General features: G+C 41.2%; 1 protein-coding gene across 1 annotated transcript; it reads right to left on the bottom strand.

Annotated features, from left to right (window-relative positions):
- Positions 1-3,098: 3,098 nt before the first annotated feature.
- On the bottom strand, positions 3,099-101,966 carry insrb (insulin receptor b). The gene is given in 24 exon segments (XM_030432379.1): positions 3,099-11,987; positions 13,592-13,726; positions 13,817-13,946; positions 14,042-14,204; positions 14,320-14,430; positions 15,667-15,896; positions 15,996-16,063; positions 16,275-16,371; positions 16,670-16,826; positions 18,497-18,645; positions 20,882-21,035; positions 21,266-21,404; positions 22,895-23,093; positions 23,168-23,264; positions 23,266-23,336; positions 23,617-23,867; positions 24,177-24,303; positions 25,930-26,144; positions 26,238-26,382; positions 26,846-26,985; positions 35,062-35,195; positions 35,307-35,515; positions 74,297-74,845; positions 100,457-101,966. Coding segments are annotated over 24 exon segments (4,119 nt in total). The 5' UTR covers positions 100,551-101,966; the 3' UTR covers positions 3,099-11,632.
- Positions 101,967-109,694: the final 7,728 nt, after the last annotated feature.

The following is a 109,694-nucleotide window of genomic DNA, read 5'->3' as shown; positions in this document are numbered from 1 at the left end:
TTCTCTGGTGATATGCTAATTCTGACAAGAACAATTTAAAGATAATACACTTTTTAATGCTAATTTCTTCTTCTACTCCAACACACTGCAGATGGAAACGATGTATATTTTACGGCTATACGTTTATCTGACAGCTGCAGTTACCAGTTTGTCTTCAAATTAAGTTTCTGCATCACAAAACGTGCGCTCAGGTTGTAAAATACAGTGCAGAACTCCTTACAAAGAGACCAAAGAGACATTTCCCCTTTAAACTAATCAGATTGTTTGAGTTGAATGAAAGTTTCAAGGTGCAATATTTCTCAATGTTTCACGAAAACAGAAGTGTATTTGAATTGTCTGATATCTCAACAGTGTTAAGCGCCTTTTAAGAGCATTTCTATCTTTTACAGATGGGCTCACATGGTTCATCATTGCATTGTTTTAAATAAAATGGGGAAGAAACAGACAAAAGAGAAGGAAGAATACGCAATCAGAGTATACGCCGATGATACATGCAATTTTTTTCTTTCTGATTCTGACTCACAGGGGCACGAAACACCACATCCTCTGCGAAGAAGAAACGAGAGCGAAGTCTTTTAAAAAGCTAACAGAGAAGAGAAGAGACTGCGAGACACAGAGCCTGACAATTTGTTGCAACCACTGTTCCTTCTTAATTTGCACTTGCGATGTAAGTACGGATGACTGTCAAGTTCAGCTCAGTGCACATCAAGTGGAAAAGTCTCCTTACTTTCCCACAGACAGAGCAGGTCAGAGAGAGCAGGCGCAGAGCAGGCGAGCAGAAATGTGTTAAAGGAGAATTCCGCTGCAGAAAAAGTGCCAGAGAGAGCAAATGTAAGCAACCCGATGGGGCACAAGTGAGAGGATCCCTGTCACAAAACTGAAAACTTAGAGAGGCGAACGTGGACTCAACTTACATCGGCAGCACGTGAATCCTGTCTGCTCACTACAAAACGAGCCAGAGAGAGCAGAGAAGACGGTTTAAAGTCCTCCAGGTCTGACTGTGTTCTGTGTGAACGTCGGGCACGTCCTCAGACTGACAGCAGAGAGCCAGCCACAGGATCTCAACCCTGCTTCCTCTTTTTACTTATTCTGTGCAGCTGAATGGCCTACACATGCAGTTTCTCACAACGCTGCTGCTGAAAAACATGTTGCGGTGGTGAGCGCACTTTCAGCACTACAGCACAAGCGCAGCTACGGTCGTGAAGTCAAGTTGAGGCTGATTTGATCCTCCTAAGGGCGATGCATCGGTGTGCACTTGCAGGGGCACCCATCACTGAGTCGCACAGTTATCTCATGACTTTCATTAGTGTGATCTCCGCGCTCGTGTTCTGCATCTTCATGTTTTGCAGCTTTTTACGCCCCGTTGCACATCCTATCAGAAAAAAAAAGTGGGTTAGGAGGAACTAGCTGCGTGTATAGTGGTTTCTGTCAGAGCGTCACCTCATCGGAGTCGCACTGTGCCAGTGCACTCTTACTTTGAGATGTGAGTGGGTGAATGAATGCCGAGGCTCATGTGAATTAGCTGCAAGGCCGGGTGTTTTCCCACGACATATCATTCACAAGAGGGTAGGGACGATTAGTGAGAGGAAGGTTTTACAAGTGACTCTGCAATAAATATAATATGTGATCGGTATTGGCAGATAAAGTCTTTAAAAATGCAAGAAAGACCTGCAAACATGCATGTGTGGGTCCCCTTCAGTTGGCTGAAATGGTTCAAATATATCGGCATATGTGCAAAAATCCAGCACAGTTTATCTTGTAGCTTACTTCTGTCAGTCATCACATATTAGAGTGCTCTTGGCACAGAGCGTGAAGAAGAAAAACTAACCCTCCTCTCGGTTACTGTCAAGATGCACCTTGGAGCAAGGCACTGAGGTCTTTTCAGCAGCTGGCCACAAGAGGTTCAGGGCTGAACTCGTAAGTAAGATAGGAGAGATGGGAAAGAGCATAGATAAATCTGAAAGTGTATCATATCAAACAAAAAGCTGAAAGTGTGTGACAAGCAGCGCTGGAGGAAGCATTCAGAGCTATTACTAAAAGTAACAGCAGACTCTAGTGTTGCCCAGTGGTATTATTGTTGGCGGCACTGTTTGCAAAGACATCTGGATTGTTCATCTTGTGAAGGAGTCGCATATAACAACACCACCAACAACACAGGACGGAATGTGAGTTTCTTCAGTCATTTAGTCTGTAATAGAAATGGATCGCCAGTTAACTTTCTTTTTTTTCCCAGGGATCCTGTGTAAACGCTGATGGCTTCATGAGTCAACAGACGGTTACATTGTGCAATCGACATTTACATCACAATGATACGCTGAAGCAGAAAACTTATCCACTGCCAGTTTGAGTAGCAGTAACACAGTTAAAAAAACACAAGTTTCATTTCATTTTGTTTCAAGGACGTCTGTGGTAGCTGGGCTTCAATATCACCTCCTCCCAGGTGTCCAGAGCTCCCGTGTTAGTGGTGTAAACAACGCCAACAACTCCAGAGTGCAGACAGAGAACAGTATCTATGATAAGGCCACTCGCTGCACGGCTAACTGAGCTAACTAGCTAATGGCAGCTACAGTTTCTTTGTCGACAGGCTCCACCCCTTTTGTTTTGAAGAGAGAAATCAACAGGCATCTAATTCTTACGTATTGCACCTTTAAATTTCAGAAGGAAGAGTAGCACAATATGACAGGAAAATGGTCGCCATTCTTGTTGTTGTGTATTAATGTACACGGAGGTCTTAGGAGAAATATGAACTCGTCTGGGTGTGTAAAGAAAAACACATTTAAAATGTGATCCAACACTTTATCAATGTATAAGATCTTGTGCTCGGCCTGCAGAGTTTAGTATAACTTCTCACTACAGTTGACTCAACATTTTGAATGAGTAAAAGTATAAAGTAGCATAAAATAGAAATGCTAAAGTAAATCAGAGTTGACATCTTATAAAAGGTTCCACTTATTAGCTTCGACTCCGGAGCTTTGGTCTACCCGTCAGTCTTCATCAGTGAGGTGATAACAATCAATCCTGTGGTTGCAAGTGAGCTGAAAGATGAACTTCAGACTACCAGCCTCAGTATACAGTGAAAAGAAGCATGAGAGGACACATATTCTCCAATAATTTTATTCATAATTTTAATATAAACAGTTAATTGTTGAATAATTTACACACAGCAAGATTTTTATTTTCATATCATTGCAACATTTTCTGTACATGTCACTACTTGGCTCTCCTTTGAAAACATAGAAAAAATAAATTGTCAAGCGTTCATTTAGTCATGGCACATATTTGATCCTGTACAATATGCATGTATTTCTGTGTGTGTGTCTGTGTGTATTTCTGTGTATTTCTGTGTGTGTGTGTGTGTGTTCAATATGTCGATATATGTGATACATAAAGATAATGGCACATTTGGATCCAGTGTGAGGGATGAAGCGATCTCTGTGGGTTGCGGGTTTTTGAACTGTACATACACACATATACACCTGCTGTCTGCATACGCACCGATGTCTCAACATAATGTATACAAAACATATCCCGAAATTAATACATCAGCATATTCATCGACAATAACTGACATTAATAAAAAGAGGTATCCTGCAAGACTACACACAGCATTCTGGGGACCACCTATGTGCACTGAGGAGAGAAAGAAGGACACAGAGGAAGAGGAGGAGGAGGACGAGCAGCGATCAGAGACAAAGAAAGCTGTGGTAAAGACTTCAACCAAGGACGACACAGACACAACTCCATCGATTTTAAACAATGTACAGCACAGGGAACAGGACAAAGATAAATATAAGATATCGGTGTGTAAACTGGAGTAGACCACTGGACCGACAGATGACTCTTCAGAAGAGGTTTTTGTCATCAAACAAGCAGGGTCACGACACCTGCAACGCCCCCGTTGTCCATCTTTCCGTGATCAATAACACGAATATGAACAGGTCATCGTCACACTACTGACAGACAGTACTTATTTTACAGCTGAAGGTGCTTCACGTTTACGCTGAGCCTCATCAAAAAGGAGTACTTTGGCATTTTGGGAAAATACGCTTGTTCACTCTCTGACAAGAATGACGCCACTTGTATCTGACCGCTACATGCAGGGCTACAGCCAGTTAGCTTAGTTTAGCACAAGGAAAACAGCTAGCCTTTTAACAAAGTTTTGTGCAAAAAATGTTTGGGTCGTGGGAGTTGCTATCTTCAGAGTTGATCAGCTACTATTACGAAAGACTTTCTGTTTTATTCACATGATCAAAGACATTAGGGTTTTAGACGCTTTAAATGTGGAAATGTTACATATTATATCTTTAAAGAAGGGTTACGACCAGGACTATTTCTTGGCCAAAGAGTCCAGGAAGTAACTGCGCCCTATCAAGAAAATGTTCCCGTACACAACCCCTGGTAAAATGACAAATTGTTGTTTTTTGCACTGCAGTTTCTCTCTGATTCAATAAATGAGATATAATGCGTTGAGTCAAACAAACAAGCGTAGTTTTCCAAAATCTCAAATATTCCTATCAAGACTTCCGGCTTTACAGTCTAAACGAGAAGATGTGTGGTTATTGAACCATCAGTAGAGTTATAGCTTATTCAGGATTTTATCACTCGTGCTTCCTCTTCTTCAAAAAGGATGTGCAGTGGTCTTTTCCAGTTTTACACATAAAAGAAAAAAAATAAAATACATTTTCAAACTAAACACATGTCTCTTGTCAGAAACAATTTCATACAACAACATCTGTGATAGGACGACATATTCGTGACACAAGAAAAGGCTTTCTGGGTGACATGCTGCTGTGACTGGGTGTGGGGGGTGGGGGGGTGGGCAGTCAAAATGCATGACATCTTGTCGGCCAACATTCGGAACACGCATCGGATTAAGAGCGGGGGTTTGTTTGCGGGAAAAAAACTAAACGTTTCAGGCCACATACTGTTTAATGTCTTGTTACAAAGGGTTACTAAGCCCTCAGACTGGAGCTGTGCTGCTCCGGTTAAAAAACATCGATAGACTCGACTCTGCTCTTTTCTGGGTAGTGGGTTGTGTCATGAAAAACAATGAAAGAAAAAAAAAAAACCCAAAACATTTATCTCGTTAAATTTAGAAAAAAAGTTACATACGCATTGATAACAATGTTAAATTCATAATGTACAAGAGTAGTAAAAGTTTACAGTCAGAAAAAGTAATTGTATTTGCCCTCCATACTTGCTAAAAAAAATAGAAATCAACATCTCTAAAATGTAATACTTTTTTCTTTTTCTTTAAAACAAAACAATAATACATACAATGCTTTGTTCTCACCCTGCGCTGTGTTTACGAGCATGCTCTGTCCAACTGCGTGTTTTTTTTTTTTTTTAGGTCATCAGAGTTCAACAAAACAAACCTAAACTTCCCTAAAGTCAAGCGCTTTCAATTTTCAGGGGCTGAGGCGCGGGGGGGGGGGAGAGGAGAAATCTGCTGCTATTTACAGTTAGGAGCTTATAAATCAGTTTGTTTTCTTGGGAATCTGAAAGCATTTCAACTGGAAAATCCTCCAATTGTGATGCCTGTCGCTAATCGTGGGTTTATTTTTTTATGTGCTTTGGGGCGTCGCTTTCCAAACAGACTGATGATGAGAAGCAAAAAAAAAAAAATCACTAAGCATCGAGCTATCTGCTGGTATAGATTATTCATTTTTCCATGCACAAAGCAAGCCAGAGCTTTAGCAGAGTAGAGACACAAGTTCATATCTTTTCTTTTTTTTGGTAAAAATCATCTGTCATAATATAATCCCAATTACAGTATTTTCCACAGAATACATACAAACAGAATTCCTGTGTTTTCATTTCATGTTTAGAGGTGGAAAAGATCCTCTTTAGTGATTGGTGGAGACGAGCCAGTCGGTGGCGGATCTGCTCTGAGGGGGGTAGCGGAGTGGGTGGAGGGGGGGGGGGGGGGGGTCAGGCGGGCCGTTAGTCTGAGCAAGGCACTATGGGTCAGGGGGGCCGTTTGCTTCGACCACTCCTGACCTGCAACACTCCCATCCAGCCGCTAGAGGGCAGTCCAGACCACGTCACGTCAGAGAGAGAGGATTCCTGATTATCTTCAAAAAAGGGGCAGAAAGATTTCAGAGGTTTTGAAAAAGGGGTGTTTGGGTTTTTGTTGTTGAAAACTCCATTTTGCATTTTTTTTTGCAAGGATGCTGAGAACTTGCGCTTCAGTCAGAGGAGAAAAACAGGTATGTAGGTAGCTCTTCTTCCTCCTCATCCTCTTTATCCTCCGACCACAAAGCATCAGGCTGCCTCCCTGAGACGAAAAGTTACAATCTAGATTTCATGTCTGTTTAGTGTTATTATGGCACACAGGATTGTCCCAGTCCAGCTTTTTTTGTTTTCCTTTACAGAGAAGCAAGGGGAGGTGCTCCTCTTTAAAACTTTTTGAACCAGCCCAGATGTCAGCATCCTGATCCGCCAAAACAGACCCAATCCATGGCATTGACAGAAAATAAAGGTTATCTCTCTTGATATTATTCACAGTAGAAAAAATATACATACAAAACAAAAATCAGAATAGAGAAACGGAGAAACAGACTAGAGGAGACGTGGGATTTTGACCGCTAACTGTTTGGAGCACAAAGAGACAGACTGACTGAAGAAGAAGAAGAAGAAGAAGAGGTGGAAGAGGAGGAGGAGGAGGAGGCGTAGGGCTTTCTGCCAGCCTGGATGTGATTTAAAAAGCATGAGGGTCCAGGGCTGAGCTTGACGATATCAGATATGCACTTTTTTGGACTCTTGCTAATGTCACATCCTCAGAGACCAGCAGAGTACTACATACAGATCGGTGTTTATGGAAAAGGGGAACACACACAATAAAGCTACGCTGCTTCTTCTAGCACCCGGGGGAAGCCTCGTGAGTCATTTTTATAAACAATGAAAAGAAAACACCGTCCATAAAGCCAGTTTACTGCCTCATGTTCCACATTTAACAAGTGCTGGGGCTGAAAATAATCTTGAAAGCCTCACGACAATGACTGGGAATTAGCTTTAAAATTGAAAATTGAAAAAGGGCCAAAATACAACCCAACAAAATCAACTGATGACAGCTTCCCCCAGGACAGAAGAAGAAGAAACAAGGGAGGCAGAGGGGTTTAACACACCAGAGGTGGAAGGAATTCATCAGCAGTGTTGGTAATGCACAAGAAAGTGATATTATTTGAAATGATGGGATGCTGAGTGACTGACGGGGATGATTTAGGCTCTTTAGACTGATTCCTCCATATGCACTGAGGTAGACTCTGGCCAAACACAAAGACGACGACAATTACTTACTAACTAACTAGCTAACTGACTAAATAACTAGCACGCCCGCTACTGCTCGCCATCGGCTACTCCACCTGTTCAATAACAAACTAGGCTTTAACACCGCTCCGCTGAAACGCCTTAAAAATGCTCGACTAAAAAGCTAACTGTGTTCTTCTTTTACAATGACAATGATCATAATAAAATAAATATCTGGTATTTCAAAGATATGGGCACCATCTTAATTAAAAATTGCATATGCGTGTGGACATCACCACAAGATAAGCAACCTAGGTCGAGGTGGAGACCAGAGCCGTGTCCCACCTCCATATGACACACTGATCCTGACTGGATTCTGAGTATGTAGTGTGTTTAAACTGGAAAATTAAGTACAGTTAAACTGCCAAAAACAGTACACGTTAAATATAAGAAAGAAGTATTAGTTTGTAGTGTGGAATTGGGACACAGCAGAGCTCCACCATTTTTTTCTGTCATGTATGCGAAACTGACGGGCATTTTTTATAGTCTTTTTTTTTCTGCTTTTATTTTCCAAACTCTGTCACAGATTATTTACAAAGTACAAAAGCCCGAGATTGTAACTCTTCAGAATAATTAGCTAAAATCTAAATCATAAGCCTCGGCTCGCCTCCGAGTGCAAACAGCACAGACCCTGGCCAATCCACAGTGTCACTGCTAAAGCACAAGGTGAACATTTAGTGTTCAAACCCGGCAAACAAGAAAAAAAAAAAAACTGCCCCAAAGACGAAAACAAAAATGTAGATGCAGCTTCGATTTCTGCGCCTCACTGGCCTCGTGAAAAAAATACAGAGAGAGCACAGAGGCCTCTGTGTGTGTGCGTGTGTGTGTGTTACTAGCCAGTAGAACCAGCCTGGATGTGGCTCTGGGTTTGAGAAGGCACTGGTAGAAATATGGAGGCAGCTTCTCTGTTTTCTCTGACTCTGATTCTGTGGGTTTTCACTGTTGACAGAAAGCTGCCAACACTTTGGCTGTACTATAAGTGCTGAATGCTGTTACGGCTAGATTGGCAACCACACTGGTCTGCGTAGTGTCTCGTGACTGTCACCTCCCATATGAGAGGCAGAGGAGCGTGTTTGGAGGATGATGGCGTCACTGAATTAACAATCTCAAAAAGGTCCGCTGTGTAGGATTCAGGGACGATATGGAATAAAATAATGTTTTCATTAGAGCCACAATGATTAATTGATTAGTTGTCATCTATTACATTAATGCCAAATATTTTGGTTTTAGTTTGAGTCAAAATGTCTGATTCCAGATTCTTAAACGTGAATATTTTCAGGTTTATTTACTTCTTTATGCGGGTAACTGAATATCTCTGAGCCATGGAAAAAGATATTTGAGGACATAAACTTGGTCTGAAGGAAACACAGATTTTTAGTTTTGTTTTTTTTTTTCATTTTGATTTCCATTTCAGTCATTTTGTCTTAAGAATAAAAGGTCAACATTTTCTGATTATAACTTCTAATATGTGTATGTGAAAAGTGTGATCTGGCTCCTTTACTCTTCTGTGGGAGTAAACCCGAATATCTTTGGGTTTTGGACAAAACAAGATATGTGAGGACGTCATCTTGAGTTCTGATCGACAGTTGTCACCATTTTCTGACATTTAATAAAGCTACAAGTAATCAATTATTACATTACAGAAAATATTCTACAGATTAATCTGCAATGATAATACTTGTTAGTCGCAGCACTAGTTTTCATGCTGGAACTAAGAAGTTTGTTTTTTTTGCTGCCTTAGAACGAGCCCTTTATGTCTACAGAGGGGGTAGGTCCTCTTCCACAGAGTCCACCATGTTTCACTACAAACCAAACACGGGCACTCGAGAGGCCTTTTGCATTTTCTTGCATTTTTAGCGGTCACCCTTAGGGAGGGCGAAGTACGGGATGTTCAGGTGCCACTAAATCCTACACACTGGACTTTTAGCTAGCTTTGTGTAAAGGTAAAGATGACAGGAATGTTTTTGATTCCCAGCACAATTCAGCTATTTGATTAACAAGGAGGAAAAACAAGAAAGTCTGTGTGTTTGTGTGTGGTGCTCTAAATCTGATGGGGTGTGGTGATGGTATCGGCTTTGCCAGCAGGCAGGCAAGAACAGGGGGGAGAACGACGGGGGAACGAGCAGTTCCAACTAAATCCTGGAATGTCAGACCTGAGTGAAATAGCTGCTGCACACTGTGTCCTGACTGCCTAACTACATGTGATAGCGGAGAGAGTAATAGGATTAACGATCGCTCACACACTGCCCCCCCCTCTCAGAAAAAAACTGAAAGATAGAGAGAGACTGCCCCTCGCTCCAATACCTGCTGCGGACTCTGAATACAGTTGGAACTTTCCGTATTTCTCTCCAGCCCTCCGCCACAAAATGTGGAAATTTCCAACAGCCGGATTTTGAGCAGTGGGTCGAGCGTCCAATGGGAAACCAGAGGAAGAGTGAGGAGGCGTGCAGGAGGTGTGTGTGTGTGTGGTGCAGAGCAGTATGGCGAGAGGAGGCTTCAGTGTGTGAATTTAACAAAAACCTTCCAACAACCGCTGAGGGGCCTGCACTGTGGCAGATCTCAGGTCAGACGGGAAGGGAATTCTATTCCAATTTAAATTATGAGGGCCTTAACTACCAAAGACAATGATCGTTACCTGCATTTGGCTGAGAGCTGGTGCTCACTCCTCACCCTGCCCTCATCCACGCAGCAACGACACAACTGACAAACCAGTACTGTTACACCGACATAAGGAAGTATAATCACCAGGCAAAGGGCGAGCTCTGGACACTCCCTAACCTCACTGAGAGTTCAGTGACCAGTTCACTCACGATGACTCGGACCGGCACAACCACATGAAAGGCAAAATAAACCTGCGATAACACACATGTAAAGCGTTCAGCTCCAGCATGATCTGACCAGAGAGAGAGACGGCAGACACAGAGACAAACACACGTCAGGTGCACTTCCACCTAGAAAGACCTCATTTCCCATTTATAAAGCTTTTTTTTGGTTATTCCTTTTTTTTGTTTTTTTTTCCTGTTGTTTGTACTAAAGTTGCCTCCAAATATTGACAGCTCTCAGTGGGAACGAGGTTTATAAAAAACATGATGCAGTGAGGTGACAATATTTCCGGGCTTCGAGTAATCAAAGGAGGGCGGGACTGGAGGCCTAAGACACAGAGAGCACTGATGGTAGATTAGTGTGATTTCTGGGGGTATAAAAATAAGAAAATAAAAAAAAAAAAAAACCCAGAAAGAAAAAACCTGGCAAAACAAAATACTAGCAAAGCTTCTGATGAAAAATATTACAAATATGAACTATTTACAAAAAACATCATTATCTCATATATAATATATAAAATATTGGTACATCAATACCAATATTCCATATATACTATATATATTATATATATTTATATATTTCTATACCCACTAAAATATATCAAAGCAGCAGCTATTGGTCAGTCTGAGGAACTCTTTTGTCCAATTCTTAACTGTTTAAATATCCTTCAGCCATATAGTGAGGACACAGAAATAAAACTGAGAGAGAAAAGAAGATAAGAGTAACAATAAAAAGCAAATAAATTAAAACTATTCACCAAACACCCGATGAATCTGTGTGTAGTTTGGAATTCTGCAGAACCAAAAAAAAACAAACAAAATAAAAACACAACAAAAACAAAAACATTCCTCTAGGAATAGATGTTTGTTCTAGGATCAAGTCTTTGCAAGTCATCCCACCGTTCCAAACTGATTTAAGTCATTGTTCAAAAGGAAATTAGGATAAGCGCTGATAGACACTTCTCTTTGTTTATAGGCCACATATAAAAAGGCCACTATCTGAGTAACAAGATTTCACTTGGAGAGAAAAAAAACACAAAGCACAGAAATGTGGAAATGCAGATCTGTGGGGAGAAGAAGAAGAGGAGGGACAAAGTCTTTGAGGAAGTTGAGCATAAGCAGCCTTCTTGGTTGTCTAAGGTTTGTTGTGTTCACAGTTTTTTTTTCTTTGTTTCCATCAAAAGGAGTCCTGGAAACCTGGCAATAGTGAAAAACAATAGATAGGTAAAATGGTAAATAGAAAGTCCGATGTGTTGTGGAGGAAGATAAAAAAGTGTTTACACCATGTTTGCATCCCTTGCTTGCCTGTGTTTGGCAGCCATGGGGAAGAAAATAAAAAGTCCTGAGATCTGTGGGGTTTTTTAAGGGCTTCTCCAAGAGTAAGAGAATCGTAAGAAAATGATGAGAGGAACATGAAGGATACAGAAAAAAAATGGACTGGAAGAGAAAGAAGGATGGGAAGGGAAACAGGTTAAACAAGTTCTTTAAGGAAACAGGAAATGTTAGGAAGGGCTGGATCTGGGCAACGATAAGATTCGTCCGTTTTTCTTGCCACCGTTCATGTGTGTGTAGGGGACGTGCTCCTCATAGTTCCCCCTGAGGGCCACCGAGGGCCCGCTGTCCCTGCCTAAGCTCTCCTCTCTCTGTGAGTATGACGATGGGTCCAGGGGGATGCTCTCCATGTTGTCCAGGTCCAGGTCAAACTCCTCTGTCTCTGGGACTTTGTTCTCCTCGCTGTAGAAGAAGGAGACCTCCTGGAAAGATGGGTGCAGGTCCTCCCGTAGCATCTCGATGATCTCATGGAACATCGGTCGCATCTTGGGGTTGTACTGCCAGCACATCTGCATGAGGCTGTGCCTAGAGAAGAGCAAAAACAGACAAAGCTATAGCTGCGTTTCCACCACAGGAACTTTCCCCAGGGACTAGGAACCTTTAGAGGGACAAGGGCCGACAATATGTTTCAGGGACAGTATTTCACCTCCAAAATGTTTTCCACTCTGGAGGTGGTACTTTCCAAAAGCACAGGGACTTTTGGGATAGTGCTCACTGAACATTTCTGATTGGTTAAGCTTGCAGCATTTTATTTCAACCACCATTTGTAATAATCTGCTGCTGCTGACAAATTTGTCTTTTGTAAATTTTTCTTTGACAAATCAACATGGAGTCACATAAGAGAGTATACAAAAGGGTGTGGATCTTAACAATACAGGAAAAACGCAAACAACAGCAGGCTGAAGAAACCTTTAAGTTAGGTGCAGATCGCTTATCAGTCTGGCTAAATATTGTTATACTTGTTTTTTGAGTCGGATTGCTGTTAAAATAATTAATTAAATTAATTTAAAATGCACTCCTATGGCTGTGATGCAGCATCCTCTCTCTGTCTTTTAGTGCGGTAGTGTTTATCTGTGGTCTCACTCAATGTCTAGCTCACAACAATATCTGAGTGGTTACCCATCACAAGTAATAGCCTATAAACACTGAATAATCTGAATCTGCAAACTAACTAATAATTCAATTTATTAAATAAATGTTGTGAAGTGGAAGTTTAAAGTAGCAGCAAATGGGATTACTGAAGTAAATTACCTAAAGTTTTCCTGACATTTATAAATGGTTGTGAAAATTTAATGAAAGAGCAAAAAACATGCTTTTGTGTGCTTGTTACTCTCAATAATATGTTCTGAAAAGTGTACATGCTGTACGATTTAAAATATGGCTTAATCTGCTTTATATAAGTGCCAGGTCCCTGACAACTCGAAGTATGTGCCATAGGAATGTTTGATAATCACCCATGCAAGAAACAAGAAATAAAGACTTAAACAGGAATGACAAAAAAGGCCACGTAGAAGCTGGTGGGCCATGTTAAAAACAGACAAAAGACAGCAAAAAAACCCACATATAATAGGACAACATGTGTACCTTTTGGTGATGGTGGTACAAGTATGCACCAATCCAGCCTCAGATTAAAGGCACTTTGTGGAGATTTAAGATCTGACAGCACTTTAGAGAAATATTAATATTAGTGAGCTCACGGTTTTTTCTTCCGCTCTTCTAGATCTACAGGTGGCGATAATTTGGAAAAGCCAGCATGCCAACAGGGTTTGGGAAGAGGAGCAATGCTAGCAAAGGCTATATAGATTTTAACACTGCAGGATTTAAAATATTCAATATCAGCTTTGCAAATGTTTTATGGGGAAGAAATGACTGAACACATTTGCATCTTCAGATGCACATCTAGGCATAAAGCCAAAAAAAAAACAAAAAAAAAAACTCCATAAAGCTTCTTCAAGGCACAGTTGCATTCCAAATGTACTGTGTGATTGTGTCATTCAGATTAGTTCTCATTAGTTCAGTCGAAACCATTTCAGCTCTTTCGTCCATCAGCTGAAAAAGCTACCGTAAAAATATTACCGTGTAATATCTGAGATATTTTGTAATATTATAGTTTTGAGTATTTGACTCACATCCTCTCGGGGCAGTTGTCTGGCCGTTCCAGGTACCCTCCATCCATGACGAACTTTAGCACCTGTTCGTTGGATAAGCCCTGGTACGGCTGCTCTGCTAATGTGCTGATCTCCCACAGCACAACACCAAACGACCTGCAGACAAAACAGACAAACACAAGTGATCAAATGCACCAGTGATGTCATCATGATTGCACAGACTGCGCCACTGCTAGTGTGACGTACCAGCAGTCAGAGTTGGCAGTGAAGACTCCATCCTTCAGAGACTCTGGAGCCATCCACCTGACAGGAAGCAGGCCTTTCCCTCCTTTACGATAGTAGTCAGTCTCGTAGATGTCTCGGGTCATACCAAAGTCTAAGAGGGACAAACGCAAACACGTAAGTAAACCACGACGGACTGAGATGAACATGAATTGTGATATGAAGGAAAACAAAACAAGCTTCAGTTACCTCCGATCTTGACGGTATAGTCCTCGGCCACCATGCAGTTCCTGGCTGCCAGATCTCTGTGGACAAACTTCTTGGCGTTGAGGTAGGCCATGCCGTCTGCGATTTCTGCTGCCATCTGGATCATCTCTTTCAGCGTAGGTGGCGACCGGCCTGTTGGGTTGTTCTACAAAAACACACACACAAAAAGACGGTTAACAAGGTCAGCCAGCGATGTAGAGCGAATATCACCTCCACTGGGTTAGCCCCTACCCCCCAAAAAATGCGGTGATGACACAAACCTCAGAGTCAGGCCTGAGACTACGCAGATAGCTCTTAAGGTCACCGTGGGTCATCAGCTCCATCACTACCAGCGTGGGCTGACCTTTGGACACGACACCTAACAGGCGTACCTACACAGAGGAAATAAAGTAAAGCAAACATGGTCATACAAACAACGCTGACCATTACATTTACTGACCGGAAAAACTAGTAGACTGTTTTTGGGCAAAACATGTTGCATGTTACATTAAAACAACCTAAAATTACTTCAAGCAGGCTGAAATAAATATTGAGTAGCACCACCTGCCTCCTCGGCTAGTCCACCAAGTGCTGGCACACTTTACAGAACACAACACTCCCCCGTCTGCCTAAAAGTCATCGGCAAAATTCATTCACCAGATCCCCTCGTGGTAATCCATGTTTGATCTCGACACTTACTGAAAACAACACACGACTGTCACAAACATGCACCAGGGGTTACAGATGTGTGAAGATAACAATAATTAGGAAGCCACTGAGGGAAAACTCTTAGTTATTGACCTTTTAGCTGAAGAATATGGTCATAGAGATTAAGACATTAGTAAGTGCTTCATAATGACTAATAAAAAGCTAATATGCTGCAAATATGCATCCTTATAAGCAACCAGGCAATGGTTTATATGTCTTTCCTGATATAAAGTATAAATATATTTTTACATATGTAAGCTCTATTAAGATTGATGTTGCATTGTATATCAACATATAGGATCATAGACAAAAATAACTACAAATCAGTTCACTACCAAACAGGTTGTGATTTATCCTCCTGACTATTGTAACATTTCTAATCTTACACTGCTTTGTATACATTGTACATAATGCTGTACGTCTTATATATATATTAATAAATAAATGTTTATGTATGCTGGTGTAGGTGTCGAAGTCAGCGTGGGTGTCATATCCTCAATTCTTTCTCCTTTAAGAGAAACATCCCTGCTGTTAACCTGGCAGACAAGACGACACACTCATAAAATGCTGCTGCTGTGTCACAATTTCATCTGTGACTAATAAAAGAAATTCCTCCTGACACGTCAACATGAATTTTACAGCTGACAGCACAACATACGATAATTTAATTGAGGCTTAGTAGGCTGTTTAATAAGATAGTGAATCTAGACACAATTGCTTACAAATTGCGACTCGTTTTTGTCGTCAAACTATGTGTCTCTATGGCATTATTGACAAAATAAGTGAGTCATGAATCTCTGAGTCATACATGTTCATGTTGTTTTCAACTGTAATTCACAAGTTTATAGATGGCTGCTCAAGTCTCCTTGTTAGTCGGTAACGAAGCTGTGAGAGGAAACAGTTTGAAAAGTGTCTCGTACCACGTGGTGACAGCTGAAAGCCTTCATGACGGAGGCTTCGTTGAGGAACTCGATCCTCTCTCGCAGGGTGGCAGACTCATTGACCGTCTTGACGGCAACGCATGTGTCCGGGTCTCCTTTGATGATGTCCTTGGCGATTCCCTCATACACCATACCGAAGGAGCCCTGACCCAGCTCTCTGAGCACATTGATCTTCTCCCTGGGCACCTCCCACTCGTCAGGAACATACACTACACCAAATAGACAGCGTGTGGATTAAGTGAGCCATTCACAAATCATCACACTTTCGTGTGTGCATCATCGCAGTTTCGTGATGATGCTACTCTTACCATCGTTGGCGCTGAGGTACTCTGGGTTTGAGGAGGCGATTAGAGGTCCTGTCGGGCCTTCTGTTTGCCTGTAACACAACCACAAAAAGCATCTGAGACACTGAAAACTGTAATAAGAGGTGAAATTTCCAGACCATTCTGCAGAATCAGTCATCTTTATTTCTCCTGCAACATACTCCCGATGGCTACAGGCTCAAATTATTCAAACAGAACGCCCCCAACTTCAAATCCCACCATAGTTTCAAAACAAAATGGCAGTATGTTGGTCAAAGATCTTACCTCTTCTTGAACATCACAAAAACCCCACCTCCCACGATCAGCAGCAGGATGAAGCAGATAACTGGACCACTCACAATCCAGATTAAACCTGGATCCGCTGTAATAAACAGTGAGGTCATTGGTCAGTTAATTCGAGTATGAAATACAGATCTGCATTCAGTAATAATAAGTTGTGAAACAATATTAAAATGGGCCTTGGTTATTCATTATCTTATAGTTTTTCTGGACATATAAGGAATAAGGACAATTGAGCATATCTTCAACTTTTCTTTCCAATAAGATCAAAACTAAAACAAATGTCCACAGACACGTTCCAACCAAACATACAGAGTTATGTAATGCATGAGTCTTATACAAGCAAGTTTTAAAGTAAAGTCTATAGCCTCCAGCCTTACGGTTTGGCATGAAGAAGTAAGTGGTTTCTGTGAAGGAGCCGTTTCCTGCCAAAGAAGTGGCGCGGACATTCACGCTGTAGTTTCCAGGCTGCACAAGTGAAAGCTTCGTGCCACCTGATTTAAGGTAGGCCGGCCGTGACACACAAGCTGTGTAAACCTGGATGGGAAAAAAAGACAACACAAAACGGCATTAGAGATCACAAGAAATAATGACAGCTGTTACTTTAAGGAAGCAGAGATTATTCTTAAAGGTGCAATATATGACAATTTGAGTTTAAAACATTAAACATAAAACACTGCTGAATAACTTCAGTTAACAAAAAATAACTGAAGTTATTCAACAGTTTTGAGGTTATGTCAGAGACGTCTTGGCATTGTGTTGCAAATACGTCTAATGAAGTTAGTATGCTAAACAGCGAGCTCCTAGCCACTTTACACCTGAAGAGGCGATAATCTGATTATAAAACACCAACCTGGTGCTCCGAGCTACCAGTCTGAGCGGAGTCAGCTAATGCAACCACTAACTGCGCTGTTAACTGAGCTAACTAGCTAATAGCAGCTGCAGAATGAGCATGAACTCAACAGGTTGCCAATTCTAACATAGTGCACCTTTAAGTGTTAACCTTAGCTTAACTCCACTCTTTAACCAGAATCCCTCCACTACGTGAACTCACATTAGGAAGTGAATGTCACCAATTGCGCACTGTCTCACTGGGTTTACTCAAAATATAAATTGCATAAACGAGAATAGATGTTCGTTAAAAGAGGCAACATTTTGAAACACAATCAAACACCAGAAGCAATGCAGAAACATACACAAAACATGACTTATGTGTCCTGATGGATGTAATGATATTGCTTCTCCACCACAAAAATATTTGAATGATAAATATATAATTTAATACTAATTGTCATATTCATATCATATAAATATTTACAACTTTTAGCATGCATGCCAGTTAATGTTCAGTCAGAACTGTGCATGAAAAAAATTAGCTCTGCAATAAAACAATTAATTTGACCTGACACACGCTCTGAGCATCATTCAAATAAATCTTGATCAGTGTGCTTCAGCTGCATTAGTGTGCGTTTTTAGTGCAGTGCACAGTGGATGTCGTCTGAGATGCCAGTCCATCCCTGCCACTGCATGCTAGTCTTCCTTCCTGCCTCTGTCACTATGGTAACAGAGCTGCTACTGGCTCCTTGGGTCAGGCAGTGCAGCAGTGAATAGCAATTAGAGATGAATTCACACATTTTACAGCAAGTAAACAACCACGACAACAGCGCACACATGCATGCACGCATGCACAGACACAGACAGACACACAGACACACAGACAAAGACACACACACACAGCTGCAGACAGACAAGCATTCACTGCGCACAAACATACAGAAATAATAATAATCAAAACACACACGGCAGAAAACGTCAACACACACACACACACACACACACACACACACACACACACACACACTGGTAGCACTGGGAGTTTGTAAACAAATATTTTCTTTGTTTGTCTCTCCATATAAGGAAGAAACAGAGTTTGAGTGTATACAGCAAACCTTTTTCTTTCCTGCCTGCCTCAACTCCCCGAAGTCTACCCACATCTCTCTGCTTCCCATCTTTCCTTCATTCATGTCAACCTGTCTGCCCTCTAAGCCCTGTGTTTCTCCTTCATACAGTGTTTTGAGGCAATTCCTGCTGGCTCTTTCTCTCACCTCTGTGCCCTTCAGTTACGAAGAAAAATTGTGATCTCTCCTTCCTGCTGCCTTTTTCCTGTATCCCAACTGTCTAAAAGTGTGGCGACATCTGATACTGACCTCTGTGTCTCCAACCCTCCTGTAGAACACCTCGTACAGGATGATGAGCCCATTGGGGGACCGGGGTGCGTTCCATTTGATCAACACATAGGGAGGCTCGGCTGTCACTATCTCATGGGTGACGGGCCCCGGGATGTCGTCTGCCTTCTCTGTGGGTACCAGACACAGAAAAACATTTAACACTCGTGCAATTTTTTCTCCGACTGCCTCTAGTAACTGTTAGGGGTCTGGCATTTGGCGCCTTTTTTGGTGCAACTGCATGGACTACTTGAGTTCATCATGATCACTTATGGCCAAAGCTATGGTTACAGTTAAAGCTAAATGTGAATGGAAATCTCTGACAGTGTGTTTGTGTAAGATTATCAAAGTATGTGTTTGGCTGCCAGATGACCACATACTGAATCCACACCCCTCTCAAACAGTTGAAACAAAAAACTATAAACTACTTTATAACCTACCTTACATTAAGGAATGTGTACTTTTCGTGTTGCTATTTTAAAGCTGTACTTTTACCCTTTGCTTGTATATATTTTTGAGCCAGTAATCTACTTTTTACTTTACCACATTTGCCATTTATACCTAGCAACAAATGTGCTCTGAATGTAGAGGTTGAGTATGCGGGGGCAGAACGTTGTAGCAGACCCATTATGTAAGACTTAGTATCTTTCTTTGTTTTGGGCTGAATTTCACAATCCTTCAAGACCGACTGCAGTGGATTCAGATCATCTGTGTGCAGGGTGGGGGAACTGACTCCCAATTAAGGAGTGGAAGTAGCTTGGGGCATTCCCCTCCCAGCCAATCAGGGTGTGACGACGCCTTTATGTGAAGGCTTAAGAGATGTGGGGAATGGCATCCAGGGTGAATCTGTCCCCGGCACGCTGCAGACCTCATCCCATTGGATTGCCAGCCAGAAACTCGGGTCTGTCTCTGTATTGAGATTTGTTTGCCGCCCCATTTTATTCTGGTAAGGGAAATTTAGGTTTATTCATAAACCGAGTTAAGTGACCACAAAAGTTACCAGTCACTTAGCCGGCCTTCTTCAGGTCCATCCTTATTGGTGCAAGTGTTGCTTGCCTTGCAAATAGCCTGATAACTGCATTTTTTCTTTTGTTTTTCTATATGATTCTTGACTGAATCCCTTGGAACCCAAGCCCTTATATACCGTGAGGTTTAATATTTTATTTCACTGGGGACTTGAGCACTTGTAAAAGCACATTTCAGTTTGATTATCCCCTGAGCGGGCATTTTTTGATTAACCCTCTAGAGGCATTTGATTATTATCTAAGTAGCTGACCTTGGGCATTTCCAGTAGTTGTACATATTTTTTGCTTATGTTTTTATATAGGTTGGGGCTGATCTGTAAGCACTTCATTGCCAGCACCACCACATAAATGGAAACCACAAAGGGACATGTCACCAATGCATAAATCTTGCCAATAAAGAGATGAAGTGTTGTGTCATAATCTTCTGATGTATGTTTAAACATTTGTATGCGAGTGTATCGATTTGTGTACTTTGAGTGTTTCGTCTAACCATCATGTCAAGCACACACACTTCTACTGTTTTAAGCTGCCTGGAAGAAAAATAAGCACCACCTTTTTTTTTTTTTTACCATGATGTGACCAAGAAGTGGCTACATTTTGCCATACTTTTTAGACCAAAAGTGGTGTCTTCTAACTGTCTTTCATAATGTATTGTTTATATTCTTAACAGAGATGTCTCTGTCTCCTGCCCAAGAACTACAGATGAAAATGCGCTTATAGCTAACTCTGGTTCAGCTAACAGGCTGTACACTGTTACTATGAAAAAGCCCAAACAAACAAATGGTTAATAAATAAATAAATATATACATACATACATACATAAGTTATATGATGTGGTTAGCTGTGCCTCGAAAAATACCAAGTTCTCCACTTTTAAAACTCTTTCAGCCTTCACAGACACACTGAAGTTGCCCATACTCTCAGTGTAAATGTAGTTAGCTTGTCAACATTAGCTTTCTAAATAATAATGGTAATCTTTGATGTTATGATAACGACGTTATCTTGTCTCGTAGCTAGTGGTTTGTTGGTCTTTCAAATCTGTGTGCTTTAGAAACCGCTCAGCTGTAAAAAACGACTTCTACATTAGCGTTACTTTTATAGCTGCCATTAATTACAAAGTAAGAATAATCAAAACAGAAAAAGTAACTGGAGTAATGTATCAATGAGCTGTTTTTTTTTTTTTTTTTTTACTTGAGTCACATTTTAATGGAATAATTGTTGTCCTTTTTGTGCATAGATTTTCTACCTACTACAGTTGAGAGTAGGATTTATCTAGCTACTGTACTGGAGGTGTATCTCATAAACTGTTAACTTAGTGTGTCAGATTTGTATTTGCTCTTACCCTCCGGCATAGTTCGGGCACTGACATATGTAGCCATGCTGCAGCGTTTGATGTCTGTCGGATGGTTGCAGGCCATGATCTCGATCTTATAACTGGTAAAGTGATGCAGGTTGGAGATCACTGTTGACTCCTTTGAGAACACCTTCAGCTCCACCTGAGCAGAAGAGATGAGAGATTTGATTACTCCAACAATCGTTAGGGATTCAGGGTTACACTCAAATCATAACATATAAAACCACTTTTTCGGGTGGTAATGTCATTTCAGATTGATGACTTAAAGACAGGAATTTGGATCAGTATTCATTCTCTTATTTTAAAACGTTCCTCTGAGAAAGACATTCACACAATTCTATGTGTGACACATAATATAGAAGTGTTTGAGACCTTCGAATCCTCGTTGTCCTTATCCGTGTCTTTTGGGTTGGCTGTGGTTGAGCCGAATGGCAAACCAGGGGCTGTGGTGAGGAAGAAAGAGCTTTGGGTGGCGTTGGCAACTCCCACTGAGCGACGCCGACGAGAAGGTCTGCAAAAACAGATGGGCGAAAGAGTTAAGTTGAATGCCACTGAAAACCTGGAGAAAGAAAACTGCACACAGTCCTCCGACACTCTCAGGCAAGCTAACAATCAATTATCAAAATAAAAGTCATGTGAATTAGACCCTGGCAGATGGAGCAGTAGTGTTCCCTTCTGGAAGAGCAACCAGCCCTCACCACTGGATGGTGCCAAAGGGATGGTCCACTTTATTCTCAGAGGATATGAGTATAAACCAACCATAAAGACCATTAACTTAAACCAAGAAAGGAAACCCTGTTGTGCAGCTTTGTGTGAGGACAGTTAGAATCCCTGTCTCTGTTGTCTAGTTATAAAACTATCAACTATCTCCTTCCAAAATTGCCCCCATTTAGTGTCTCTGAGCAGTGCACTTTACCCCAAGTTGCTGCAGTAAGCCTTTCCTTTACTGTACAGGGAAGTTAATGATGAACCAACTCAGGGAAGAAGGAGAAAAACAAAAAACTTCCTGGCTGCATCCGTTTGCGTGACGGAAAAAGAGGGCACTAGAAGTTCGTTGTGTACTTCGGTGTATGGAGTTGACCTTGGCCGGTTCAACGGCACGGGTTCAAAATGCAGCGGAGGTGTGTGAGGGTTTGAGTGTTTGTGTGTGTCCAAATGGCAGTCTGCATGACTGCACCCCTGACTGGCATGAATGATAATGGGCACAGTAATCACTCCCCTAGGGAAGCGGAGGGAGAGTTTTGTGTAGGTGTTTGTGTGTGTGCGTGTCAGGGGAGAGGGTAGGGGGGCACCGGGGCCCAGACAATCAGCACCTCCCACCCTAAGCCCCCCCACAGTGGTGCCCTGTACAAAAACAAGGCTCTACACTCTACAACACACACAAACACACACACACACACACACACACACACACACACACACATACACACACACACACACACACACACACACAGACGAGACAAAGTTGGCATGGAGCCGTTTTGAGACAGACATCATGGTGGCTGGGACAAAAGAGGAGTGATAGAGCGGCTCCAGTGTTGCTGCTACACTGACACAAACAAAGCAAGAAGATCCTCTTCGTGCTACACTGGCTGAAACACTAAATGCACTAAATAGTGAATGTATACAAGCTTTCAAAATGACCATAATACGAATTTAAAGTTGTGACAAATCTGGTGGACAATATGTGACTTTAGTGAGGTCAATGTGACAAGAGTGGGGCTTAAAGTTGGTGTAAATGTGGCCTTATTACTGATAAGTTACTTCAACCAGTTTCTATGAAATATCAATCACATGAAGATTCAGTTTTGGTCTTAAAAAGTGGGCAAAAGCTGACTAAAACACAAAATTGTCAACCACCAAAGGGTTTTTGTTATGTCACAGCTACAATTATAAAATGACTAAGAGCAAAAGATGAATCAAAATGTTTAACTGTTGATCTAAAACACCAGTGTGGCTCCACTCAGTTTGGATATGGTCGTGAGCATCCAGGATGTGTACCTGCTCTCGAAGACTTCATTGTGGAGGTAGTTCTCGAAGGTCTTGCGGTACTCTATCTCCTCCTGCTCCTTCTTCAGCTGGCTGTCCGTCTTGGGACAGGCACAGCACCTTCCCCCTGAGGTGGGCTCATCAGTGTGGTTCCACTTCTGCTCGTCCTCGCTGTCCAGGTGGGTTGGTGTACGAGATGGCAGCTTCATTCCTGCGCAGGAGAAAGAGGTGTTACGGGGGGGTGTTATTTGTTTAATTTGAATTGGGCAACCTTCGGATACAAACCTTGTAGGCAGTAGTCGAACTTGTAGAGGTCACTGTCCTCGGCCTGCTTTGAACAGGTGACCCGGTAGTGGGTGATGTTGCCATTGGGACTGGCAGGGAGGCTTCCACTTCAGGATGATCTGAGAGGAGGAGTTTGAGGAGGAGATGGGGTCCAGAGGCACAGAGGGCTCTGAGGTGGACGGAGGAGAACAGTGAGACAACTATCAGGACTGCAATGGTGTTGTTAGAGGTTAGGCTGCCAAAAAGACCGAATATAAACATAACTGTTTGTTTACATGAAAACTACAAGGGGTGCTGTTATCCTAAGAGAGTGAAAAGTCCAAGAATTGGGATTCTGTGTATAATTTCTTCATCATCTAATTCTAATGTCATATATTCTGTATGGTCAGCTAAACAGTCTTCTTACAACATCCAACAATGTCATGTGTATGTGGTGTTCTCGAACTCACTGGAGGCATTGGTGCGGACATAGATGATCTCGCTTTTGGCTCCGTGAACCTGGTGCTCGTCAGATGCAGACAGTTGAGTTTTGACCATAATGGCGTACTGGGTCCAGGGCTTCAACGGTCGGATCAGGTGCCCCGGATTCTCTGCCTTCTTGCTGTCCGTGGAACGGGAAGGAGGGTCGACATCAGCGATCGCCCAGCTGTTGGAGCCACATGCGTCCTGTCCATCGAACTCCGTCACATTCTTGTATGGCCTGGAGAAACAAATGGATCAACAGGTGCAAATGAACTGGGAGAAGCAAGACAACTTTTATTTATTTAACATATTTTAGTACAAGTAAACTCAACGTGCTGCTTTACGTTAAAGTGCATACAGCAACAAGTGGCATTAGATTATAATAAATAACATAAATGCTGGGGTGCCAAACCATAACCCTATTGAAGTAGGATGAAACCCAGTGAAGAGCAGGACCTGCTGGACCGACTGAATCAAAGGCAGCAGCAACATCAAGCAACTTTTGACACGGTTCAGAATATTGTGATGATTTTTGTTAGATACTTACGCCTCTTTGTAAAGAACCATAAAGCCCAGAAGGTCTCTGAAGTCCAACGGCCAGAATGGCTCCCACCTCAGCATAATCATATTAAATGACGTTTTGATCACAGTGAATTTCAGCAGCTTGGTCTCACCTGCAGGATAGCAAACAAAGATGATGCTCAGCATTTCGGTAAAAAGAGCAAATGAACAGTAGGACAACAAACTGAAGTGTAGTGATAACAAAGACATACACGAAAATGTACCCTCTGTGTTTGTTTCTTTTTTTATTAAATGTATTAATATAAAGGTTGAACTTCACAGTTTTTTCCTTCTTGTTCTGATTTGAGTAATTTAATGCCAATTCTCTGCCTATTTTAAGAGTAAAACTAGATTGATGTAGATATCCTCAACAGCTGAAATGTTCCGCATTAATAATATAGTCAATTTACTGACAACCCTGTGCTTTGTCAGTATGTAGTAAATTTCAGTCCACTTAACAAATGTATACTGTAAGTTAGGGCTGGGCGATTAATTGAATTTCAATTTCGATTTTGGCTTCCCTCGATCATGAAAACAAGATAATCGTAATAAAACTATCATTATGCCGCACGCCGTGTCTTGTGTGGTAAATGCAGCGAACCCTTCCATCTCCACCTGTGCACTCCGCTCTGCCCTCCTCCCCCTCGCTTTCAGCCACGCCGGTGTGTATTGCCAGTGCGTGTTTTGAAAAAACGTGTAGAAGAAGACGGTAGAAGATGGCAGAAATGCCTTTTGTCGGGAAGAAAGGTAAAGCGAATTCTGTGGTGTTGAAACACTTTGGTTTCAAGGAGTCTGACTCGGAACAAACAAAGATATTGTGCAAGATATGTCACACGACTGTGTCTGCATCTCAAGGGAACACAACCAATTTGTTTAACCATTTAAAGTCCACACACAGAGTAATACATGACCAAGTAGTGAAGGAACAAAAAACTCAAAAATGAAAAGCTCCTCGACTCCTGCCACTGCCACACAGTCCTCAATTAAGGACACACTTTACAATGCCACTGCATCTCCACCCAGCTCCCACAAGCATAAAGAAATAACAAAATAACCGTCACATACGTGATTGCCAAAGACATGTGCCCTATCAACACCGTAAGCGACCCGGGGATCAATAAACTGATTGACACATTGGACAAGCGGTATGTGTTACCATCACGTCACCATATCAGCAGAATTGCGCTGCCTGCCCTTTATGACGAATGTCGCGGAAAAGTTGCAAGAGAAGTGTCAACAGCATTATATTTTGCCACCACAACAGACCTATGGTCGAGCCGCACCGGGATAGTGTTTTTTATTTTTACAAATTATTTTTGATATGATTATTGATATATTTTTCTCTTATTTATTTGCATTTTTCTGTTTTTCAGGTCGAACTTATCGTGTTAAAAGAAATACCAGAGTTCAAAGTTCAATAATTTCTTATTCTCAAATCAATGAATAATCGTCTAATAGTCGTGATTACAATATCAATCAAAATAATCGTGATTATGATTTTTGCCATAATCGAGCAGCCCTACTGTAAGTGATGCATGTACTCTCAAGCCTAAAGAGCTAAGAGACAAAATGTCTAGTGAGTAAAAGCAACACTGAAAGTAGGCACTAATCTGTTTCTTCAGTTAAAAAAAAACTTAATTACTGCAATCTTTGTATTTGCAAGCACAAAAAAAAAAAGAAATATAGCATAGATTCAGAATAATCGAGTGTATTTTCGAATGTAATTCTGCTTCTCTTACAGGAGGCTTGGTCCCCATTGGTGCGTCCGGCGATGTCATTCTTTAGGTTGCGCTCCTTGGTTCCCGTTTTCTCCTCCATCTTTCTGATTTCAGACATGCAAAGTTTAGAGTTGTAGTGAAAGAACATACGACCACGCTGGATGGTCAGGTTGTGCTTGGACCAATCCCATAGCTCACGCAGGTTCTGGTTGTCCAGCGCATAGAAGGCAAAGGTACTGGGAGAGACAAAAGGGAAGAAAGAAATCAAGCACAATGTAAGATTTGACTGTGACTTGAATTTATATACCTGGAGAGGAGAAATAGCTTACTCTGCCTCAAGATGCTCCCCTCTAATGATGCGTAGTTTGCGGAGGAAGGAGAGAGAGACCAGGGCGTAGGCTCGGCGAACAGTCAGGAAGCCGGTGATCTCCTCAAGCTGGCCCAAACTGGCCTCCAACTCAGCTGCAATGTTATCTGAGGGAAACAGACATTTAGTCATATAGACAGCCAAGCAATGAAGCACAACAAAGACATTTGGTCTATTGATGCACTGATTAAATTTTTTTTCTTTTTGGGAAATTTAGTTGCATGTCTTTAACCCTTAATTGCCTGTTTTTTTGCCAAATTATTTACTGTACACTGGTTTAGCCAGGACTCTTCTAGTAAAAGGTAAATATGTGTAAATGTGACCGGCACAGAATCCGATATTTCATGCTGAAAAACCTACTGTCTCGAGTTGCTGGTTGGTCAATCTCTAACATGGTCATAAAAAACCTGTATTTGAATGTAAGGGTGAATTGAGACACTGTGCAGCTACACATCCTGATAAACACAGACTGAGAAACCTGAGCAGTGAAGGGAGGAGGAGACAGACAAAGTGTGAGAACCAGAGCCTCTACAGGAGGCCCAGCAGGAGGTTAGGTGTAGTAGTACTCACTCCCTCCACGAATCTTGATGATCAAGTTGCCGTGGAGAACAGTGCAGCCTCTAAGAGCCTGGGCTGAGGTTACAGAGTCGATTGTCTTATTTCCCACACACAGTTTAGGACACAGGCCTGCGCACGGTGAACAGGTCAATCTACACAGAGAGAGACATAGACATGAATTAGGACCATGAACGTAAACATTGTGTCAGTTAACGCAGTGGCTGATAAGGAGGGCAGACAACCTTTTTGAGGCAAAGGAGAAAGGACAGTATGTGCTTTTAATCAAAATGTGATTATTGTGACTGATACATTCCAAAGATATCAAAGAAGGGAGGCTGTAAACATTTACGGTTGAACTATCATTTCTAACATGCCAAGATAATTGACAGAAAGCCTAAAGACGTCACGGTAATATTGCCAAGCGCTGCCTTAGGTGGAGGTAAACAACAAACTTGTTTTGGAGAGAGGAGAAATAAAAATACCACAGATGTTTCTGTGTGCAGATATGAGAAATGGGATGAGGCAGGATGGAATGGTATGACGCAGGAATGCTTAGTGACATACTGGTGTGGCGTGGGTTGGGACGGGGGGTGACATGGCACTTTGAAACAACAAGACGGAATCTGTGCGGTAGAATTTAACTCAAATACATTTCTTCATATAATTTTTTATATGATCTGATTAAGGGATGCACATTATAAATCATTTCTTTAATCAATAGTCGGCTGACTTCACAATCGATTATGGATTAATCATTCATGATATATCAAATATATACATTTTTGATTTAGAAAATTGTTTTAACCACTGACATGATCCATGTTTGATGTAAAATCAGAGTCGGCTACATTAACCGTTAAAAGAACAGATATAGTAAACATAAAGTTACTTTAGTGATGAACCAAATAACAGAAAATTATGACTTCATCTTCATTACGGAGCTTCTGTTTGTCACTGTTCAACAACTGACATCAAAATCCAACCTATAGTGAGGCGACTAAAATGTCATGATATCAATTTGTGTCAAATGTCTTTTTGTATTCTTCAAATGACAAATGACTTGTATTTTATTTAAATACATTTTCTCATATCAGTACTTTGCGTTGTCTTTAGATACATTTGAAAAATCTGTAATTAGTTTTTTGTGAGATCCTCTTTGATGCATTTGTGCCCATCTCTGATTATTGACTAAGACAATTTTAATCAGTTTAATTCTTTACAGCGATTAATCATTAACATCCCGAATCTGATTATATTTCATCTGGCTTCCTATTTGAGATTTTGGTGTGCTCATTCATGTTTTATAACTCTGGTTTCTTGTTTTGTTTTCTGCCTTATATATAAAGCAAATGTAATAAATATGTAAGTTCATTATTTTCATAATTATTTCACTAAATATTGAATAGGCTGTATTAATATCAACCAAAGCGAGTTAACCTCGTTTCAAACCGATCAGCTCAAATGAGAGACAATCATGCAGACTCTTGTAATGAATGAGTTGATGTATTCAGAGGTGAATTTGTCTAATTCTCTCAATTAATTTGATATGTCCCATAATGAATCCATAGGCTTTCAGGAGTGGAATTAGATTAGACAATCTCTCATCTACATCTGAGCCTCCTTCATTTTTATTAGCACTGGGGGATAGAGGACAAGGGCTTTCTCATCCTTTGCTTCAATTACTTCTGTAGCACATACAGCATGCACATACGTGCACTAAAGCCTATACAGAGCACAATCACAGACAATAACAACATGACTGAACCACCAGCTGCACACATTCCTCTGTGTCTCCTCCTCCCTCAGCTCTATGAGTGGCGTCCTCTCCTTGTAGACATGTGCTTGAGCACGTAATCACACACGCACACACACACACACACACACACACTGGGCAATGAGGCCGTGGTAGTGCTGCCTTTCAGGAAATGAATTCACAAAAGGCGGGTCTATTGAGCAGCCGGGTACACATCGCTCAGAGAAAGGGTACCCAATGCTTCATTCACAAATTATTATTACTATCATTTCTTTTTTGTAAAGCTTTCTCGAAAGAACACAATCCCTCTCTTTAATTCCACTTCCAGCCATGACATCCCTAACCACAAAGGTCTGCCTTAGACATAAATAATATTCTGTTTGTCTGTGACTGGTCAGCCACCTCAACCCTAAACATACCACTCCTAATGCTACCAAGTGAAATCTTGCTCAAAACAAGAAGTTATGGCAAAGTTCTATGTTTTCTTAAAATATACATGACACTGGCTCACTATAATAGATTTCGAAGGCGCCCAATCAGGTTTTCAAAAACTCAAAGTAAAGGGGACAATGATATCAAACAGCAGCCTTAACAGGCACCTTTTAAATAAGCCCCTGTACCCGGGAACAGCTAACAAAGGATGCTGTTGTTCACTGCGGGACCCATGCAAGCTCTGCATGAACTGCCATTTGTAAGCTCACCCTGATTTAATTCTATGTTTATGCAACTCTCATTATAATCCCCCTCTCCAGGAAACACACACACACACACACACACACACACACACACACACACACACACACACACACACACACACACACACACACACACACACACACACACACACACTTAATCATGCCACTTCTTTCCCCCCTAGCAGCCAGGCCGTGCTATAGACGCCATTCACCATAGTGACATGAAACACTGAGTCCCAGGGGGTGCTGTTTTGGTCCTTGTCAGGCTTTTCCTTCCAACTCTGAAAGAGCCAAATGACCCATTACACACCTGGCTTCTCCCAGTTTCCATCTTATCAAGTTCTTAATAATTCACATCAATCAGAAGCCAAATCATTGTTTCCCCTCTGTGACTTCTGACTGAGTGGAAACACACTGTAACGATCTCTCCTAACCAATAGTGAGAAAAAACTTGAGGATATTTTGTGTCCCTTTCTCTTTCTCCCACATGGAAAATCGTACATTCAGCTCCTCAAAAGTAATGCTCTAGTTGCAGAGTAGAAAAAGCTAATGTTTTGGTGCCGTTGTACTGAAAAACACAGACACACAGGCAGACAGGCTGGGTCCAACGGCAGCCCTTAAAGGGACAGTGTTTATCTGTCCAGCTGAACTCTATGACTCGGGGCTCCAGGGTCTGCTAGAGCCATCTACAGTAGAACAGAGGCCGCAGCTGACGCTCTGGTTTGGTTTCGGGCCCGGGCGGAACCAGACTGCACTAACACACAAACATACACTCAGTGGTGGACAGTAACGGAGTAAATTTACTTGAGTACTGTACTTAAGTACATATCCAGAGGTTTTGTACTTTACTTGAGTATTAGATTTCTTTGGTACTTATTACTCTTACTTGAATACATTTCCAAGACGAATAGTTTTACTTTTAATCAAGTTAATTTCTAGGAAGGCTGAAAAGTACTTTCAGGTCTGCTCTTTTTTATTTTTTTCTAAAATACTATAGGACACAAGCTGTGTTTGTCAAAGAAGGAAACGTATCACAGTGCACGCTCTCCACTGAGATCTACGTAAAAGCTGAAATACGTCATCCCTCCCCATAAGGATAACACCAAAGTAGCCACGCTCTCGACTGTGTTTGTCAACACAAAACTGCGACAATGGCTGCATCAGATGTAGTTTTTTGTAAAGCAGTGATTCTCAACCAGTGGTCTGGGGACAACATTGGTCTTTGAGGGGGGTTCCAGTTCCCAACTTAGCTAAATGATAGAGAGTTAATTGGACGGTGCAGGTTCATTTGGTTACAGTTTTAATGATTGTTAATAAACATCTGCATCTGCAACATCTGCTGTCCTCCTGTGATCCCATTCATTTGATTTGTTTTTATAGGTGTTTCTACAGGCTTTATATAACATTGTGGTTCTAAAAGCAAGCACCATCAGTGCAGGTGGTTTCAAAGAGTTAATTCTCAGAAACAAGTTAAAAGGTCCTTAAATTCATTTAGAAAAAATTATAGTAACTCATTAATGTGAAACATAAGAAATTTACTCTTACTCTTACTTAAAGTAAATTTCAAAGCATGTACTTTTGGATACTTAAGTACCTTTAAAAGCAAGTACTTTTTTACTCTTACTCGAGTAACATGTCGACTGAGCTACTTTTACTTGTAACGGAGTAAATTTTGACCAGTAGTATTTGTACTCTTACTCAAGTACTGGGGTCGAGTACTCTGTCCATCTCTGCATACACTGCTGTACTACTGTGCTGTTACAGCGTCCAAGAAAGATGAGCAAACTCTTTTCAGTGGATGTTTGCAAAATGTCAAGAGAGTATAGAGTTGCTGTATGTAGAGACAGAAGACGCAGAGAAAATATATGCAAGTGAACGGTACAGTGTACATGATTAAAAAACATGTTTCATTATGAAACGGTTACCAAACATCTGAAACTGTTGATCGCACTGTGTCATCTGGTTTCTTAAAATTATTTAGTCTTTGTACTCACACTAATAATTTTACATACAAATTATCCAGACTAAAATTACAGGCACAAAGGATAAGAACACCCAAAAATCCAAATTCAGTCTTAATCAACTCAGCCTCATGCCAAAAGAAAGTCAGTTGAAGTTTCATGTCCATTTCTGGGGCTTCACACCAAAACAGCTTTTTCATGAACAACTGGCGAAGATGTGACTTGTTTTAAAATGTTAAACTAAGGTTTGTTTGTGTTTTTCTGTTGTTTCCCCATCTACTTCGGTTGATTAGGAGAATACTCCAAAACTGTTTCGTTGTGGAGCTCCAAAAATGTGTTGTACTCTACAAAACCTGACTTCCAATTGGCATGGGGCTGAGAGATAAATGGTGAATTTATCCTTTAAATATGCTTGATACTACAAAAAGAGAAATTTACTAACCTACATTAATGTTTATTGGTGTCACAATAAAACCATGTACACCTTTGGGTCTCCTTTTCGCCTACTCTAGAACTTCCCTACTCCTTTAAGTCCTCATTCGTGGTGTGTGTGTGTGTGTGTGCGTGCATACGTGCAATGTGTGTCGTCTGCCCGACTGTCTGGATGTGTGTGTGTGTTTCAGTGTGTGTGTGTGTGTGTGTGTATGTGTCTCTCTGGGTGTAGCTTCTGCCAGGCTAAGCCACTGTGATGACGCTTGTTCATGAACCATATCGTAGCAGCAAAACAGACACAGAGTCCCTGATGTTGCAACAGAATCCCAAATGAGAAAAAAAAACAAGTCTCGTTTATGTACAATATGTGCACACATACATCTATACACAAACACGCACATAAACACACACACACACACACACACACACAAAGGATGCCATTCTGTTGTATGTCTCAGGGTGTATGACTGAGACTTAAAGCAATGTTCTTTTCTGTCTAAGCACCTGATAATCCCGGCAGGCTGGCAGCGTGCAGGGAAAAGTCAATCTATCTCTCTCTCACTTAGAGAAAGTCATGTTGGGTTGATATGTCCTTTTCATTTCCACTGGGTGTGCTCGAACTCTGTGCACGCGAGTGTGTGTTGATTACCTAATAAACATATTAGGTAACACACACACACACACACACACACACACACACACACACACACACACACACACACAGGTTGAACAGAAACACAATCCATCAACCAGCCACCTGTGGCTTCGAGCGATGCAGACATCTTCAGCATAGAGACTGCTCTTATTAAAATGAAATCAGAAATACACCTCTGTGCTTCTTTTTCACTCACTGTCAGTCTAACTGACAATATCTAACAATATGTGGGGTGCCTGACTCTCCTGTATTCATTTTGTTCTTCCTACCCTAGTCTAGCACGAAGCATCAGTAAGTGCCATACATCATTAGATGTAGTTACGTTACATTACGTTTCAGTCTGGCTCATTTAAATCCCAAATTTTACATTTGCTCTGTCAAGGCATTTTTCAATTAAAAACGTGTAAACCTCTATTTCATTCACTAACGATTTAGATGTGTCCAAAAAAGGAGAGGAAAAATATATTAGCCACTGAACAGCAAAAGTAGCTTGGCTACAATCCTTGCTCATTGGCCAAGAGGAAGAAACTACTTCCTTGATGAATATATGCTGCAGAACAAGATGGCGTAATTACATTCACTACACAAGTCCCAAATGCTGAAAAACTCTCCTTTACATCAGTTTTTAAAGCATCTGGATCGGATTAGTGGTTCAAAAGTTATTAAACATTTTAGCACAATTGTTATTTTTAGCAAGCTATTCACTTCTTTGTATGCTTTTTTCAGTTTTGCCTCGCCTCAAACAGACAACAGGAGCATTACACTCTTGACTGAAGCATGTTTTATCCTCATTGCCCCAAACCTTCGTGTGTGTTTTCAAAGCATGCAAACAAGAGCGGTTTCAAAACAAATACATGTCCTCCTCATTTAGCAACAGCCACTGACGCTAAATGAGGAAGTTGCTGATGTTCCTCTGCCCCTGTTTACTACAAGTAAGAATGCTAAATAAGGTCATGCCCTTGCTTGTTGCACATGCAGACAAAGCTGTGTGCTAAACAGGACCAGGTGAGTTTCCAGACAGTTTTGTTTAAGGTTGTTTTTACATTCACAGCTCCTGGCTGACACTTTTATCAGGGGCAATTTGTAATAAGATAAGAGGCGCAGTGTGCTTAAGGACAAATGTCTTCTACAGACCTCTGATCTTTCAGAGTGTGTGACATACTGAGCTTAACGGCAACTACAAATACTCCCAAAACATTCATGACAAATGTCTCAGACAGTACACGTGCTTGTTACCCTCACTGGGTTTAAATACATCCACCAAATCTCCAGTATCACTTAACAATTCTTATTACTAATTTGCTGTTCTTTCACATGAAATAATCTCATGTGAACCACTCAACCAGACTAAGTAAACAGGTCCCAGACAGACTGTAAAGTTGAGCCTACTAAATAATCCTTTCAATAGGAAAATAATTGGCTATCATGGGTGAATTGTGACCCAGACCCATTATTTCACTCCAGTGCACCTTTATACGTCAAAATAATCAACACTTTGGCATGATTAGAAACATTACCCGATGCTGGAACGAGCATATTTTTGAATGCAATATCAAAACCGCCTCAAACGAATGACTTCTATGCATTTAATCTGACATAATGTTAAAACTGCTGTGGATTTGTTCTTGTGTGTCAGTATGGTGAGGCTTTGACTGATGCAGCTGTGTAATCACACAGAACAGAATGTGATGGAGGCTATGAAAACACCAGGGACTCGTTTATGGCACATGAGATTAGAGGATTTATTTGCATATGAAATGATATAGTCTCATGCCTTTACGGCAACTTTGTATTTGGTGCTACTACGCTTAATTTAACATAACATTAGCATTCCGATATGAAGTGACAGAGTTGTCCACTTTTATTTATTCATATGGCATGCTGCCATGAGATGAGAAAAAGATATACTGTTTATATTTTCATCATCATGTGAGCAGAGGTTGTTGCACTGTTTTTTGACAGCCAGGTTGGCTGTAATAGAATTCCAGTTAAATGAAACAACTATCAGTCATATGTTTTAAATACCTAAATATAGTCTATATCAAAACAACAATATATGATCGACTATGATTTGTGCTACCTGCTCTCATGCAAGTGGTGCACAACATTTTCTCTATTCTGTCCAACTTTTCATGTCCCGATAGTGTGTGGGCGCCTATGGAGTTGAGCTGTGTGTGCAGGTTACCTGGGCCATGTGGGACGCTGACTCAATGACTTGTGCATTAAAGTTGAGAATATTTTAACTAATATGCAAGATCAAAAGATGAGAGAGTGCACAATGGGTGGTTTTTCTGGTTTTGAATTTTTTATTTCTATGTGCAATTTTTGGCCTTTTCTGAATGCTTAACTGTAGGGATTCACAAAAAAATGACGCTTGAACAACGAACGTTTGACAGTGAGGAAAACAGAGAGGCAGGTAACATCTCTACTGTACATCATGTGTTCCCAGCAGCCCGGCTGCTTTTCCACAGAGGACAGAAGACTTTCCACAGTGGAAAAAAAAAACCTTCTTCCCCTTTGTTTGATCAACTTCCAACACCATCATCTCCTGTGTGCAAATGTTATCGAGTGTGTTAAGTGACCACAATAAACTTCACAGTGGGACAATTTGTTGTGGGTTATGGTCACATCTACGATCATGTAATGATGACCTCCATCAATAACACAGCAGTGTTTGTGGTGGCATTAAAGGTGAGTGAGTGTATGTGTGTGTGAGAGAAAGTCAGACGTACGTAGTGGAGTTGATAGTGGTGTATCCAGAGGGACACTCTGGAATACAGGCGCCATTGTGGATGACGTATTCATAGCAGGCTGACTCCCGGTCCTGGTCCAACTTCTTAGTCTGCCTACACTGGTTGTGGAGCTCCTGGATTCACAAGAAAAGCATGTATGATACACATACATTTACACCAGTGTATGTCTGCATGTGTGCTTAATATTATAAGCATCACATTTAAGAATTCCAGTTATCACTAACCTGACAGAAGCCAAAGCTGACGCAGCGCCAGCCCCTGAAAACATAGTTTCCAGTAGGACACTTCTCCACACAGGTGCTGCCATGCTGGAGGTTCCTGCAGGCCACACAGCTACTTGCGTTACCTGGCTCAGAACAGCCACCCAGGCACTGGTCATGGCAGCACTGGCCCTGGAGGCTACATGCACCATGCTTACACTTGTCCAAGCACACTGAGGAAAGGCAGAAGGAGAAAAAGGAAAGAGATGGTTAGTATTACATTAGATACATGTGGACTTAGTCATGTTTTATTCTGGTCCCCACTAGTATCACCATTAAGACTGTGTTTATAACCACTCCTTGTTTTAAGATAGCATTAGGAGATGAGTGGGAGAGCAGTGGGGCTTATCCAAAGTTCACAAAAACACACAAATAGCCTGCAGAAGCAAAGTAAAACAAAAACAAAAACACCAAAAAAATATAAACAGCACGGGGCTGCATGCAGGCAAGGATATTTCTCTCTGTCTCAGTTGCTCCGTCAAGCATTTAACGGCTCACAAAACATTAAAACAAGAAGGGGTGGAGAGAGCGAAACCCTGTGGTCAAAATGGCCACCAAGTGGTGGTTTGCTCTGATCTGAGTGCAGCGACGGAACCACATGCATGTTTGGTGTGCAAGTACACACACATGAACATGGCTAGATGAACTATAAACAGGTGTTCTCAGCTGGGCCGTGTGGTTCTTGTTGCCGTTTTTAATGTGTGGTTGCTGCGGTCGCTCAAAGAGAATATGGGTATGATGCGCCGCCATCAGAGGGAATACAAACCTACAGAAAACTGACAAACTTTTGACCCTCACAGAAGAAGATCAAAAAAATGACAAAGCACAGAAACAGAATCGATTGCCAAATTGGAGGAAAGATTGCCGACTCTGTTATTAACATCAGTAATTTTTCCTCCCATGTCAATACATAAGCACTCAACACATCATGACACTGTCTAGCCAAACGTGCTGCACTCGTAAAGCACTGTTGTATCAACAAGTGGAATATAGGCTACAATTACATGACCTTCTCTCTGTATTCTGTGGTAATGTTATACAAAAATATCACTGCTGACCCAAGATGTTGGCTGACCATTTCAACTTAATTTGCACAAAAGCACAAGATCACACAAACAGTAATTTGCATTCAAGAACACAATCAGCTGTAATTTGCTTGCAAACATGCAATCGCACAACCACTGATAGCCCGTCTAGCATCCATGAGGGACTCAGTGTCCACAATTTACGACTGATGGCCAGCAGCAGCAGTCCACAGTGCTGTGGAAAAAACCTTAATTGCTAATGGGCTGAACATTTTATGTCATTGGATCTATTGGTGAACAGCATCTGGGAGAAAGAGCGAGAGTCGAGAGCGAAAGAAGAGAGTGTCAATTGTGATTGGATTAGTAGTCAGGTTTGACCTGTGCCCTGTAATGATCTAATAAACTAGCGGATATTGCCTCGTCTGACGGCCAGGAGAGACTCATTAGATCTCACCTGATACCAGACGCTGACCTTTTTACCAACAGCACACAGTGACCTGGTGCAAAAAAGCACAAGGAAAGCGCAATAAGCGATGGTTAGTCTTACTAGAGTTTAGCAAAGTTGTATGAAGCTGTATAAATGAGATTTAGTGATTTGTTGGCAGGTGAAATAAACTTCATCAGCCACTTGCACCTTTAGCCAACGTAAGTTTCTTGTGCCAACAGTGACTGTCAGTGGACATGCTATAAACACCAAAACAATCAGAATTTGCAACATCTAACCCTTCTGTTTGCTTTGAAATCCACTAGAGAACACAGTAAAATATGTAGGCCTCAAATGACCTCCGACTTGGTCTACTGTCACCAACCCTGTGTCTTAATCACCGTCTCTCACCATGTTTCTCACTATACTGTCAGCTTTGATATCATGTGCTAACTGAAGCAAAGAGTGTCGGGGCAAGAAGCAGATCTAGGTCAAATAACAAGCGTACAAACATTTGACCATTATTTGTGTCCATTAAAGGTGAAAATAATGCATCATGAAGAGTAGAGTATTTAAAAATATACCCACAATATTAGATTTTTTCACACTACAATCAACCCCAAAGGAAGATGACTGTTATGGTTCCCTATAAACAAAAAAAAAACCCAAAACAAAACAGGAAGAAGGAATCTTTAGAGCAGAGCATCACATTTTTAGCTTTAAAGTGCATCAGGATGCCACCTCTGTGAGGACATAACATGAGCTCTCACTGCCAAGGATACAACGAGGACCCCCCCCCTTCCTAGCTGCCCATTGTGCTGCCTGAGTAAAAGCAGAGAGGACAGACAGGGTTGTGGCAGGGGTAGAGGAGGGGTGAGATAATAAGGTTAAAGAAAGAACAATGACAAAAGGGACTGGGGGTCAAAACCGTAGAGAGGGCGACTGAGTAATGACGGAAAAAACATAATCTCCGACCTTCTGGGGTGGTTCATGCAGGGGTCACTCCATTACGTTTTTTTTTTTTACTGTGAGCTAGTAAACCCACCACAGCACACAGTCGTCTCTGACGCAGAGAGAAAAACGCATAGCTCTTCTCCAGCCCTCCCCCCTTTCGACTGTCTGCTGTGTGTGTACATGCTGTGACCGCGGCATCACATAACAGAGGAGGGGAGGGCTGAGACAGCTAGCTGAGACAGCTAGCTGAGACAGCTAGCAGATCCCGCTCCGAGCCTAGGATCCATGCCAGAGTGCCGCTCCAGCCTCAGATCCACCCTCAGCTTCAGCCAATGTGTTTGCTGACTGGGGGAGGCAGCCATTCAATGGGCTCTTCCATATCGGGGAGGAGAGACGCCCAGGGTTAACCCTGGCCTTGCTGGGGCAGACAGGGGGCAGACGCAACCAAGTAACCGGCATGCCAGGGAAGACGAATCTCCTGCTGCTGCTGCTGCTGTTGCTTTTGGTGAATTAGGACGGTCTTAAGACAGAAGATGTGTGGAAAACACATAGGTGGAGTTAGCAGATCAGCTTAAAAATAAATAATGCACTACAAAGGCATTTTATTTGACCTTCCGGTAATTTTCTTTATTGATCCTCAGTGTATTTACACTTTTTCTCTCTGATCCCAGCACAGCAGTGAGCACTACAGCAGCACAACACCACTACTGCAGCAGCATTATTCCCCATTCTGCTCATGCTAGCGCCAAGCTACACAAGCTAGCTGCTATGCCAAACATGCTCCAGTCAGCTCACTCATTCATTCATCCCCCTCCTCCTCCTCCTACTCCGCTGTCCTCTTCTCTATCCGCCACAGCCTCACCCTGCCCTGTACCACTATCTATCTTTCTATCTGCCTGCCTGCCTTTCTAGGCCACTCCGCCCCTCCCACTTTCATTCATACAACGCCTTGTTTTGTTTTCATGCTGGCTGGATGGGGGGATGGAGGAACAGAGGCATGGATGGAGGGATGATTTCACTCATGCTTCAACAACAAGAAGAGGAGGAGGAGCAGGCCATAGCATCCTGGAGAGCTTATCTCTCATTAAGCTGAACACACACACACACACACACACACACACACACACACACACACACACACACACACACTAACCTCACTATGTCATTCAGTAATTTGCTCACCGCTTCCCTTCACACACACGCACACACAGAGCCTTCCAGTAAGGTTTAAAATGCAGAGCCTGATCAAAGGTGTGTTGTGTTTACCTTTCATTTGGTTGTGGCAGTAAAGAGCCCTGCCTGCTTAGTCCCCAGGGAAGGAACATGGGAGAAGCCAGGGCAGCCAATAGTTTGCAGCCACACACGGCAACACTTCCTGCTCTTAACACATAAAACCTCCCCTTTAATTGGCAGTGTTGTCTACAGGCGAAGTGCTGGGAACAATAACAAACACGTTTTTACCCCAGAGCCATTTACTCAGGAGAACACATGCACGCACACACTCCTCTACCCTCTTACACACACAGACGCGCAGCTGCTGGATTCACGTTTACTATATTTGGCCACGGTGGGAGACCTAAGCTTCAAAAGCGTTGCTATAAATGCTTCAAGTGATCTGATGTAAGACATTCGCCCATGAGAGAGTAAAAGAGAAAGACGGGGGGAGTGTAAACAAAAACACACTGATTACTGGGAGGGAAACGTGGAGTGATACATTCATCAGAAGCATCAATATAATATGTACATGCAAGCAAGCACACACATAGACAAATACAAATACACACTAAAGTAAGGCAAAGATTTGTTTGTAGTCACTGTGATGGCCAGAAGGAGACTAACGGAGGAGGAAGAGGATATGGTAAACTGAAGAGATAGAGTGGGAGAAGGATGAGGGGAAAACAGAGTGAGGTGAAAGGTGACAGAAAGGAGGAAAGGCATGGGGGCTACAGTTTTACTTTATTCGAGCAAATAGTCCTCATAGAGCGCTAAAGATGAAACGTGAGAAATTTAGTTGAAAACATTTAAAACATAACTGAAAATATCAACACAAGTTGAAGTCATAACAGTTCTGATCTTATGATGATTGATTGTCTTGGGTTGGGGTTGGTCCCAGACCCAAAAGTCCTGTGCTAGCGGTGAAAACACGAACACTTCTCTCGCACCCTGAGCTCTCAGTCTGGACCACTAGATGCATGGCTAAACAAGCTAAATAGCAAACTGCTAAAGTTAGCATTAATTTCTTATATACTGCACCTGCAAGATACTTTAGCTTAAATTAAAATTATATCATTGCCTATCTACATTAAATATAGAGCAGAATAGCCCTTTCCCATTATCATAAGACCAACCAATTTCATGATTTATCTAGTGGCCAACACCAGAACTGATACTGATGCTTGATAAATGGCTGGCAGCGAACTGACTGTGTAAAGGAGCAGCTGAAGGAGTGTGAAGAGTTGGAATAGTAGTAAAGGGATAAAGGGGGCAATATATGGTGTGATTTAGTTGAATAATAGCCGGTAAAATTAATAGTATGTAGTTAGATGGGTCCTTTTTATTGTGCCACAGTAGAAATGACTAGTGTTAAATCTGCAAAGTCCACAGTCTACTACAGTCTTAACATTTCATCTCCTGCTGTTTAAAATAAATATTTGATATCATACCTTTTACTTTATTTAATGGATGTGAGCTTTTTTGTCAGTACAATACGGAGCAAGCTGGCAGCACTTGGAGAAAAAAAACTATGATTTTGTGAGTTATTACACTACACTTTCACTGCAGTACAAGTGGTATTTCTCATAGATTTCTCATGAAATCTTTTTAACGCTCCGCGTTGTATTTAAACTGAATATCTTTGGGTTGTGGACTTTTGAGGACATAATTTTTGTGCTTTGGGAAACAGTGTTGGACATTTTTTGAGATTTTATAGAACAAACAGTTAAATGATTAATCCAGAAAATAAACAATAAAAAAATGGTTATTTGCAGCACTCATTTTTTCCAGACAGTATTAAAAGGATGAAAAGAGGAGTAAACAGTCGTGCCCTCCCTCTCCCTTCTCCAACAGCCACTCCCTCTTAGGGTTAAGAAACAAAAGGTTTCTGAGAATTGTTGCCAATCAGTGCCTCCTCAGAAGCCTGTGTATCACCACTAATAAATGAAGTAAATACAGATAACAGTCAGAAACAATCATATCCCCACATCTCCTCCCATTCTATCAGATCTATCTATATACTACATAATCCTGCAGAGCTGTCTGTTAAGGATGTGATTAAAGTATCAATGTCTGAACAATCTCAGTTAGTATGAATTCCTCTCTTCTCTAAAAGTTATTTAATATCCAGGGAGGTAGAAGGCAGCGCACCCTGACACCACCCTTTCCAATTTTTAACAGTTCCAGTGTGTGTGTCCTGTTGGCGAAATGACCCAGACTGAATTGGGTTACTCATGGTTGGAATCGGCTGAAAGAGAACAGGGACTTGTTGCTCTCACAATTACAAACACAGTTCAACATAGTTCATGCAGCAGTCTCCTTAGTATTCGGTGGGTCTGTGCAATATACCAATACATCATTCTCGTGATAAAAGACTATGCATTGTTTTAGATTTTGGATATCGGTACTTTGTATATGTGCTGTCTTTTCCTGCCCTGATTGTTCTAATACTTGCCTTTATCCACTTACTTTTCATTATATCCACATTATTGTATCAAAAATCTTATTGTGTTAATATTTTTAAAAGGCACCAGTAGTTATCCTTACAATATTTTCTCAATGTTGATTGAGTTACGTAGTAAAAAAGATCATATTTGACTCATTTGCCACTTCCTCGCAATTCTGAAGTTTATTTCAAGTGGATTCCAAAATATCAACATATATATTGTGTATTGCGATGTAGCCTAATAACAGCAGGACATCATTTTAAGGTCATATCATGTATGTTAGCGTTTTCAAGTCAGTCATGAGATGATTATCCTGATAATTCTACTGGGTGTTTTTATCCTAATCTACGCTAAAATCTTATATTGGCCAATACCTAGACAGAATCCAGCAGTTTTCCCTCTCTCTGTCACACATGCACACGAACACACCCCTTTCACATATCTACATACCTGTCTCAACGTGTCGAGCTGCTCACCTACATAAACAGTAGCTTTCTGTCAGTCTCTAACCATTTAAGAAAGTTGCCCTGTTCATGCTAGTAACACAACTGGAAAATGAAATCATCCTCCTCATTGCTGCCAACACACTTCATCACTTTGTCATGTTACATTTTAAAATGGGTCGACGTCATAACAAGCCAACCGTCCTCCCATTAACACCTGAAGGAAAAACCTGTTAATAAACCGTCAGTGTCTTGACCCATATATGGTTGAATGAATAAACACTTCACCGGCCTATTGCTTCACTTTATGTAGTCGCAATCAACAGCCTCTACTATACTCACTTTCTACTAGGGGTGGGAAAAATTTTCGATTCTTCAATGTATTCCGATTCTCTCTAGAATGATTATGTCTCGATGCAGATAAGTTAATAATTGGAATTTTAAAACTAAAATTTGTTTGCCTGCTGCTGAGTGCTACAGAAAGCGCCTGATGATTCTCTGCTGTACACACATGCACACCGGACACACATGTGTGAGTTGTTTATGTTTGAGCGGTGACAAAATGCAATGGCTAGCACCAAGCCCATAAAACCGGCACAGACTTCTTTGAAAGCTACTGTATGGCAGCATTTTGAGTTCTATGAAGTCGAGGGGAGAATTGACAAGACCTACACAGTTTGTAAGGTGTGTGGAACTCAACTTAAATACTTCGGCAACACAACTAATTTGAGAAACCACCTTGTGCGATACCACCCAGAATTGGAAGAGAAGAGCAGCGACCTGTTGCTGATGCCAGCCAGAGAACGATTGAGCAGGCGGTGGCACAGCTTCAACCAAACTCTGAGGGAGCGAAGCGGATTACCAAATCCACTGCAAGTGCATGCATTTAAGTCAGTAATCAGTTGTGGAGAACGTGGGTTTTCGGAAGATGGCATTCACTCTAGAGCCAAGATACAAAATACCATATCGGTGTTACTTTATTGACACAGCCATACCGACGCTCTACAGTGAAACTAAAACAAAAAGGTCCATAATGTGTTGAAATGCAAGCTGCATTGATTATTGCATTGAATGTTTTTTTTTTATTTAATATATAGGCTACAGTATACTGTTTTTCTCTCAGGGATATGCTCATTGCCTATAACAGGAGGATTCTGTGTTCATAGAAAGTCATATCTATTTGTGACAAAGAAAAGCCTTTTCTTTAATAAAATATTAGAGAAGGTAATTAATCTGTTGATTTTTTAATGATCATCACAAAAGTAAGAAGTAATTAGCAAATTCTGAGTAGCAAAGTCAGATTTAATTATTATTATTATTTTTTTAAATCATGCATGGAAATGTACACAAAAAAATTGTTGCATCGAGATGCATCGATAATCGATTTAGAATTTAATTGTTGGCCTCGGAATCGAATCGTGAGGTACCAAGAGATTCCCACCCCTACTTTCTACTACTGCTGTCGCTGCTACTTCTGTTGTTGTCCACCAAAGAGCTTGATCAGATTAGAGGTTTCATAGTTTGTTTAAGGACACTTCAACAGTAGCTGCTGATGGACATTTTGTCCACTGAGGGCAGTCAGACTTAATGTCTTTACTTTCTTATGAGCCAAACCAGCAACATTTGGTTCAACAAACAACGTTCTCTGATCTCTATCCAGCAAGTCTGTCGTTCAAGAGCAATTATTTTATATGTGAGGTTAGCCCTCTGTCGACAGCAGCTCTTCCAATGATTAGTCTCAATGAGGGGTCAACAGGAAACACACAGACATGTAGACAAACAAAATGAAAGAGTGAATCAGGCTTAATGAGCACGGTTTTGCACCCTCTTTTGTCTGTCTGTTCATTGATTTCCTCGTCTGTGTCTTCCTGTGTGCTGGCCAGCCATGCCGGCCCATCTTGTTACCATGGAGACGAGTCCAGACATAGACCGTCTGCAGTAATTAGCCGCATGCTCCCAACAGGCGTTTTCTTACATTCCCCTCTTGTCATCATTTGTGTCTTGTCTTTTCATCGTGAAAGCCACACTCCCTCCATCTCTCTGTCCCTTCAAGCATTGCACTCTGCTCCCCTCAGCTGTTGTCTCCTCCTCTTACCCTCCCCTGACTGTTACCCCTTCTTCTCCCCTCCCATCCCACCCAGCACAGCCCAGCTGTAGTGTCGTCTCGCCCCAGGTGACAAATCTGCTCCTCCACAGAGCCACGGCCACTAATTCTCATTACAGACGCTCAAGATGGAGCTACGATCAATATGTCCCAGTGCTGGCCGCTCCCTTATCCTTATTCATTTTGTCATACAGCCACCAGCAGCAGCATTTTGCTGCTGGCTGCACTTTTCCGACATCTAGACGCAAACATGAAATACACACGCACAAATATTGACAAGCTGGAACACACACACACACACACACACACACACACACACACACACACACACACACACACTTAGACATACACTGCTTCAGACACAAATTCTCTCTCTCCCACACACACACACACACACAGGAAGCCAAAAGTAGATAAAAAAGATCAACATATAGTCTTCCTCTCTCACTCACACACACACACACACAAAACATGTTCATACACACACAGAGGTCTGGCAGGTTTTGCTGACTGGGCAGTTTGGTGACAGCGGAAAGGTGACGGAGAGAGGCAGCAGGTGAACATTTATCTAGAGCGCAGGACAACTGCATCACCAGCCACATGATTTTCCCACACACACACACACACACACACACACACACACACACACACACACACACACACACACACACACACACACACACACACACACACACACACACACACACACACACACACACACAGCACCCTGGCTGCCGTCAGATCAAGCGGCACCTCTTTCTGGTCTTCTCAAAAGACTTTGTCCATTGAGTCTGTGACTCTGTGATGAGCCTGTGCCCTCCCTCAAGAGACACATGCATCAAACAATGTGGGCTAGAATTGGATAAAGAATCAGTGACTACCATTTCTGTGCACCTCTAGGCTGACTCAAGTTGTCTTTGATGAGGAATTTTCTGCAGCAGCTCAATACTTCTGTCCAAAGCATTTTGTTCTGGGCAATCTGGACAATGCATGTCTACCTTACTGTCAAACTGGTCCAAGAGAATCATCTCTGAATATTTTACTCAACCATGCATTCATCCAGACTGTTCCCACAGAGCAGTCGGCCAAAACAAAATAAGTGACACAAAAAGGTCTGGCCACTCATAACTATTCCGCAGTTCCAGCCTCTACCATGGGACAGAGGAAATCAAATGTCAGAATAAATTAAATAACACTAAATACCGTTTTCAATGTCTGCAGCATTCACACATAAAAACACGTGCAGCTTCTAAGAGCTGCTGACAGTGATTTGACATCTTTAACTGGGTAATGCTAAGTGCAGTTTTATGGATTGTAGTTGTGCTAGATAAATACCCCTTCATCTGGATAATTTAATCAGTGGCGCTGAGTGGTGGTCCAGTCATGACTAAGGTGTTTTTAAGCCTTCCCTTTCTGCCTCAATGGCCCATTATCTCCTTATATTAGCCACAGAGAGAGCAGGAGAGAAAAGCAGAGAAAGAACTCAGACGGCTCTCGCTCTTTGTGTCCTCAGATGGCACTGAGAATATTTATCAAAGAGCTGATTGTAATAGATTCGTTCTCTTTCGCATCTCCTCTTTCCTTATTGCATCTTTCTCTCTTTCCTCTCCTCCTACCTCTACCTCTGGTTCTCTCCCTTTTCCCTGGCTTTCTCGTGTTTCAGGGGCTTTGAGTTCAGCTAGCCCCAACAACCGGGACGAGGACTTGGCATCACCAGGCATCACGCATTTCTAATGCTAGAGTGGTGTCCGTCTTGAATTGGCCTGTGAACAGACTGGGAGCAGACAGGCTTCATTTGAATCTAAATTTAATTTTATAGATTTTATTAGTCCAATAATGGAAAATACAAACAACTTTGACATTTGTTTTATCATTTATATTTAAAGAATTCTTTAAATATAATATTTAAGTCAATATTCAATCGAAAATCTCAAACAATTGCTGGTTTCAACTTCTTAAATGTGAGGATTTGCTGCTTCTCTTCATCTCATTCATGATAGTAAATGAAGAGTATTTGGGATTTGGACTGTTGGTTTGATAAAAGAAGCAATTTGAAGACGTCAATTTAGGCTCGAGGAAATGTGATGATGACCATTTACTTTTCAATTAATTGTAAAAAAAACAAAAAAACAATTTAAAACATATAGTTGTAACCCTACTTAAAGCGATGCTTTATTTTATAAAGCATTATACACAATGTTTTGGGGTTTTAATCATCAATGAATCAAGAAGAAAATAATCATCATATTAATTGAGTTCAAGCCCTACTTGGACAAAAACACTTTTGGAATTTGTACAGAGTTACATGGATATAAACAAAACTGTGGCACAGACAAAAGACAGGCTGACAAAAAAGAAAGATGCACAGGGACAGATAAAGATGTGGCATCAGGTATACGGGCAAATGTTAAGACAAACATGCATGCACAGATAGAAGAAGCCAGTCTTGTACAGGTAAACACAGAGTCTTTCAGAAACCAAAAGCAGGAGAAACTAAACTGAAATGAACCCACACAAACAAAGGCACCAACACAAGTAAACTTAACCCTCTTTGACACACACACACACACACACACACAAGCTCCATGCTCCTGTGTTTCTGCAGGCTGGCCAGCTGCACTGAGCAGTAGGCACAGTGTGGGGGCCAGGGAGGGATGGCTGCAGTGCAGATGCTAGCTGCCCTATTTCATATTCACAGCATAGCACTAAGCAGAGCTACGGTACACAGGCAGGGACACACAAACACGCATTTGTACACACACACACACACACACACACACACACACACACACACACACACACACACACACACGCATTCATGCATGCAGAGTAGAGCATCTGATGGGAAGAGGAAAAGAAACAACACATAATAGTACAACGCTATTACAGACAAACTAATGTTCTACAGGGAAGAAAAACAGGTACCAAAAAAATGTAATATCTAAATTTGAGGCCCTCCACCTTATTTTTGTTCCATGTGACTGAGTTAAGAACACAAGGCTGTTCAAAATGCGGCCAGATGTCATTTTAAGTTCTCTCTTCTCCTTGTATTAGACGATCCGGAGTACTCCCATACCGTCTGTCTCCTCCCTCCATTCATATCTGTCAAGGCCTCAGGAAGGTCTATTTATTCTGTGAGGAAGGAGGTAAACTCTCCATCATTACTGGGAGAAACAGACTTGTCAGAAGGGGTCACATACACACATTCCCCCCTCTTATGTGCAAAACACACCAAAAATACAGTATGCAGGTCACATGTTGCAGACACGTGAGGTTCTAGCATCTTTCCTTTGTTTCAAAGACAAGCGACCCTCCCATCCTGCCCCTTGGCCTCTGACCCCAAGGCTGGAAAACAACATTACAGTTGCCAGCCCCGAAAAAAAGAAAACTGTATTCCTGATATATTGTTATGAATTACAGTTGTGTGGATATTTCAAGCTCTGGACATTGCAAAATGGTGTCGATGAGACATTAGTATCTTTGTACTAAGTTCCTCTGCTATCTGGCTTTCATTTCCTTTCCAATATGGCAAAACAAACTCATATGCTGCTCCAAGATAACTTAAATAAGACACCTCAAACTATCCTCAAACACTGATGAAAATGACTGCATTGTCTGAAACATGGCTTTTGTTATTAAAGGTCAGTGGTCATTATAACTTCACCCAGGAAAATAATGTTAAGAAACTGCTTATCTATACACAATGATCCCTCAGTCAAAACCTCGCTTCAAGTTGTCGAAGCCTCTGTTTGACCTGACTGAGAGCCCGTCTTTCCATCAGCGAAGCGAGCGGCCAAGGAAAACAGCCGAGAAGACCGGCCAGGGGTCTCCTGGGCTGACGTGCAGGGACTGATTATGGAGAGTGTTAGTCATAAGCAAAACAGTGTAAACTCAGATGCAGGCTCAAGTGCGTCAAAGGGAATTTGGGGGAAACTGGGAGAATCTCTTGCTTCTGTTTCTGTTAGCTCTACAGTTTGGTCATCCATCTGTCCGCTCACATCCCCTGTTCCTTTCATCCTCGACTGTAAATGTGAGTGTGCAAAGTTGGTGGGAAAACCTCAAGGGCTGGATGCAACACTGGGTTCTGCATGTTCTAAGGAGAACAGGTCTACACTTTCATGAATCAAAAGAGTGTGAGAAATCCTTCATTGAAAAACAGCCTTGGAAAACATACTCTGTTTGCGATTATTCCCGAGATGTCTGGTTTTTTGGAGGGATTGTTTTCAGTTTTGCTCATACGAAGGGCCATTTATGAGTGGGAGAATATACAGCTACAACATGGGCAACGTTATTAGTAATAATATCCATTAATAGATTCCCAGGTCACTGTTCCTATGTTGGCGTTAAACAGACCTTAAAACCAGGTTATATTCTAAAAATCTTGGTGAGAATATTATTTCAACTTATAAAATGAGGTAAACAACATATGGTATGGATAGCTCAGCAGCTGTAGAAGAAAGCAGCAGACGGACCGGAAGTAAGGCTCCATTTTTGATCAAATTCTAATCCAGACCCATTTGACAGCTGCTGACATGATTCAATCAATCATCTCAACACCTCACAGCAACAACAGGAATTTGTTTGCCATTTCTGGCAACAAGGCGCATGTGATCAGCTACTCAAAAAGACTGGCTACTATAATGTTCCATATAACGTCAATAGGAAGTGAGACTCCCCAGCTCCTAAATAAAAACGCTAAAACATCACCTCCCTGTCTGCTGAAGTAGTATGCATGTTATACATGTTATTCTGTCATCTCTGCTCCTTATTTGAAGGGATTGATTCACCTGCTAGTAAAAAAGATGGCTCAATGTCTGCCTGCCAGACCACCCCTCAAACATGCCCCCTGTTGTAATGCTAATGCAGCGTGTGCAGCACTAAAACCTCTCCTAATTAAAATCTTAGTTCCAATAACTGCCAGACTAAAGAGATTTGCCATAAGCACACACTGTTAAATACCGAGCAGGGAACGAAGGGAGATTATGTGCGCGTGTCCCTGTGTGTACATTAATATTTTAAAGTCACAAGAATAAACAGCATACGATTCTACGCTCTCCATACATCAGCATCTATAGTAAGCTGGATGTGGAGTAAACAAATGCCTGTACCACCCCTCAAACACTGCGCCCTGACATGCCTACAGTGAAGATGGGAGGGAGGGAGGGAGGAGGCTTGAACCAATGCAGCATGTGAAAACAGAGCGTGATACGCAACCAAATGCATCGATACAGATTCACAAGTGAAGTGAGCGTTAGATGTAGGAAGGGGGCCAGGCAGAAGGGTGAAGCTCAAAGGCAAGAGAAGTAGGGAAGGAGCTGAAAGGGAGAGCCAGAGCAAAGCCCTGTCGCGAGGGACGACACATCAAGGACAGAGGAGGGTGCAGCCACATGGCCGCGACAAGGGAAACAATTATCACAATAACACAACCAATCAGCATGGATTCACAGTCGAGGGTAAAGAGCTCTCTGCTTCTGTCCTCCTATCCCTCACTCGCTCAGTCTGATCAGTCGCACACCCCTCCCCCAAGCTTGTTTTTCTCTCCTGGTACAGGAATTCATGGGGCGTCTCCTCAAAAACAAGATTAAACACTGGACACATCAGTTACCCAAGGAGGGCTATTAGGGGCAGTTACGACTAACGAGACAGTTACACTTCACATCTTTTAAATATTTTGTAGTAAATTTAAAGTATCCATTTTAACAGCTATGTTCAAAGTATTAAGTGTGGCAACAATTTTTACTTATATTTCCAGGGCGATGAATGGCTAAAAAACTGTGAGACACGTGTGGCGGTTCAATCTTAATATCAGCACATGAATTGCCACAAGTAAATCATGTGCTCTCACCTGTATTACATTCAATACTTTCAAACATATTAGAGCTTGGACACAAACAAAACCAGACATAATCACTTCACTGTGTATCAACATTGTGATTACGACACCCAACACTGCATGAGCTGCAAAGATTGACTATAAGCGCTTAAATAGGATATGACAATAACTTAGAAGGTTTAAATCGGCATTAGTGCCAACCTCAGTTTCTCACTTCTCTGTCTTTCACTGCAAGTTTCTGTATGCAAAGCTGCCAAGTGTGAGACTGTGAGTAAGGTGGAGGAGCTGCTTTTTCACTGCAAGGCCCACAGGAGAAAAGAAAGCGAGCTTTCTCACAAGATTTTGTTTTATTGTATCTTGGGTTTCACACAAGAAGCAAAAGCCAAAAAGACTGTTCTGACAAAGTTAAGTGTTGCAGTGATGGAACAGACACGCAGGTGCATCAAGCTCAACCCCATTTAGATGCGACTGTGGCAGAAAAGGAAAAGACACACTTGAAGACTCTGTACCGATCATTCATAAACATATAGTCCTCCTTCTATTAAATACTTTACCTGACATATAAGGATAACAAATAAAGAATAACATGCACTTCTCAGATCTCAAGATAACAAAATCTACAGTCTTCCTCAAAACATGTTTGCTTCTTACAAACCAAACAACAGTGCACGTGGTGTACGCACCATTTCCAAGAATTCAGATGTATCGAAAATACATACCACAGAATCTCTTCCTTTGGGACATAATGACACAGTGCTGCCTGCTTTACTAAACACTTGAACTATAACAAAGAGTTCTGGCTCAGTGCTTGTGCTTGTTGGTGTTTTGTGTCTAGAATTGACTCGATACCCTCATGTGCACAGTCCAAAATAAAAAAATAAAATAAAACTTTAAGAAAATAAACTGTCAAAATTAAAATCAAGATATTGCAAAAAACTTTGAGAGTGCACATGGCTGCGTTCGATTCCTACATACACCCATTCTGCGTCTGGCAACTGGCATTGTGTTTTTACGGTTGCAGCTTGGGTATAATATGGACAACTGAGGCAGAAAGTAGAAGGAGCTGGGTCCTCAGCCAGCCTCAGCTACATGCCAGGCACAGGCACATATCGTCCCTTTGGGGGTCTGACTGAAAAACAAATCCTGGCCGAGGGATTTACACAGCGGGGTGACTGCTGGAGGTGAAGGGCCAACCACAAAAGAGGACCCGATTTTAGCATGTGGCCATATGTGTGCATGTGTGAGTATGCATGTCTGCACATAAATAATACATGTACACTAGGGTATGGGACAAAAGAATTAGGACCACAACACATACATTAGAGAGGGTGTCAGGGGGATTGAAGAGGCCCTGCTTATCCTTGGGGGTGCAGGTGTTGTCAGCAGAGGCCCCTCTAGCAGGCAGGCAGCCTGGGTGAGTGGGCGGGTGGGTGGCACACAAAGAGAAAAGCCTTTCACTGAAATGCAGCAGCCAGATGTAAACAGAGAGAGAGACCAACCGACAGACACTACCTGTGCCTCATGGAAAGCTGTACCTCTGTACCTCTGCTGCTGCTAATAAAACTGGAATAAATAACAAAATCTAATTCTCATAAAATTTACTGCTGCACTTTCAATGTGTGGATTTCCTGTCTCTGTAGGAAACGCTGCATGCCCTGAGGTAACAATCTGTTTAACACTGTGATGCTAGCTACATTCAATATCACATCATCAAAACAACCCAAGAGAAACTGGTGTTTACTGCTGTTGTGAAGGGGTCGATAAAGAATATCTGACTCAGGGTCAGCACCCCACTAACAATTACAGTTTTATGTAGCACCTAAAGCTTTGAACTCAGATCAGATCACATTTTTGCATTTGAAGTAGGGTTAGGGTTAGGGTTAGGGTAGAGGATGAGTAAAATATATGAGTAAATGTATTAGATAAAGATGGTAAAAAGCACATTCACACCTACAATAACAGGTTTGACTCTCAAATCTACAATGCGTGGCTCTACCCAGTTGAGGCAGTTTGATGTCTTGAGCACAACGGGCTGCACATTGGAGTTTGTAAATATTGCGCTGCAATTTAACAGATAAAACCCAATAACATAATTTCCCGATATCAGGCCAGTATATATCGCAGTGTTACCCCTATATGCACCTAGCAGCGGTGGACCTCCACTGCTGAAATATGACCGCCGCTGCTGATTTATTATTTTTTTTAACGAGGAGAGAGGAGAGGTGGAGAGTGGGCTCAGTCTTGTCGCTTTAGAAACTAAGGTTATATCATTTTGCGTTATGGACGCTTCATATCCAGGTCAATCACACACCTGTCTGAAACGATTTATAAAAATAAATCACGAACCACAGTGGGCCCCCTTTAAAGCCTGTTACGCTATTTCTTACAGCTGTTTGAATAATGAACTTTAATATAACAATTTTGGCTGCCAGTATCCATGGTTCTACTGTCATAATATGCTTGGCAACTATCATTGTCTCTGTCAAAGAAGCTTTGCAAGCAGTCTCCTTCGATACATTTATCCAGATATACCGTTACCGTTGATGCAGGTGATGCGCCGTGCTAAACTCCACTATTCCGTGGCGTGGCGTGCCGTGCTGCGCTGTCTCTCAGCATACACCACAACGGAGGTTTGGAGAAGGTGCAATGAGAAACTTTGAGTTTACTTGATAATGTCAGCACAACGATTTTAACAAGCAACGGGTAGATGTCAACCATGAAGCAAGCAACACTGATCACGGATTCAGGATTATCATTCAGGGTACATGGATTTGTGCCAAGTTCACAAGTAAGGACACTGACTTTGAGTGGCATTCCAGTGTACTTTTTCTAGTAGGAGGTCGGAAAATTCCTACTGTCTCGACACAGCATTACTATGCGCAACGGCCCCTTTGACGCGCGAAAGCTGTCAATCTCAAATTACTGACAGATTGCTTCACAGAGGCACAGACCTTTTGGATTGTCCTAGTATTTGTGTTATCATGTAATTTTGCTGTATATGGTTGGTTGTTAATATATTTTTTGTCAAATGATTGTCAATAATTGTTTTAAAGATTATACTTTGATTGTGTTCAATAAAAGTGAATTTTCCTAAAGCTTGAGATACCTCATATGTAAGCTAGACAGACAGTTTCCCTGCTCATTACTGTGCACAAATGTACTGTTATGTCCTTAAGCCTAAAGAGCCCCTCTGGTGGCGACAGACACAGAGAAACCTCCTGGCAGGGTGCACTTTGCGCTTTGCGTTTGCACGTGGGCGAACACTCACCTCCACTGCTACAACTCCATCCTAGGGGAAACACTGTATCGTCATAACTTGCTACGAGATTCCATTCTGAAGGGCCAATTAAGCTCTGAGAAGAGACGGTGCTACCGTGATGCAAGTTTTGGTGCCATCATTGCTCTCACTAAAGATCTGTGAGGACTTTAACTCTTGACATGATTGATCTATTAAACCAAAGTGAGCTCCTTTGAAAGGTCTCAGCTAATTTGTCAGGGAGAAATGGGCCACATTGGTGTGGTTGAATGAAGGTTGTCAGGGTTACAATCACCGTAAGTCACAGATATAACTTAAACTTGTGGCAATTCTGTTATTATACTGTAAACCGCATGATTTCTGAACAAACACTCATGTGTTTACAAGCACGTTGTATACCACACGACCAGCTTCGTAGCTGACAACTTCTACTTGATACGTTTGCCTTGTTTTGTGGGTACGCGCATGTGTAACAACATACAAATTATTGACCCAGGGCACATGAACACAAAGACGCCCAGGGCTGATTTACACACACCCCATCCAGCAAACAATGAAAGACTGAGCAAGAATTTTGTCTCTGGAAGCTGCCAAAGCAAACACAATGAAAGGAGCTCAGAAAATAAGATGCTGCCTGCAGCTCAGCTGGCTACCGGACAGCTGTTATTCTAAGAAATGCTGCTGTAGTGCACATCTGTGTGTGTGTGTGAGTGAGGGGAGGGAGAAATAAATAAATAAATAAATAAATAAATAAAAAATATTTATATATTTACATTTATGTGTGTGATGAGTAGAAAGCAGTTTGTGAAACACTAGAGTTTGCTTGCATACTCAATCAATAACAGGTGGATTCTGATATATCTCACATGTGCTTAGTGATGTAATTAATGAGAAGACACAGTGAGGTATGGATGTGAAAAATGTTGATCCTTCTATTGTCTTCACTTGACAAAATCAATAAACCAGAACAAACTGCTCAGTGAGCTCTCAGCATGCAGCAAACCCAAGTTTCTGTGGTCAGCTTCTAAATATGATACACACTTCGACACCACAACACCGCTGTATAACAGATGTGATTCTCTGCCACAGCACATTGGACAGGCAGAGGTAAACAGCCATGAGTATATGTGTGCGTGTGTGTCTTTGTAATGCGATTTCAAAAAGTAGAATGAGGGCTAAATTAAATCAGTGCAGAAGGGAGAGTCTGGGCAGTCAGAGGGAGAGCGGTTAACCGCAGACAGTAAACAGGTATTGGTGATTGATGCTATCAGCAGCCATATCCAGCTCCTGGAATAAGGAAGTGTTCACTGAAGGACCTGCTGACAGAGGTGTGTGTGTGCATAGTGTAGAGAAAATAATATGATTCAGAAAGTTAGAATCAAAGTACTACTTTGTTTTAATTCGTAGATCAGTTATTTTCACTCTATTTGTTCGTACTTGTTCATACTTACCGAGTTATGTTACGGTAACAGCGAAGTATTGCAATAACTAACAACTAATTGTACAATAAAAATAGCAATTAATTAATCTGTTTGCAAATCAATGTATTAATCTATAGATCAATAGTCTACAATAGTAATTAGTTATTTGATATTCCAATAGACAATAAAAATTAGTTAGCCAATCGATATGTTAGTCAGGCTATAATAACTCCAAATATTGGTCAATCTCAGATATTTTGGAACCGCTGTAAATGTTGGCTGACATGCGCCGAAATGAAATGAGATTATAATGCAAAAAAGATAAAAGAAAAAATGATGTCATTTAAATAAATAAAGTTAATTCAACTGAACACAAATCTATCTAATCCAATCCTTCCTGCCCTCATTATGTATCTTTGTCACAAGTATTTAATGACCACATATGAGGGATCATGGTTAAAAAAAAAAATTGTGTATGTCAGCTGATAGATCATTATCAGAATTTTTTACTTCCTAATATTGGTTTGGATCTGATAATTATAAAAATAATTGTAAAATGAAATATTTATCAAATAAAGTGAAGATCGTAGCACAACACTGGAAACCGCCCCACAATATTTCTCTCACACACTGGCTTCACAACCAACCAAATACTATATCAATGTTGAAAAACTTCAGTTCAGTAACTGTGAGGACTGTTTTCATAAATGATTCCAATTTGTCTGTGTAGTAGTGTTTAAAGTGTAAATTATTGTTGGATGGAGCAGATGGGGAAGATGGGAGAGGGAGGAAGAAATTGTGAAAATCTAGTTGTGATAAAGTTGTTTCACTGCATGTCTTGTATATAATATACTGCTGTCGTAATAAAAAATTAATGACAAAAAAATAAAAGATGTAAAAACAGTCAATAAGTGCATCATTTAATAATAAATTGCCTGATTCATAAATGAATAATGGTTTTTAAATTGCAGTTTAAAAAGAAAAAAACTAGATCCACAAACTGAATTTATAATATACAGATTGATCAGGCACATGCTATTTGTAACAAGCTCTTGCATATTACCAGCCTGACAGTGCTATTGAGTAATGACTGTTTTATTATTATTTCCATGACACTTGAGGTCCTCAGTATGTAATGCCATAAAATCGAACTACTTATCACCTGTACCGTAACTTTTATTAACAGATTGGTAATAATCAATAGCAGTGATCACTAGGGGTGGGACGATACGGGTAACTCATGATTCGATACTGTGACGATATTTGGCCCACGATAATGATAATATCACGATACACGATATCTGCAATATTCGATATATTGCAAGAAATTTCATCAACGATATATCACGATATGTGACTGAAAAAGGAAAAATACCCATAAAAAGGAAAACTTCTTATGCATCTATTGCATTTATTTTATTTTATTTTCTATAAATTTAACATGCCTTGATGTGTCCAGGTTGACCGAAAGCACTTTTATGTTCCCACTTCCCAGGTACTGGATGGGTGAACATAACTCTGCACATAACTGGTTGCATACTGAAATGTGCCCAATATTTAATTTAATTTTTATGTTATTCTTATCTTGTTTAACTATTGTTAAACTAAAACGGGCCCAAGTGTACGTAAAACAAGTTGCTACTGACTTTTCAGTATCAGAAAGCACTGTCCTGGTTTACATTAGACATGTTATTAATGTTCATGCACTTTAATGTGTCCAGCTCAGGGTTCTCTTCAGACGGTGGAACAGCGGCGCTGCGCCGCTATACTCATTTTCAATGTAAGCTGCTTTATAGCAGGTGTTAGTGGGCTGCCGCGGTCTTCTTGTTAAAAAAGCGGACGGACGGATGAATGCTCCCCCCCCGCTGGCGGCGCGATAACGACCGCACCAGTGTTCTCCCGTCATCTGTCTCGTAAAAGCCAAAGTTGGTCCACACTTTAGAGTGGAAACTTGCGGTTGGGTCTTTCATTTGTTTTTCGTTGTTCGTATTATCCGCCATTCTTGCATCTGTTCTTCTTCTGTTGGTAAATCGTCTTCTTCACCGGCCGCTGCTTACGCCTACTTTACCCTCATTTATGGGATTAGCGCCCCCACAAACAGGACAGGAGAGATTAAGTACTGACGGTGACAACGGGGTAAATCCATAATGTGTGTTGTAATAAAATATCGATATTTGCCGTCAGTGTATCGATTATTTATTGCGACAGAGAGCACAACAATATATTGCAATATCGATTTTTTTTCCCGACTCTAGTGATCACCAAAAAATCCAACCCCTGAAGAGGTTAACAAGATGACCTTAAGATTTACAAATAATGTATTAACTTTACCCATGGTTAATATATATTCTGGATTGTTAAAACCCCCACAGTGATATTGATTACTGATTCTCTCTACTAACCCCATCTGGTTAAGTTCAGTGTGTATTGTCAGATAGCAAATTAACACAATACAGATAGATGAAAAATGTTAAACTAAAATGATCTCTTCTCCCCAATGTGATAAACATTAATGTGCCTGCAAATACGACCATCTTGAAAAAACATTGCTAGCAATCACAGCGCAAGATCTAACAAACTTGGCCAATAAGAGGCTGCATCCACCATCACCACAGCTATTTGCCTGCAGTCCAGAGAAGCACTATTGGCACATTTATCTCTGTCAGCAGCACACACGAGCAAAGAGACCAGAGCATCTGTCTCACTCTACACATACACATAGTGTCCACAGTATGGAGTCATGGAGCCCCAGACAGTTCCTCCTACAGACATACGTCCCGTCACTGAGAACTGGGGGCCGAGTTTGTCATCAAAGCTGTTCTTTGCATTCATTCCCCACTGTTATCCAACCTTCAGAGGGGTCGCACACTCACTAACACCATCATGGACACACTAATAACCTCACACATAAAAGGACTTCCAACTGCTTTAAGGGAACGTTTAGGACAGTCCAGGCTGTTCAGAAGTTTTAAATATAAATAAAAGCATCAAAAATTAAATATGACTTGCTCCATAAAAGGTTTCTGGTACTGGATGCATTAGAATTAGCTTCTCCTTTTCTGTTTCTATACAACAAACAGGTGACATTAAGGCACTGCAATAATAATATTTTAATAGTTTTAACTATGACACCTGCCTTTGTTAAAGTTAACCCTCCAGCATATGTTCACTAATAGGAGCCCCGCCCAGTTCCTCCCTTGGTGTTCCCATTCCTGCTCTGGGAGGGACTGAGAGACAAACACACTAAATGGAACTGAACTCTGTTCACAAACACAGTTATTCATCCTCTGCTCCCAGACTCCCTTCTTCCCACAAGCCCTTGCAACCAATTAGTTCGGTGGAATTGGCCAGAGAGGCTCCTCCCCTGTTCGCACACTCTGCCTGGATTGGCTGAGGCAGGCAGCAGGAAGAGAGATGTTGAGCGATAAGGGGGATATACACCTGCATTCCTCCTGGAGGGCTTACATTATACGTGGGTGACAGGCAAAGCCATTTGTTATCAGATGCGTCAGAAAAAAATGTGTGTAAATCTTGCAACTAGAGAAGGACTCACTCGGAAGGTGTTTTTTTCACTTTGGTTTCTTATTTCAGAAGTAGCCACACTGTAAGGGAAAAGGAGTTCCAAAATGGTGGTTTGTGTACTGGGTTTGCTGGCTGGCAGCCTGCAGATGGACTGGTGTTGCTGTCATGGGTCTGCTAATGTCCACTACTCCTCCCTCGTGATTGATATGAATTACACCGAGTCACATGCCCGCTTGTCCGCGCACCAGAAATATTGTGGGTCCAGTTGATCTCATTAACCAAAATTCTTAGTTGTGTAAGATGTTGGTACAGTACGCACAGAGGCAAACTAAAAAAGGAAAACTGACAGCACATGACAGCACAATTCCTCAGGGTGGGGGTGGGTAAAAGTAAAACCTCATTCCACTCCATCTCTGTCATGATTCAAATTGCACAAGGAGCAGTCAGATGATGTATGTGTACAGACAATGCACACACGAACACAGGTGCAACACAGTTCATCCAAAACACCAGCAAAACATAGTCACAAGCGTCAACTATGTTGTGTGTATGAGAGTGTGTGGAACAGATAGCAGAGTGCAGTGTGTGTGTGTGGCTGACAGGCAGCGCGCGGAGCACCGGAGCAGAACCTTATTTAGTTGCAACAATGCCATCACAGGGCCTGAAGCAGGAGACACTGGAGAGAGGAGGCAACAGCCAAGGCATGCTAAGTATTAGCCGGGCTGGACGTCATTCTGCCTGGTGATACAAACACATGCGTCGTAAGAGACTAGCTCACTAGTTCATGGTCTATTTTAAGGATGAACTATGGGTGCTACTCAGTGTCATCTTCAATATATATTAGGAGAAGCAAATAATAGAGGTAGACGTTTCAATTTGACTGCAGCTTCATCAACCTGGCAGAGCTGCAGAGTCCCATAGGGAACATCAAAATTATCATAATCTATCTGCCTATTTCATTACCTGCCAGCTTATTTAATAACCCTCTACTGCATGACCCGACTACAGGATTGGAAGTCTATAGAAAGGCTTCGCCTACACAGACTGTGACTTATTTGTGTATCTTTTCTTATGTATATATACTATAACAGTGTCTATGGCCTGTATCTTTTACATTTAATTAATTTGACTTCATTCTATGTTGTGAATTTTAGATGCTAAAGAGTGTGTGGCTGTGTATTAGTAAAGGAGCTTGGTGTCAGGTAATAGGTTAAAAAATTCAGAAATAGGTACATAAGTAAAAAGCTGTCAATGCAACAAGTGAAATTTGTCTTAAAAATTAGTGTCTTAAGTCTCATTGAAATGCTACTTTCTTTGTGTCTTACATTAAGTGTATTAAGATATTTGTCAGATTTTGAGCCACTATCTGCTGTAGTCAGTGGTGGCAAAAGTATACACATTCTTTACTCAGGTAGAAGTACAGATACTATTATTGTACTGATTCAACTGTAAGAAAGTACAGGCTCTGAAATGTACTCAACCTATAAAGTAAAAGTATCCCTCTGAAGGACATTTCCACTGGCTATTTCTGTGCAGAGCTAACTGAACCTCACGTCATATGAATTTAATTCAAGGACCATTACACGTAAAGCTAGAATGAGCAGGATTTGTCTGAGTTGTTCATAAACCAGAAAGGTAGCTGATTCTCATTCTTAGGATGTCAAATACCAACATTGTGGGTTGGTAAGGTGTCCATGGCACAGCAAAAATTGAGAAAATAAGTATATACGTTTACCAAGTAGTTGTAACACATTACTTCCAGCATCTGTGTGCTGTATTTTATTTTATTTCATTTACTCTTTACCTAACTTAGGTGGAGAGACTGACACCCCTCATTCATACACAAAAGAAGAAGCAAACTGCAAAAAACACACATCTCTGAAGCCAAAACTGTGCAGGAGAGAAAACAGAAGAAAGGAAGAGTTATAGTCACTAAGCAGCCACTTAATTACACACGAAAACTGCGTCTTACACAAACAAAAATCTGACATTCACACTTGTGCCAACAAAACATAAGAGCTGAGGACAAACATGTTATGACCAATCACACAGGGAGTAGCTCAGACACGCACCAATCATAGGCACACACACTGCCGGAGCGGCCATCTTTAGTAACAGGAGCCAGGGCTGACAAGTTTGGTCTATCATTTTGAGGCCCAGAAATTCCTGCATGTCTGCATACCACAGCGTGCAAGGGGAAGGAAGAGGGGGAGAGAGGGAGAGAGCAAGAGGGGGTGAGAGAGAGCACAAAGCAAAGGAACAGAGGGACAGAAAGGAAAAAAGAAGGAGAAGGGAGGGAGTGCAGAGGGAGGATCTTTCACATAAGGTGGAGCAACAGAAGCAGGGAAAAGAAATGGACAAAGAAAAGGAAAGCAGGGAAAGAGCACTTCTTCTACTTTTAATCACACTGTTTAGGCAATACGTGACCATTTTCCCATGTGTGACTACACGACTAGATATCCCACCTGTGTTGGTCAAATTATTAACTGCTTTTTTCATGAGGGCAGTGAGGCTATCAAAATGTAGTGAGGAGAGGAGGAGAAGTGTAACTGCAGTCTCGTCTTATACCACAATTGTCTGTTCAATAAAGATAGTGTAATGCATCCGTTTTTACTGTGGTCTTGTAACTCTGTCACCACTCTGCTATCATCAAGGGATGCATTTAGGCAAAGAGAGAAAGATTATCAGAGCATTTTTATATCTGTCTTGCAAATATATATTACCACTCAGGCTATCAGGAAGAGAGTGCAGCTGGCACAGGCAGCCAAAAGGCTTAATGTTTTTACAACGTCCCTTTTATCACGACAGGACCGTTCTGGCATGATCGGAACAGATGAGCGGAGGGGGAGAGTAAAAAGAAAAAAAAGGACAGCAGCAGGAGTTAGGCCAGGGGTTCTGCTGGATGGAATAATTAATATATATTCAGTAAAGAAAGAAACCATTTTGAAATCTAGAATAGAAATGGTCCTTGCATGTATCGTATCTTTTATTATGCATTCTTCTGTGATGTCATTTCTGAGATTATCCTCAAATATTTCATAACCCAATAATCTGCACAACCCAAACTAAAAGGTCATGGAAATCAGTTAACAATAAAAATGTACAAGTACTACAAGTATTGAAATGATAAGAAATTACAATGAAAATCAGATCTATTTTCCTCAAATTGTACTAAATAAAGAACAAGACATATTTATCCAAAAGATTTCTGAATATAGAACGTTAACATAATGTTTCTTAACACACGATTTATTTGAACTATTGACTTATCTTAGTTTTTGAGATGTGCTCTTTTTTTATGAGCAGAGTACAGAGGCGTTTCGATCTACAGTGCCTTAGCCTCCTGTTGTAAATAGAATGAATGCTCTAGCTCTTATGGATTTTATTTCAAATCAGCTTAATACAGGATAATGTAAACAAAGATTTCCTGCGGCCATTTTGGTGCCACCGCTGTGTTTATGCATCTTATGTCATGTGATGTAATGACGCCATCATGCACATACAATGTAGTGGGGCAGAAGACAGAAGTTTTAACAAGATTATGTTAACAACAGTCACCCGCGGCCAGCAGGGGGCTGCCTGCAGAAAGTCTGTTTTCATAGGGTTAAAGGATGGTTATACATGAGCTAAAGCTGTATGGTACAAGAACCTCAGCATGGAAGTAATAGGTTCTGCCACCGAATGGCCACTGAGCCACTTGGCATGACAGAGATTCCGAGAGAATGGACTCTATAATAACAAAATGCTTCATGACACCGTGTCCTTACTAGAAGAGATTCTAGATTTCTCTATGAGATACCTCTCCACAACATTGAATGCCAAAGCTTGCTCCAGGTGCTCCAGCTAGGGAGACATCAAAGAGAGAAAAAAAAATGTCGACACTCATCAAAACTTTATTACAGACAGCTGAGCAGCTAGACTTGGGGAAGCAAGTCTGAAATCTGCTCAAGATCTGGCAGACACTCAAAAAAATAGGTGATTAATACGGTTTCATATGCATATGATTTTAAGTCTGGATGAAGCAGTAGAGAAGGTCAGTGGGGTCAGGATGAGGCTGAAGAAGGATGAAGAAACATTACTTCTCCCTGTGTGCCCCTGCTGCTAGGCAAAAACACTATGTACACACACCTGTCCATATTCCACATTGGTATTTCCTGTATTTGCAAGTCTTCCTGGAATGTCTGTGTGTCCATGTCCTACACTGTAGTTATGGCTAGCAAATTGTCCACTGGTTTCTGACCCCTGCCTTCTAAACCCAAGCCTCAACTTACTCATCTCTGACCTGAGTGGGTCAAACCAGGGTCACATTCTCCCAATAATGTGCATCAGTCCACCCATCCACCCCTCTAGCTTCCCTCACCCCAGCTTATTGTCACAAGTGTCACCTTAAACAGACAGAGGTTCTTTTGACAGCACCATTACAGCCTGTGCATGAGTGCTGGTCACCATCAAAGCTCTCATTTACTGAGAATTACGCTCCTTTCCCAGACACTTAACACATTCTGAGTAGGGCCGGGCTCCCTGGAGGGTACTGTGTGTTTTCTTTGCACTAAGAGAAACCTGTAAAATGGTTCAAGGAAAGGTATAGATCAGTTTCTTAAAATCCAAGGACAAAACATTTAGTGAAGTGAGCTGGGCCTGGACAGAATCACATGGAAAGAGTTGGGTTTGGAAACGACTACAAGGATGGGGAGGTCATATGAGGATAAACAAGTTTAATTCAGGAAACGCAAGTTTAGAAACACAAAGATGATTTCCAGCACTGACTTGTGAGTGCTTCCATGTTTTTCAGATTGAACAACTGTTATGACTTTCTTGCTCGACCAGACAAGGGTGTGCACATGGTCGAAACAGCAAGAAATAACAATTGGAGAGCAGAATTTGATTTTTTTACGTGTCAGGATGAAGCACCACAAATACATTCTCAACCTGTGGGAAACAGCGCTTTCCCAAGAAGGTGATGTAACGACAAAGTTCTTGAGAATTTCAAATGTCCAAATATTCCTCCTAACCCCTTCAGCCGAGCCGCTGGACCACCTCAAAGCCGTTCATGAAATTCCAAGTATTTGAAGGATCACATATTCTGAATACAGTACATACTAGCAGCAGTGGTTACAGACTACGTTAAGCTTCTAACACGCGGTTCTGAGATCATGTTTGCATGAACATACACAGAGACTTTCCTGCTCCGCTGAAGCAGCAGTATTCTTTCCTTGACAGCCAGTTAAAGATGGACAGGTTGGGATTGTTACCTGCTCTGACAGAGTTAAATAACGTTCCTTTGGGGCTTTACCTAATGCTTATATTCATTAGGATTGTCTAATATTTAATTATTAGAAATAATGACTTGCAGATTATTTTCACAAAAAATAATTCAGTCTAAAAAAAAAAAAAAGAAATATGTAAGAAAATTGTTAAAAGTTTGTCAAACCAACAGTCAAAAATCCAAAGACCACATAAAGGGTCTGATAATAAATAAGAAAAAAAACAAAGCAGCAAACAATCACACCAAAGAAGCTGGAAGCAGCTAATGTTTGACTATTTTGCTGGAAGACTGAAAATATTTATGTAATCAAAAAAGTTAGTAATTCATCTTATTTCGATCAACAAATTGATTAATTGACTGATTATAGCAGATCTACAAATTTCAACCCAATCAAGTGAAAAATAAGAATTTGGTGAGGTCTAAAATACACATAGAAAGACTGTGAAAGCATTTAGAGTATAAGCTATAGGATTCTGCAAGGTCCCATAAATGTAAAAGATGTATTTTTTCATTTTTTTAAGAGAAAATCATGATGAACTGAGAGGGCCTAGTACTAATATTTTTCTTGACTGACCCAACAGAAATGTAGCCCTGATTATCCCCTCGCCAATGCTTTTCAGAGATTTGAAAAAGTTATTAGCCCGAGAGTAAACATGACGTGTTTGCTCTCATAATTGTGAATAACCATGTGTGGTTGTACTGCTAGCACTGATTTGTTAGACTGTAAAATAAGGAAACTTTTTCACATTGACCATTTGGATATTTCAGTAAGTACGTACCCAATTATTAGTTTAAAACTGTAGACATTTCGTGTCTGGTGTGAGATTGTGAGGATTTCTCACTCTGCTTGGATTGTCAAGTGTACCTAAACACCATCAAATGTGTATATATGTGTGTTTCCGGGGTTGATATCAGAGCCGGTAGCAGGCAGTCATCTGATCTGGCCAAACACCTGAAAACAATCCCCTTTCCCTTGACTGGAGGGAGGGTCGTGTTATTTTCCTCCCTCACACACAAACACGTTATGCAATCCTTACAGCTCACTTCTCCTCTCAGCCGTCTGTATTCTAATTTTTTACAAACTGGCTCTCAACCTGGGGGTTTGAGTTTTCTGGAGGCGCGCGAGACGATTAATGAAATAAACATTTGCAGCGCTGTCAGACCTTGGCGTTTCTGTTAAAGGGCTATGGATGTAGAGAGCTGTGATCCATTCATCTTTCTCTCATACGTAAATAATATCCCCCTCCACCCCTCTCTCTTCGCCTGCCAGGAGTCCCCCAGGGCCCAGTTGTACAGCTCGGCAGTAGGAAGTGCTTTGGACAAAGGCAGGAAGTAATGAGGAAGTCCTTTCAGACAGCTCTGGCTGTAACAACTGCTCGCCTGCCAACATGCTTTCCTCCTCAGCTTAAAACACACATCCTCACAGAAAATACATCAAACCACTCAACACAGAGGGAATCAAACGGTTACCTTCATTGGGAAGATATATCAGTCCCCTTCTCAATATGCCTTTGTCCTATTTTAACAAAATTCTATATTCTTAAAATAAAACGTTGAAGAAGCCATACATCTTGCTCCAGCATGTTGGTATCCTCAGAAGCCCTCATCCTCTCCTCACTATGGGTTTCTTGCATCTCTACTAACAGCTAATTGTCTGTAGGCAGCAGTGTCAGCATGCTCCACTTAGCCTTGTGTGTACATTTGTACTCCACTTGGCTCTCCGTGTAAGTGTGTATTTGTTGTGCATGTGTCTATCTAAATGTGTATCACTGCACTTGCTCATACGCATGTGCACTCTCTGTGTGTGTGTGTGTGTGTGTGTGTGTGTGTGTGTGTGTGTGTGTGTGTGTGTGTGTGTAGAGCAGGATGTGGGAGTGCCCATCCATTGATGAGCTGGAGGAGAGAGGAGAGAGAGTTTTCCAGATCCCCCTGGGCGCTCGGCTAGCACTGCCTGCCTACTACTGCGCTTGCTGCACAAACGGAGCGGGTAGAGGGACATATACACACACACAAAATCACGTACACATGCACGAACATAACTGGTGCCAGCTTATCAAAGTTAATTTGGATTTGTTAACAAGGATGCAAGCTGCCAGGAAGGAAAACACAAGAGCACGATTGCTAACTCTCCCTCTCCATCTGTCTGTTTCTATCCTTCCTCCCCTTGTCTCTTCTCTTACAGTTTTTGTACTCTTCCTCTCACTGCTTGTCCCTTATTAGATATTCATGGTAATTCAAACACCAGTGAGTGAGTGTGTTTCTTCGTGTGTGTGTGTGTGTGTGTGTGTGTGTGTGTGTGTGTGTGTAAGCCAAGCCTTGATGGAAAAGCTTTGACTATCATCAACAGACAGCTTCAAGCTTGCATGTGTCTATAGCAATAAATGAGAGGGTGATGAGAACAAATGTACGCAGCTTGCTCTTCTGTGAGTTAAGAGTGTATCACTATCAGGATCACATCACCTGCAATTCGCTTTACTCAGAAACTGGAACAGAAGGAGGAAATTGGAAACAATTCAAATACGATCATCTGCGTGTTTGCCCTCTACTTTTCCCGGTTAGAACGAACTGAAGGAAGAGAAAGTTTCCTGAAATGTGCTGCAAAATTACCCCGGCAAAGAAGGTTATGTTTTCACACGAGTCCATTTTTCAACAGGATAACACAAAACTTGGATGGAGGATGGGTCTCGGGCCCAGAATAGACTCCATTGACTTCTGGATAAAGGGATAGATCCAGGAATTGTTTCTCATTTTCTTCAACATTGTGAGAAAATCTTGATGCAAAAAGTTTTTTTAAATATAGGACTAGGCTTGATTGAATTAAACAGGACTGTTGGGCCTTGGCGGAGCTATGCGCTCTTCTTAGTGCCAATCTATTTGATAACTAGGACTGCTGTTATAATATAACCCTAACCCCAATGCTTGTGTGGACCAAAATGTCACACAAATGGCAACATTATGTGACATATATGTTCAGTATGTATTGTGTACAAGTTACTTAGTTAACTGTGAAACAAGCTCCCACTTCTTTGCTTAATTCCAGCAAAGGTTAGAGGACAGCAGAGGATAGCATTTCTAGCTTTCTCACTGGGAAAGTGTCTTGGTCAAAGTTGAAATGGATTATCCAAGTTTCATTTTAAATTTTTAGACATGAAAAGACAAATGTGCCCTTTGGGTATATTAACTGTATGCATTTTCTCCCCACCTTCCTGGTATACTGCTTTTGCAACTCACCAGAGGGAGAGAAAGGGAGTGTGAGACAGGTGATTGGCATTTGGTAGGCATACAGAGAAAAACAGCAAGCCTTCTCCTCCAGATGGAGGCTCATGAGTTGGGCAGTGACTCAATATATATGTGCAAAGGTTGTTGCTTCACACATCAAATTAAAAGGGAGCATTTAAATGTGCACAATAACTCGAATAAGGGGTGTTACTGATTCATCATTAATTGAATAATATTGGCTTCCAAGGTGCGATTTTGGTCCTCTATTCACCCAATAGTCTTTAAAACAACTTAACATGTTATAATTAACATAATTTGTGAAGAAAATTACATTCAAATGTAATATTGTGTGTACCTAAATAATGTGCTCCTAAATTAAAAAGTTTAAAAAGTTTGTCCTGAGCCCTGTTAATTGCAGTCAAAAATTTAACCAATTAAAAGTATCTTTATCTTTAGTATATGTTTATATTTCTCAAAATTAGGTTTCACTAAAGTATTGTTTACCGAAACTCTGGTATCATATCTGCATTTGTATCAAACAATGACAGTAACACTTGTAAATTATGAGAGATTTGTGGTACTTTCTGATCATTTTTCATCCCCTTTCTACATGAGTATATGAGTGATATATTTACACACAGCAGATCCATAGACTTACACAAGCATGCAGAAAATCAAGCAGTGTTGAGTCTCCTGCACTATCAGGCAGTCTGTCCCTTTGTGATCTTGTGTTACCAGTGTCACTGGGCATTAAATGGCTAATTAAGAGCAGCAGCTCCAGGAAAGCTCTTTTATTTCCTTTTCATTAGACATAACTGCAGAGACTGGACCAAAGAAAGACAGAAAAGGAGAAGAGACGGAGAGAGAAGTGAGTCTGGAAGCAGCCGGAGTGAAGAAACTTTTACACCCCAATTAAGAGGCTGGGCTCGTGGAGTGTTCTTGTTTGGTTGTGGGTGCAGGCCAACAGCATGCTTCATTGAGTGCCTCCATCCTTAATACTGTCATTTTCTTTCTCTCTTAAGCCTCCTCTAGCTTGGCCGCTTGCCACTCTAGCAAAAGTGTATATGGTGTGTGTGGTTTTTCGAAAGTGTGTCTGTGTGTGTACCTGGGAGCCACACATGAAACGGCCCGCCATGTTTGTTTTGCTCTGTTTATTTTGCTTTGCCCAGCCCCTTCTCTTCCTCTCCTAGCCTCCTCCTCCTCTGGCCCTCATCTTATCCACACTGACTGTCAAGTTCCATTTGATAGCGTGGAGAATAAAACGCTCGCAACCATGACTACCAGTCCAGCATTAATCAGTTATGATTACCTGAGAAAAACAACATGACAATAGCTTTAATTTGAAGTTGTCCTGATTCCGATACTGGAAATGCTGCAGATACTGCAGAAAATGCAGGTATCGTCCTGGCAAATACATGAGTCTATGCACTGATCCAATATCATCTAAATTAGAAACGATACTCTGCTCCTTTCCAGTTGGCTCTGTTAGCCCTGCTTAATATTACACACTGGAATTCAATTCTTCTTCGCTGCTCTAAAAGCCAATACAGGTAGTTGTGCTGTGCTGCCCCTGGCAACTACTGTTTTTAGAGCAGCTAAGAAGAAGTTGATGTCATGTGAGCCAGACGGAGCTTGTGACATGTCAGCTAGCACTACTTTACTCTGGATAATGCCACCAGTAAAAACAGCTACATGTTCAGCAGGCAAGGCTGTAATTTGGAGGGGTCATTTTCAACACCAGCAACCTTACAGAGTTCTGAAGACGTATCAGGCAAAAGACCACAACGAAACTGCTCTCCCCAAACTTTATGAGACAGTGAGGGTACTCATTTAATGTAGGCTTAAAGACGTGCAGGCAATCAGCTTTACTACTGACATTTGGACCTCCGACACAAACAAACAAAAAAACTCACACTGGTATTGGATCGGTAGTCTGTATCGATACCCAAAGCCCATGTATCGTAATCAGGAAGGAACAAATGGTATCAAAACGTTTAATGGCAACCTACATGCCCTGAGGCATATCAGAAGATCAATATCACTCATCATGTCTGTCTTTTAAAAATGAAGTGTAATATGAAACAGTCAAGAAACCTTTAGATTAGCATGAAAACATATATGTGGGCATGGAAGTATAGTTTTGAGACAGACTTGACGTGTGCCTACAACTGTGGCTCCATGGAAATTAAGTTCCAGTTCAGGTTAGTTCCAATGAATCACATACATAATGCACACCCTTAAGTTTCATTTTCTATTCTCCTCACGCTCTCACTTGCTGAACCTCTCCTGTCCTTGTTTTCACAAAAGTTAAATGCCTTTTTAAAGTCCATATAACAAATAATTCCCATCCCGAGTGGAGAGGGCGATTGACCAACCCCTGCTCAACTCTGGTCAGTAGGAGGGGTCACAAAGTCCTGTCAAATGACGCATGTTGACCCATTTTTATCGACCACAGGCACAGGTTTAACCTGTGAGATGGACAGTCTGAAAGTGCTATGTGTACTGGAGAGTGGCATTTTCCCTTTGTGGCTTTTGCCACCGGGGAATTGGAGATGTGACTCTGTCCGGTAGTGTGTATGTTTGTGCGTGAGTCTGAACATAATCACAGCAAACAACAAAGCACGTAGGCGCAGGCGAAGTGAACTTTGACCTGAAAAGCTTTCTCTCCTCCTGCTTGTGTGTGTGTGTGTGTGTGTGTGTGTGTGTGTGTGTGTGTGTGTGTGTGTGTGTGTTGTGCAAGCACAGCTCTGTCTGATGCGTGTGAGGCTGAACACAGTGTGCCAGGTCTCAGCAACAGATAGAGCCTTATCTAAACAGGAGATCGACTGTTTGCTCCCATACCCCCTTTCTCTCCTCTGAATATTACCCTTACTTCCTTTCTCACTGTACTTTTCTGTCTTCACCTCTCATTTGTAAATCCATTCCTCTCACTGGTGTGCTTGCTTTCAAACTAACAGCTGCTTTTGTACGCATCTACTAGGGATGTAACGGTATGAAAATTTCACACCGCGGTAATAGTGACCAAAATGATCACGGTTATCTGTATACCGTGGTATTTTTTAAAATGTCTTCAAAATGTTGAAAAAACACTGATAAATTGAAATAATTTCATCAAGATTTATATTTAAATATATTTATTATATATTAAAATAGTCCAAATCCAAAACCTTAAAAAAAACACTGCAAAATCAACATTAAATAATTATAAAGGAATGTATCAAAACTGTGCAAAATAGGTCATTGGCTTTTTGTGATGAGGGCGCATAAGCAGCCCGTTTTTGAAACATGTCCTTTAATGTCTGCATTACAGTGGTAGAATGAGTGGTAGTGGCATTAGCACTCAATTGGCGAGCAGACCCTCTCTGTGAAAAAAATGAATAGAAAATGTCATTATTAATTGTCATTGTTACTTAATACTAAGGGTGCAACCAACAGATCACAAAACTCACAATTTAGATCAAATCACATTTGTGAGGAACAGGTTGGATAATTTTTTAGATCAAAACAAAAAGGATTATTTTTGTTAAATGAATTATGAATACTCTATTTTTGGCTCTTATTTCTATCTAGACACATGTTATATTCACCATTTTATATTATTCTTTATATATAGTCTATTCTACAAATAATCCACAAGTGTTATATATTTCTGATATTACTTATATATTGGCTGTCTGTCTCTCTGTCTGCCTGCTCGTCTGTTGTCAGTGGACTCGGTCAATTTGATTGGTCAGATGGCTGCTGAGCCACAGGTAGACGCATCTCCAGTGAACAGAGCTGAGATGAAAGTCAGTCTTCTCAGTCAGTTTGTATTCACTAACTCAGTCCACCCAGTATGTGTTTGTATCAAATCCTCCTCACTGCAGCTCTGCATCAATGTTTGGGGAATTATTAGGTCGACTTTAAAAAGTGAAATCTACAATTAATAAGCGGTTCAGATAACGTGCCAAATCACGGATCAACTTCGTTCAGTTATACCACTATCTGGTCAGTTTACATTAGTGACAACAGAGAAAACTCGACATACACATACATCATGCACACAAGCTTGAGGTTAATTTACCTTGCATTTGCTGAACAGTTGCGGGTGATGGTCGTAAAGTGAAAGTAAGTAAATTGGATGTGTTGCCGCCCCTCGCAACAACTTTCTTCTCGCAGCTCCTGCAGACAGGGCTGCCATCCTCGACCAGCTGTCCTGAGCATTCTTATAACAACCACAATACGGCCAGACTTCAGATTTGGTTCTCTTTAAAGGCGAAAAAATGCTGTGAGGACCGCTACTATCACGTCCTCCCTCCGCACATTGCACGCTGCGCATGCGCCACGAGTTTTCCACACCGTAGTTACCGACCGCGGGGGTTACCATGGTAATTAACACTTCACCTTCGGGAATTTTACCGTGGTTTACCGTTCCACCGGTAACCGTTACATGCCTAGCATCTACTATCCATTAATAGAATAAGTACATTTGATAAAAGGTGAACAACTGCTTTCATCTCAAAAGCAAATGGATGGCAAAGTGAAAAATCTTTAACACTCATCCTTGACTGAGACATCAGTGACCAGGGTCAGATGCAGAATAGCACAGGTAAGACCGGTAGGAATTCACTGCTCAAGGACTAACTTGTGATACCAATGTATTCATCTTTTTGAAGATTTGATGCCTTGGAGAAAACAGCATCAGCACCATAATGTGGCAATGCCCTGCTCTGCACAAAGCAGACGGGCGCCTTTGAAACACACTGCTGCAGTACTCTTTTCCAGAGGAAAAGCCAGCAACCACCAACATTCAATCAGGCAACAAAGCCGCAGTGACTGGTGACAGCTCGTAAAACCTGAGAAAATTGCAGCCTGAGTGCACTTGGCAAAACCTACAACTGGACTGACCTCCACATCCGAACAGCTACCTGCACAAAGTTGTAAATATACAGGGGACACATACACACCAAATACATATGCGTCACATACACAGAAAGACACACAAAACGGAGAAAATAGGACTGGGCAATGAATGTCAGATCTCATACACTCTCCAGGATGTTTGGGCTGCCAACAAGTTACTTAAGGGTCCTGCACACTTAAACATGACATGCCTTGGGTCACACACACACATAGTGGTTTTCCCACTTGTAAGGAGCATGTGTAAGATCAGAGGAATGCAGGCTCTCCCTTGGCTCTTACCTAAGGCAACTGGAACCCTGTAAAAGCACAACAAAAACAACCCCCCAGTTTCCACTCACACATAAACTTTAATGCCCCATCTAATGTTCCTCTGCCCTGCACCACTGTCTTTGCTGCGCACTCACACATGTGCGAATGTGCGCATCTAAGTTTGTAAACTGTGAGTTTTCATTCACATAAGCCGTAATTAAAGATCTGACGTTTCCTCACACCACCACCCAGCACGTGTTTCACATATCACTGCACACGAACCGAAGGCAAACAACACATGTTTAAGTTTACATCTTCAACTCTCATTTGTCTTGACGATCTGTCGCTATCATACTAATGTTACATCTAAATATTGTTATTTGTGCATCATTCTCACCTACAACAGCACTGACTTAAGAAAAGCAGTAGCTTTAAATCATATCTGTGGCCAAGTAGAGCTGTGGCCTCCAGTGAGGAAAGGAGCTTAGGTGCACATATATCAAACACGCACAAACATTTACAATAAGTGTACACATATCATCCCTGTGTGTAGCCCACACACACTCACACTCATTGCATCATGTTCTAGAAACAGCTCCTGCTTTGACACACAGCTCTTGACTAAACTGGTGCCTGTCACATGACACAGCGAACAGCGTCATACCTGCTCCCCCTGCCTATCTGAAACAAAGAAGGCATGAACGCACATGTACACAGGTTGTTGAAGTACTGTACACCCTCTTCCGTTTCTCAGTAGATGTTCTTATTCTAAATGGTCGGAGCATTCTGTCTTCGTCAAACTCTTTGGAACTACATGTCAAAATGCTCAACTCAGGATTTAAGAAGTTCTCTCAGGAGACAGTGAATATGCAGAGAAAGTGGAAAACAGAGAAAAAGTGGTATAATATCTTATCAACTGCTCAAGTCAAATGCAAATAATAGAGTAAAATTACCATCACTTCTGAATTATGTATATTGCTTCAGCTAATGTATAATTCATCATGATTAATGATATTTTGTACGAACACTCCAAAACATCTTCCAGGAGTTGCTCACCTCTGTCTTCACACTGCAGTCATCTAGATCTACTTTGGAGCTCTCTTAAAGGTCCCGTATTGTATAAAGTGAGATTTCCATTTCTTTGTGGATTATAAAGCAGGTCTAGGTGCTATGTATTGTAAATACTGTTAAAGTATCAGAGAAATGCATAAAGTCTGTAATTAGAAACTGTGCCTACAAATGAGCCATCAGGACTCTGTAAGGTTGTGATGTCACAACGATACAGTCACCTCCCTCAGCAGTGCCCCCAGAACAGCCGTGGTTAGAAAACCTCCAGCAGAGCTAAGGCAGAAACACAGTATGTGATGTCTGCTCATGCCTGTGAGAGCTGACCCTAAACCTAAAAAGAGCAAAATATGGGACCTTTAAATTTAAGAAAATTTAAATACATTTGATGAATGGAGAAATGCAAGTACAGGTGAAGGCTCTGTCTTTCGTTTAAGTCAAATTGCAAAGCTGTACGCCTTGTCTCCAAAGCCAAAACTCAGAGGCAATGTGTGTGTTTGAGAGTGTGTGGAGACGGACACTGAGACACAAAGAAAGCCATTTCCTGTTTTACTTTCCCGACAGTGAGACCTGGCAGAAAATCGAGGAGCCAACATTATATGCGGGTTGCAACAGTCAATGTTAAAAGTATAAACATGGCAGAGGACGTTACGCTTTGGACGCTAGCCTTTACTGTCAGACGCAGAGACAGAAGAGAAAAAACAACACAAGCTATAATCGCCTTCAAAAAATAATAAGCATTCTCTCTGTGTGTCTTACAATAGAAGCCATTCTCTGTGTTTATGGTAGGAGGGGAAAGACTGGACTGACTGACTGACTGACTGACTGGCCGGCACACTGGCAGCTGGCTGCAGCACCAAAACAAAACCGCAGCTCCTTTTTACTAAGAGGAGAGAAAATATGTACAATTTCTAGCAAACAAGAGTACTATACTGTTTATCTGTCTGTCAACTCTTTGCCCTAAGCCTCTTTCTTTCATTGCATTTTTTCCCATAATGCCTACCTTTGAATATGCAGCTCGCTGACTCACAGCTTAGTCATTTCACACATCAAGCAGATTCCGAGTCTATAATCACAGTTCACTTGCCGACAATGCTCCAGTCAATGGATGTTAATCAGAGGCAGTCCGCGACCCCTGGCTGATGATATTAGAAGCAGCCCTCCGCATCATAGAAATCATTACATAAACTGTTTGGAAACAAAAACATCGGTCGCCTCCATTGATTTCTGGGGAGGGAAAAAAAATCTCCGGTGCATACTCTCATTACGTGTCTCGACGGACCACTTTACAACGAGCAGTGTGATGGATTCTGGAAAGGTGCTACACTGTCATGTCAGCCAGTCAATATGGAGATTTTTCCCACTGCTTCATACATAAGTGTGGCAAGCATTTGGCGTGTATAAATCCCTGTCAGTGATCAGACTATCTAACTGGTATGAAGCAGAGAGTTTAGAAATCTGACACTGTGGGCGCACCACCAGGAAAAATGTAGACAAATGCTGAGGATGTAAACGGCAAGTGTAACCAGGAATCGGAGTGATTTTAAGGCAGGTTCTAGAGTTATAAGGAGCATCTTTTTTTCTATGCAAATCAACATGTGTGTACACTTACTTCTTTGGCAGTGGTTCTGTGACCAGCACCGTCCCCTGAAGTGTCCGTTGATGGTGTTCTGCGTGCAGATGGTTTGACCTTGGGCCGTGCCGGGACACACATCTCCGCACTCTCTCTCATTCTTATTGGCCACGATGAAGTTGTCCTCAGAGGAATCCAGGATCTTAGACCAGTCCAGGGTTGCCAGGTAGCACAAGTCGGGATTCTTCTCGATTCTAACAGCACCCCGTGTGATGTTCATGAGGCTGTGCAGTCCCACCTCCTTCAGCTGCAGCATCTCGTAAATCACAAGGGCATAGTTGAAGAAGAGGTTGTTTCCGCGGATCACTGTCAGGTTGGGAAAGAGATCGGTGAGGGTGTCGAGGCCATAGACCCTGAACAGCAGCACGTAGTCGGTCACCACTCGAAGCTTCGGGTAGCTGAGACCCCGAAAGTCTTCGGTCTTGGTCTTAAACATGAGTAGAATCTTCAGGTGGCCCTCAATGATGGTGCAGTTCTCCAACGACTGGAGGTTGGTCACATTGTTCCGGATGTCCTTACTCTGGCAGACTGGAAGGAAAGAAAGGTAGGGAAGAAAACAATAAATACAAGCATAATAAAATAAAATAGTGTTTTTTAAAATAGTTCATCCAATAATCTTATTCATGTTAAAATCAGCAAATGACTTTTTTCCTGAGCTGCCATTTTATCATGTCTTTTTTTCAACTGAAACAGTTGGTTATTTTTCTGTTAAACGACTTACTGATTTAGTCAACCAATACTGATTTGGTTTCAATACAAATGAAGTGTCTTTTTGCCTTTTTTTGTGGTCTGTCTAACTGATTCAACAGAAAACTGCAAAAAAAAGCACAATTGCACAGTATAACTGAAGGAACATATCTACTGCAAGCTCCACTGTGGGCTACAGCAACAGGCCAAACAGGCAGAAGAGTCATCTGCAATTTGCGACATTATTTAAACAACTGGATATGAACATCAACACATGCTTCTTTTTCCCATTATGAAGCCATGAAGCCAGGAGTGATCTGTATTAAGGAGAGCAATGCCATTCATAAAGCAGCCTCTGCAATCTGACTGGCCGCAAGCACCCTTGCCCTCCCTCCCTTTCTCTCCCTCTCTCTCACACTCATTGGCTCCAGCAATACTTCTCAAGCGGGTAAATTGTTGTATGGCACTGTCTGATCTGAATGAAGCAGACATGAAAGGGTTAACAGAAATGAAGCCTGGAAGCTAAATGCTTATCCATGCTCATTCATACTCTTTAGCTGCCACACACACACACACACACACACACACACACACACACACACACACACACACACACACACACACACACACACACACACACACACACACACACACACACACACACACACACACACACACGCAGGAGTAGAGAATTCATAAGGGGACAGTTATTAAAGAAGATGTGCAGATAAAGGGAAAGGACTAAGTAAGAGGGGAGAATGCTTCCTAGCTTGAGTTACTATAAAGATACTTTATTTAGAGCTGCAAATGAGGATTATCTCAAGTTGTCGATAGGGTCTGAAAAAGACTGAAAATAGTGAAAAGCACTGGTCATGTTCAAAACGCCAAGATGACATCCTCAAATGTCTTGTTTTGGCCAAAAATAAATATTTACTTTCTAGCTTCATAAACAAATGACTAAACCGATTAATTGACTATCAGATTAGTTGGACATTACTTTAGGTTTACAACAAATCAATTAACGAATGCACTGCAAATTTAAACTTCATTTATAGACAGAGTTTAAAAGTTACCAACCCATGCCACTCACACATGATCTGTTATCAAAGCAGTGAATCAGTCATGTAAGCACTCAACTAGCACATTTATTGATGTTGTTTGTAAAGAGGCGTGAATGGTTTTGTTCTCTAAATGCAATTGTAATGCAACATTTAATAAAAAGAAGAAGACGCCTCTTAAATACAGCACAGATTGATATCCCCGACTATTTTCCTCTGAACTTCCTCTTTCTTTGAACCATTTAACGAAAACAGTCAGTCAGGTCATACAGGTGGGATGTTTCTCTACCAGAGAAGTGTCAGCCTACATGAGCAGACTTGCTGTTTTAAGTGGAAGAGAAATGATTTACTGAACACACAGTGATGCCATAGATGGTGTTTGAACATGGTGAACAGCACCCACTCTCATTTAAAGAACATACTCGTGACCAAACTGTTAGGGGGACAGACATGTAATACTAATTTGCTCACATGGCTTAACCATGCATGTACTTTATGAACAATACAGCCAGCTATATGTCCTGGCTAAGGACAAGCAACATGCAAGAGGAATGGATTAAATGCAATTTCTTAACAGAACATTTCTACTAACGTATTTAGATTATTTTTACAATAAATCCATTGTTTAGTCTATAAAAATCACAAAAGAAAATGTGAAAAAAATGCACTTTTTTGTCCAACCAGCAGTCAATTTTATTTCAATATGAAAACCATTATGTATCAGTCTGAGTGTCTGTCATCGATACAGGTGTCATTTGTACAAACAAAAATAGTGAAAAGGGGCCTGAGCTTGTGCATGTAGGGGAAAATGAGCCCCTTATCGCAGAGGAAATCTAATGGTCTCCATCTAGTCTGCTGCTTTCCAATCGATGAAACAGACAAACACCTGCTAATCACACACTGTATCACTGCAAGTATCTTCCATGCTTCTTAATGGTGTGAAACCCATCTGCTTGCCACCTTATGCTATTTTCCCCAGTTTATTACATTCAATCCCCCACAACCAGAGAAAAGAAAAAAACAATCCTACAACAACATACATCTTAAAATAGAAAAAGTAAGTCAAAGTTAATTGAAGTAGATAGTAGATTCTGTTGAGTTGTGATTGGCCCTGGTCATTTCCCAGGTGTAAGCTACCCATTAACTTCCAATCCTGTTATTGGTTATGGAGACAAACATGTCAAAAATCCAGGTACAAACTCTGACCGGCTGCATGTCAATGGAACCGCTTGAGTGATTTCCTGTAATGGATATGAGCCAATAAAGCCTATAATCACTACACTGCCAAATAAAACCATGTTGTTTACTACAACAGCATGAGTGCAATAGATGGTGAGTTGTTCAAGTGTGTATAAAGTCCAATGCAGCAATCAAATGTTAAGAATATGTTAAGCTAATAGGGATCTTTTTTGCTATATATAATTTTTCATAGACAATTTTTCCGAAAAATTTTACTGAGACTACGACTAAATCTCGAAATCATATTATTATCATATTACCAAGACATGCAAATGACCTCTACCATTTTTGCTGACCTCAATATTGCTAGTTGTATTTAATTGCATGCCTGTTTACAAAGGAATGTCACCAATATTTTAGCTAAGTAAGTAAGTAAGCAAGTAAGTAAGCTTTATTTGTACAGCGCCTTTCACAGACCAGGGTCACAAAGCGCTTTAACAACAAAAACAATACACAGTTAAAAAAGTACATACACATTTAAAACTTAAAAAGCCAAGACAACTCAGTGGCAATCATAGAAGCCCCAAGACAATTAAGCAAAAGCCTGCACAAATAATTAAGTCTTAAGTTGCCTTTTGAAGGAGTCAGCAGACTCTATCGAACGCAGAGAGAGAGCGGAAGCTAACATGAAGACAGAATTACTCGCAGGGTTTACTATATCATTATAAGACTTGGGTGCAGCAACTAACTACTTTTTCACCTTTTATTTAGTATTTTGGTTGTATGGTTTTTATCCGTTTTATTTAGGGATTTGTTATTATCATTATTATTATTTCGATATTTTGTTCACATACCAATTACAATGGTATGTCTGAATATTAAGAACTGAAAGTTCCTCGGACTTTGAAAGCATGTACTTGCATTATTATACCATAATAATCTCATTACATATGTGGCATACAACAGTACTGAAATCACAATAACATCACAACATTTATTACAATGTCTTACAGGGCAATATGCCATCTAAAAAACTGTTGTCGTGACAGGCCTTGTGGACGTGGCCAAAGCCAGCTCAACTTTGCACACTTCCAGCCTTGCCAGCAGCTAAAAACAACTCATAAAATAAGACAGTAAATCTATTTCCGCTGTTAAGCATCTCATCAGATAAAGCAGAGTTTCAAACAACAACAACAGCAACTCAGTCAAGCTGCCCACCTTGGCCGCACCCTCTCTGTTAGACACATAGTGTATCAGAAACCAAAACACAAAAACACACTCCACAGTGTGGCAGTTAGTATTCCCAGTGATAACAGCAACCTTACACTTCTCTGCCCCTCCTGCTTTATCTCCTGGACACATCGAACAGGCCTACAGGCCACCCACTCGCTGTCAGCCTGCAGCACTAACCGGATACCTATTGTGCAACACAACAACATAACAAACTACTTTACGCAACACCAGCAGGACCAGGGTGCAACTCACCTCAACCCACAATGATCTTGAGGACACAACATGACTTTTTAACATTAACGCATTTGACTTCACCACACAGGTAATAAATATTTGACTGGAAATTAAGTCTTTCTACACACACAGCATGCTAACAGGTTAGCACATATGTCACGTCTGCTGTTGAAGTGGCTGTATTGACACAAAGAAATGTTAGCAGGCCATGAGGGGAGGCAGTCAACGGTGCTGCTGTGAGCTCCCTCTGCAAAATGGAGTCTTGTATTCGACTGACAGGAACGAGAGAGAGAGGGGGTCATCGCGGGGCAGGTGGGGGAGGAGAGGGAGGGAGAGTAAAGGAGTGGAGGCTTGTTATGTAGTCTGCCAGAGTCACTGTGTCTTTAAAATAATGAGACATCTCCTCCCTCTCTCCACCCAGGTTTAGAAACAGGGGGACGAGGGGAGACGGTGAGCGCAAATAGGGAGCGAGATGGAGCCAGAGGGAAAAGTGGAGTATTGGGGGGTGCAGAGAAATGATTCGAGGGGAGTGAGAGGGGTGAAAGTGTAACCTGAGCCTTAGCAGGAACGCAGAGTGACGTAAGGGACCTACAGGACGGTTGTGATCACATGCATGAATGGAGGGCCGCTATGGACCACTGTTACATGACAAGCAACAGGCACACACAGAGGCTCACGGGGAGGGAGAGGGGAGGAGGAGGTTTGCTACCTACTGGCCACAAAGACAACTATCCGCAATGTTCACCTATAATACGAAAAAACAGGAAAATTATGTAAAACATTGGACAAAAAAATAAAGAGGAAAACAGCTGCACCATTTTTCAACCGATACCAAATACACAAAAAACCTGGTAGATATTGTGTGAATGGGGGGTTTGGTGGACAATGACCGTGACCCCTCTCCACGTGGCCCACCGTCCCACTGAGGACCACCCATTAGCAGACAGCTTGGTGCTCTCACTGGCTGTATATGACAACCCAATCAGCCACTAATGGGGGGGTTGATCAGGAGCAGAGCACAGAAAGGGATAACAGAGCACAGACTGGAATGTACTGTACCATACTGTGGACCTCTATAGGAGAAATGTGGGCCATCCACCCGCCTTCCCTGTATGTTTGACAGTTAATTTGGCAGTAGGAATGAGAAAAGGAGGAGGAGGTGGCGGTTGGAGGAGGAGGGACGTATATAGGGGTGTCAGACAAACAGAAACAGCAGAGGATAAAAGCTTGGCGATGGAGTGAGGTGAATGAGTTGAAGTCCTCAATAGGCGATCAACAAATTAACAGTTCCTTTTCAATTCTATACACTGTATAAAACCGTATCTTCAGAAATGTCAGTGTTCTTGATAAAAAAAAACATTTAAATAAAGATACTGTCTAGGTATCTTTTCTAGTCTACGGATCTTAGTTTAACACAGATATTTTACTGGATCTGGGGCTCCTCCCAAAAGCATAAATAATTTCAAGATAAAAAAAAAATATATGCAATTTCACATCAGTCCAAAATGATGTGAAATTGCATATAAATGTATTTTTTCATCTTAAAATGGGTATGAAAAGGGCAGATAATAAACAAACAACAAAAAGGCTGGGCCATATATTGAGATGGATATATCGTCTTAGATCTCGGATATTGTCATAATGTGATATTGTGTTGCAGTTTCCTGGCTTTAAAAGGCTACATTATATGAAAGTAATTATTCTATTTGCCTTGAGTGCTGCGCCTTAGCCTTACAATGGTCAGAAAAATCCTGTGATATGATGTGACCATTCAAATTCCACAACTACTGATGATAGTTAAAGAAACATTTAAAGATATCTATAAAAAACAAAGAAGTCAACTGATGTATGCAGCTTAAAACATTATTCAAAGAAGACAAAAATTTTGCTTCAACAAAATAATTCAAAAAGCTAATCGTTCTTTCTTTTCCTGTTATGGTGTCACACTTCAAAATTGGATGCCAAACGCCGCAGAAAGCACACTGAGAATCACTGTGATTGCTATTTTGCTGTGCAAGTGGAGCTTGTGGAACCTGCAACTGCCCTGTAATCAAATGTGGCTAAATTATGTTATTTATCACAGTGGCTGACAAAGTGATAAGTGTAAATTTTGATAATTTCCATTTTCTTTCTGTCGATGTGGAAACAATTCATTGTTCAGCCCTGAAATAAAAAACGTAACCAGTAACATTCGCTGCAATCTTTGATCATAAAAAGGTGTTGTTCTTTACTACACAGTACAGTTAGGCTCTGTGGAATGGAAGATTTAATGGTTAATGCAGTGTTCAACTATGTGATCTGAAGAAGAGAACATATGCCTAACCTCACTGCTTTTCCCTCTTTGCCTTGTAGATATAAATTTGGAGTTGCAATGATTAGTAGATTAATCAACTGTCAGTGTCAAATGTTTACTGGTTCCAGCTGCTTTTCTGCGTAATTTCTGATGGTACATGAAGAGTCTTGGGTTTTGGACTGTCAAGACATTACTCTGGGTTCTGGGATTGTGATCCCAGCATTTTTTGATGATACATTGACCAAAATGAATTCATTTATTGTGAAAATATTGGCTGGTTAACCAATTATGAAGTTATGAAGAAATATCAGCCAAGACAGCTCTAAACAGAAAGCACTGGCTGGTTGTAATGACTGATCAAAAAGCAGACAATCATCCATTTTACACTCATTCTACGTTACTCTAAAGACTTCTGTTAAACAACTGTAGACTTGAAATTTCATTTTAGCTCCATTAAATTCTGCTCCGTCTCCTGGTCAAATATGAAGCAGAGTTAGCTCACGGAATAAGTTCGCCATAATAACAGCTCAGATATGACTTGGGCATGACCTGTGCAGCCGAGGTCATGCCAATGGAGCAGCTATCTCTGACAGAAAGTGCCATCTCCACTATTCTGTAAGCAAACCTCCAACTGCAGCCTCCATTATAGTATAGTTACAATTTCAAACAGATTCTTCTCTTATTTTTAGAGTTGAGCTCCCTGCAGAGAATTTAATATGCATCAACTAACAGTAGCTGGCTGGCAGTGAGAAAGTGGATTACAGTGGCAGTTTTAGATGGTGAGAGTGGAGCTCTCTGTGGCCCCGGGACCAGACTGCTTCTGCCTTTCACTGTAGCAGAGGGCAGCCGCACGTTAGCTTAGCTTGAAACCAGACCTGTCTAGCATGAAACCAGGTGGCAGCTAACTCTGGACTGTGAGAAGTTTCCCCTCTCTGTCAGCTTAGGAGCACGTTGCCCCCGATGAGGTGATCTGCTGATTATAGATTTGTCAACAGCTCAGTTGCTGAACAAACCCCAGGAGAGAGAATATGTGGCTGCCGTGCCAAGTGGACTGCCAGCGGAAAAATGCATTTGTTTGTTAATATAGCTGTGGAAAGTCCTGAGAAGTAAAGCCAGCTCCATGTGCGCCCACTGCCAAGCTGTGGCTTCTAGTGAAAATTGATGCTGAGAAACTGCATGAGAGGCATTTTGATTAACATGTACCAACTTGTAGCTCCAAAACAAAGAGAGCTGAAGACCAAAATAACAGTACGTGAGCCAGGGGAAGACAGAGAGGGGGGCAGTTTGAAGAGTGGAAACAAGCCCGACGTGCCATTAAATTCAGACACAGAGGACATACTTTTTTAAAATCTTCTGTTAACATTAAGAGGGGAGAGTGACCGAGTGCCACGATGAGCGAGCCCCTCTAACAAGTGCATTGTTATTGACCTGCACTTCCACATTTGAGGACATCAGATAAAGGTGGGGGAGGCTTGGGAAAGGGAGACGGAGTGTGTGTGTGTGTGTGGATTGGAGCACCTGTTCCTCCATTGCCTCAGCCTCCCATTGAGGAGCATGGCAGGGGGAGCTGGCCTAGCCTATTTATACACAACGCTGGGTCCCGTTACAGCTGTGGCACCGGGCCAGGCTGTGGCAGATTGAAGCAGGGTAGAAAAAGAGCAACATGCAGGCCCTGCGCTGTCAGATGACTGGCCAAGAGAGGCCTAAATCAGATCACGCTGGTGACTTTGGTTCGCCTCCTTCTCTCTGCCTTCAGGCACCAGCATAGAGGAGAGGAAGTGAGGGATGGAAGGAGAAGGATAGGTACAGACAGACGGGAAACAAAGAGACAGAAAACAAACAGAGAAAGAATGAGGAAGAGAAAAATAAGTGATGGGGGAGCATGAGAGGTGCCAGGTCACTGTCGCTTGTTTTTGAGAAACAATGACTCACTATTTTCTAGTTCCACAGAGCACAGTTTGACCTTGGACTCAAGGCTGCCAAGAGGCAGGAGAGGAGAAGTGTGTAGAAGAAACAAGAGCAGCATGTGTAGTAATCGCTGGGCCTGTTCGACATCTTCTGAGAGTGACAGAGTACCTGACAGAACTGATCCCTCAAGTCCATGTCCACCAACCCAAACACCAGAATATCCCCAGTGTAGACATGTGTCAGCTGACACTAGGCCCTTTCACACAGCCTGTTCAAGGCACATGTTGAGCTTTTATTCTGCCATGCCATTCTGTACAAAAAAGGTACGGAGAAAGACTGGTGGGTCGTTGTTGTCCACTGCTGAGACGGTAAGAAAGCCTTGAAAGAAAGGCTTGTTAAACATGGCTCATGTCCATCTTAGTTTGATAATAAATAATAACTGACACTCTGAGGTTGTCTCAGCAGTGCTTTTCAAACTTAAAGGCTAACACTTTTCCATAAATTCCAAAAGAATCAAATTTTATTTTATCCGGCGACTCTACAGATTGCTAGCCCGAGCCTATGTCTCCGACATACTGTTGCTACTGTTCTGACGCCTTACTCAAAAAACAGCAAATATACGCCAAGAATTTAAAATAGTCAGTCCATATATAAAAGCAGATAAGGTGGCCATTGTCTTTGTATCTGAGGTTTCTCCTCACTGCCCAGTTCCTCATTCCTTCCTCAGCCCTTTCTCTGTCTCCTTCCCTCTGCAGCGCAATTGAACATTCTGAAAAGGAAGTCACGTGAGAAAACCTTAAAAAGTAGACCAATGATGCAATACTTCATTGACAACAAGTTGCTTTAAACAAATACTGTATACACAGTCACACAGATCTATTTGCTCTTTACACTCAATTCCATGACCACTTGCAGCCAAAATGTTCCCTGTCTAGGAAATAATTGGCCAGCTGGTAATACACAACCCCAAAAGAAATCTGAAAAATTTTGACCACGCCCTACAAAACAGCTAAACCAGATGGCGCTCCAAACAAATAAAAAGCATGTTGGGGGGTGGGGGGAGCAGCATTCCTGACATAGTCTAGGCATTTGGGAACACAGAGAGGACTACGAAACAGGAGCAGGTAATCAACAGCAGCCTGGACTTTGCCGAAGATATAGTGTAAGACAGACAGACAATTCACACACACACACACACACACACAGGACGCAACACTCACACACAGAGTGAGTAACACAAGAAACATCTGATGTTCCTTTTTATCTTCCCACGTTAGCAAGTGGAGCGGAGCCGCGCAGCGTCTTGGTGTGGTGAGCCTCGGCCTGAGAGGGAGGCAGCCAGGGCTTGATTCCCCTGCTTGACTTGCAGCCACACGGCAGCAGCTGTAGGGCCCAGCCCCACCAACACTCTGACCCACAAACCAGAATTACACATGATGAGGCTAGATGAGCTATGCCTGTCTGATGGCTCTGCCAAATCGGCTTCTTCCATCCCATACGGCTTTCTTCTTCCAAATGTGTCTGTCTTCCTGCTTAGGACCTCTATGGTTGAACAGAGGCTGTGAAGCTGCGTTCCCAATCCTACCCTGCTTCCTGTAGTACTGTAGTTTGTGCTTTAGCCACTCAACATTAAGACTGAAACAGAAAAGCCAAGACCAGGAGGGACTTGGGGAAAGAAAGGTGAATATAAGAGCCGGGGCGGGACGGCTGCTTAGGCTGTACCTGAACATGCTCACACTTTCTTTTGACACTAAGTAGTTTTAACCTCCAGCTAAAACAGTTTAGGGGTTTAGCAGGGGTATTCCCTGTGTGGTGAATGGACGAGTGAGCTCATCCCAAGCATGGCAAATCCTATTGATTTGACTGGATTTCTGCAAGGCTGCCACCTCCGAGCCACAGCTGAATCTAAATTGAAGCAACGAAAAAAAACCAACAGAGGAGGACATAATTTGATTCCAACTGCCTTGAATAAGACTCCACATTGGTGTGGTGTTGTGTATATTGTGTTATGTATATATATATATATATCTATTTATTCTCTATATATATATAGCTATATATTATATATATATATATATATAAATACATATATATATAATATATATATACACATATACATATATAAACATATATATATATATATACATACACACACATATACCACATATATATATATATTATATATATATAACACCTTAATATATAGTATATAATATATACACATATATATATATATATATATATATATATATAATACAAATATATATATCTATATAAATATATATATACACATATATATATTATATATATATATATACATATATATATATTATAGATAGTATATATACACAATATATTATATATATATATATATAATATATATCACATATATATATATATATATATATATACACATATATATATATATATAATATATACACAATCCATATTATATATTATCTCTATATATTATGTATTATATCTCTATCTCTCTATATATTATCTCTATCTATCTATCTATTATCCTAGACCTCTCTCTCTATCTCTAGTCTCTTATTCTTCTCATCTCTCTATCTCTCTCTATATAGATATCTCATCTATATATATATCTCTTCTACCCACACACCTCATCTATCATCTCTATCTCTCTTATACCCACCATATATTTATATATATATATATAATATATAATATATATATCTTATATTTACACCCACATATATATATATATATATATATATATATATCTATCTATATATATATATATCTATAATATATATAGAAATATTCTAATATATATATCATACCACAATATATATAGATATATATATATATATATATACCCACACATATATATATATATATATATATATATATATATATATATATAGATATATAGATATATATACACACACACATATATATATTATAATATAATATATATATATATATATATATATATATATATACACCCCCCATCCCCTATATATATTATATATATATTCTATATATCTATCTCTATATATATATATATATATCCTCTATATCCTCTATCTATTATCTATATATATTATATTATCTATATTATATACTTATATATCTATATAGATCTCTCTCATCTCTCTATAATTCTCTTATCTATCATCTATCTCCCCCCCTCACACTCTATATATATATATCTATCCCACCACCCACTCTATCTATATATATATACTATATATCAACCACCCTATATCTCTATATATCTCTCTATCCTCTCTATACTCATCTATAATATATATATCATCTCCACTATATATCTCGTATATTCTATACTCTCTATATTATTAATATATATATAATCTATCTCTCTATCTATATATACACACACCCTATATCCTACATACATACATATATATACATACATACATACATACACACACACACACACACACACACACACACACAATGTGGAGTCTTATTTCAAGGCAGTTGGAATCAAATTATGTCCTCCTCTGTTGGTGTTTTTCTTCGTTTGCTTCAAATTTAGATTCAGCTGTGGCTCGGAGGTGGCAGCCTTGCAGAAATCCAGTCAAATCAATAGGATTTGCCATGCTTGGGATGAGCTCACTCGTCCATTCGTTGACGAGCGGTCGACCCCCCCCCCCCCCCCCCCCCCCCCCGACTGACGTTGACGAGCGGTCGTGCATATATATATGTGTGTGTGTGTGTGTGTGTGTGTGTGTGTGTGTGTGTGTGTGTGTGTGGTGTGTGTGTAAGACTATAAAGAGGAATGAGGAGACAAATTAACAAGCAGAGGAGATGGGACGCAAGAAAGAGCAGCATTTGGGAGAAGGAGAAAGCAAAGTGGTACAGCAGCAAACAGAGACTATCAGTGGGTGAGAGGGGGGTGATGGGAGAGTAGACAAACCAAGACGGAAAAGAGGGAGAAGCAGAGGGGAGGCTGGAGGGATGGAGAGCAGGTCAGTTTAATGGCCCATTTGTCTGCGCCGTTAGACCACCAGTTCTCACTGGCTGCTGCAGGAAAACCTCACACACTCACAAACACACACACATCCTGTCTCCAGGCTTCCTTCTTTCCATATCTCTCCCCCCTCCACCTTTTCCATCTTGGGCCTGTACCCACAGCTTCAGTTCAGTCTTCCATTCACACTTTTTGTCTGCTAAAGCATTCATATCTCCTCTATACATCACTTATCCTGCGCTTTCATGATGGTACTTTTTTTACATAATTTTTAAAGGGATGCTGTTCCGTTGTCCGTCCACATAAATGGAGACCCTTTTTTTTTTAAAGCCAGTTGTATCTTGCATAAAGCAGTATCCTAATCGGTCGCTCACAGGCAGAGCAGACGGTCACGCTGACCCAGACAGCAGCTACACAACACAAGAGTCACACACTTTCTTATCAAACTTGCAAACATGAACAAAAGTCTTGCTTCGCAACCAGAGTTTGATCCAAACAAACACTAACAGGGGAAAAGTGTGCAGAGCCGTTTTGCAGTCCGTCTCTTGTTCTTTACAATGTAATGCAGACACTCTGCATGTCTGCTGTCAATCACAGGCAGGGACATGCCCTTCCAGTCGGCTGAGACAAAAAAAGAGTGTCTCTAATATTTCCTGAGAGACCTTTTTCCTCCTTTAAAAAAGGGTAATTATGGAGTGGGGTTGTATTATCAACCTACAGTAGAGGACAGTCGAAGCAAAGAGTAGCCCTGGCATGGGAGCAAAACAGTGTACTGCTGAAATGTATTTCAGATACTGAATCATTATCAGTTTAACTGTATGCTATATTTCGGAGACAAGAACATGCCTTTATGAACCAGAATATATAGAGAAAGAAATCTCTTGAGCACGAGCAAGAGAATACACTTCTGAGGAAATTGCATTACTTTAATGGTTGTCTGGAAAATTGTTTTCACTTAGTTGTTGTTGTAGCATCAGGTACAACAGTGATCCTCAGCAAGTGTCTCTCTGACTTGAATTTGGCAGTGGACTGAACCAATGGGAGGAATTTTGTTTATGGTAATACAGTGCCAAAGGACAGGGTTGTCTGATGGAAAAATTAAGTGCTAAAAATAATCAAACTAAAGCTTACTGGCAGACTGCCACCCACTGTAGATAATATTTCTCAAACAAAAAATAAAACTATCCCTTTAAACTTTAAACAGAAAAGGGTAAAAAAAAAAAAAACATGCATCACTTTCTTTTTGACTTGACATCAGGACACATGGAGCAGAAAAGCCCTTTGAACGTGTTATCTATAAATTTTAGTCATGGGCCTCTGATTATGGACTAATATCCCACCCCCCTGCTGTTTGTTTTTCCACAAAAACCCCTTCACAAATTCCCAAAGATCCTCAGTCACCGCCCTCCACTGTTGGTTTTTCCATACAGGATATCATGGCCATGCTGGCCATGGCATGGAAGGAGTACTGACATCATGTTAACGTTCAAAAAGGCCCCCTGGCCAACAAATCACCCGCTGTTAGCTACCCTCCGACAGAGTGAGCCCCAGGAGTGGAGGGTCTGTGGCCACGGTGGTATTGTAAAATGACTTCCATTCATTGTTGCTGTCATTTAACAGCAAGGCATGATTCAATATGCCCCCCCCCCCAACTGTAAGTGAATTAGGAATGCTTGATGGAGGCTCATAAACCAGCTCTTCATCTCTCTGTCCCTTTTCACTCCGTCTTGGCACGAGTCCCTCAAGTGTTTTCTCCCAGATGGAGGCTACAGTGTCAGCTCTGCCACATTGACACACTCCTTTCACTCCGGTCTGCTCTTAAGTGTCTTTTTTTATTCACTTTCTTCAACAACACAACGCCTAATGACCTGTTAAACATGGTTAAAGCAGACCTGTCAACATTCATTGAAAATAAAAAACAATATAGGTCTGACCTGAATGCATCAAAGCCTAGGTGTTTACCATAACAGATGCTTTCATCTCTACTCGAATACTTTGTGTTTGGCAGTTAAAAAAAGGAAGTTAAAATGCAAAGATTTGTGCACACCAATATCTGATAATAATCAGACACTTCATCAGGAGAAATGGTCTAGTTTGCTGACCTGCTGAAAGACTTTGGTCATGTGCCTAATAACTTTCAATACTTAAATTGCATTGCAGCTGTTGTCAAAAAACACTCCGTTAGTAACCCCAATTTCTGTTGATCTGTTTCTTAATAGATATTTGAAAGAAATGTGCCCTGAGGTTAGAGAATAATGTCTAATTTTGTCTCTAAAATGCTTAGCTTTAATAGTTTAAAAAGCTGAGTCATAGTTCTATTCATTCAGAATAAATGTTTTCCAGTTTTAACAAAAACAGCTCCAGCGGTAAATACTGACACGTACAAGGCCTGGTGGCTTTCTTATCATCTTAGTATCACAGCCCAGGATTAAACAAAGGCTATTGTTCAAAAGATGAAGCCATCTTCAACCACTCAATAAAAAACAGTGAACAGTTATTAAAACAAACCCTAATAAAATCATACAAGCATATATTCTGTAATTAAAAGTAGGGATGTCCCGATCCGATCTGTAGGATCGGGATCGGAGCCGATCTGGGCATTTTTCCGCTGATCGGAATAGGCAATTTTGAACGTGGACCCAAGCCCGATTTATTTATTTATTTATTTTTAACGTCAGAGCACAATTTGTGGCAGAACGCAGACGCGCGCGTGGCGTTACTCTGGCAAATCTGTGAATAAAGTGTCTGCAGTGTGGAAATAACGTCAATTAGAAAGCGAAAGCAGTCCAACGGCGACATGTAACATCTGCTATATGGCCGTTTCGCGGAGCTGCATTTTACTACTCATTTGATACAGCATATACAAAACAAAAACTCAAAGAATACAACGTGTTCACTCGAGAGTACAGGCAAGGAGACGCACGCAGCAAACAGTCGCGGATACTTTCATTTATGAGAAATATCCTCAGCGACATGTCGACAAATATTACAGAGAGGGTCATCAAATTAATCGCTCTGGAAAACCAGGTCATCTCCGTGGTAGAGGATAAGGGTTTTCTTCGTCACCTGGAGTTTTTGAATTCCCGGTATGCCCTACCATCTCTGCATTACATTTATTCCACTTTTGAGTTACAACATGCCGGTATATGCGCACTAGTTTCGTGGGTCTCATACAGCAGAGCATGTAAAGCAGGCAATCCAGGAGATGCTGAACGCGTTAATAGACAAGCAACGTGTCCACGTCATTTTATGTGACAACGTAAAGTACATGAAATAAGCAAAGGATGATACTGAGGTACCAAGCGTGAGCTGCGTCTCACACACACTTCAGCTGCTGTACACGAGGGTCTGCTGTCACAGTGCAGCATCACACACTCACCTGCTAACACAAGGAAGGTGGAGGCCAATGTTGTAATAGCATATGCAGAATAAGAAAGAGCTATATTAAAGTATATACTTTGTTTCAACAAAATAATAAAAACCTATTAAGGAACAGCTTAGATGCAGGTACTTTTTTTCTTAATGCAGCTGTATTATCTAGGAAAATATTAGTTAAGGCTAAGTATCGGATCGGGACTCGGTATCGGCAGATACTAAATATTAAAGGACTCGGATCGGGATCGGGGTAAAAAAAACCTGATCGGGACATCCCTAATTAAAAGGTTACATTTACTACTCTGCCAATGGTTTTGTGAGGAATGGCCAGATTCCCACCCATCTGGTTTCATGACTATAGGGTGAAATGTTGCAGAGGTGGACCGAGCTGTACAGCTGGCTCCATGCAGGAAACAAGGAGGAAGGACCTCCGTTTCCATCTGTCATAATGGTCATGAAGATGTAGTGACAAAAACATATACTAAATACTGTGAAAATAGAAGAGGTCTGTGGAGAGTTTACCAGAACTTCCAGCTCAATTCACAGCAATTATACTAAGTTTGGTTTAATTCAAACACTTTTTAAGATGCGTTACTGCAGTGAGTCTAGGACAGGATTCAGTAGCATTATGTGTGGGAGTTAATCACTAAATCTGAGAGGACACAATCCCACTGGTCAGACACCCTGATTTTATTACAGGTGTTGAGACTGACCAGAAAACAATCAGGATAGATTATTGTCTGTTTACAGCAGACAACCCTCTGTGGCTCAAGAGAGGAAAAATCAACCACTGGCATTCAAAATTCAAAAACATTTAAAAATACAACAGGATCTCCACAATACGTTACAACAGACTATACTCACACAACTATGCCAAAAATGATTATTCTCTTTGTCATCACATCTCAAATATGCATAAATGAGTTAAATGTGAGTTAAATACAGCAAGGCTAGGAGTGTATTTAGACAAGGGAGGTTGAGGGAGCGCTGGAGCTGACTGCAAGCACAGCTAGTGCTGTCACCATAGTAACCCATCTCAGGCTAGTTCATCAGGACAAAAACAGAGGCCCCCACACCCCACCCCCATCCGACACACACACCAGCACTGAACACATACGAGCACGAGTGCTCATAAAAGAGCACGCATGGATACGCACACACAGATGCATCGCGGCAAACAACATAATCAGAAAGGTCTATGTTTTTTTTTTTTTTTTTGTGTGTGTTTGTGGTTCTGTGTGCACTATATCGTCAATAAAAAAGAAAATAAAAAAAGAAAGGTCCATGTGACTGAGTTCTGTTGTTAACAATGTGCAGGTGTACATGTTAAGCATCACTTAGGCCCAGCTGGAGCAAGCGGGCCTAATAAGAGAGGAGAATACAAAAAAAACAAAGAGGGGGGAGAGAGAGGAGGTGTCAAATGGATGGTGTTCACACCTTTAAGAGGTTTGAAAGAGGAGGCTTTCCCACCCCAGAGTGGGATTAGCAGGTGTGTGTGTGTGTGTGTGTGTGTGCGTGCGCGTGCGTGCGTGCGTGCTCGTAAGATAGGTCCGCAGGCTGTGCGCATCTGCAGTGTGAAAGAAAAACAAATCAGTGGATGAGAGTGAACCCTCTCACCCCTGAACGTAAAAGCAAACGGAAGGGAGGGGGGGAGGGAGAATGAGAGATGGATATGGGAGGCAGAGACGTAAGTGAAATGGCGTGGACGCAGGAGGCAGAGAATGAGTAGTAGAAGTTGTATCAATTTAATTTCTTATTTCACTGATCACATTTTTCTGCATTTTAGAAAACACTAGAAGCAGTTGTGTGGCCAGATACATGCAGGAATCACACATAGAAGTTGACGAATGACTGATGCTTAAGAAGATTATCAAGGTGTTAATGTAAAGGTGGTTTGTTGAGGTTCATGTCCAATTTGAACAATTTTATACAGATAAGTGCAAATTAGTAACAAATTTGTCTAATTTGACAACAAAATGGCTCTGCCAACGACTGCAGTACAATGGTGCCACAAATGTTACTATGTCAGTATAATCGTTATCTACAAATCAATTTGACGTTTATGATCTGCTAATGTCCATGATTGATTCCTTTTTGTCATATTCATCATCTTTACCCAATATTCTTTCATTTTATATCTTGCAACTATCCGTTCCTCTGCTCACAGTTATCAGCATTATGATCCTGAGTATGTGTGAGTGTGTGTGTGGTTGTAATTAACTGCAAAGAGACTCACTGGGCTGTGTGTCAAATAGTCACTTCTCAGTCATATGACAGTCCTCAAAATAAATTTAACCCATCAGGTTCAGTTACACAGCCACTCAAGCAGAACAAACTCACATACACAAAAATTTAGCAACACACACTTCCCCAGCCCATTTTTACTGTAAGCAATAAGCTGTTTCTTCACATTTACTTGTAACACATTAACTTCCAGCATGTAAGCTTTCATCAGTGAGGTCATAGAGCAGCCAGAATGGCAACCCCTGAGGCAGCCTAAAGACTAGTATCCCGCAGAGGTGGACATGTTAACTGCTCAAAGTGTGACCTTCAAATTACGGGATGGTTTTCTGGATCTTAACCACCAGAGCTTACATAAAGATTCCCACATGACACAAAACAATCACCCTTGCTCTCTCACTCTATTGCAGCTTAATCTGGAAAGACTGTTAAAAAAAGTCTGCAGTCCGCTGAAATGCTAAAACAATAGAAAAACACTTCTATCTCTTGCGCTGCTCAGGCGCCGGCCGTTTGAGCCAAAAGCTTTACATCATTTCTACCAAAAACATTGCCATCGTTTTTGAAGGATGAAAGATGAATTGTGTAGGGAGTCACTTTGGGTGTACAGTACAGCAAAAGCCTGGATCACATGATCACTGTCTACCTCTCATAATCAAATCAAGACAGTCACGAAAAGAAAACACCGTCTGCTGTGAATGGAAAGCAAAAAGATGGATTTTCCAACTTACTCACACAGGACATGGACACGGACTCAGCCAGTGTCTGCAAAGGGCCCCCAAAAGATCCCTTTGCTGATCCCTGCATTACAGGGCCAGCTCAACGTCGACTTTGCAGTGTGAAGTCACCAACGGTTAAAATAGGGCAGATCCAAACAGCAACAAGGACTATCAAGTCAGATTGTTGCGGCATGGCGTAACGGCATTCTCCGTGTTTTTGTCTGTGTGTGTGTGTGTGTGTGTGTGTGTGTGTGTGTGTGTGTGATCCCATCCATCCCCTCCCAACTCAACCACATTTCTGTGCAGTGAGCAGAGGTTTACATAAACAGCTACGGTTCTCTCTATCTAGGAATGGGAGTGAGAGAGGAGGGCATCAAGCTAAGCTCCGTGTTAAAAACACAGTGTGGAGACTGATACACTTACTATATTTCAGCCTGTCAGGATGCTGTGTTGGAAGGCAAGAAATCCTTTGATCACAGTTTTCTCAAATAAGGGCATCCCAGGGCTAGTTGACAATCTACTGACAAATCAGCTGGTTAAAATCTAGAGAATTTCCTCTTTATCTTCAGGAGCTTTCATAAGAGAACCACAGCTATGGTCATATTGTTGTAGGATTGTGTGATTGTCTATGCATGCACCTGTTGGCAGTCTTACTGAAGTCTCCACTTAAAGCGTTTTGAATAGAAATTTGTAATGCTAGAAATGGTGGTTGTTTGATACATGTCCGCCATCTATCCCTATTCATTAAATAGGGGTCTGGTCTTGTTAGCCCAAAATAACTGACTGAGAAGTTTCCAAGATGGCTTCCAAGATTCACTTGCCCAAAATTACTTTGATTAAATCAGTTCTGACCAAAATCTCAGAAAAGCTCCTGGGCTGTCTTGCCACTTTCCGTCATAACACAACATGGCTGAATATTGTCTTCAAAAGTACAGTGAAGATCACGTTTAAGTCTTCTTCTGTATTTCTACTGTCAAACATGCTTCTCTTCCCCTATGTTCTACCTTAAACTCAATGTTTGCCAACTTAATTTGTGAGCTGATATGCTTACCATGTACTCATGTTTTTGCGATCCAACTGAAATTCAAGTAATTTGCATTACTTCTTAGCTGGCTTTAAATTCTGTTGACTGCTTCACTAACAACAAAATGATTAGCTTCAATCAATTTATTCCCAGGTTTAGGATCAATTAAGCAGTGACAAGTTTTAAGAATATCATATATCGATCAGAGTTTCTGTCTGATCTTTTGGTGATTTAACACACAAAACTGAAAGGAAATGGTTAATTTTTAGGAAAAAATGTTTAAACTGATGGCAATAGATGGCCCTTTCATTTTCGTTCCACTTCTACACAATTGTATTAATTATGTTGTTCTCATAATTTTGACCCTCCCGACTTCTAGCACTTATTGTGCTGTTTCCATAGATGTGCAGGACTTATATTACTGTGAAAAACAAGTCCACAGTGAGTAAAAATGTAACGGGAGCAAAGAATCCCAGTGAACTACTTTGCATTCTTATATAATAAATGCTCTTTACAAATAAAATAAAAGCTCATAAGTGGCCAAGAACTGCCTTTTCAATTGACAATGTTAACAAAACTGAACACAATCAAATACGGTAAAGGAATGTATTCGCCTGTCGGCCGATCAAACTGCTAATTGTGGGTGTCAAAAGGTCAGGTTGTGTTTTCCATCCTCTGCTTGTATTGCTGGTGGAAAAGACTGCCGGGAGCACACACAAAAAAAAAAGCAATGGCAAGTTAGGAGAAGTTGAAAGGGATACTTGGAAAGATAAGTGCAGAGGAGGAAGCACTTAGGAAAGGCACCCCAACAGTTCATTTCCTTTAGCAGTACATAATGCCTTCCTGACCAACACTCAAAACACAACACACAGCTTGTGGAGCCTCAGTTCATGACCCCCATTGTCTGCAGGCTCTGCGAACATGGACAACCCAAACATACAATGGCAATCTGCAACCGGCGGTATGGCTGCATTGTGAAAGCCACAATTCTGCATGTAGCTCATTAAACGTACAGTAAAGCGAACTGTAACAGCAAACAGTTGAAAAAGTAGTATTGAAGAAAAAAAAAATTTGACATTACTGCAACAACAAAATGCACTGCATGTTTGATGAGAAAATGATGACTAGCATATCCACCGAGTGTGCACTTAACAGGCTTAACAGGCAATTGTAAGGCTCATGGCTCATGACAGGCTGTAACATGGACATGTACATTATGAACAGATACACGAAAATGCTGGAATACGTTTCCGTCTCCACCAGTGAGGGAGTAAGTGCACACTCGATGGATATGCTAGTTTGTTCTAGCTACCGGAAGACGCGGATGTCAACAAACAGGTAAGTAGCTGCTTGCACAAACACACTGTTTTAACTACTTTTTTATTCATTTTGAGTCATACACGCTACAGTGCTGTGTGCTAAGGTGTCTGCTGATGATGCATAACCTTTGGTGTGAGATGTGGAGCATGTTAAGACGCTTAAAACACAGTGTAAAGTTCTGACCCCATGCTGTTAGCGTTCAATGCTAAATCTGCGTTCATGGAGCTCTGTAATGGTTGGACCAAATGTGTTCGCGTCTTCAGTACTGGCAAGTCAAGGGTAGCTTGAGCAATGAAGCTGCATGTTTAAATCGACCGCAGTTCTCCTTTAAGTTGAAATCTTCTTAAAAGCGACAGGTATATTAAAATCTTGATTCTGATAAACATGAAACATGTTGTGTTACAGGCTCCAGACTTTTCACTGTAGTTGCACTGGTGAGCCTAACTTTTTCATGCAGGTGTAGGTGCACACAAATGTTTTTTCTTCTTCTGATGTTCAAAGCACTTGATAAAGCACTTGATAAATCAACCTTAAATATAATCAAGCGTAAGGTAAAAACCATTGATTGGAAGTATTAACTACATAATCTACACAACAGTATAAAGCCACTAAATACTGACAAAGTAATCCACAGAAAATATGTGTATAGCCCTAATTTACAAGCACGTCCAATGTCAGCTGGGATCGGCTCCAGCCCCCTGCAACTCAGGATAAGCGGTTTGGGATAATAAATTAATTAATGTATCCATAAAGTTTGTACACACAAATCTGTAAAAAATGAAGACAAAAGGGATCCATAAAATACTAAAACTAAACTATCCAAGCAAACTTTGACCTCAAATGCACTTTTGGAAATTCAGAAAGAAAATCAAGGATTACATAAAAACAAACCCCTTTCTTCTATAAGCACAATAATACCCTTCAAAGTGTTCTCATAGAAAATTATAGATTCAGTCGACGAGTGGTCATTTTTCTTTAAATTCTATTACTCTTATGTTTCCGACACCTTGTCATGGCTACATTCATAACAAAACAGTCCTTCTGACGAATTGAATGTGTGTGTGTGTGTGTGTGTGTGTGTGTGTGTGTGTGTGTGTGTTTGTGTGTGTGTGTGTGTGTGGGGGGGGGGGGGGGGGGTCAAGGGGCCGCTCAGGGGCCGCTCAGGGCAGCCCACTCTTGAGCCTGCCGCTCTAGTACACACTGTTCTCATGCATGGCCACCTCCTCTGGACCCACATACACACTAATGCACAGAAAACATGCATTGCCCGGAAGTGGGCAGGTCAGGAGCTGAGAGATGAGATCCTGCAGACAGCAGAGGGTGGCTGGGTTGCATACTCATACACAACACACACGCACACGGTGGGCCACTTCAAACACATTCCACAGCATGCACAGCTTTGTCGGAAAATGCCACTGTGCACTTCAGTGAAGAGTGTCTGAGTATCAAATGCGCTACAGACAAAAACGCAAATGGAGGGCATCTATACTCACCCCAATTTTTTACAAATCAACATATTACTTCACCAGAAGACTTAAACAAAGTAAACAAATGATCAACTATTCAAAGACTTTTAACAATTCAGATTTTCATAGGGGGAGATTCTTTTGGCTATACAGTCTGTGTGACACACTTGGATTAAGAAGCATACAGACTGTGGAAATCATACATAACAGCACATGCATACACACATGCACACTACCCTTTTCCAACAGAGCTGTGCTTACAAGCCTGAGAGGAACAAGAAGGGGGCAAGGCTCCCAGTTGCACAACTTGTTTTTCGCGAGTTCGACCGGGAGACAGCTCAGTGGTTACTTCAGAAAACTGTTTGCTGATAACTATGACAAACAAACCAATCAAACTCAACGAAAAACAGCCAGTAATAAAAACACTTTATCTCATTCTCTTGAATGCAGTCAGCAGATCATAGCCGCACCGTGGTTTTTATATCAATGCTGCTTCCCCTTTAGCATTACTGAGGTGGAGATGTCAGGCAGCGTGTGGATCAGAATGAAATATTCAAAGTATTTTGGTTGTTGTCGCCCCCTGAGGCGTAAACATCTCTAGAGTGCCAAATATGGTCACTTCCCAGAGAACAGAGTACATCAGGAACCAGAAACAGCCAATGACATGCACCCCACTCCCTGAGCGAGACAAGGAGAGAGTAAGAAAGAAAGAAAGGAGTAGGAAGGAGGGGTACCAGCAGCCCTGTCTCATAAGACCCCCTTTCAGGGGCCTCAGTTCTGTCTGCATACATGACCTGTGTAAAATAGCCAGAACATTTCCTTTGAACCTGGCCACTGGGAGCCATTTTTAACAAAAACAGCTCAAAGTTTGAGGATCTACAACATTACTTAAAGACAAGACGAACAGTATTCAATTAAAGCTTTCAATGAGGTGATTTCTTCCATATTTTTTCATTTGATGTAATTTCTTCCTCGCTCTATCCACATGCACAAGTTTCATGTTGACTTGTGCAACTTTATCGTCTATAACACCAAAACAAACCTCAATAGTAGAAATGTAGGCCAAAGGTTACAGCACTGATGAACAAGTAAAATCAGCATTAGATAAATTTCACCGAAATTTCTGTAAGCCATTCTTTACTCACATTGAATTCGTTTTTAATAATTTAAGACTTTCATTCATTCAAACCGAGATAACGCTACAGTAGTCCATGGTCAAATGTACAAAGTTCTTCTTCTCTCACTCAAAATTCTCTCCTACTGTCAGTCAATACAAATGATATAGATTTACCTAGAATACACAATTAAGTATATTTTATTGCTTTGAAACATGATTTATGGGTCGAGGCAGCGTATTTTTTTACAACTTGGGTCAATCTTCAGTGTTTCCTCTATATTCATTCAGAAGTGGTGGACCACCACGGTAAGAGCATAACCATCACAGCGAGATAAGAGGATATCTAACATTTTTACCCTACTCAAAATGAGTAAGGAATACTAAGATATTTTAGTGTTTTCACTTTTACTTTACTTTTAGTGTTTGTTCTGTAACATATTCAAATTTAGTTCGTATGTTGTGTATATTTCAGGACCCCAAATATAACAGAATGATAATAATGAAACAAAAATATCCCTAATAATTTTGAGTAGTGTATCTCGATAAAACAAAACGAGGAAGAGTACAAAGAGGTAGACCCGTGATCAAGAACTCACTGCCAGGTCATCTCTGTATCCTCCTTTACATCTTCTAAAACCTTTTATCATGTTCCCATCTTGCGATTTTTGGTATAATTTGCTATAACACCACATTTATACGGTAAAGCACTTTGAAAGGTTATCAATGAATAAAGTTATTAGTTTTTGTTATGATCAAGTGGCTAAATATGAACAATATTAGCACTAGAACAAAAACAAAAACCAGCAGCGTGGAGCACATATGAAAAATGACTCCCTGCCACTACTGCTACATAATAGAACAGAGGAAACAATGTTTTTGGAGGTTTACAGGGGGACTGTGTCATTTTCGAGAAGAAATTCAAAATCAGAATTTTCATATTTACAATATTAAACAGGTAATATTACAAACTAAGTGAAACCAGTCTACTGTAAACAATCTGTTCTAAGGGGAAAGTAAGTTCCCCAGAACACCGTTTGAAGGTAGACCATTGGCAGATGTAAACAAAGCAAAAACAGGATGAAAGTGAGTTGTCCTCTAAAAATCAGCTAGTTTATTCAGTCATGAAATCAAAAATTGTTAGGTTGTTAAGTTTGTATCAGCATGAAAATCTGTCAATGAAGATCGTTCTCTTCTGATTAAAAATGTGTTCCCCAAAACTACATACAGCACCTTTAATAATCAAATTGACCATTTACGATTTCTTCAGACTAAGAGTGTGGATGCATTTATCTGTCAATAAACAGCAGTTTAAACTTTCCCTCCACTATCTGACTGCTTGTATGTAGCTCCACACGCTGTAAACAAAATTCCCTGTTGCAAATTATGCACTGCTGATACCATTTCCTAAGCTCTGCTCAGATCACACGCTGCTTTATTATTATCATCATCATCATCATAACCCGAACCGTAATTCATTGATAAAAACAAACACCACGAAGAGATCCTTCTCCGTGTGGAGGACGCCCACACTTTTGGTCCGCTCTGGAGCTAAAGGGCAGTGTGGGCTAATCCACCACCTATAAAGAGACTTCTTAGCGTCGACGGCTAATTTGTTTACGTTCAGCAGCGCCGTGTGTGTGTGTGTGTGTGTGTGTGTGTGTGTGTGTGTGTGTGCGTGTGTGTGTCGCCATGAGAGGCCTAGCTGCGCTCATAGGGCCGATCCTGCTATTCCAAGTTTAGACTCGCTGCAGCAGACCACAATCGTCCAGTTGCAGCGACTAATCTGGCCCTGGGGCTGGCGCACACAACACAGGCCCGCTCATATATGTACCTTGAAGGAGACGGAGCGAGGTTTTCCCCGATAACTTTACGGAGGAGCATCGATTTATTAGCGCGTACACACGCATACGCAACAACTGAAATTACTAGCCCCTTAATTACAGCCTGTGGGAAACCTTACGCATGCGCCATACGGACGACGAGAGTCCCGTGACTAACACTACAATCTTTAATTGATAAATAAATAAAGACAATAAAACGATCGTGTTGCTCTCTTCTCCACGATCACTTGCTGGAATGTGTCTTATTACACTTTTCTATTCCCTACTATTCCCTTTATAACCACTGTTTAAATGCCACTCTGATAGGTTTAGTGTCTTAATCATACTTTACAGCAGCACTGATGCAATGATCTTACAGAGGGTATTATGTGCAATCAATAGAAATAACCAAAACTGTCAAACAATTGTGTTTCTGTTAAATACACAGCACGTCAGGTGGCGCAGTGTGCACTTGCACGGGGAGATTAAAGAAGCAATACTTACTTTCTCCGTTTATTAGTCCACACTGGCATATGATGCAGGTGCCGATGATAAAAAACACAATTTGTGCTCGCAGCTTTAGCGTCCACCGTCTCATTTTGACTTTTAGCCTTGTGCTCTCCTCTTGAAGCTTCTCAAAAAAAAACTCCAATCTTGAGGGAGAAATGTGTATTTTAAAAAAAGAAGACGAAGTAGAGTGATAGTAGTAGTTGGAATATCAAAAGTATTAAACTAAAAATACAAAAAAACAAAATTAAGGTCCAATATAGCCAAGTGATTCAAGGTGGCCCCCCGTCAGCCGGGGGGGCTGGGTAATAAATGTATGAGTACCTTCCCAGCCAAGTTTGTGATGTATGTGAGCCCTGGAAAAAATGCAGACCACTAAATAACGTGATCTTGGGTTCTGGCAACACATGTGCGAGTGAAGATCTTCATTTTCCATAAGTGAAGGCGACAGTCCACGCTCATCTGTTTAATTTCGGGTGGATCGAGATAGAAGTGACTGTATTATTATGGATATTAATATCCCACACACAGAGGGGCTAGCTTGGAGGTCCCCAATGGAGGTCCACTGGCCCCGGGCTCATCTCTCTGTAACGAACCGCTCCAGTAAGGGAAGACCCACTTCAAAAGAGAAAAACAAATGCTGAGAAGACGAAGGAAAAAAAAACTGCCTCCTCTTCTGTTCTTCAGGCAGACACAGGCTCAAGTTGTGGATACACGGAGCCGAGAGGGGGGAGTTGGCAGGGTCTCTCTCTTCTGAAGTCCACAGGTCTTTATGTCAGCCCTGGTGTCGCTGGTATCTTCTCAGAAGCTCATCCTTTTTAAAGACAGATGGGAGCACATCCCAGGAAACTCCTCCGAGAGAGCTACGTGCAGGAAAAACGTGCTGCTTTTCCCTACGACGACGACCTTCCTCTGAACTCCTTCACCCCTGCTGACCACCACGCCGCACACGAATGAACACCCATAAAACGACAAAACGACAGAAAGAAAAACAAAGAGGGGGGGGGGGGGGGGACTTGGGATGTAAACGTTACTTCTTTCCCACCCGAGGCGAGGGAGGAAGGGGGGGGGGGGGGGAGAAAAAAACGTGAAAAATATCGTCTCCGGTTAGCATACACGCTGCTTTGAAGTGAGGAAACTCTCCACCACGCCGCCCGTTTTTTTCTCAGATTAACGTTAGCTGTTGGGGGGGCAGCTAACGTTAGCTAGCTAATCCAAAACAAACGAGGTTTCGGTGTCGGCGATAGAGTTAGAAAATAAAAGAAAAAACCCACACAGACATACGCAAAGTCAGTAACCCGTCTCCGATAGTCCAAAAACGACGAGGTAAAGAAACGTAAAAAGACTTAAAAAGACGGGTCAAGTGTAAAAACTTGGATTCCCGTTCCGTTTAGCGATAGCTCTCCCTCAGGTTCCCCCTCTTTCCGTCTCTCTTTTCTGCTAGTCTCTCCACCAGTAAACAAGTCCTGCCAGTCACCTCAGCTGGGCCACACGTGGGCCGCCGGAAAACCCGGAGCGGATCGCTGCTAACTCTACCGCCACAGTCCGGATCCGGACTGTCTGAGCCAGCGCTGCCGTGTGTGTTAGAACAAACGGCAGCTTTGTCAGGGGGGGCGAGGGGGGTGGTGAGCACACACACAGCAACACCTCCTTAAAAACAGGATTAAAAAGATGCGTGAAGAAAAATAAACATGTCGAGCCGGTTCGATAGCCCGCACGAACTGTGGTACGTGTGTCCGAATGGAAAATCACCTGTTAAATTGGCTGGTTAATGTTCACCACAGTAGGCTGTTTGCTACGTGTTGTTGTCAGCTTCCATTATTCAAAATAGATTATGGACAACATAATAGAAACACAACAACCCTGCTGTAACTAATGAATATTTAGATATTAATAATCTGGCAAATATTTTCTTAATTAATTGTTTTGTCTCTGAAAGAAAATGTGAAAATGTTCCTCGTGAAGAGCTTTAAAATATTTCCTATATATTTACTAATATAAGCCGAGAAAAGCATACCTTTAAAGCTTAAATTCAAGGTTGACATTTATTAAAGGGTAACTCCACCGATTTTTCAATAATGTGTGTCTACAGGTCCCAGGCAGTACCACAGCATATGTTGAAAACAAGTTGTATAATGTATTTTGTGGCTCCAGAGGAAGCTGCATGTAATCTGATAAATTGCCTCAGTTGATGTTAATCACTGGCCCAGTTGCATTGTGGGAACTGTAGGCTCCAGTTTTTGAAAAGGAAGATTTAAGTTATTAATTGTCACTCTGACTGTACAAGTACATTTGTGTGATATTCATTTTCTGTCAGACTCCACTATAGAATGGTAAGTTGTAGTTAGTAAATCAAATGTAGAGGAAAATAAAACACAATAACAACACAATAATAGATGAAGAAAAACAAAAACACAGCATGCAGAATATAAATATGGCACAGCTTGGATTTAGGTGCATGTGTATAAATCTATCTATACATGTATGTACCTGAGACAGAAGAAGGAGAATGTGTTGACTAAAAAGTGATATCTCTGCTTCAGCTGTGTCGACAACTGTCCTAGAGTCTAACAATGGAGTGCTACACCAGTGGACTGCTTTTCAAAACTTGGCGCCTTCATTACCCACAACGCAATTTAACCACTGAGTGACATTACCGGAGGCAACGGCTATAGTTTGCTAGAGACCACTGTGCAAGACAACATTTGTAAGTAAGTTAGTAACTTTGTTTATAAAGCACCTTTTGAGAGTAGAGATGTCACAAAGTACTTCACAGAGGCAATAATGTGTCAACAGACATAAAGACATAAGACACTATAAAAGCAGAAAAAATAAGAACATTTCAAAAATGCCCAAAGGCAATTCTAAACATAACATAAGATCTTCTTTTTAAAGGCATCTACAGTTTCCACAGATTTTAATGTAGAGTTCGAACCTTTAGGAGCCACTACCCCAAAAATGTGCAAAAACCACTAGACTAAAGGCTAAATCCACCCAAAAATAATAATTTCAGCCATGATCTACTCGCCCAGATGCTGATGGAAAGTCAGGTGAAGTTTCATAGTCTACAAAACATATCTGAAGTTTCACAGCAAAACAAAGTTGTTGTTTTAGAAACAAGATAAACAACCTCAACAGAAACATGAAGATTATTGATTTTATGTTTTGGGGTTTTTGTTTTGTTTTTATGGAGAATGCTGCAGAGCTGTTTTGCTGTGAGGCTTCAGAAATGCTTTTGTGGATTATGAAACTTCACCCAATCTTCCATCTGCATGTGGGTGAGTAGATAATGACAGAATTTTGATTATGCTGTCAATTTATCCTTTAATTTTGATACGAGGTCGAGACATTTTTGACCCAGGAATTTTAATCCAAAGCATGGTCTTTTCCAAACCTTAACCAGTGTGCCAATGTGCCTGAACCTAACCAGACCATAACCAGACACAATACTGTACAACAGGAAAACATTGAACTAAGTCAACGGATTTTCTTTTTTACTTTGTCACAGCAAAACAAAGTTGCTTTGTGACACACAGCAGTGTAAACATTACACACAGCGCCTTCACCCTGCAGCCAGGAAGCACAATACCTGCCTGCAGTAAGGAAGGTACACATGGTTCCCTCCGATTTGCATAGCAAATATCCTCATAATAAAACCTGTCCTATAGCTGAAGTCAAACAAATACCTGGAAGTCCTTCCCACTGACGCTCACAGGATGTCTGAATCTTTCCACAGTTCTCACCTGAACAGTTGTCTCAGAATAGATGAGAACATTTGCTTCTTGTTTATCACAGAGGGGTGCAGCTTGTGTGCTCGGATGGGTACACACTCTGCTAAGAGCTTGTGGAGCAGGCTTGTTGTTAATCTAAGGAATGTTGTTACCCAGTGAACAGAGTAAATGAGGTCTTAGTGAGATTAAATGTCGCAGGTCTGAAGGACTAAGGGTTGTGGAATCTAGTCAAAACAGATCTCTTTGTGGTAGTCACGCTGTCTGACGCCAACTGCAGTCTCTCCTCATCTTTTCACAGACATGTCCCACTTCCTGTACTATACATAACACCAATTTCTTTCCCTTTTCAGTGGGAGCAGAGGAAGTCAAGTGGATGGCTTTTTCATCCCACTAACCTACCTAAGAGTGCTGCTCTGAGTCTACACATGCAGCACTTGTGCAGCACTACAGCTGTGCTCCCGCTCCGTTGTACTACGACTTCATTTCAGTAGGTGGCACTAAAAATAACTCCGGCCAATTCACTTACTCCAAAATGTCAAACAGGGACAAAGGGATACAACATTGTGAATAAATAGGATTAAACCCGACAAGAGAGGCTGGTGTCAAATAAACATAATGTGATTCTGTCAGCACACTGTCAGGAGGTTGTGGGAATCCTTAGAGAAAGGTTGTTTCAAATATTCACGGTAAATTTTTTAAACGAGAGTTTTAAACGAAATGTGGGTATATTAAATATTCCTATTATCTTATTTTTGTCACAAAGGGAGTGTTCTTCCTGGGAACATGGATACACACAAAAAAGATTTTGATGTTAAAACAGTGACTTATGATATTTTGGAGAAGAAATTCAAACTCATTAAAGCATTAATGAGGTAATTATACAAATTAAGAAATATTTATTTGTTTCTTAACTGAATAAAAAAGCTGTTCTCAGAGGAAAATAAGGTCCCCAGAACACTGTTTGAAGCTAGAAAGGTGGCAGGGTCCGCCACATATAAACAAAGTAAAACAGTATGAAACTGTGCTGTCCTTTAAGCTCAGTTCCAAAACGACATAGCGCAGCTTTAAAGTATTTCAAACAACGTCAATTTTACATCTACTTCTATTACAAAGGTTTAATGTGAAGTGTCACATTTAATGCAGAGATTTTGTATCATGTTGAGCCAGCATCGACAAATTGAATAACTGGATATGTAATTAATTACAGGCCAGTGTGACATGAATTATGTTCATAATACTTTTAAATTCATAAACGCTTGAAAAACGCTTAAGGTTTATGTAGAAGGTATTACATTTACTCACAGTGGCTCAACATGATGGAAAATGTTTTATCAAAGGTGACACTTACTGTATGTATGTGAACAAATGTAATTAAATACTTGTAGTCACAGTTTTGGGTGTTTTAGACAAAGCTGTACACCTATTTCTCTACTTTTTTATGTTAGTTGTTTTTTTCTGGGTGATTTGTGTGATTAATGATAGACAACTCAGCATCTGGTGTGTTGGATTAAATATGTGCCTGTCTGATATTGATCATGATGTTTCTAGTTGTTTTTGCCCTTCTCTCATAATAGAGCCGTGCTCAGTCCCCCATGTAGGAAAAGCAGACACCGTTGTCCAGTTCTGCTCTGATTGGAGCTTGACAATAGATTGACTCTCAGTCATGCAGATCACCTGAGTGATTAATGTGTTTTGGTCTACATAAACAGACATTACTGGTTCTGTTTTTTTAAACTCTGTTTTGAAGAGCTCTATTAGTTATTAACATTGCTCAGTTAACAAGAGCTATTAGTGCTATTTGACTGAGAGCTTGAGCACCTGTCACCCTGTTTACACCTCAGGCTCTGGGGCAGATTTAGGGTGCCTCCACCTGGTATTTGGTAGTTTATTCAGACTGCAGGATATGTAGATATACTAATGACACAGAGGTGTTATAGTTTGAAAAGCTACAGTATCATACTCATTAGCTGTTCCTCAAGTCTCCAAACACCCTAGCCTATCACTTTATCTCAGAATAAATGTACCTGAGAATGGAAACATTCTCAGGTACAAAAGCTATCTTTTGTGTCATTAGTATGTCTACATATCCTGCAGTCTGAATAAACTACCAAATACTAGGTGGAAACATCCTAAATCTGCCCCAGAGCCTGAGGTGTCAACATGGTGACAGGTGCTCAAGCTCTCAGGCAAACAGCACTAATAGCTCTCAGCGATTTTAATTGAGTCATGTTTCGATCTAATAGAGCGCTTTGTCAGCCATTGTCTAGTCACAAAACAGGACCAGTAATGTCTGTTTATGAAGACACAAACACATTAATCACTCAGGTGATCTGCATGACTGAGAGTCAATCTATTGTCAAGCTCTAATCAGAGCAGAACTGGACAACGGTGCCTGCTTTTCCTACATGGGGGACTGAGCACGGCTCTATTGAATGAAAAGGGCAAAAACAAGTAGAAACATCATGATCAATATCAGAAGGGCATGCTGATAGATCCAACATGCCAGAAGTTGAGTCGTCTATCATTCATCACACAAATCATCCAGAAAAACAAAAAAAAAAACAATGAACATAAAAAACATTAAAAACTGACAACTGAAGAACAGGCACTTTGTCCTGTGAGCGCCAGAGGAGAAAATAAGATGAATAAGAAAAAAGAAAATATGATTTTTAAAAACCCATGATAACACTTTAAAATAACCAACATTATTAAACAGCGCATTTATAATTAATCAAACTTGAATTAACAGTTATTTCCCTGTTAGCAACCAATGAAATCCATAATTAACCATTTATTAAGCGCTTTGAAGGCTTTTATGAACATCAGTTGCACCTTTTTATTGTGGAGAAGACGATCGTGAATCTTTATCACATACAACGTACAACGTAGTGAAGCTCGCTCTCTGCATTAAACTCATCCCGGAGAAGCAGTTTGCCTGCAGCATACAGGACCAACCCAAGAGACTAATCCCAACACACCCCTTGCCCCTTGCACTACCCTTCTGTTTTGCGTGTTCACACCTAAGGTCATAGTATGTCCATTCTTGTTTGGATGGAGGGATTATGGAGGTGGTTTTTAAGAGGCACACTTCGAACTGAGGGTTATAAGAGCTCCCTGTTGTTTCATTGCTACTGGTTTGTTGATGTCTCAGTCACTAACTAGCCAGCTAGGTCTTGTTGCTGATTTATGCATGAGAGTCACACATTGTGACATATGTCAATGGAGCGTTCCCACCCTCTAATGGCATATGCCGCCCGAAATGTCATTTAAGAGAAGCAGTGAGGTTGCTTCACTTCGTACCAGTGTAGACTGGCAGAGTAGGAGCCCGGGTTGCTAAAGTAAACCCCGCTGCCAGTGTAACGAAGCAGCAGTTTTCTTCCTTATTTGATGGCTTGATAAGTGACTTGGAAGTTGTGAATGAATTGCAAGCGTCCAATGCGTCTCTGTCTCCATTAGATCAATGTCAAATGGCATCGTTATAATACCAGATTGCTATAGTAACACAAGAGAAATCACCACGGCCAAGGGCGGCATATTGGACATCCGGTCAGATCTGTTTTTATGACCGCTTTCGACAACAACTGATGACATATGAGGGTCTTGAAGGGTTCTGTAGGTGGAGATACAACTATTACCTCTTCTAACTGTGTTTTGAGGGGGAAACAAAGGATTGGGCTAAAAACTGGAAATGGGATTGATGCTTGAGAACAATGAATGACAAGGAGCAACAAAGCTGTTGGTGCTGTTTTTTTTCTGTCACTCATCTGTGTTTTAGATTTCAGCCCTGTGATGGTAGGCGTCAAGGCTCCATTAGGGTCTTCTAATTACTTCTTCATTTGACATCAGCATCATCTAACAAACAGGTGACATCGAACAGCAATGTCTGCCTCACAACATAAACTTCTGCAACATTAACTCCTACCACATATTATGTCTGTTTCTCTCACACTGAAACACACACACACACACACACACACACACACACACACACAAATGCAGAAGGCAAAACGAACTCCTGCTCGTTCTCACTGCTGTAGCCTCTGGTGCAGCCTGTAAATGGAGGGATTAATATGTTTGAATGGAGAGAGTCTCTTTCCTTTGTTGGTGTGGAAGGCTCAGTAATTAGCTGCCTGGGGAGCCAGGAAGCAGGAACCTCCGTTCAAGCCTCTGCGTGTGTGTGTGTGAGATGTCCACCAAGGAGAGGGCCATGAGCTTAAACGGACAAAGCATTCCTGGATTATCCTCTTCAGACAGCTCCCTGTGTTTGTGATTTGCACTTTGAGCACTCGCTGTTCCTGCACCGCAGTGAGACAAACAGACAAACAACGGCCTCTAACTCACCATCTGATTCCCCTCGTTGCCCCTCAATCACAACGCCATCACATATACTGTGTGTGTTTTTGTCATCGAAGCAAGAGGGTCCGCATCTGTCCGTCTCAAATCACTCGTCTTACCTGACAAAGCTGCCGGCACACACATGTGAAATCTGTAAAGAGAGTCCACAGAAACACACACAACAGGGTATGTCGGTGACACAGCGCAACCACGTTACCTGCGACAAAAGGTTAAAAGTTATTTTGGTACATGTGCGGAAAATATCCTCAGTTTCTTTCATAAGTTCATGATGTTCAGATGTGTCCTACATGCACAACACTGTACCGTGTTAGTACACAGGTCCCTGGCGGGTCTGTGATGTGGAACATGATGGGCTCCTCTTCCTGTACAGGTGCAGCGGGTGTGGGGGCGTGTGGCAGGCACTGGTAGTGTGTGAGTCTTAGACTTCATCATCGACATCATCATCATCATGCGACAATGCATAGCTTTTAGATGTTAAATGATAGTCAATGGAAGCTACAGGGCTGCCCAGTGATAACTGAATGTAGTCATTTATGTTCTGTTTTTATTGTTAAGTGGCTTTTCCTCCATTTAAACACATTTCTGTACAGTTTACATGCGTATATGTCCTGTATTTCAACAGGGTTTCCTCGGGTTCTTAAAAAGTCTAAAATTTGACAACCTCAATATTTGGGCTTACAAAGTCTTAAATACGTCCATATTTTGCATATAGGTCTAAAATAACATTTAGTTAGGTCTTAGTTCTGTACGTTCATTTACCGCTTCTGTTGTCACCTTTTTTTTGTTTTTTGTTTCGGGGAAATGTGTTGGTGAGATTCACTTTCAGCTCTGTGTGTTGTACTTCTTTCTGAAGTATCCAGGAACTTAAGTGGTATTTTGCCAACAGCCCAGTTGGAATTTATCGCTGTACACTTCGCCAGTTCCGGAAAGACTTTGACTGCAGAAACTTCTACAACTATGGGAAAGTGTATTTTTATCAAGTGTTGAATGAATCTGAAGTGCAGTGTACGCTCTGCAAGAGGACCCTCATCTTGGGCACACTTGGTGTGAAAGCGTTGGTGTCACACACAAAGTCGGAAAAACACTAGTTAGTTTCTAAAAGTCTCCAGTGGAGTCACGTTATCACACGCACTTTTGTACACCTTCAT

This window comes from Sparus aurata, chromosome 11 (assembly GCF_900880675.1).
Source record: "Sparus aurata chromosome 11, fSpaAur1.1, whole genome shotgun sequence".
NCBI classification, from domain to species: Eukaryota; Metazoa; Chordata; class Actinopteri; order Spariformes; family Sparidae; genus Sparus; species Sparus aurata.
This window is presented reverse-complemented; position numbering and strand designations above follow the sequence as displayed.